We start from the raw sequence: 144,179 nt of genomic DNA on the forward strand, positions 1-144,179 counted from the left end.
TTTCTGTAGTTAGTCAAATAGTTTAGCTTTTGCTAGTTAAAGTTGCTGTGATTTGTGTTCTTTCTTTGACAGGGTAAAATGTGTTACTCACGCTACCCATATTGCTATTGTTTAGGTCACAACAGAGGAATTGAGAGCATAACATCTTTCTGCAGCTGAAGAAAAAGATTGCTGATAGCTTGCTGCTATTCCTTCTCTGCAATTCCTTGGTGAGTACATTTTCATCAATACCAACTATGAAAACAAACTCCCTAGAGTCAAGATTTTTTTAAAATATATTACAGGAAAATCACTTATTCTTTTCTCCTACAATACCCACAGGTTTCAAAGCAAAGTAATTATAAATGAAATTATTAAAAGAGTAACAAGAGTCGTGATAGTCTTTTGTTGTACTGGGCATTTCCCTTTTTTCAACTAACATACATTCTAACAGAAATGCCACAGTACAAACCAGATAACTTTAATTAAAAAACAAAATGCAAACTATTCAGTCCAATGTTAGAGCATGTGTATGTGTGTATAATACTGTAAAAGTAGTCACACATTAGAGGTATATCATTGAAACAGCATTTTCCTTCATGAACCTGCTATTATTGAGGCAGTGACAAGGTTTCCATTTCTTTGATTTCTGAGCTCTTTAAAGAATGGCTATTGCCACATTTTGTAAACCTAAATACTGTACAAGCGGAAGCTTGTTGGTATCAGGTAAGGAGTAATACTACTAGTGCAAACAGGTGCAGAGACAATTCCTCCAGTTTTGGGGTGAACCAGCTATATAACACTGAAAGAGGACAGGCATCTTCTTCAAACCCACACTCATGCGTGTTTCTCCACTCAGACATACATCCTTCTCCGTCTTGGTCTTCTTTTTACAAGGGTAGTTGGGAGAGAACCACCAGCTCACGTGATATTTATCATATGAAATATTTCTCGATTGTTTTCCTATTAATATTATGAATGTTTTATAACAAGTCGAGGAATGATAGATACCTCAAGCATCAGGAAAGCGACAATAATACTGACTTAATATCTTTAGTAAAAAGTGAAACATTCTCTCCTGAGATATAAGTCAAGGAAGGAACAGGAATGATGAACCTAACACTGTACCATTATTTGATCATCATGCACCTCAGCTGACCAGATGAGAAAGAACAAGTATTTATTGCTCTCTGCTCATCCACAGCTATGACAGGCAGTTTATTTAGGCTTGGCATACCAGAATGTTGTCAGAGCAGTTCTCACTGTACTGTCCCTCTTTAGCTTATTTCTTTAAAAGAAAAAAAAAAAAAAAAAGTGAAAAAAAAAGAATAAGGAAGAAGGAAAAAAAAGGGGGGGAAGAAAATCTCAGCAGGTTAACCCTCATCTTCTCTCAGCTCTGTGGGTAAAAATTTGTATTGCTGTTGGCGGATCTGAGCCAGTTTTTTCCTTGCCTCTTCCAGCTCTCTTTCCTTCTTCAGCATTTCTTCTTGGGCTGCAATGATCTAGAAAACAGAAGCATGAATTATGACAGCAAGGAATACTGTCTGTAAAACAAGATTTCTTTCTCTACGACACCAGTCACAGCTAGGCCTTGAGCATTCTCCAGAGAAGCACCAAATTTCAAGGACTTCGGCGGGTATTGCTCAAATTTTTCCAGGTTCCAGGACTATACCATCAAGAACAGTATCATATTCCCACTTGTTTCTTAAAGAGGAAAAAACAGCATGGTTTTACCATACACCCATGATGGATTTTATAGTGCTGTGCTCCCCCAACATTCATCGGGGTGAGCGGTTAGCACATGTAGGATAAGCACTGTGTCTTAATATAATGTTTGAGTGACAGTAAAATTGAACACTCATTACTGCAGGTATCTATGGCATTTTCCTGCATCTCAAAATGCCAAAGGAAAAATGACAGTGCTACAGACATGCAGAAATAATAAATATCAGTATCTTTTAAGTAGTGACCACAGTATATGGTGTCCTCATTCATAACAGTGAATCCAGAAGTTGGTACAACCTCAAAGCCTTGGAATCTATTTTTAAATATTGTTATTATTTGCCCATATTTATTGTGGTCACAGTAACAAAATGTCATCAGTTCTTATCTCTCACTCTCTCTTTCTTTGATTATATACATACAAAACTAGTGTTCCATTAAGATTTGGGAATATTTAAAGTACTTAAGAGAAGTTTGAAAAGAACCATTAACTTCATCAGAAGAAAAATAAAAGATACTGGACTGCTAACTGCTATCACCATAAACGCCCGATGACGAAGTGTAGACACTTACAGCATATCACTTTGCTGTTATGTCAGTGGTTACCTAACAGTGAGGCATCAAGGAATTTATCATAGATTTCTACATAGATTTGTCCAGCCTGCAATGCAGCAGATGGACATTGTAACACTATGCTACATTTCTGTGATAGTTTTTCTCTGCTTTACTTCTTGGGTGATTGTACTAACCTGAGCAATGCCACCCACAAACTTTGTTTTGACTACAACGTCGTCATCCTCTGCTTTCCCAAATGCTGCTTTTTGGGCTGCCCTGACAAGATTGTCTGATGCTCGCTTGACAGCATTTCCCGCAGCCTTTGAAAAAGACAAAAGAAGTTTAGTAATAATAAAAATGCATAACTAACATGGATTCATCTGAGCATCAAAACTAAAACATCGTTGCTTGACTACACAGGAAAGGTGTGTTTTGGTTTGGTTTGGTTTTCCCAGTGAAAAGCAAATTAATCTTTCAAAATCAACAGTACAGAGAGGAACACAATTCCTTTGTTTAAGAAGATGGAAGTTGGGAAAGTCACAAACAAGATATTTTTCCCTACAGTTTGAAATAAAACAGTGGATGAATTCGCAAGTTATGTTATGCACCACACTGATCAGATTTTTTTTTTTTGAGGAAAAAGAACAGAAAATTAAAGCTAGTATAAAGAAACATTTTAAGGCAGTGAAGTTTTAAAATTACTGGACTTTTATCAGGGCAAATTAGCCACTTACACAGCCATGATTATCTCACAATTAGACTTTTATTTCCTTAAAAATTCTCAGATTTCTAAAGATAAACAGTCAAACATTTGTAATACATCTTTTGTTGTCTAAACTGAGTAGTGTCAGCAATTGTGCATCAAGAAGAAAAAGGTAACTAAGCTACCTGCATTCTAACATTGACAAAGCTATCTTTGCTATACTATAATACATATTGGCAGTAGAGATTCCACACTGCATTCTCAGTAATGACCATGTCTCCACGGGCACTGGTTTAATGGATACAGAGGAGGATACCAGAGGAGTGGCCTTGGAATCTCCTGCTGTGATCCCCATGGAGATTAGTGGAAGAAGAATCGTTGTCACAAACAAAATGCAAACCTCTCTTCCACTAAAGCTAAACGATGGAGCTGGCACCTTTTTTGAAGCACTGAGGTCTTGAAGACCATTGGCTAGGAGATAACCTGTGCAGACAGGTGACGATAGTATAGGGCTTAGCATCATAAGATCTGGCACTGAATTTGCTCCAGTATACTAAGAACCGGTGAAAGTGGTGGAAAGTTGGCTCTGGGAGAAGAACCATTGTCCGTGGTTTAATGGGTACTGCACAAGGAGGTGTAAATGAGATCTTTCATATACCACTGACAGTCCTTTAAATTTGTGAGTCCCTGATAAGACTTATGTCTGATATTTTGTATTTTAAATTGATTGATACACCAAAATTTGACCTATGCCTCCTTCTTGGCTCTTACTGGAATCCTCCTTCTTTCCACCTCTTTATCTATTCATCAATGTCAGGACAGAGGCAGGAAAAGAAAATTCTGGGCTGAAGTGGACTTAGCGCTAAGAGCAGTCATGGGTCACTCATTCTGAGGGACTGGCTGGGGGACCTAGCTATATGTTTTCTACTCAATTATACATACAAATACTGAAAGGTGGGCCCCCAAATGTATTTCAAGTGCTTTAGCAAAGAAACAACTTTAGAGAATGGGACAGAGTACCACCATTCAAAGATATTTCCACCTCCTGAGCAAGAAGAACACCTAGATCACCTGTTACCATGGGTAAGTCTTCAGTGCACAGTGGAATACTATGGAGAGATACCTTACTTAATTGTGAAGAATTTAGTTGAGATACCAGAAGCAACATGTTACCAACACTTCTGCAGTAACATAGCCTGGTCAAAGTGACATGAATTTATCACTACTCAAACTGACTTCTGTAATGCTGCACAGCACTACTTTGTACCAGGTATTCTCAAGAGCAACTGAATACTTCATGACGAGAAGGTTGTGAATGGTTAAATCTTGCGAGAATCCTTGCACTGGGAAGGTGCCTATCCTGTAAATGAAATTTGAGACCTGTGTGCTACAGGAATGGATTTGCATGTCATTCAGCTATTCATACTGTGTGGATTTAAACCAGCAGAAGCAGGTTGGGACAGACATAGGTACAGCTGTCCTAGCTTAATCTACTGTCCAAAAAGTGTTAATTAGACTATAAAAGTTTACATGGGGTCAAGGAGGACTGGATAAATTAAGAGGAGAAAACCACTGAGGATTACTAAACCTGCATCTGCATCTGGCTTGGGAAGTTCCCAACTTGAAAATGCTTGGAATCTAAGAACATAGTAGAGAATAGTATCACACATGCTTACCCTGTTCTTATTTGCTTCTCTAAGCATTTCTTAGTGGCCACTGCTGGAATCAGGATATAGATTGGGCTTAATGAACTTTTGGTTAGATCCAGTAAGGCTGTTCTCCTATTGAACCCTAAACCCTAGTATCTAACAGCAAATCAGTCAACGCCACCAATAAACAACATTAATGCTTTCACAATGTGCAGAGAAAGGGTAGGTACTTGCAGTGTTGTGACAGGCAGTGAGAGAGAACAGGAGTAGAGTTCTCTGTCCTGTGGTTCCTGATGTCCCCAGGTGTCATGTGTGCTAAGAACACTCATTTCCACACAGGCCGCTGGCCAAGACAGCCTGCTCTCACATGCTGGAGACCCACCAGCACTAGGAGGGGAAGCCACATGGACCAGCTCTGAACCTGCCCCCCACCTCCCCCCAGTCCTGTTTGGTATTTGCAGCTTCAATCTCCCTTTCAACTTAACTTTCTTCCCACCTGAATTGATGCAAGGACAAATTATTTCAAAATGTTTGTGGGCTAGGAAAGAGAAAACTAATACACTCAAACTCCTGAACCTAACCTATTGATTAAAGCTATGTGAAAACATTTCTACTGGGGGCAAAGACAGCTGAAAAGCCTCAGTCGTTTTGACAAATCCACCAGTAAAAATATTTGGTAGACATCAACTCACCGTTTTTGCTGTGATAAAGGACATTATTTCCAAGTGCAAACTGCTTTTCCCTTCATTATTCATTTTGGGACTAATATGAAGCTTGGTAAAGTGGCAAAGTTCAATTTCAATCCGTGCTTGAGCTCATTTCCTTTTCACATTCCCTTCCAACTTTTCATGTTCGATGTCTATTTAACAATGTTTGCCTACAGTGACTGAGTACCCTGAATTTCCTGGCAGAGCTGAGAAAACACAATCTCTAGTACTTGCTTTTGTTCCTGTTTCTATTGTTTGTTCTGCATTTAAAATTCCTTCAGACCCATCTTGGCATTTGGATATTAAAGTACAGGTTGCATTACAGTCAGAACTATCTTCCAGTTACTGATAACCTCCCCCACAGATCCTTGACAAAGTCAATCTATATGAATCCACTATAAAGCACTAAAACCATCTAATCCTTAGAGGTAACATTAACATGCCATGTTTTCTATAGAAACAAACAGATTTTTCACACACTCATGCATTTATTTTTTCCTCCTAAATATTTAACCCATTTTTCTACTTTGAAAAAGATGACGACATCAGTTCCTCTTGCTCAGACAGAAACTTAGTCATATTTATTTCTGTTGGACTTGATTCTACCTATCCATACATGAGCTGTTATATTGAGTGTCCATTAGTAGCATCTGTGTAAATAAGAGAAAAAGGGGAAGTTTCACTATCACCAAAGATACTCCATGTTGATGGTATGAAAAAAGGAGCTGAAATAGTTCTTACATTCCAGGCTGAGCCTGCAGGACAGGATGTCAGAGAAGGCTGTAGCCATTTTTAAAATGAACACCCTTAAACAAAACTTCTGGCGACATTAGATTTTACCCATCAATAACACAGTGTTAATTCAGTAATAGTTCAGAGAAGCTCAAAATGAAATGGATGTGTAATGTAAAAGGGAACCAGTTTCGTGTAAAAAAGTTAAATCAGACTTTAGTTGAGATTTTAGCATCAGCTTCTGTTCTTCTTTTTGTCTGACAGTGATTCTCCATTTTAGAAAGGTTCTATCTACAATTGCTGTCTCTTGACTCCTAGAAACAAAGGAAAACTGACCACAACGCAGGCTGGCACTTAGGCAAGTACTTTGTTGAACATATGCATAATCTTGCAGAGGTCGGGAGGATACTCACGTGCAGCCACGTTAAGTATGCTTACCTGTTTGCAAGCTCACTGGGAGTCTAACTGAATGCAGAATAATTGCAGAGAAACCAACTATACCCAGTCACTATAAAAATGCACATAGTAAACATTCTCAGGTCATGTATTCCTGTGGCTTATCATGAATATGAATCTATCAATATTGCATCTAAACCAGGGCTTGGCACAGGCCAGTCAACATTTGCATCTCTCAACATCTTTTAAAAATGAAGAATAAAACAAGCAGTGAAGTGAGCTGTAGCTACTGCTGAATAATGACGAATGCACAATCACTTCATCCTTGATGAATGGAAGTGCCCCACAAGGACGAAAAACTGAATAGATCTATTCCTAAAATTTGGGGGTTGTTCACGCAGTGCTAAAACAACGTTTACATAGCACTACTATGGGTTTTCAGTAATTAAGAACACCAGTACCTGTAGCCTCCTCATGGCTTCGGAGTCATGATCAGCCTTCACTTTGCAAGCCACAAGCAACTGTGCTGTAGAAGCTGCCACTTGTTTGGCAGATGAGATGAGCTTCTCCTCACTAGCATGGCCTTGTACTGAGGCATTAGCTGCTTCACAGAGATTGCTGGTAGCAGCTGCCACCATTCGGGCCTAGGAGACAGTAAAAAAAAAAGTCACTGGGTATTCTCACAGAATATTATTTCTTCAGAGAAGGTGTTAGTTTTCCTTAAGAGAAGTAGTTACTCACAGCAGAAATAAGTCCCTGAGACCACTGTCCATCATCAGCTGCATTTGCAGGGATTGCTCCAACCTGAAAAAACAGTTCAGAGATGGCTTACAATGAAACAGAAAATACAATTGCTTTGTCTCAGATTTAGACAAACAGTAATCCATGAAAAAAGGAAACACCTGCACCTGTGACTGTGACCAGCACATACAGGAGCAGAAAATCCAGCTGAAAGTTAGTTGTCAGAGTAAGTGTGCTTCCAGCACACATCTGCCTGCTCATGTAGTATCCAACTTGCTTTGCTGCTTGAATTGCCCCATTCTTGAAATATGTGTAGAAGTCCCAGAGTAATGATTGTTGCAGCTGAGACTTTGGCCTAAGCAACAGTTGAAGCAGTAGTTCCTAATCTCCTGGCCTTTAAAATAACTTATTTCTGTCTCCACAACACATTTGGATTTACATCATTCCTGAATCTCTTCTGATTCTGGCACTATGGGAAGGTATAAAACAGAAAGTTCCACAGGGAAGCCCCCTAACTGCCTTTGTGCCTAATAATAGCATTTGAGGAAAGCAGCCCATTTTTCTGCGTGGCTCATCCACTGAGGTGTTCATGGCATCATCAGTACTGGCAACAACCAGCAGACAGTTTTCTTCCCACATCAGATGAAAGCAATGAAACAAAATTCTACAGCTGGTTGCCAGCCCCCCACCCCTAACTGCCTGAGTCTGGAAGTTTTTGGGAGAGAGGCTGGGAGATGTGAAATGTAAACATGGTCGAGACACTTGTTGTGTTTTAAAAGAAATGGAAATGGAGATTGGTGCATAATGAGGATCCCAGGGATCAGAATCAAATCCTAATGTGTAGAATCAACATAAACAGGAGATGTGTTGTCTCATAGCTGTGGTGATCCTTTTCTATAACTGAGAAATCAGTTATTTAAAAGAATACACTAGGTCCCTGAATTCTTTAGATTTCATGGTTTTCTTGCCTAATCATCCCCAGAAAACATATTTTAAGCAGACCACAGATGCAGGAGTCTAGTTAGTGGTGTCTGAATTTTGTGTGCGTGCACATGTGCATGTGTAAGTGAGTGAATAGGGGGGTGGTGTGGAAGAAGATAGATCAGATCCAACTTCCCAGACTTCATCTATACTGCAGAAATGGAAACGGTTGCCTAACATAAAATTAATTCTTTTATAACAATTCCACAGGGGAAAGTAGTTTCACTTAAAATTTTTTTAGCAAACTCTTCCACTACAATATTGCACCAATTTGCCCTCTAAGATGCTTTCACAGCCTTTATCAAGCAATGTTGGAAGTTGATTTGGGACAAGAACGTGCCTGGTTCGCACACATCCATGCAGTTGGGTAAGAATTTCCCACTGCCTCCATACCAAATAAAAAGGTCAGTGAGGAATCTAAGCCAATAGTCAGTACTGTTCAGTACTGAAGCGATGGATGTGGAGCAGACGAAACTTGTCCTTCCCGCCTACATGCCAGCCATGCTTTTCTGGGAGGAGTCCATACCACATGCCTCATGTTTCTTACGAAAGCAAAACATTTCTCCCCCCAATATCAATAACAAAATCTTCCCACCAGGCAGGTTGGAGCCATTCAGTATGGGCAAGAATTTGGTCGGTCATTTTAGAAGCCAGCTTCCTGTACTTCTGGCTGACCTGAAGATACAGGCTACCACAGCAGTCAGATGATACCCCATAGTGACAATTACCTAAGCACTAGTAATTAGTAAAGAAAGAAGAAAAGGAAAATGGGTCAGGGCTTCATTATTTCAGAAGTAACTTAATGGCTTTATTTATTCGTGAGAAGTATTGTAATGAGAGGATGTGCCACAAACAATTCTGAAGTTTGATGTTTCATTAAATTTTGATTTTGGTTCGGATTAATTTCTTCCCTTAAAGACCACAGTATTATTTGCAGATCCTCTAAGCAGGCAAGAAACTATCAGTAAAAGCCATTCGCTGCAAAAATTCCTGATCTTTCAGCAAGTTACTATAGAAGAGTATAAATAATAAAGTGATAAAGCAAAACGGCTAAATTCAGTAAAGGTGGCTGAATATGGCACTATATTTGACAGGTGTGCTTCTGTGAGAACACCAAGCTACAGCTTTCCTCCGACAGACAGATTTAAGTGGTTTTAGCAATTATCTGAACTTAGATGGAATCGGATGCAAGTGCTGTTAGCATCAATCTGAAAGACACAAATAGAAATGTGTCTGTAGGAGCAAAGAAGCCAAAACTACCTGAGGGAGATTCAGGCTTGGTATCAGGATAGAAACACATTCTGTGTTATTCTGTATAACTTCACAGAGGTGGTGGCGAGGAAAGTAAAGCGAGCTGTATGTCATAAAGAAACTAAATAAGAACAGGTCTTACCACATAAAAGCAGACTGCACAATAATCTAAGTGAAGCAGGTAAGTCAAACTTCTCATTTTTTTTGGACTGTCTCCTCAGCCAGATTTCAGTGGGTATTAATAACATCTTGTTTTATGCATTATTGAGAAGTTCCATAGCTACAGCTTGTGGTGGGTCTTTTCAAACAGTTACATCGCTATTGTTCTGAAACTAGTGCTCTGTGCTCCTGCTGGAACTAAAAGCACAAGCTCCCCAGAAATCCTAGCTAAAGTAGACAGCATAGCGCTTTTGTGACAGGATCCATGACACAGTCTGCTCAGAATAAAAAATTAGGTGAAATTGGAAACTATAACTATACAACAACAATGATCCTATAACAAATTGTTTTCACAGGCAACATATCTATTTGATTTTAAGTTTCAAAGTATATTAACTGGGAAAAAAAAACAGTGATGGATATGAAATTAATTACAAAGACCTCAATCCTGACCAGACCAAAAGGACGACACATGTTATAAGCATTCTTTCTGTTGGTCCCAACAATAATTACAAGCATGTCCACTTAAATGTACTGAATTTGCAGGCATGCCTGTCCCCCCATTAAATGAGACAACAAAACATTGAGGGCACAATTAGTGAGGCCCTTTGCTATTCTGGTCCAGAGTGGTATTGTATACTGTGACATTTGTTATTGGATCCCCAAGCTGTCTTGTGGGACTGTACGTTACTAGCTTGAATCACAGATCTTCATGAAATGAAAAAAACCCCACAAACACAAAAACTCTGCAGAACTGAGACATCTGAAGAGCCAAACACTTGATTACGCTTGCGAGGTTTAAATAAACATAATTGTGGTTTTTATAAACAGAACCAGGCCTGGGCCATGTATTGTGATGAGCAATGAGAAGATTTACATTTTCATTAGTCACTCCCGAGCTCCTTTCCTACTGTTTTAGCAGAGAACAGTTACGGGACTAGATTAAATCTTGATGCTTTCCCCCCGCTGTGGTTGCTACTTGTCCTGTTTACCCACCTTTCCCTGTGCCACCAGTTCTCTCTGGGCTGCTGAAGCTGACTTCACGAGGGCACTGGTAGCAGCTGCAATGGATTTAGCTGCTTCCAGGATCTGTTCTTCAAAATCCAGAGTCTCATCTGCTTGCTACAACCAAGAAAGAACAATAACACATTATTCATCTGAAAGCAGTTGTACTTTCAAGATTGAGGACATATACAAAGTGAGACAAGAAGATTTTGGAACACATCAGTAAATTCAGTAAGACCTACAACATCATTTTGTGCAAAGGAGTTTCACGTGGACTACAACTGGGAGTCAACATAAGTGAATTTAAATATTAAGTTGCCCTTGTGGCTGTTCACAGGTGAAATTGAGTATCACACAAGATACTTAAAGAATTGCCTTCAACTTTCTAAGACATTACCTCCACTAGGGCTACTCCAAACTACATTCAGAAAAGTGCAGGTCTGAAAAGAAATTCTTGTTTTTCCATATCAAGATTATTTTTGTAGTGCTATAATACTGGCTTCCAGGATTGCTAAACTAGGTAGAGCATTTTATAAATACTTAAAGCATTAAAAAAGAACAGTGATAAATGTATATTGTCTCATTCACCTGTACTAAGAAATGTGATGTAGATACCAAGCAAGTGTATAGATTTAACAGCTTTTGGTAAGAGCTGTCATTTCACAGAGCGCAGCATTGTGAAGCAGTCCAGTTTAGTCATCTTGGAGTTAGGAAGTTCCAAAGGTCTGTCTGGAACACTTCAGTCATCCAAACGTGTCTTTCAACAAGCATGTGCAAATAGAGAAATCAGCTGTTCCTAATGAGGTTTCTTGCTATTTAAAATGCAAATCTATTGTTCCATAAAACAACAATTTCCCTGACTTTCTAATCATGTAAACAAATACTGAAAACATTTATCCATTTAAGCATGCTCACTAGCTTCTGAACAGTTAACAAAATAGATAGAGATAAATGGTTATTGTTATTTTAAACAGAACCAGACCTGGGCCATGTACTCTCATTATTTTTTATACAAAATAAACCAACAGAATGTATTTTGTTTGTGATCAAATCACAAGCCTACCAGAATCCAATGCAGTATGACCAGCAGGGCTAGTGGATACAATACCAGAACAGACCGACTTGTGAGAGATGAGGTTTTTGAAATAGAGGTTTCTTCAGACTTATGCAACGACAGCATTCTTGTGTCAAATAACTAACTTTAGGAACACCAGCTAAGTGGGCTTTGGGTTAGAAAACTGGGCACTTCATTTGCATGTCTAAGTCCATCCATCTAAATTTAAGTCAGGTTTAGTTCTCCTGTTACTGCAATCTGATTAAATAGTAGTCAATTATAAAAAAATAAAAGATAATTATGAGTGATTACAAATCATTACAAAATGGCACATCAAGCAGTGCTCAGACCTACAGCACTTCATATAACTGCCACATAACTAAAACAAAGTCCAGGAGATGAAACCGTAGCATTCATAGACACCAGAAAAACAGAATGATCTGAAAATAAAAACTGATGTGTAGGTGAAGTTGTTTGGCACTTTAAAGTTTTTCTTATCCTCTAGGAAAAGCCACCTAATTCAAGGAAAAGTATTTGTCTTGCCTTGCTATTGGGCTAATCCCATCAACTGAAGCATATGTCTTTGTATCTAAGTGGTAATCACATTGGTCCTGAATTTATGCAACAGGCCTCAAGTCTTATTTATAAAACTCCTGCTTCAATCATAACATCACAAAACCAAAGTGACTAAATGGAATTCAGTACAGTCAGTATCAGATTTCTTTTCATTATTAAAATAGATGCAATGTTGACTTTGATTTAAATTGACTAAAGACTTAAACCGGAATATCAACAAAAGTACCACTGGATGATAGTCAATTTAACAGACTGTTACTGCACTTTTACTTTTGTCCAAGGCTCCCTGTTATTGAGAGTTTTTAAATTTTCATTTCCAACATAACAAAATACAGTATGTCTATTAGTCTTTATAAGTCAGCATTGTCAGGAATTCAAACTTAAGTGAGTGAGCATTTCAGTATCTGCTCATTTATTATAAAGGAGGTTCTTTCGTAAAGTTTAATAAATTTGTAAAAAACCAGCCATCAAAAAGAGGCTGAAGAAAAGTAGTTGTTTGAACTCAGTTCAGCATAGTGAGTGGACTAAATATTGCAATAAGGACATGTAAGCAGTCCAAGACTGAACACAGCAAAACGCCCTACAAGAGAAGTAATTCTTCTACCCATTCCCATTATTAAAGAGTGCATCCTGAACTGTCTTAAGTTCACACCCATCAACAGTACCCTCACAACATGTGTCAGTTCACAACCTTCAAGAACAAAGTTAAGAGCAATGATGTGATACATGGCAGAAAACTTCACCTTGTAAGATTTTAGTTACTTGAGAGGCCTACTTGGGTTTCTTTAGAAAACCAGATCTATGAGACAAGTGATTAGCTTCTCCTTCCTCAAGTAGCCCCCAAGGAAATCAACATCTCTTTTTCCACAAGCTTAAACTAATAAGCTGTTACTGACTATGTACAGGTATAAATGGATTGGAAAATGAAATCACCAGAACAGACAAACCAAAATTATTAGGCTAGCTACAAAGTCTGTAGCATGAAATATCCTGAAAACGTTGATTGCGCCATTAAAAAAATATAATTTGAGATGTTTTTGTACTGTATTTTAACCAGTTTTCTATAGAAACGCCATTTTTAGGGGTAGCATAAATAAAGTCAGGGTTAATAGGAGAACAAATAAGCCCCCAATCTCATTGCTAAACAGTAGAAAAAAATTACAAAAGACAAACCGTTTTATTTTGAAGCAGCTCTCATCTTCTATTTCATAAAGAGAAAACCAATATGGGTAAGTTACTGCACTGAGCCATGGAAAACACAGTAGCCATTTCAGTGAAAGTCAGTTCTTGGCACAGCTGCTGCTTACTGTCATAAGAGGCCCTACACAACTTACAAGTCCCTCCAAGAACAACTCTACTGATAAAGGAGCCCTTCGCATATGTATTTTAAATCAGATTAGATTAGGAGTCTGCAGGAAGTCTTCTAAACCTGCTTGTGAGTGAATGTACTCCTTCATATTGCCTTCTACTATGTTAAAACCCGCGGAGACAGGGCAGGACACTGTAGGAATATGTTTGATATATAGTTGGATTAAATAACAACCTAATATATCAAACATATCACACAGAGTCCTGCAGAAAAAGGCATCCAGGTTTGATTCATCTTGGGAAAAAAAAAGGACAAACTACTGAAAGCTAACAGCAGGGAACTCTTAATGACTACTAAAGACACTTGCGTTTGAAGGCATAAGCCTGCATAGAAGCATGAAGAGCATACTAGCAGAATGCACAGCAATGCTCTCTGCTGTTGCACCTCATCTACACCACCTTTTTCCTTAAAAGTGTTCTTTTTCCAGTATTAGTGAAGCATGTAGTTTTTATTAGACAAAATGTTTTTCTTCTTCAAAAAATTACTAGTTTTTGGGGATCGTTACTTTACAGCCAGTGGCATATTTGCATAACAGGAGGAATATGTGGCTGCATTGCAAGACACTTGACCCTCCAAAAATGGAAAACAAAAAAAGAGTCCACGCCCAGGAAAAACATAATTGTATTTAAAGGAAATATGACAGTCAAAACTTGCTTACTAAACAATAAAGATCTCATTGCTTCACAGATCATTCCCCACCTTGAACACTGCAATGAGACTACTGAACAGGTTTTGTGTTATGGAGAGGAGTAACAACACCTACTTAGGAGAGTCCTCAAAGTGCTTGCAAGATACAAGCTCAGAAGACAGACACATAGTAACAGGGTATCAATGGGGCAGTGGACTAGCGGACTAAGCATTTTAGGGGCACATTCACCAGCAGCCAAAAGACCAGGATTTAAAGCAAACAGAATATGCATCATACAATAAAACATGGGCAGCAGTTAGCAGGTCTGTGTCTTATTAGAGATTGTTCTCTGGGATAAGATGATTCCCAGTAGTGGAAAATGAAGACATCTCATGCTATTGGTCTCAGTCTAAGACATCAAGGGGGTATGATAGGTGCAAAAATATGAAGAGAAAACAAGGAAAAGAAGAATTAAAAAAGTCCAGAAGTATCAAAATATTAAGATAGTGGAACAAATGAGAAAAAACCCTACCTTCAGCTATTGATTTTTTCCTTTAGAGATAATAGACAAACGGGAACACACAAAGATGAAAATTTCAAGCCTAAATCAAATGACTCCCATTCTCTGCCCCAATAACAGAAGCCTACCCCAAAACAGAGAATCAGCCACCAATTAATAACAATGAAGATGATGGATTTCCTGCAGGCAGATTATTCTAAAATTACCAACTAAGGACTTCTCTGCACATTCACTTGATGATGATTACTGTTAACCAAAGCACGATATCGGTCTTGCTGGACCAGCGGTCTGTTGCATTGTAGAAGATAGCCTATGAAATGTGGGAATAGTAGCTAAGCATGAGAAAAATCAATTGTATCACCCCCCTTACCTAGTCTAGGCATTCACACTACAACACTATGTATGTTGTCAAAGACAAGCATGAGAAAGACAGAGCCTGTTCAGAGCAGGAAATTCTACTCTGGAAGGATACAAGCTACAAGTCTTCAGCAGAAAAAGTGGTGTTTGAGCCACTCTGTGATCTTCCTACTATCTTTGATGTGTATTGCAATCCATATTGTGAAAGGGGTTAAACATCTAAAAAAGGATGTAAAGGCTGTTTAAAATCCCAAATTAAACAAACATTGGATATGAATTTTAGTTTCAGAAAATGACAAATAAACAGACCAATAAATCACAGGCAGACTGGATACTCAAATTAACATGTTAAATGAGGAGCAGGTGTGAGATCTGTATTCACTGGGAAATTACAATGACCCTGGAGTGGCTTAGATGTTGGAAGGAAACTGCTCGATGGTTACTAGGCAACGCACATATGCTATTGTGCAGTGATTGTATAGAAAAGGTGATGGAGGACTCTTCCTCTCCTCAGACTCAGCCTGTGTCCTCTGCTCTGTAGAATCTCATTATAAAGGACCATTTTTCTTTATAAACAAAATGGATGTACTTGTTAAAAAATGCAGGACAAAGAGCGTTTCTTTTACATGAGCTAATTTATTCCCATCACTAAGCAGGGGGTGGGGGGGTGGGAAGTCCTCAAAGAGTGAAGCTACCAAGAACTATTTCATCTGATGTTCCTGAATGACAAAATACCACCCCGCACCAAAACCAATCATCCAACACTGAATGTTCTTGAGGCCCTGCTTTTTAGAAAGACTTCTCATTAGCTTTACTTAGAAAACAGTTTTGCACCTACAAAGCTGCATAAACAGGGAAATAGATACATAGTCCTTTCCTGAAGTCAATTGCACAGCCAAAGCATGATTTTCATTTTAGAGAGATGGGATTCTAGACAACATGGTAATTTCTTCTAAAACCTGTCTGTTATTCCACACTAGGCAAAAGGTAGCGGCTCTCTGTGATCCAGCTTTGTGAGCTATGCATACAGCCATAAGTAACAGAAGTTTCTTATATTCCCTCTGTACAACACAGGGAAATAGTTGGCTTAATTTTATTTAATATATTCAGAGACACGTTTGAAATGACCTGGCAACGTGCAACACTACTTGCTTTCATAATGAACTGTAATTTATTTTCCTTTAGGAAAATTAAATAGAAATGGTCATACCACGTATCTGTTTTGATACTGAAGCAGCTACTCTTTTAGCGTGGCATAAAATGCTATGTTTTTAATCTTAGAAAATCCTGAAGGTCTTTTGCATTCTGCTGAATTCCTTCTGGGTTGCTGCTGCTTTCTCCTGCTATACTACACACATTCAGATGAGAACAAAGGGTCTTCAAAGGAAAGCAAGTGAGAATGACTTTTCACATCAGTAAAATGTGTTTGGAAACAGAAAAGTAAATAATCAACAGTAATGATACTGTAACTCTTAAAAGCATTTCTAACATTTGGCTTTTCTTCCTTTGCTTGCTCATGGCTGGTGCTTGACTCACTCCCTGAAAAGCATCTTTTTACCCTCTTGCTTCAGGGTTAAGTCCCATCCAGTGCAGTGTCTAGTGGCACTGAGACCGATGCAAGGTTTGATTGTTTATACCACTATCATGGACAGTAACAAAGTATACACCAATATATGGGCTATATGCATCTTCTGCTTTATTAACTTCAAAGAAACAATGGGGATGGACACTCACCTTTGGCTTGGCTCTTGGTTTCAGCTGCTCTAACTTCTTTGCTGCAGCCTCAATTGATGCTGCAGCCCCTAGTAGCTCTGTCTCCGCAATGACTGTTGGGTCTTCTGGATCCACCCACTCTGTCCCTGAAATTAATGGAGACGAAGACAATAACTTCAGTGCCACTGTGAGCTGCCATTCAAACAGGGTGATTTACAATCACGCTCCAAGCGTCAAATATGGAATGCGCATCGTAGAAAGCTGATTTTAGTACCATAATGTCATAAAACCACTGTAGTTTATGCCACTGAGAGCAAAATGTAAGTCAGAGCAAAAAAAAGTATTTAGCAGGATTATTCTGTTATGAAAGTAACTTGCTTAAGAAATGTGTAAGCAAAGCAGCTTCAAAACGGGATACTGTCCATACTGGGAACAAAACTAGCTGTCACTCAACTTTCGTTTATCAGAGCTCTTACTAAGATAGTTTCTAACTTGAGCAAGTTGTAAGGTACATTGAGAAGCTTGACAGAATGGTAAAGAGGACATGTTATAGACAACAGATAATCATCCACAGCGCATTTTTCAGAGTCTCTTTTTTGGCAGTGGTTGGAGATGAAGCTAGTATTCGCTGAAGAAAGCATGCTTTTGACAATGCGTTTCTAACAGCAATGCAGAGAAGGCCAAAGCAGTTTCTGTAACATATCCAAAGGTCAACTTTTTTTTTTTGGTTGAGTTTTTGGCATTTCTCTTGGCTCAAAGAAGTTTTGTAGGTCCACAAAACGAATACTTGGGTGGAGGTGATCTCAGATTTTTGGAAGTTCTCAGTGCATTATTATTTTCAATTTCATAACATTATTCTCTGGATGACAAGATTCAGAAAGCATCCATGTTCTGGATTGAGGGAAGCAATGAAAAAGTCAAAAGGAAAAATCGGAGAGAGAAAAGGAAATCAGAAAGAAAACTTCTACATTAATAACCACTAAGGGCAAGGGGAGGAAGTGGTGTCACAAATGGAAGCAGAAAAGGATGGGAAGCAATGCACACCAGGCAAAGGAAGACTAAGTTAGAATGAAAAAACACAACTTATTGAAACTGGATCAGAAAGTTTGGGTGAACCTAATATTAAAATATCAACTAAAACATTAATAGTTATTAAGGAAGAGCAACTGAGGAGAAGGATACTGGCACTTCCTATCAGGAATGGCATAACCCATGTCCGAGTCATCAAACATCAAAGGAAATAACCTTGAATGCTTATGGATCAACATTGCACCAGCTAAGGAATGAGGCAGTTTCTGCTATGGATGGCCAAATGGCAGGAGAATACAAAATGACTGGCTCCTATTTATGATGTGCTGGGAGAAAGCTGATGTACATGGTACTGTAATCCTAGTGAGCTACGTTTCATGCTGCTAATCCCTATATAGTATGTATACACGTATTTTATATCAAACATCAAAACGTTATCAAAGACAATTTCTCAGCTCAAATGGTGTACAAGATGAAGGCATTCTATATTAAACCCTAATATTGGCTGATAAGCAGGGGAAAAAATATTTTTGATAGAGGCAGCATTTATAAACACAGTCAAAACCAAACTTGTAAAATGTAGCAGCTCCTCTTCAAAAAAAAAAAGCATTTCACAAAGGTGAAAACATTTACGTGCTAAATTCCTTAGGATACAGAATTTTATCATGTATCTAAAAATGAAAATTAGTAATTAAAATTGGGAATGGTTAAAAAACATTTTACTTTCCACAAAAAAGCTTCTACAGTGAATGAAAAAAAATCCCCTACAGGCAGTAAGTGGCAAGGAAAAAAAGTGCCTTTTTATTTTAATGAATATGAATTAAAATACAAGAAGTACTGGAAATAAATAAATGTCTCCAAAGATGAGGACAATAAAGATTTTTAAAAAGCATTTAGGGAATAGAAAAATTCTGATATTGGCTTGGCTTGCTAACAAATGAAAATGGAAATTTCAAAACATAACAAAGAATGCAGAAAAGGCTGAAGAATTCAATAAATTTATCTGAACAGGGAAAAATCATAATGTACATCACTGTTATATGAAACAGAGTAACTGTATTAAGACATACAAGAAAAAAAACCTGTAAGAAAATAATAAGGGATTCCCATATATGAAAAGTGTTTAGTCAGGATTCTTTTCCAAGGAATGTGTACAGATAAAAGCAGGAAATAACTGAGGAAAACCTGAATATCAGAAAAATTAGTATAGTGTTCTCTGGCCTAGATTAGGAAAGAATGGTTGAATAAATATGAATTTACTAGAAGCCTTGGGGGGGGCAGGCAGAATTAAAAAAAAATTATTACAATGCTTTATTCAAAATATTTTACTGTAGCATTCTATTACCTATGAGATTAGAATGCTCATATGCCTTACTGATGGCTGTGAAGATTTCTTTAGACTAAAGTTCCCAGTAAACCTGGTAGTAGATGTGCTTCAGCAGTAGTGGTCTAATATCTAATAACACCACCTTTAATATGTATTCATCTCATTTAACATGTAGAATGTTAGAACTGTCGTCCTAAGAGTTTGCATGCATCCCTGGATAAAAATTTTACTAAGGAAGTCAGTATCTGAGAAAAATACCACTCGCCTGTTATTAGAACAGTGAACTTCTGCTAAGCAATGGAATTCATTGCTTATTTGAGTGCTGAATTTATATCTGTCCACAAGTTGTTCAATTCTAAGAGTTCAGGAAATCATCCAGACCACAATTTTCTGAAGTGTCATTGTTTCATTAATATGCTTTGTCAGGGCAGGACCCAGACAGAGGACTGTAAGCACTATAGGCCTAAAATTGACATAATTGCTAGAGGCTGAGTATTAATTCAGTAAGGTGATGGTATCCCCTTTTATTTGAAGTTGGAAAGCAGCTATCATTGTAAAGCCAAGAACTTATTTTGACTGAAAAAACGTGAGTGTAAGGAAAGGAACCAGCCATCCGATTACAATTCAGCCACCAGTTCAAGAGAAGTGATACTGTATTTTGTTTTCTGCTGCTGTGGCTCTTGAGTGCTCTGCTTGATGGTTTCATCTTCAAAGGCCACATAATTTACAGATGACTTATGACCAAGCATATGAAGTGGGAGAGGTTCAAATAGACATGTTTACCAACACTGTGAACAAGTGAATACCAGCAGAGAAATTAAAATAATCAAGTGGGTGGTACTAAGACACCTAGAACATACTAGAAGGGTTTCTGTTAGTTTTTAGTTTTGTTTTAAACTACAAAAATGACAGATCATCATCTCTGGAGTAAAAAGCACACTGTACCGGTAACCAGGCTGCCCAACTCACCTTTCATTGCTTCTGCTGATTGGATGAGCTCTGTAACAGCACCAGCAACCCGCTTGGAGAAAGAGGCCAACTGATGCTTTAGTTCTGGAGTTGGTTTTTGAAGTATCTAGAGGAAAAGATAAAATGTAATAATGCATATTAGTAAGGATTCCAGAGAACGTTGGAACATTCCCAAGGCACACTAGTGAAAGATTTAGTTTATACCGCAGTCGGCTCAGAGAAAACATGAGTCCAGTGAGAGAAATACAATCGTCAATGAATCACTAGGAGCAAAGGCTTTCGCTGCAACATCTGATGCATACTAGGAAAGCGGCACTGCCTTGCATTTCTACAGGAACTCACAATATTGTCTGGAAGTTCTCAGTACTAAAACTAAGACAGAATTCTCCAAAACAGAGGCGTATGTGTGACTATGTGGGAGGAATATGCAGCTTTAGCACTCCATTCTCAGATACTGTAGTCATTATACTTACGCATCAGGCTCAGTCTTTCTAAATTGCTGGAGAGGAGCTGATTTTCTAGTATTAACAAACTGGTCACTATTTCTAAGAAAGAGTATTAGAGAGTTCTGCAAGCTAGCGCTAGTTGCCTGTTCTGGAAAAAAATCAGCAATGGTGAACAGAATGAAAATGCCAACTCTGGGCAAGACCCTTAAATAGAAGAGAAAGACAGACACCTCTGAACTGAATTTGCATCAAGTATTAAACTGTGCTTCTTCAAATGGAAAACAGTCAGACATTCAGACAGTGGCGTTGAATTCTTCACCTGAACAGGAACAACATTTGCATTTTTAATTACCATATTGTAAGGAGAAAAAAGATTAAGTTCTGGAAATTTCGTGTATACTCAGAAACTACTTCTGAGAGGACAGCGACAGGTACATAGAGATATTTAAAAGCAAAACAAGAGGTTGAGTATCAAAAGTCACATTCGGGTGTGCATTTACTTACAAAGCAGCTCTGAAAACTAAGTGCACATTGAAAATATATTTTATCTTTTTGTAAGCGTGTTTCCTGTTTGCAGTCAAATGTCTAACACCTTGCTTTGACAGAATAAAATAAACTGAGTTGTTTTCTTAACTTTGCCTGGTGAGAACTCTGCCACACAAGGAATTCTATCTCTCTGGAACTGCCATGTCAATGTATGGGTGGACTGGTCTCCTGCTTCCTAAGGATGATCTTTAGTCAACTAGTTTTCATAATAAACAGAATTACATGAATCCTCAATAGCTAAACAATCTGCAATGCTAACAAAATGCAACAACACAGTTATAACCAAGATTTATACACTGCATAATCCCTTAGTATGGCAGAAATTGAGGATTGAGCATCTCAAGGTTTATATTCCCATACAAGCTAACACGTCCAAAAATACGCGAATGTGGTCAGGACTACAGCAAAGAATGACATTTTCTGTTCCAGCAACTGTGACATTAGTGCTACCTATGATAGTGGTAGATGTTGGAATTGAACAAATGGATGCACATTTTAAAACTAGGCGGTTTACAAATTGCATTGTTTTAAAGCCAATTTAGAACTCACAGCAGATTCTCATCCCCTGCAGAGTCATGTACAGGCATGGCATAAGAACAACAACAAAAGCTTCAGACTTTACCTCAACTCAGCATGCATCAGTACTGACTGAGATGGAGCATATGAATATCTAGAAGGGCAGGTCAATTTTTAACCTTGCTAAGAATACAGCTTACAAGTTGTTTTATATGCATTTGTGCATGCCCAGCAGCTTTAATTAGTGTCTTCCTGTGCCCTACTCCTAGTTAGGTGATTAGAGGAATATTCCTTTGAGCAATCAAGTCAGTTTTGTGCCACTTGCCCAGTGCAACCTCTGCACAAGTCAATACACTGGCTTAAGAAATCTTAGATATTGCATCTCAGAACTCTTGCACTTAAATGTATCATCTTCAAAGAAATATGGCTGCTGAATAGTACTCCTTGGCATCCCTGTGTTGAGACACCCATGCAATCATCCCTAGCCTGACTACCAAGGGCATGACTGAACTTACTAACAATTGTATTAACATGAACTAATTAGAGATTTCTAATCTGAGATGATCTGCATTTCTGGAGGCTATAAATTAAATGAGATTGTAGACCTAGGGGTTCTAAACTACCAAGAGTAACAGCAATCAGGAAGCAACACAATTGCCTGATGCTGAAACCATCTTGCTATTGTTTTGTTTTATCTGAGCAAAACAAATCTGAGCTAGGATGTTAAGTTAGCAAGATTCTGTATAGAACAGCTCAGGTAACCACAGAACAAGCAAACAAATCACTTGGGTTACATGTAGACTGTGTCTCTGCCACAAGTCCCAAAAGTTAGAACTCAGGGGAAAGAGGGCAAAAGTCCCTAGGAACAAAAAGTCTGTCATTTACTTGGTTCAATGCTCCTCTGAAAGTGATCTTTTGTTCATCTACTTTCCAGATCCTGTTTACATTTATGGAGCACAGCATGGATGTATTATGTGTATATGTGACTAATTCTAGACAGACTTCAGCAGAGTCAAGATGAAGTTACCATTCCATACATCTTTTTTTCCATGCAGACATTATACTCTTCAATTGTGTTGTAATCTGGGTCAGAGTCAGTTTTCTACGGCAGCAAACATTGCGGGGGAGGGGAGGGACAGGAATTTTCTCATGGCTTTAGGGCCCTGAAGGTAAAGCAGCTTAAGGTAAGAAAGACCTATTCCGCTTTATTGGAGGAATAGGCCTTTCTTTACTTAAGCAGAGAGAGGAAAATGAGCAAAAATTGACTCAAGTCTTTCGTCTGTTCTGGCATATAGTTTGAAACAAATACTGTGACTGAGTTTGGGAGACCAAATCTGAAAAATTCACCACTTCTAAACTAAAAATGGATCATACATCTAATGCTAAATTACTTACTGCTATGCAGCTCTAGGAATTACAATAACAAGTTCAATCTTTCTTGAACTATTTTCCCTGCTAGTGGCAAGCATAACTGTGACTTTACTTCCACATTATGTGTATTTCAATGAGTTGATGTAAATGATTAGACATGCTGTATTCTCAGCAGTAAAGCTGACTTGGATTTGCTAATCTGCAGCTAGTGGCTGCAAATTTCAATTTCAGAGACTTCAATATGTCAGCTTAAAGCCACTTAAAGGAAATCTCTGAGCATCCATGAAGCTGATTGCTGATTTAAGTCACCTCCAGAAACTTCAATATCTCACAAATGTTAGTTCAAACACACATTATTGCTTCCTACAAATGTAATAGCAACAGAAGAACAATATATTATGTGATAATTATGTATGGTCAAGAAGAGCCAACTGACAGCAGGATTCATGAATTTGGATTTCAGTGGAGAAGTTTTATGCAGAGCTTTGGGGGTGTCATGCCTGGCATGAGTTGCAGAGCTCTTTGTGAGGCAGTGCTGGCCTGGGGTTTTGGGATGGCACTGAGCAGGTGCCTCTCATTTTCCTGGAATTGGGACTGCAAAAGGCATGTAAAAGTGCGTTCATAAAGATTATGAAACCTCTTTGGTCTGGGGGACAGGAGTGTGCCTAATATATCTAATGCTTATAGCGGGCCTAAAAGAATAATGAAGTGTCTTATTTTAATTTCTTTGTCAGGGACCATTTTTAGGTCAGGACCCGTACTGCCTCCAGATCTGATCCAGAATTCAGTCCCATTTAAATACTTCCAGTCTTCCTTCTGTCTCACAGTTTGAGCTGAAGTACTGAGTTTACTTCAGCTTGCTTTTCCTGAATAACAAAACTGTTCATAATCTTGTGACACACTGATAAAAATGTCTCACTAGCAGCCACTATAGAAAGAGGTCAGAGAGATTATTGTCCTTGAAGGGATGCAGTATGTGCATGCAGACGACTCCTTACCAGGAGAACATGTTCCAGGAGTTCCAGGTATCCCAGGGTACATTCTGTTCCAAAGCGCAGGGCTCTCTCTCGAACTTCTTCGCTCACATCTGGGTGATAGGATGCTTGCTGAGGAGGGAAAACAACATTAGTACAAAACTGCTCCCACAAGAGGAGGTCAACATGGAGAAGATAGGAGAAAGAGAAAGAAAGAGACTTCTCATAATGTGCAAATGACATTTCAGCTTGAGGGCCAGCTGTTTCTGTTGTAAAGGTGTAAGCAAACTGCATTCAAAGAGCAGCAGAGCTCCAGGTCTGAGAATGGCACTGGGAACACTTTTCCTTTTATCAGCACCTCCCGCTGTCTGGGTGTGCATCTGCAGTCTTTCTTAGTGTCCTTCCTTAGATATTGTCAGCGGTAGTACTACTTCTTTCTGCCAGTTGAGAACAAATAGAGAAACCCTTGAAGAACCATCTGAAAATACAGGAAGATTTATGATTTCTTCTAATGAAAATATATCACTTGGAAATTATCTGGGGGCTGGAATGGGCTCTTGGGTTGTGTATATACTGTTCTACAGTGCAAAGGTTATGCTATTGTGGCTCTTCTTTTTTACTAATACCAACAAAAATGAAAATTGTAAGTGTAGTTTTGCCACCCACAAATGGCCGTTTACATCTTAGACGTTAGACATATGCTAAAACCATTTTTTTATTGTAAGTCTGTACAGTCTGCCATCAAGGAATGAAAGCAGAAATGGCCGTCTGGTTTAGAGACCAAAGCACTGGTCTGGCCCCAGAAGACGCTGGGCCAGTCAGAGGTCAACCGCCAGCCCAGTGGGTGGGTCAAATGCGGGTCTCTCACTTTTCCTTCTCCATTCCACAAAATAAAGACAATAGGTTGTTCCTTATAGAAAGCTTTTCAAACGGCACATGAAAAGTGCTATGGAAGTGCCAGGATATCGTTATTCTACACGAGAGGGACAAAAAACAACCAACCAACCAGCCCACCCACCCAAAAAAAGCATTAGCTGCTTTTTGTTATCTAGTGTGGTAACACATTGTAAGTAAAAGCTTATTAATGGCTTTAGCTTGACGTAGGGTTTTAACATAGCAATTGGTAGTGCTGGAACCATCCGTTTAAATACGGAAAAGCAGCAGCAGCGTCAATTCTTCTTTGACTTCTTAAGGATTTCCACTAAGTATAGTGTCTGACATCTGACATAAGCCTGACTAATTCATCCATTTTATTTTTAATAAAAGTGAAAACTGCAGCCTCTTCAAGCCTTGTATTTTCTAAAATAAACTTCTAGGGAACGTTTTTATTGAACAGAAGTGCTAGTTGTTGACAAGTGAAACTTCCTAAGAATCTTAAAAATTAGCATTTCCTCTCACAGAGGAGCTCCTTCCACCCCTGCAGCCTCGTGTCTTCCCCTGGGACCGGGGATCATCTCACTGCTCACTTACTTTGAGCCTTTCCTACAACCCTCAACATCCCGAGCAAGCGCTGTTGTTAGCTGGGCCTGGGGCTGGTCTATGGGCTCCCTCTGCCGGGAAGCTCAAGATCAGCAGAGCACGAAAACGGCTCTCATTAGCCACCTTCATCTCCTCATCTTGTCAACAAATAATCTGAAGGGAAAGGAGATGGGAGGAAACAGGATAGGATTTTCCCCATCTTCAGCATACTTCAAACAAGCTCCAGAAGCCCAAAAAATCCACGACAGCTTATTTTTCATTTTCAAATAGGGCAGAAAGATCCCCCAGTGTTTCATATGAATACATTGTAAGCACCCTAATATGGCTCTTCTGAACTTAACACATGCAATTAGAGCAAACATCTGTAGGACAGAAATATAAACTTCCTTTTATGCTTTTGCATACATAGCCAAGACTGATACCAGAATATTTTGGGAGCATTTTTAAGATTCAATGAGTCTTAAACCATACACTTCACAGCAGACTGAAGAGGTGATAAAGTAATTTTAGGAAGACATTTTTGTAACCCAGAAACATCCCAACAGAAACCTCACTACACCAGTTAGGACTTGCAACAGAAGTGTTTACTTTTGCAGACTTGCACAGAAAGCCTGCCGAAGCGTCTCAAACTGAAACACGTGTCTGAAGAACCAAAATACATATTTATTTCCTCATAGCTGAGGGTTCTCTTCACTATCAGCCCTCATTTTCTCTCCACGTGCTTTCAAAACAGTAAGGCAGCAAGCACTACTTGATTCTAGTACTACAACTTATGTCCTGTTGGCACGGATTAATAACTTGTGGAGGTGCAATGTATTGAGACAGTCAGAGTCAAAAAATCAGTACTGTTTGAAGGAACCTGGAGAATTCACATAGTCCAACCTCCTGCCTAAACTGGGTCCACATAGGTCTTTGAAAACCTCTAAAGATGGAGATTTCATATCCTCTTTAGGCCCTTGTCCCAATGCTTAATTATGCCTACAGTGGAATAATTGGAAGTTTCAGTTTTTGACCATTGTGTTTCGTCCCCCTGCCATGCACCTCAAGTAAATAGCCCGACACCGTCCCCTCTCAGCAATCTCCCAGTAGGTTTTAAAGGGCTGCTGTGAGGTCTCCCCAAAGCCGTCTCTTCTCCAGGCTGAACAGGCAGTTCTTCAGTGTTTCCTCAAAGGGCCTGTGCTCCAGCCCCAACCGTCTGGGTGGGCTCTGCTGAACTCGCTCCAGTTTAATCAGTGCCTTTCTTCTTTTGGGGAGCCCAAAACTGGACACAGTATTCTAGATGCAGTCTAATGAGTGCAGAGAAAAGGTGAATAATGGTTTCCCTCAATCTACTGGCTATGTGACGATCTAAGTCATTACTCACGTCAATTATTTTCTATGCTTTTGACAGACCTTTCGTACCTCTTTCCTTTCCAACAGCAATCATTAAAACCAGTGATATTATGCACAGGTTACTTACTGCATAGTCATTAATTTATACAAAGAGGTAATAAAGACAGAAATTGTTATTATCTTAGGGCCTGCTCTAACCTTCAGTAAATGTAATTACAGTGTTTCCACTGACTTTAATGAGAGTTGTCTTGGTTCATTATATCCTGCAGTAATCAACTTCATTGTCTTTTGAAATGGCATCTGCTTATAAGAGTAGAATTAGTAATGAGCACCGTAAATTCATGTATAGCAGAACAAGCACAAGCATGTATATAACTGCTAATAAGTCAAATCCCTTATATTACTTGTCTTAGGCAGCTGGCAATGAAACAGAACTTGAATTTAAATTCCTGACACCAGGGAAGTCTGAGCTATGTTCTATACAATTCTACCATAGATCATGTACATGCACTTTTGTCTTAGTCCAAAGGACATAAAAATCTGATTATTTGTCAGTTGCTTATTGTACAGAGTAGCTTAATGACACTGGAAACCCCTCCAGTATTTGTCAAATATCACAAAACCCAAGTTGCACCACATTGCACAGCTTTTATGGCATAGTGAGCCTAAGACTGCTGGTTACTATCGATAAAATTCAAGGGATGTGGCTTATCATGGAAATGCTATGTACAGTAATCAATTTGTAGAAAGTAATGGAATAAGATTTCTAAGTCTCTGCACAAAATTTGTAGAAACAGGATTTTCTAAATAAAGTCTGGTAAAAACTGTATATTTAAAAGCTTTGTTTAATGACATGGCTATTTTGTCATACATTTTAGACAGTGCATAAAATTAGTGTACCTGGAGACTTTTGTTCCTGTTCGCCCAATAATCGCTCTTGATTTTAGGAAAGCTAGACAAGATAAAACTAGATCTTACATCTTGTCAGTGTTATTGTTACAGGTAAGTAAAACAATTCCCAGGCATTTTCCTTCTGTAGATTGCTTTCTTTGTGAAGGGAAATCTTTGGGAAATCACGAATGCTTTTCCAGCATCCCAGACCTCCATTGTTCAGTTTGCAGGAAGTTTCATCCTGTCGGCCGCTTGCAATGCATGAACTCCGAAACCATTAAATTAATTGGGAGCAAATGTAAACACAAAAAGATGAATGTTCATAATTAAATGTTCAAAATGACGTACCAGGCTGTATATTGTGTACGTGAGTGTGTTTATAACATTATTGGAAACAGAGGATTCTGTTCCTGAGAAACTGCTGCCTGCGTGGAGAGATGGAAACAAAAATGTGTCTGCAGTAACCCATTTGAAATGACAAAGAAGAATGTTTAGTGTGCCTCAGCATCTGAATTCATGCGTGAATTGGTTTGTCAGAATGTTGCACTACTATGAACTGTTCTTAGCTTCCCTTAGAAGTTTCAATTAATTGGATTGTATCTAAGACATATTAGGCTACGGTAGTTCTCATGTAAGTAGCACAGTTGTTAAATTTTCCCGTGCAAATTAGAGCTGCTTTGTTTTGTTGACCTTCTGAGTTTATGGAAAGGACAGAATCAAAACCTGAAGCATGCAAAGTTGTCAAGAAGTGTCAGACACTAAAAACCCCGTCAGAAAACTAAGTCAAAAGAAAACGTTTTGTTCAATGGTTTTGTATAAATCCAATTGTAAGTTATATTAGAACTTGTGCTTTTGCACAAGGATCATTTTAAAAACAAAATTAACCCTTCCACCTGGGCAGTACTAGGCTAAAAAGTAATCTAGGACCAACATAGGCAGTTAGGATTTGACCAAATACTGAAAATCAGACATCTCACAGAGAGCACCATGATTTTACTGTTATCTTCCATACATGTAAAGGCAAAAGTAAATAAATACAATTTACAGACAAAGGCACTTTTGTGTTACTACTGAAGACCAAATGGAATGAGATCTTAATAATACCTTTTTTTTTTTAATTTATGCCTAGATCTTTTTATCATCAGAACAAAGCCAAATGGCTTAATAGTAATTTGTATGATACATACTTTCCCCCCAGTTTTGCAGGTCAGTTTTTGAAAGTTGTCTATCTCAAGCAAGTGTAGAAAACAGGGTACCGATATTTTTGGTGCAAAGGCAAAACACATTTTTGAAAAGCACAGAAGAAATTGAGCAAACTGACAGGTGGGTTAGGGGAGGAAAGGACAACTAAAAATAGACCTGAGTGATTCCCTTCACCATTCCTCTCACTGTTCCTAGAAATACTGAAATCATATTTGTGACCATAGGATTATTCGTATATTCTACTACTTGCACAGATTGTCTGTCTTCCATTTTAATAGGAGACTGAAAGCTAGGATGTTTCAGGTCAAATAAAACTTCTCATTTTCACAAAAAGAAAATAGTCAATATTAGTGCTGCTTCTTTTTTGCACAGAAAATCCTTTCTGAGAGAGACGTTCCCTTAAAATTATCATAACCATTAAGTTTCTCACCTGAAAAGTAGAGCATTAATACAAAAAAACTGAAAAGAAACTGTAACATTCAAGGGATTTAGAGACACACACACACACAAAAATATAAAATCAGTCTTAGGCAAGGAAGCGAATCTTTACCTTACAAGCTGTTAGCATGTCAGCTACTGCTTTGCGGCTCAGATTTGCTGTGGCAATCACATCCTCCTGTCTGCATGAGTTCCCAGCTGCAACAGCTTTGGCAGTTGCCATGGTGATTCCTTTCGTCATCCGGATTGATTCTTCAGGTGATGATGTCTTTTCTGGAACCTCACTTGACTGAAAAACCTGAAAGTGAAAGCAGAAGGAAAGCCTGATACCATTCAAGTCAAAGCAGAACAACCATGAGAAAGAGACAGCAACTGGAAGCAGCCTTCAAACAGCAGGAAATTAGAAACATATGTGGAGTATTTGAGTATCATTCTTGCTTGTCATGAGCCTGGTCCTGATAAGGCACCTGCTCACCTACAGACGGCAGAGAGAAACAATAAGCTGAGGGAAGCACACAAAAAACAGGTTAACCCATTCATCTCATCTGCCATTTGACTACCTGGATGACAGTTTGTTACAGACAGCTGTTCAGAGTGTTACAGGCTCAAAAGAATTACTATTCCTTTAATTCTGTTCTTTTTTCATCCTGACTGCTGCTTAGGCTGGTCTACTCACATAAGGAGATCCTTCCCCTGCAAAGGCTGGGCCCTACCAAGCCCTTGTTGATAGCACAGTGCAGGACAGATTGAGAACATCAGTAAAATATTCAAATACCTCTTAAAAAAGTGGAGGTGGAGCGTTGTCTCTTATGCTATACTTAGTCTCCCTTAGAAACATTAAGATATAATTTTGCAGGGCAAATCGTGTGAAAAGAGTTCAAATTATCCTACAGTACACTCTCATGAATAATGGAATACATGAACTGTGGTAAGACATAGGTAATAAGAGCTGGGTAACCTTACTTCTATTTTATATTTCCTTTCCCCAAGCTTTAGTTTGTATTCGCTTGCCATTCTTCTACTGTGCAGGGGCAAGTCGGAGCACACAATTAATCAGGAGAGGTTTCTTGACTACACGCAGTGCAACCTAAGCAGGCTAGTGGTTACAGAATGCAGATGTCCGGACAAAAATGAGCCTCGTCTATCCCGTGCTCCTGGTTCATTAGTTTTTCACTTTCTCTCTCCAGAAGTGGAAGCGATGTTAAAAAATAAAGTTTAAATATGTGAAGTTAAATAGTTAAATATGTGAAGGACATCCCTCAATGTTGCTCAGATTCAGTCCCTGGAGTTCAAAGTCAAGCTCGACACATTTTCTTGAGCACATACGTGCCATCCTCTGTTCCTCTCGACCCTCTCCTAGTACTGCGCTTTTGTCCCCATAAAAGAGATGACAACACCACCACCACAGACCCATTCCTTAGCAATGCTGACAAAAGGAAAAGGAAGAGGAGGAACATTTCAAATAGACACCAACCAGATTGAGATAGCAGATGTGATAATGCACAATCCTTCAACGACAGAACTGGACAGGTTTTAGATCAGTTACGGGAAGGAATGTAACTTAGCCAAGCCTTCATGAGGATACATGACAGTAATATGCACTAGATACTGTACAGAACATTCCAGGTCAGGTACTGAATTAGGAGTTTTTACCACTGCAGACACCATATGAATTCCCAACAACTATATACAGATATTTTAAAAAAAAGAAATTTAAAATAAACAAGAGTTATTTCTTCATTACAAGACCATTGCTCACACAATGAACAATAGATGTTTTATGGAGAATACTTGACAAGGCAAAACTGTGGCAGTGCAGTTACAGTGTAAGGATGGCTAATCCACAGTCTATACAACAAAATATCTTCTGCTGAAGACTGTGTCTATAGTTTTTTTATAAAAATGGACTGTAAGTAAAGGAAGGGAAAAAATCAGGCTTCAAAAACATACAGGTATTAATTTATATCACTGACTGGTGTACTAGTAAAAAAAAAGTAACTGAAGTTACTAGTAAAAAAAGTAACTGAAAGCTGCAGCTGGAGGCTACACTTTTAAAGAGGAAGGAAAACAATTGTGATGGTCTAACACCTAATTTGGGAGAGAATTCCATGCTGCTGTTAATTCCTGCTCAGACAGAATATCAGATAGCAGGCTACATATCACAGGTAGTATCATTTCGTAATAAAGGGAAAATAGAAACAAGATTAAACTGCAGGTGCAATATGGCTACGATGCTGAGGAGACATTACCAAAGCCAGGACCAAAAAAAAAGTGACCAACACTGGACTCAGAAAATAATATCTGTAGTGAAAGTTTAATGTCTAAAGAAGCAGTTGCTTCTGGATTTGTACATGACAGTAGCACCTCAAATCTCAAAGCAGGGGCTGGTAACATCTGAAAGTAGATAGGCTGAAGTGGCATTGTAATTGTACTTTCAGAGGTGATTTGCAACAGGTAGAGAGAACCAAACTCCATCCAACACACTGCAAGACAGTAAAGCATAGCTTGAGGAGGAGTGCCTGGGCAGGCTAGTTTGCGTGTAAGAGCATACTTTCAGTAAGTGCCATATATGGCTATTTTGTTCTGTACCGTGAGTTCCTGTTTGATGTACTCAATTGTGGCCTCAAGAGCTCTCGTCCCTCGAGTAGCTTCATCTTCTACTGCTTTAACAGTCTTCAAAAGCGATGTGACATTTGTTACCATCACCTGAAGAAGAGAGAGGTGAAGACAAAAATACGTGATTCCTTCCTCCCATTTTCCGAGAGAGCAGGGTATGAAGCAAGGCAAATTAAGCTAGGTAGTATTATTACTTCTACTAGGGCCTCAGATGCTTCGTGAACTGTACTTGTTACGGGACTAAATACCAACTCTCTTGTTGGCCAGTTTCTGAAAGCTCTCTGTAAGTTGCAGAAATGTAGCACAACTAACTGCAGAGCAATACCATCTTAAGTGTAAGCGTTCTGGCAAAAATTTTACAAAAAAATGGAAAATTCACAACATTCCCAGGGTAGGTCTCTTAGACAGATTGATCACGTTAGTGTCTTTTCTTCCCGCACATCTTACATTGCAAGTTGAAAGACATGTGAATTGAGGCATGGTATTTCTTTTTGAAATTTACCCAGTAGATTCTCCGCAGATAAAACCCCAGCAAGCAACCAAACACCAGCCTCAAGCCCAAATGCAGATATAGAATCCGTGTTACAGACCCAAAAGATGCAGAATAACCTGTCACTGTAATAACTACGCCTTTCCTATACCCCAGTATGCTGAGATGCAAATGACAGCTACAATGAAAAGAGACAGAAAGGCCAGCTTCTTGACAATTATCACATAAAGCACAGAGAGCTCTTCACAGCAGGAAAAGCCAAGAAGCCACTTTTTTTTGACAAGATGGGTCATTTTCAAGTACTGCCTCAACAGTATACTGTTATCATGTGCTCTGAAAGGAAGAGAGGCACAGATCTTACAGGTAAGCAAGAGACATGAGAGTGAGAAGAGCTTCCAGCCAAGCAAGAAGCTACCACGACACTCTCATAATGTGAAAGCAAAAGTAATACTGCCTAAATCTCCACATCTGGAAATATTTTGTAGACACAAAGCCACAAGATCTTTGTGAGGCAAACATCATAATACATCTCAGGCGCAGGGAAAATAAAGCACAAAGATATCACAGGTATGGTGTAATCTGTGCGAGTTTAGAGCTTTGATACCTATGTACTTCCTGGGAAGATCTAGGAGAGAGGGGTCAGAAATGTACAATAACCTACTGTAGAGTTATTGGAGTTTTTTTCCCCCCACTTCCCTTCCCCTTCCCCAAGCTGCAAGGTCTAAATAAGGAGGCCGCATGCTTATCCTGAGCATATGTCATTGTTTAGAATGTAGTATTAGGCACCATTTTATCCCGGATAAATCTTAGTCTATAACGTTATTAAAGAACCTGCCCTCAGCTACGGGCTTGCAAAAGAAAGAAGTTTCTCTTCAGAAAGATTACAGTTCTTTCATCAAAAACACAAAAGTCATCTGACAGCCTACAAAACTGATAGCTTCATGGCAACTCAATAGTGTCTTCTTATTTTTCTGTATCGTCCCAAGATGATAATAAAACAAAAAAGGAGATGAGATTTCAGGCAATCAGAAACTGCTGAAATCCAAGCTTTGCGTGTCTATCAAGTGTGATTGCACAGATACTTTCAAATAAAATGTAAGAATAAGGTTTTACCTTGGCAGCACCTTTCAGCTGGTACATGGATGGATCATCTGCTGGTTTGCTGGCAGCTCCTTTGGTAGCACCAATGAGATCAGAAAGGGCCTTTGCAACATCCTTGATAGCATTGATCAGGACAACCTATAGGAATGAGAAATAGCCATAAGCCTCAGGCAAGAAACGGTAGCCTGGATGAGGGTGTGATTTTTAGAACACAGCTAAAAAAAATCTACTAGTGGTACACAAATAGTACCACCCTCCCTTTACCCCAGTAAAACATGTAATATTCTGGAAGAGGAAAAGCTGTGTTGATAGCTACAGTATTTCATACAACCGGTCAGGATCTATAAAAAGCGACTATTGCCTGTGAAGGAATGCTGATTGCTGGTAGGATTTCCTTCCTCAGAGCTTCCCTAAGAGGAGGTTTACTTTTCTCCACGTTCGTCACAGTTTTGGTGGAAGCGGGAGGAGAACAAGAAAACACATTGATTACAAGCTTACAGTCTAATGCTACAGTTACGTACCAAATTCTGAAATCACCTACTGAAAGACCAAATGCACTTGCTATGGCTAGGTGTTAGAGTGGGACGTTCTTTCAGGGAAAAGGAAGTTGAACCTCTGTAAGAGGCTATACAGAATTAAATGCTGAATAACTTGGTTGGCCTTAAAGCCAGGAAAAGTCAAATCTGGAGATATTGTCCCCTAAACCTAAGCTCAAAGACAGAAGTCCTAGACAAAATATAGACACTACAACAGGCTTGTTAATTATTTTAGGGTATTATTGGAATAATTTTCTCCTCCAAATCCTTCTTCTTTGCCCTTTCCAACAGTAGAAAATTAGATGTTTTAAGTATTCTGCTGGAATTCAGAAGAGTTCATTTTAAGGAAAATGTTGAAAGATGCATGAAAAGTGAGAAAGCTCGGGGGGGGGGGGAAAGGTACGGAACAATCACTTCTCAATAACTGCATTTCTGTAGCATTATAAGTAGCAAGAAAACAGCCTTATTCCTTCATGTTTGTAGTTCACTGTAACTTATATAGAAGTGAAGTCTTTGTTTTTCCTGAAAAGTTTATTTAGCTTTTGGTAGCTCAGAAGCTCTTTGACTATGGAAATAAGAAAAGAACCTGAAACATGGGACAGACTGTTGCAATTCTCCGTTGTCCAACTGCCCACGTTGTGTAGCAACTTGCAGTGTAAGACACCTGAAAATCTATCACACCAGGTAATGTAAGTGTTGATGCTCTGGAAAATTGTTGTGACAGTATTGTGTGCTAAAGCTATCAGAAATACTCCATTTAGGACACATGATGCACCTACAATTTCAAACTGGCAATATAAAATTGCTCCAAATAAATAATTACTTGTGCACAAGAGCTTTTATTCTAAGTACAGTGTTCTCGGCTTTTACATATAGAGAAAAACAACGTGTGATAAATGTTTTGCAAATGTTGCTAGTTTATGGAAATCCTTCTGTTAAAAAAAAAAAGGGGGAGAAAAAAAAGGCGCTTCCAGCAGTATTTTCCTAGAGAGGAACATCTCAGAAGTTTAGTCCATCATACAGGTCAAGCGAAACAGAAGACAGATCCCTTTCAGAGCATTACGCAAATGAGCAGGCCTTCTCAAACTAGTTTGGTACCATCACAGGCACATCTGCAATACGCTTGCCAACCTCCATTTCATCAAGATCCAAACAAACAACTGAAGAAATATTTGAGATAATCTACATTGAAGGCTGAAGTTACTGAGTTAAATGAAAAACAACTCAGATATAGCTAGGGAATGGCAAGAGCTTGTTAGCCTACACAAGCTGGATAAGTAACTTTAAAGTCATGCAGGCTCTTTAGAACAAAAATGGGATGAGTCAGGGTTCCAATCACAACTTAGTAAAAATGAGACAAATACTTTGCCAAAAGCATCCCAGCTAGAACACACCCATGAAATAAAAGCAAAAGTGTTATACAAAGGCCTGTTTAGTTCCACTCAATGCTTTAACCTCTTGACTGTATTCTAAAAAAAGAGTGATGTCTGAGGAAACCCAGAGAAGTCCCAAAAGAGATGAACCCTATTGTGTTGCTTAAAAGCAGAAGTCTCACAAAGTCTTATCAATTGAAAACTGTCTCTGGTCTCTTTAAGAGCATCAGAAAAATCTTAAAACATCTCACCTGTGTTTCAGGATCATCAGATCCCAAGCTAGCCGCTCCCAATTTTACTACCTCAGCAAGTTGAGTGATGGTGTTAGCTGACGACTGAGCTGCTTGGGCCAGTTTGTCCTGACTTGAGGCAGCACCAGAAACCAACAATTTTGTATCTTCAACTAAAGCTTTTGCTGTTTTCAGAATATTTTCCCTGTAGCAAAAAAAGAGGAAGCAGGGAAGGAAGTGGAAAATGAGAAGAGGAAAAAAACATGTTTTTCAACGTTATGGTGACTAACAGCTACACAAAAGAGCTGATGTAAGTCATCATGCCAGCGTTCACTCATGATAATGTACCACAGGCCAGGTTGCAAGTAAAAAAAAAAAAAAGGCAAGACAACTATTAAAACAGTAGTATTATTTTTTGGGCTAGATGCAAGGCAGTTTATTAAAATGACTCCATCTTGAAAAGAAATGAGGTAGGGCAGTAGCAGAAAAGAGCATTGCATTTTAACACCAAAAGAAAATCTGGCCATGCTGTGAGGAAAGTGACAGCTGTCAGACCCCCATCTTAATCAGCATATTGTAAGGAAATGAAAATAATTATTTGTGAGGAAGGTAGCAGCAAGAATGGCAAAAGGAACAGAGAACGTGACCTAGTCAGGGTTCCCCCCACCATATACATGTTTTGACATGTCAGGACAACAAATCCAGCAACATTTGGGTAAAAGAAGAAACCATTTTGAGTATGCACTTCACAAACGAGTCAAGTTAACGGAAAACTAGAACCATATTCATGTAAGATGTCAGCCTGGAAATTAATGACACCTGTATGAAAATCGCTGACTTTCAGTCTGCAGAATGGCAGCAACTTACACACCATTGTATCTTTCCTCTTTCTTGAGCATCTGGCAAGGCGGAAAATAAATGCTGGCCACGCAATTGTCACGTAAGCCAACTAGGCTGCGAAGCAGTAAGTCAGTGTCTTGGCTGTGAAGCCCTGGGTTTTACTGCAAAGGAAGTAACAGTCAGATGCTGCAAATCTCTTAATGTGAGGAAAAATGCTGTGGGATTAATTTGTTGCAGATGCTACTTGAAGGGAAAATGGGCTTATCTCTGCCAAGGGGGAAAATGCATGGCATAGCTGTGCCGTTTCCATCACTGCTGTCCACAGCAGCATTAACCACAAGCATGATTTAGCAAGACAAACAGCCAGAGAGTGAAGAACAGCTGCTGGAAAAAAAGTAGATAGAAGATTCCTCTTCAATGTCACGGACAGCTAATTGTTGCTACTGGAATAACAGCGCATGGTACTCTATGCAATAAGATGGCTTGAGTAAAAACAAAATAACCCCAAAATACTGCTACAGTTGCGGTCTTCTGCTGGAAGTGCTCTCGGCAGATGTTCCCCAGCTTTTTAAAATTCTTTCCTCACAAAACTAACCAAAGTGAAGTTTGCCGTTCTCTATCAATATCCCATTTTTCCTATTTCTCACTCCACTGCCTCATTCAATTTTATTCATGGGAATCCAGAAAGGTAAAAATTTATCTCCACATGACGGTCGCTTCTGTCAGTTCCCCTGCGCACGTGCTCTTCCATCTTTTTCAGTTACACTGACCTGTGGTCTGCAAATGATTCGTTGTTCTCAGCATTAAGGGTTCCAGCAGTAGCAAACATGATAGTGGTGTCTAGATCTGCAATTATCCCAGAAACAGCACTAGCGGCAGTAATACAGGCTTGCGTGCCTTTGTTTCCTGCTTGAAGGGCAGATAAAACTAAGGAGACCTGGAAACAACATAAAGCAACAAGGCGGTCATCGAAAGAAAGCCTCATTATGGGATACTGAGTTAAGTGAGCTCTTTAACATGACTGGAATCAACACTGGAAATTCATTCCGCAGTGTCATTTTGCAAACTTTAATAAACCTCTCCTCCACAGCTGCAACGCTGTTCTCAAGCCACACTACGGTCCTAAATTCTGCTTTTGCAAGCAAGGATCTACATCTGGGGATACGTATACTGACTTCCAATAGTACCGTTCTCCCTGAGGTTCTGTTCAGATTCAAAGTTGTCCCTGAATAGGTTGTCCCTGGGATTCATTATTACTCTCCTTATCAGCTTTAACTCTTTTTACAAGATACTGTCTACTCCTGCCTAAATTTGGAATTGCTGATACTCCTGGCGCGTGACACGGTGGAAAATTTGCACAACTGAAAGCACACGAACACAGGCTGAACAAGCGGTGCTTGGTGAAATCTAAAAGGAACTGACATTTGACTCTTAATGGTCCTGCCCAACAAAAGGTGAGAGAGGCCGTCAAAAAGGTTCAGCAAAGCCGAGCCATCTGTTTGAAGTGGACGTTTCCATAGACCAAGAAACCCCAGACAGTTTGAAGAGGCAGTTCTAAGTGCGTTAGCTTGGCCCAGCCTCAAAAGGGGAGTACGTCGCTACATGAAGTCACGTGTCATCGACCAACCTCATCTTAGTAACTGTGGCCATCCACGTAGACTTGGCATTTCCAAGGGAGTGCCTCATAAGGCACAAGTGCCATCTCAAGTCTTAGGGATTAGTTTTGGACCAGTCTCCCTCTGGTACGAGGCTGAAGCGTTAATACGAGATATGAGCAAGGGCTAATCGTGGGCTAATGTAGCACACGAACTGCAGTGAACACTTGAAAGAAACAGAAGAACTTAGTGTAATTTAGCCAATATTTTACTATAATAGGAAGTTCAAATAATTTCCTGTACCCAAACAATTTGACTGATTTACTGCCTGGGGAAGCTCGGCAGACAAACACCATGGGGCAACATAAAGGGATGTCTTACCTTTTCCGTGACAGCACGAGCACATTCTATCAACTCCCTTTTGGTGTAGCTGTCTGTAGGGCAAATCTGGAGAGCTCCAGCTTTTTGCACAAGAAAGATACAGCCGTGGCCAAGTTCTTGCACCCGAGTCCTGATCTGGAACCCTATCTAGATGGTAAAAGAGGTACAGGGAAAAAGGAAGCAAGAGCAAAGTGAATAAATAAACATCACGCTGGTACATCGTGTTGCCACAAATGGAAACACGGTCGCTTTGGTGAACCTTTATTACCAATATTCCGCCCATCACTATACTCTCTGCAGAGATCAGAAAAAAAAGGCAAGTGTAATACCACCTACTCGTGTAGTGCAACCATATAAAAGGCTTACTGATGAAACAGGAGCACTAGCGAACCGGACCCCGGGAAAGAGAAGGCATGAGGTGTGTACCCAAATCAAGCGTACGTAATTCGAGCAGACACGACTTCACCACATTTGAATGCCACTACTTCATCTCCCAGAACTGCCCCATCAGCGTGATCTGTATTAAAGGTACGTACAATGGGCAAAAAGTACACACTTACACTGCTGAAACCGGGTCAAAAAGTATATGACTCGGTTTGTTTGTTTTCGAATCTCGCAGAGAGCCTCACCTCTCCAGAACTGACCACGTACATGCGGAGCACTGAAACGTGGAAAATCCTGCCCTCACCACTTCCGATTTATTAATAATTCTACAGCATAAGCTGAGCGGTCCCCGTTTAGAAACACGTGATAGTTTTAGTACCTGCATGTACTTAGGCATATAGGTGTATTGGCATTAATAAGTAAGCAGGAATGACAGCCATTAGTATCACAAATGGAATTATTTCAACTTCAGGCAAAAAGTAGCATGCAGAAACAGTAATTCATTTTAAGAATATCAAGCCGAATGCAAGCCGTTGCTTTTCACGTAGCTACTGAGCACGAAACACTCAAGTAGTCTATCAGCAGGGGAACATAATTACAAAGTTGAACCCTCTTTGAAGGTCTTTTATCTAGATAATCCGATACATCCAGTGATGGTGAGATACCCTCTTACCCCATCTCGACAAAGTTTGTCTGTGCTCCATAACCAGAGGCACGCAATGAGTAGAAGAGAGAGGTGAAAGGATTTCTGTAATTGTGCTCAGAGAATACGCAGCAACTACCGTAACGGTTAATCGCCACTGAGGTGAATAGTCTGTATTCCTCTGTTAGCATAAGGCGTGTAAGACTGCATGGGGAACCCACTTCTCCCGCATCGTATTCCAACTCTGAGGTACGAAAGATGTCCCCTCAGCAAAAGATACTTGTGCTTCTACTGGTTGCCTGCATCTCACTTTCAGGACAGGAAGTTATACTCGAAATCGCTTACAGGCAAGATAAAAAAGTGTATCTATATTTGTTTGTAATTCATCAAAACCTATGAGATCGGAGGAAAGCTATGTAGTAAATAACTAAGAGTTTTCTTTGTACTTGCAAGTTGTCTGTAAGCGAAAGCCCTGAGTAATTTAGGAGGTTTTGTCCCGGTCCACAGAAATGCCCCCTATTATCGCAAGCTGTTTCTTTCTGAAGCTGGTCCGGTATTTTGGCAAAAGGTTTCTGTTCTTTGACTGGGTAATTGTTATAACAAGGCTTGTAGCATAAAAAGCCACAGTTATGAAGTAAAATGTAATAATGTCTTTCGCATAGTCCCTAAGCATTGTTAAAAACGTGCCGATTCATAGCACTCCTAGGAGAAAACGTGTTCTGTGGACAATTCACATGTATCGAGAGCAAGGGGAGGGCTGAAGAGAAACAGAAGCGAAGCCTCTTTGAAGTTCTGAATGTTCACTGAATGCGTTTTCAATAGTAAATGCTAATTCCTATCGTTATACGCCCGTGCACATGAGCAGTGGTAAAACCGAGGTGTGTTATCAGTAAATACGTACTCTGTAGCACTACGTGCAGCTCTGCCCCAACCTGTGAAGGCACACTGAATAGAGAGTATACTTGGAGGACGGAAAGATTGGTATCAAAGACCAAAACAGGTATCTCTTCGCAAACGGTAAGAAGGAAACAGTACTTACGACACATACATGTAAATAACTGTTGATACTCTAAGATTTCATGGCATTTTGACAAGACACACAATTTTGCTGTGCTCATCGGTTCCTTTCTGTCCAATGAAAACAAATGCGATAGAGTTTTTGTCTGGCTGCATATAGTTTGTGTCTTGAAGTCTGTTTTTAGCAACAACAGAACTAGATCGTAAGAGAGACAGATCTGTACAGCCAAAGTGCGCCTATAACGTTGACTCGGTGCAGGTCACGGTTTCAATCGAGCGATAGTAGGCCAAATGAAATTCTTCTGGGAACAGATGTTCCATCCTGTCCCACGTTTCAAGCGTTAGTGGGCCAGAGGTAGCGCATCTGTTTGCCTATCGGACAGAGCACACATAGTATAGACGGTGCTTGCGTACAAAAGCGGCTAATGAAGCAAAGGCAGCGGAAACGCATTCACTGCCTTTGTTTTAGAATCACCGCAAAGACATTTGAAAGAAAACACATTAACCAACGGTTCGAAACCTATTATCATACAAGGGACGTATCGCATTTGGCAACGGCTGCAAGCATGTCACCGCAACTGTGCGAGGTGAGTACCCCTCATCACTTTGCTCTGCATTTATTGTATTCTCTATGGTAAAAGAATACCCGTGTTGATGCCACACCGTGTACAGAGAATAAAGAGGTCTAAAAACTGCAGACCTCCTCTGGTTCTGCTGTAGCTGCAGCCATTCGGCCCTGGAGAGCCAAATGCCCATAGTCATTGGTCATTTGTGATGCAAGTCCTCCCAACTCTTCCGGGTTAGTAACCGACTTAGTCATCTGAAAAAAGAACACAGGCAAGAGAAAAAGAAAAATGACAGGCATGAGAATAATTTGTTAATACACCGCAGCTTAGAAGCACACTCGTTTGTTTGGCCACACTGATGAAATGGGGTAAACCGCTCGCCATGTAAGGCACCTGTCCTCAGGCAAGAATTCCATGAGGAAACTCGAGCAAACATGCTTTATTAGAGTCACGATAACCAGGCACTCGCAGAACATATGGAGTAATCAAAGAGCAGCAGTTAGAGCCGGTAATTCACTCTTTGACACAGCGGGGCAGCAGGCCATGTACACAGTTACTCGGACAGGCTAGGGAAGTTTGGTTTTGAGTCGCTGCCACCTTATTTTGTCAGAGGTAAGCTAGCCTACGTCTCAGCTGGCGTGGCATGGGAGCATAAAAATGGAAAAATCTGAGGACCAATGCAAAACGTGTCTAAGTTATGGGAAGAGGACCGAGAAGAAATAGGTAGGACTATGCAGAACGCCTCTGTAGAACGTCAGTATAAATAACTAAATCTCTCTTTAGAAAAAGCCTACCTTTTAACAGAGATAGTTCTTCTGTCTCCAATTCATGTTAGTAAAAGCCATGGAATTCCATCCTTGGGGCAAAACTAGTTTTAGACAAATTTATACTGTTTGCCAATAAGCTGCAATGTCGTAGACAGCAGAATCATCAACCTGTCTCGACTGCAACAGCAATCGATTTTGTAAAAAATCCTGTCCGCAGCATATATAAAAGGTACCCTTGCCTCTCTTAAAAACAAACAAGCGATGGGAGTACTGGTCAAAAGGCAAATACGTAACGTTAAACATCACTGTGAAACACGAGTGAAGAAAGTCTCGATTCAACAAGTGTCCTTTTTTTCTGTTGTTAAACCCAGGTGAATCACAGAAATGCAAGAGATGTGAGATGTTGATCTGTGTTCATTCGTAAGTATTACAGGAGTCTGAAAACAGTGGCGTTATTTCACAGGCTAAATGAAACGACAAGTGTGAAAGGGTGACCTGAAGTCATTGATAAACGAAAGGTGGTATTTCAGCAACAATTAAACAGACTGATGAAAATGTGTATAGGTGAAATGTTTTCCTTTTATTTCTGATAGAAAAGGAGCCAAATAAAAAGCTTTTGTGCAGAAGAGCCACAACACAATCCAGCACTCCTCCTGTAGAGGGCCACCCCTATGATTACGCCACTAAGATCCAAGAGTTAAGCTGACAAAATCATCACTTCCTTTGCTCCATCTCCCCTAAAGAGATCAGGTTATTGAAAATTAACATTATAAAGAGTTTCACAAAACTGTGAAAACCATTCCACGTTCCTTATGTAAGCAGAAGAGTTTGTACTTAGTTCTAACCAAATATCTTACCATTTCCTGTGCTGTTACAGCAATGGCTTTAGAATATTTCACCACAGTGGTCTGATAGTCAACAAACGTTCCCTTGGGATCTGGAGGCGTACCTTCATCCAGCTGCAAGGAAGAGGGGAAAAATACGGCAAAAATAATAAGGCCATAACCAGTAACATACTTTACATGTACTTACGAAACTGTATTATACATTCATTTTTATTATCTCCTCTCTCTTAAAATACGCAAGCAAAGACAGCGCACCCCGATGTACGGAGAAGCTCAGAAAAACCTTTAACCCATGTTACGGGCACGGAAAACACAAAGAATTTACAGCGCAGAATTTTCGAGAGCCAGGTCAACTTCTCACGCAAAGTCAAACCACCTGTAGTTCTCAGCTAATGTAGAAAGGAACCGAAACAAAACGTTCCTGCAAGAAGATAACGTAACATTCCCTTACACGGTAAAGACTGTGATCCTGTACACCTTTAGCTTGAGACAGAAAAAGCCGATTATGTGGACTGAACTCATTTACATCTTGCAACTATAAATTTTCAGCAGAATACCTTACATAAACGTAGCAGACTACTTCAGACTTTGACATCTCCTTTTCTGAAAGTAGTCTGTTTCAGGGTTGGCCTGCTGATCACTTAGAAAACTAACGTGAAAGATCAGAAAGAAAAAGAAACAAAAATAAAAGACCAGCTGACCTAAGATTGCAATTAAAATCCCGTATATTACCGAAAAAAAAATTCTGTAGTAATTCTACCGAGAAATAACACGTAGGTTGTTAACGTGAGCTCCATCGCCCGCATCGGTTTGATTTCAGAATCTGCAAAATTGAAGAAGGTTTTGGTTTCCTGTCATAGTGTGTCAGTTACCAGCCGTCAAGGAAGCGCATCAGCAGCAGCTCTTCCAACCCCCCCGCAGTGTGGATTGGCGTTCAAGTGCAAAACGAAAAGGCAGTCTGGATTTCTAGGCTCACCTTGCTCATTGCCTCTGCTATCGAGTCCACCATACCTCCAACCATGCCTACTTCACTTGCAGCTTCATTTAAGGTAACCATGATATCATCCACAGCCTCTTTCATCAGTTGAGCGGCCTCAGTGATTGCATCGTGAGTATGGGATGCCTGGAAGAGAGAAAATGAGAAAAGAGAGATGATCAAAGAGCACTCTGTGCACAAAGCAACGTGCCGATCAAAAGCGGAATCGACAAAGATAATACCGTAACAGCTCTGAAAAGCTCCTTTCAAGTCATAAATAAGAAGCTAAATCTAACAGCAATGTCGACAGAATAAATCTGGCTTAGACAAGAAAACACACCGTCAAATATGAATTCCTTAGAAGAGCAACACCACCTTGTCCAGAAAAGATTAAAATAACTTGTACGTAACAGAAGCAGCGAAAAAAAGGGAAGGCAAAAATAACACCAGACAAAGAAACAGCCTACTTGGGTACCAAAACAAAACATTCAAAAAAGACACATGGGAACATACCACCAACAAGACAAAATACCTGATATATCAAGGAACAAAAAATACCACAACCATACATATTATTAAAAAGATGGTAACAAAAAATGCTCCTAAAAAATTATTTCACAACATTTTTTTTTATAAAGCCTAAATAAAAACAAACACCAAAAACAAAAGACTGTCTCGCTTTATCAAAAACCTACTTGAAAAAACACACTTAAATACTGATAGAAAAATCACAGAAAAAAAAAAAGAAAAAAGCAAAACTAAACGTAGAACAAACACAAAAAACAGTTAAAAAAAAATTTGGAAAAAAAAGAGAATACAGCGTCGCGCGACACGGGCTACCTAAACAGGCACGCGAAGCGCGCCTGAGAAGAGGGCGTCGCGGGACACGGGCTCCTTATATAGGGGCGCGAAACCCTCCCGACAATACGGCGTCGCGGGACACGGGCTCCTTATATAGTTGCGCGAAACCCGCCCGACAATACGGCGTCGCGGGACACGGGCTCCTTATATAGTTGCACGAAACCCGCCCGACAATACGGCGTCGCGAGACACGGGCTCCTTATATAGGGGCGCGAAACCCGCCCGACAATACGGCGTCGCGCGACACGGGCTCCTTATATAGTTGCGCGAAACCCGCCCGACAATACGGCGTCGCGCGACACGGGCTCCTTATATAGTTGCGCGAAGCGCGCCCGACAATACGGCGTCGCGGGACACGGGCTCCTTATATAGTTGCGCGAAACCCGCCCGACAATACGGCGTCGCGGGACACGGGCTCCTTATATAGTTGCGCGAATCGCGCCCGACAATACGGCGTCGCGGGACACGGGCTCCTTATATAGTTGCGCGAAACCCGCCCGACAATACGGCGTCGCGGGACACGGGCTCCTTATATAGTTGCGCGAATCGCGCCCGACAATACGGCGTCGCGAGACACGGGCTCCTTATATAGGGGCGCGAAACCCTCCCGACAATACGGCGTCGCGGGACACGGGCTCCTTATATAGGGGCGCGAAACCCGCCCGACAATACGGCGTCGCGCGACACGGGCTCCTTATATAGGGGCGCGAAACCCGCCCGACAATACGGCGTCGCGCGACACGGGCTCCTTATATAGGGGCGCGAAACCCGCCCGACAATACGGCGTCGCGCGACACGGGCTCCTTATATAGTTGCGCGAAACCCTCCCGACAATACGGCGTCGCGCGACACGGGCTCCTTATATAGTTGCGCGAAGCGCGCCCGACAATACGGCGTCGCGGGACACGGGCTCCTTATATAGGGGCGCGAAGCGCGCCCGACAATACGGCGTCGCGGGACACGGGCTCCTTATATAGTTGCGCGAAACCCGCCCGACAATACGGCGTCGCGCGACACGGGCTCCTTATATAGGGGCGCGAAACCCTCCCGACAATACGGCGTCGCGCGACACGGGCTCCTTATATAGGGACGCGAAGCGCGCCCGACAATACGGCGTCGCGGGACACGGGCTCCTTATATAGTTCCGCCAAACCCGCCCGACAATACGGCGTCGCGCGACACGGGCTCCTTATATAGTTGCGCGAAACCCTCCCGACAATACGGCGTCGCGAGACACGGGCTCCTTATATAGTTGCGCGAAACCCGCCCGACAATACGGCGTCGCGGGACACGGGCTCCTTATATAGTTGCGCGAAACCCGCCCGACAATACGGCGTCGCGCGACACAGGCTCCTTATATAGTTGCGCGAAACCCGCCCGACAATACGGCGTCGCGCGACACGGGCTCCTTATATAGTTGCGCGAATCGCGCCCGACAATACGGCGTCGCGCGACACGGGCTCCTTATATAGGGGCGCGAAGCGCGCCCGACAATACGGCGTCGCGCGACACGGGCTCCTTATATAGTTGCGCCAAACCCGCCCGACAATACGGCGTCGCGCGACACGGGCTCCTTATATAGTTGCGCCAAACCCGCCCGACAATACGGCGTCGCGAGACACGGGCTCCTTATATAGTTGCGCGAAACCCGCCCGACAATACGGCGTCGCGGGACACGGGCTCCTTATATAGTTGCGCCAAACCCGCCCGACAATACGGCGTCGCGCGACACGGGCTCCTTATATAGGGGCGCGAAACCCGCCCGACAATACGGCGTCGCGAGACACGGGCTCCTTCTATAGTTGCGCGAAGCGCGCCCGACAATACGGCGTCGCGGGACACGGGCTCCTTATATAGTTGCGCGAAGCCCGCCCGACAATACGGCGTCGCGGGACACGGGCTCCTTATATAGTTGCGCGAAGCGCGCCCGACAATACGGCGTCGCGGGACACGGGCTCCTTATATAGGGGCGCGAAACCCTCCCGACAATACGGCGTCGCGAGACACGGGCTCCTTATATAGGGGCGCGAAACCCTCCCGACAATACGGCGTCGCGGGACACGGGCTCCTTATATAGGGGCGCGAATCGCGCCCGACAATACGGCGTCGCGCGACACGGGCTCCTTATATAGGGGCGCGAATCGCGCCCGACAATACGGCGTCGCGCGACACGGGCTCCTTATATAGGGGCGCGAAACCCGCCCGACAATACGGCGTCGCGCGACACGGGCTCCTTATATAGTTGCGCGAAGCCCGCCCGACAATACGGCGTCGCGGGACACGGGCTCCTTATATAGGGGCGCGAAACCCGCCCGACAATACGGCGTCGCGGGACACGGGCTCCTTATATAGTTGCGCGAAGCACGCCCGACAATACGGCGTCGCGGGACACGGGCTTCTTATATAGTTGCGCGAAACCCGCCCGACAATACGGCGTCGCGCGACACGGGCTCCTTATATAGTTGCGCGAAGCGCGCCCGACAATACGGCGTCGCGCGACACGGGCTCCTTATATAGTTGCGCCAAACCCGCCCGACAATACGGCGTCGCGCGACACGGGCTCCTTCTATAGTTGCGCCAAACCCGCCCGACAATACGGCGTCGCGCGACACGGGCTCCTTATATAGTTGCGCCAAACCCGCCCGACAATACGGCGTCGCGGGACACGGGCTCCTTATATAGGGGCGCGAAACCCGCCCGACAATACGGCGTCGCGGGACACGGGCTCCTTATATAGGGGCGCGAAGCGCGCCCGAGAATACGGCGTCGCGGGACACGGGCTCCTTATATAGTTGCGCGAAACCCGCCCGACAATACGGCGTCGCGGGACACGGGCTCCTTATATAGTTGCGCGAAGCGCACCCGACAATACGGCGTCGCGCGACACGGGCTCCTTATATAGGGGCGCGAAGCGCGCCCGACAATACGGCGTCGCGAGACACGGGCTCCTTATATAGGGGCGCGAAACCCGCCCGACAATACGGCGTCGCGGGACACGGGCTCCTTATATAGTTGCGCGAAACGCGCCCGACAATACGGCGTCGCGGGACACGGGCTCCTTATATAGTTGCGCCAAACCCGCCCGACAATACGGCGTCGCGGGACACGGGCTCCTTATATAGGGGCGCGAAACCCGCCCGACAATACGGCGTCGCGGGACACGGGCTCCTTATATAGTTGCGCGAAACCCGCCCGACAATACGGCGTCGCGCGACACGGGCTCCTTATATAGTTGCGCGAAAGCCGCCCGACAATACGGCGTCGCGGGACACGGGCTCCTTATATAGTTGCGCGAAACCCGCCCGACAATACGGCGTCGCGGGACACGGGCTCCTTATATAGTTGCGCGAAACCCGCCCTACAATACGGCGTCGCGGGACACGGGCTCCTTATATAGTTGCGCGAAACCCGCCCGACAATACGGCGTCGCGAGACACGGGCTCCTTATATAAGGGCGCGAAACCCGCCCGACAATACGGCGTCGCGGGACATGGGCTCCTTATATAGTTGCGCGAAACCCGCCCGACAATACGGCGTCGCGCGACACGGGCTCCTTATATAGGGGCGCGAAGCGCGCCCGACAATACGGCGTCGCGCGACACGGGCTCCTTATATAGTTCCGCCAAACCCGCCCGACAATACGGCGTCGCGCGACACGGGCTCCTTATATAGGGGCGCGAAACCCGCCCGACAATACGGCGTCGCGCGACACGGGCTCCTTATATAGGGGCGCGAAACCCGCCCGACAATACGGCGTCGCGCGACACGGGCTCCTTCTATAGTTGCGCGAAACCCGCCCGACAATACGGCGTCGCGCGACACGGGCTCCTTCTATAGTTGCGCGAAACCCGCCCGACAATACGGCGTCGCGCGACACGGGCTCCTTATATAGTTGCGCGAAGCGCGCCCAACAATACGGCGTCGCGCGACACGGGCTCCTTATATAGGGGCGCGAAACCCGCCCGACAATACGGCGTTGCGCGACACGGGCTCCTTATATAGGGGCGCGAAGCGCGCCCGACAATACGGCGTCGCGGGACACGGGCTCCTTATATAGGGGCGCGAAACCCGCCCGACAATACGGCGTCGCGGGACACGGGCTCCTTATATAGTTGCGCGAAGCGCGCCCGACAATACGGCGTCGCGAGACACGGGCTCCTTATATAGGGGCGCGAAACCCTCCCGACAATACGGCGTCGCGCGACACGGGCTCCTTATATAGTTGCGCCAAACCCGCCCGACAATACGGCGTCGCGAGACACGGGCTCCTTATATAGTTGCGCGAAACCCGCCCGACAATACGGCGTCGCGGGACACGGGCTCCTTATATAGTTGCGCCAAACCCGCCCGACAATACGGCGTCGCGCGACACGGGCTCCTTATATAGGGGCGCGAAACCCGCCCGACAATACGGCGTCGCGAGACACGGGCTCCTTCTATAGTTGCGCGAAGCGCGCCCGACAATACGGCGTCGCGGGACACGGGCTCCTTATATAGTTGCGCGAAGCCCGCCCGACAATACGGCGTCGCGGGACACGGGCTCCTTATATAGTTGCGCGAAGCGCGCCCGACAATACGGCGTCGCGCCACGCGGTCTCCCTTTGAAGGCGCGTGAAGCGCTCCCGAGCAGCGCGCGGTGCGCACCCGAAGGGGCCGGTCGGGCCGCAGCAGGAGAGGGCCCGGGAGAAGGGCGGTGGGCCGGGCCGCAGGCGGGCCCGTGGGTGTGTCCTGCCGTGGATCTGTTGACGGGCACGGGGAGTGGCCCGTCAGGCCCTGGGGGGACGGGGCCTGGCTGGCTCCCCGCGGGGAGGCAGCTGCCGTTTGACGTGGTGCTCGTTCTGTGTGTTGGGGGCTGGGTTGGGGAGTGGTGCGTGCTTCCGTGTGTCGCTCGGTGGCAGAAAGCAGGCCCTGTCCTTGCCTTTAGGCCGCGTGGAGCGTCCCCCCCGCCCGTCAGGGCGAGCAGCTCCCCCTCCCTTGGGCCTTACCGCAGCCACACCCTGTCTTTTCACCACTTGGTTTCTGGAGTAGGGCCCAGTTTTTTTCTGTCAGACCCAGAGTCTGTATCCCTCCTGGGGATGTGGTGGAGCGGGAGTGGAATCCTGTCTTTGACAAGTGTTTCCGCTCTCTACTCCGATATGTCCGTTGCCTTTTTGCTGCGAACGTATCCCCGAGCGATGCAGGGCGAGGTGCAGCACAGGTAGGTGCTGTTTATTCAGGTCCGCCGCCCTCTCCCCTCCCACATCTCCTGTAATTGCTTCTTTACGCACAGCGACCGTACCTTGGGGTTTCCTCCCCCTTCTTTGGCAGCGTACAACATCTGTAAGGCAGATTCTGCTAGTGTCTTGCTCTGGTCCAATACAGTCATCTGTTGCTGATGATCTAGTGTTTTGGATGCCATGCCAACTGCGGCTAAAACCAAGGGTTCAAAGTAGCTTGCCAGCTGTGTTACCTACAAAAGCCAGAACAACCACAGAAAGCCATTGAGCCTCTTTCTCAGGTGTAAGTCAGAGAAACTATGTTCCTTGATTACCTTCGCCGATAGGAAGAGGCATGTTACCAAGACCACATACCAAGCACGCTGCATTTTTCCCTCAGTTAATCACTTGGGGTCAATACAGTATTTAGAATGTCTAAAGACACGGTTCTGCTAGACACTTCTATTGCTGTCTTTCAGTCTTCAGAAATACATGGGCATCAGTGTCTCTGTTTTCCTCAGTTTCTGATGCTATTTACACTTGTTCTAAGGAAACATCTGCTTTGGGCTATACACGTATTCTAAACCAGTAAGCAAATATCTTTCTATGAATGAGTCTTTTTACAGTCTACCTGTCATCTGACGCATCTGCTATAAAACCACAATGGCGCTTGGTTCCTCTCAGAAAGCCGCAAGACTTAGCTTTTACAGTTTTTACTGGATGCGAAAAGCCTGTACTGCTTTCGGCCGATTACTCCACAGAACACGCACAAATAGCCCGCTGCAGTACCGTCTGATATACCTGAAGCCTCAGAAGTTCAAGCGTGCGTATGTTTGCAGGGGCTATAAGCAGCTTTCTAAGGCTGGCACAGGGAAGAAACCCAGCAGTACTTCATGTGCAGGGAAAGATATTTAAAGGTCTGCTCCATCTAAATGACAATGCGGATAGCTATGAGCCAATAAAATTCTAATACTTCGTCAGACTTCTTTTTCTATTTTGTTTCTCAGAGGATTAAAGCCAAAAAAAGGGAAAAAACTCAATAGGATTCATTTCACAAACGTAAGGTCTCTTACACCATGCCAAAGTAAACAGCAGGAACGGTTTCTTCTGCATTCAGCAGGAAAAACAGGCTCAAGAAAAGCGCTGTCGACTTTGGTTGACATTAACCTAACAAGTGGGAAGAGGAATGTGACTCCCTGAGTCCCTGTATTCTTAGCAATCCTGATTTGCTGTGTGCCTCAAAGGGCTAGGTAAATTGAGAATCAAAACTGCACATAGTTGAGACGTTACGAAATATTTGCTGGTTATCCAAAGCTGAAGGGAGTTACTTGGTTACAACTCTGGAAGAGCCCTCACACTAACCAAGTGATTCCTTTCCAGTATTAAATGCACTGACACAGAAAACTGGTATTTATTTTTCTCTCAAGAATATATTGTAGGATGAGGAATTACTATCTGAGAAAATACTAAAATCTTGTGATAACCGCAGTCAATAATGCACGCTTCTGGCACACACGTTACGAGGTTTCATTTTTGGACAGAGATTTAATAAGCACGAGTTCTGCCATACCTACACTCCATGTAACGGAGGGACGTCCTTACACAACGCTTACAATTGACTGCAAGACTGTTATAAGCCTTTCTTCTCCCCAACCCCTTAAAATTTGCAGCAGGGGCTGAAACTCAGAGCAGTGCAAAATCACCAATTTGTTCCTTACGAAGCTAGCACTCCCTCAATAATCGATGGAGACAAAGCGCCTCGCTCAGAAGGTGGAAAGCAGGCACATCACACTCCTCTTCTGAAACCACAGTCTAAACCTCCCTCTCCTAAGACTACAAGAAACTGCTTCAGGAGATGGGTCTCCATAGGCCACAAGTAACCGCTGTGTGTATCCCACACTTCCCTCCTCGCTCCATCAGGAGCTGGCCAAGCAATGGACTAGCGTGCTTTATGCAAGGACCTCAGATCAGGATAGGATCCGACAGACCTTTGCCAGACTTCATCAACTTGCCAAATTTTCCTATATGTACATGTATTTGAACTCTAACTGTGGCCTGCCAAACCAGCCTAGAGTGTGATGGGCCCCAGGTCCCGCCGTCACTTTTAACACAGCACGAGAGACAGAAGAACCTGCACGTATGTACAGCTGCTGGCTGCAACAGCCGGAGGTAGGGAGACCTATAACATTGCGCTCCCCACTTCCATCTTTGCTTTTCCCTCTCCTTTCTTCATTTCTCCTTTCACTGCAAACCTGCCCCTCACCAAAAACCTCAATGAAAATATTCTTCCCATGGTCCAAAACACGAGCAGGTTTATTTGGTCTCAGCTCCAAGTATTTAGAAATCCCAGATCTTTCCTCCTTCCATGTGCTTGCTTCTGCTTTTTTGTAGGAAGTGAAAAAGCTACTAAATCATGGTCTCCCCTAATGTCCAGCTGTCCGAGATTTCTCATACCTTCGTAATGGTAGGACAGTACCTTGTGCCCAAGCTGAGCTGCCTCTCCCCGAGCTGCAGTAGCTATGGGATCAATGAGGTGGCCAATTTCCTGGACGACTGATGTCAGCTGCTCCTGTAGAGCCTAATATGAAGAGAAATAGTCACTTACTATCGCAGCTGTTCTTTTATCAAGTTGTACCGTACCATAACCATCACCCTCAGACCAGCCAACATACTCAGAACGCTGTTCAAATGACCCACTACAGCAGGATGTAGAAATCCACCCTGTCAGCTTTCTTTACCTACTCGTTCATTTCTTCTCCTTTACCCTGTTTCAACACCAAGAACCCTGAGATTGGCCTGCTCCTCTTTCGATTTATATGGCAAGTCGGGGGGGGGGGGTGGGGTGGGGGCGGAGATGGCTCCCTCCTACTCCACCTGACAGTAGCAAGCTTGGGGCTAGGTGTCCTTTCTCATTGCAATGTGAACCCCCCCCCGCCCAAACTATGATGGCCCTGCCAGAGATTTAGTATCACTGCACTTATCAGAGAAACCAGCAGGAGCTCTGATTTAAATACAAAGAAATATTCTTCAAAGCAGATGATACAGGACAAAAGCAAAAAGCTCTCCTGTAGACTTTGAAGCTAGCAGTAGAAATTCACCTCTAAGGACGGACAAAGGAAAAATACGACATCTCTGAGGGACAGAGATGTGCGCTGACCTCCTGAATACTGTCTGTGGGACAGGAGCCTAAGACAAGCATATTACTGGGCTTGTTGAGACATAAATACTGGCTCTTCATTCAAAGCCACTTAATGTCTTGCCAGCCGCTGGGATTTAGCTCACTCTCATGAAAGGCAAGATAAAATAAATACTATTTTTGTACTTCATTACAGTCCTGTACTGCTTTATAAGTAACTGTCATTTTCAGTAACGTTTCTTTCAGCTCAACTTGGTGTTCAAGATGACTTCATTATTTAAATAGAAAAGAATTATGTCTATGACATATTTCCCGTAATAACTTCTTTTGTATAGCTTCATTTAGTCTGACATGTTTCCAGCATGCAGCATTACGGCCCAAAGAAACCACTGGAATACACAAATAGACACGTCATTTCAGGAAGCAATAGTACAAAAAGGCACTCAATACCAAGCTGAGAATCTGACCGTGAGTTGCTGACTTTTTCGTAGGCAGTCTGGCATGATGGCCCTTCCTCAATTAGGTAAAGGCTGAAATAGCACAAGATTGGTCTACACTACCATGGGGCGGGGGGGAAGCTTTTTTTAATGAAAACACATTGACACCAACTCCAGATTTTGCTCATTTAATGACAAAATAGGCATTAAGAAAAATGACGCAGACACTTACATCGCCGGACTTCTAGTAATAGATTCGTTTCAGAAACGTGCCAGCTTCCACATGGCAAGGCACCAGAGAAACACGATCAGTTGGTCACGTCAGCACAGGAAGTCAGAGTAATATGTGGGTGGTGATTAAAAAGAACTACTTTCACCCCTACTTTTGCCTGGTGATTCTGGTATCTTTCCAGAAGTGATACGCTTTGGCCAGCACGTGATTTTGCCCAGAAAGATTCCAGTAAGAATACTTCTCCCCTCACTGGTACATTGTGCCGGGTGCTCAGCTCCAAATCTTCAAATGGAAAGAAAAGCAGCCGGCTAAGTGAGGCTGCTCAGCATTACTCTGTTCCTGTGCTATCTCCCTTACCTCAACTGAGATGTCATCCCTGGTGGCCAGACTCTGACTGACGGCTGCAAGGGAGGCCTGCTCAATGTCTCTGATGCATCTGTTGATCCCATCAATGGAGAAATCGCATTCTCGCTGGCCTGGGGCCTTGTCCCTGAAAGACACAGATAGTAAGCTGAGCATGGTCGGAAGGAGGCAGGCTCTTTCATGAATGCACACAAGCGTACTTCATTACCTGACAATACATAAAGCACGTGGGAGGAGAGCAACAAGGACAAAAGTTTGCTTTGCTCTGCCTATGGGATTTTGATCTATGTACAGAGTACTCTGCACACTTTCAAACACACACATATCGCTCCTCTCTTGATGATTAGACAGGAAAAAAAACCCTGTTGCCTCACAAGAAAAGTGCAAATTCCACCTCCTCAGAATGACCAGACTGGCCAAGTAATGAAGGTCAACAGGAAAACGCAACAGGCACCGGAAAAAATATTCATGTTTCTATACAGTGCGATCGACTGTCTCAGAAAAGAATTCCTTAGGTATTAGGTGTTACATTCAGTCCGAGGTAACTTTTAACGAAGGTTCGTTTCTGAGTACTTTGTCCTGACATGCAGTTTGCTACTTCAGTACAATCATTCTCAAAGATCAACAAAACTGTAAACACTCCTTAGTTCACTGTTTTCAAACCATTTTGATTAAGCCAATATTAGAAGTTTAAGTACAGAACTACACTTTAAAATTTTCAATAAGAGACAGACAGGTTTAGTCCAAAAAATAAGGAATATTCACTTCTTGCTACAGCACTCTTGCACCTAAACCAAGGACACTATATATAGTAAAGAATAGATAGCAAAGGTAATTTATACACTGTCTGACCCACCTTAAAAAAACAAAAAAAAGCCGTTTTCCATGTACTATATGTTGGTACATGAGCTGGATGGAGGTAATATTAACTACATTTTTTTTATTCTACAGCGTTCTCAATTACATTTACCTGAAACTGAATCGGAGTTGCAACCAGAGAAGGCGAACAGAATACAAAGAACAAGCCTCTGCTGCAGAGTGCTGCAGTCATCAACTAAGATTAAACACCCAGCATAACTGTGCACCACAAAATAAGTAACTTCCATTAGTGAAAAATACCACAGTGCTCATGGCCACATGGTATTATTCGTCATGAACGTCTGCTCAATTATTATGGCTTAAATGTGGACGCAAAAAAGTTACCACACAAGACATACCTGATAGAGGTGATAAGACTCTTGATAGAATCTGAGACAGTGTGGGAATGCCCAGCTAGTACAGACCACGTAGGAGGGTCTTTTGGATTGATAGCCAGAGAACGAGCAGTTTTAATCAATAAAGATGAGCTCTCCAACATTGTTTTAGCAGAAACTAAAATTGGTTCCTGTGCTCGCGAACCCTGTGGTCAGAAACGTACAAGAACACAAAGAACATATAATTATAACATATAATTAACATATAATTATTTGAGTTCGTCCACACTTTCTGCTCCTAAAAATCTGTTTAATTAACAGCATTAAAATGGCATTATAATTTCTTGTATCGTGCTATTATATTCGCAGATAGTCAACACGGAAATAGCACTAAAAGCACCGCAGTCCAACTGTTTTCTCTAACATACTTAAGAAACACTTTTCAAGTTTAGAAAGGCACCATCCAGCTGAGAAACAGGAGAAAACAATGACACTTGTCTAATGGTAGACTATGGAGATATCACCGAAAATGAACTTCATTTGTCACAAAACTTGCAAGATCCAACTAAGCGTGCTCTTTTCCCAGGAATTAGTTGGACTGCAACACTCTAACTGGGTCATCACCTCCATATCTATTTTATCACCAATTATCTGTTAAACCTAGGTACTGCAGGCATGGAGGACAGGCTTAGATTTCAGTTACAGCCCCACAACTTTAAGATTGCAACAGTTACTGCATCATCTGATATTGCCAGCTGGAACGGAGGGTGCCAAAAGCAGGAAGGAGCAGCTGGAGAGTCAGTAATTGTACTGCTACTTAAAAGCTTTTATAAAGCTTGAAGGACTTAGCCGCCTCTCCCCCAAAAAACACCTCTATTAGTTACTTTAAATACTATTCTGCTGTAGTTACAGGGGATGAGGATGGAGAACTCAAGAAAAAAAATACAGAAGGCCCACAGAAAGTTTTTCTTCCCAGGAAACCTGCTTCTTGTCATCATGACTGCATCATTTTTGGAAGGGAAAACCCCCACTTCAATCCCCTTTTCAGAATTAGGTTCCATTTGTTAAAGCTGCTCTTGAGGGAAAGAGGGCTATTTATTACTTTATTACATGGAAGAATCCAGCTAACAAGACATGCGAGTCACCTGTACTGTTTCACTTAGTACTAACAGGAGACTGGCAGCGCTTACTGTAGCCTAACTAGTTTTATCCTACTGGTGCAAGGTTCAAGGTCAGAAGTTAAGCAAAAGACAGCAGAAAGCCCTATGAACATGCAGGAACACAGACATTTTGGGGTCATGTCTTTACACTCACTTCCTCTCTCCCAAAACATGATTAATTCAACATTTTCCACTTTTTGAGGATGGAAGTGCAACATCCTGCCTTACCTCAGTGCTGATCTGTGCTGGTATGCTGACAAATTCCGGATTTGAAGCAAATGCTGTCAGATTTTCCACAGCCTCTATCAAAGGTGCAGTAGCAATTCTGCACTTGTTGCGGTTCTCTTCAGAGAAATCACCATCCAGGGCCTGGAAATTAAGAAAGGGTTGAGTTCTGTCTGAATGGGTTTCTTTGCAAAATTGAAGGAAGATGGTTTAATTCTTCATAGTTTTAAACTGTTGCGTGCTTATGACATGTGAAAGATCCTCCACAAACAAGGCTGATGCAAAGAACGTGATCCTTTAAGCGCGTATTTCTTTACTTAGCTGGTTATTGACCCTAAAACTTAAAACTGCTGCTTTGCTTCACAAGACTGAATAAAGGTTTTCTATCATTGCCCTCTGGTGACTCTCATAAACCATGTTTCAGCACCTCATGCTCCAAAGGGTGGAAGTGGCTAACAAGGTGGTTCTTTCCTATAGACTGATTTAAAAAAAATAGAAAATAAATTTTTAAGCAAACGAGTAATTTATTGCTCTCATTTTCACACAAGTCAACTGATCTCTTTTATAATCTCATAGGAAAGTTTTTGGCAAGAAGGACTTTCTGTGCAACATAATAGGACCTTCCAGTCCTATGGGCATAATTATTTTAAAAGACTATCAGTAGCAGACCAGCTAATGGCTTCCAGAAGGGCTTAGAATCGTAAGTCTTCTACAGCTTAACAAGTATTACTTCTGCTTGCATGAGGAAAAGCTACCTCTTGCCAAATTGCAGGCAGGTATCTGGAAAATAAAAGATTACTATTAACAGGAGACTATTAAACAGCAGCAACATAAACGGCTTATGTTTCGTTCCCAGTATTGTTTGTTTCTTTATTTTTCTCTTATAAATATGGTAAAGCTGTCAGCAATACCTCCATAAACCTCTGGATATTGATCAATGTAACACCATTAAAAACCTTCACATTCAGTTGTTTGCAAATCATTCCTGTGGTGCAAGCTCATTAAGTACATCAACCCAGAGGTGTCTCATACTGCATGGGCCAGCTGCCTCTCCTAGCACTAATATTGCCCAATTCTTTCCATCTTGACTACGGCACAGTTATACCACTGAACGTGTTTTCCAGTTCAGGTCTTCCAAAATGTAATTAATGATTTCTTAAACCATACATATCACAGAAGGTAAAAAGATATTTCTAACTGCTTTGATTCTGTCTCAACAGAAAGAAAAAAGAAGACATAAAAACACAAAGAAAGAAGGAAGCACAATTAAGCAGCATTTGTACCTTGATAGTTTTAACCAGGTTAGCAGTGCTGTTTGCAACTTCCTTGGCAGACTGCACAAAGTGTCTCTTGGCAACAGGATTTGCTGTCTTGGATGAAGCAATGCGACAAGCATTGCACAAAGCAGAAGTATGTTTGGCCACAATTGTGGCAGCTGATAATACCTGTAAAAATAGATGGCACAAAACAAGCAGATTGTCAAAGGAGCATGACAGTTACTACACTCTAGCTCTACAAAGTCGCAGTTCAAAGCCATGCAACAGTTTCAAACCAAAACTCCTTTGCTTGGCCACAGATAAAGCAAAGTCATGTGTCTAACAATGACGGTCTCACCGCAATCCTCTGGAATCACCTGTGATGGGCTGCTTGCTGGATCTACCAAATTCTGGCAAGCCATCTGGATTGCTTGATTGGCTCTGGCAAATTGAATTGGGTCAACAAGACCCTGCTGACCAGCCTGACTGTTTGGATCCGAGATGCCAACCAGGTAAGCAGCCTAGAAATGGAGAAAGGAAGAAAACAATCCTAAGAAACAATGCTAAATCCATCTTGGTCTTTGATAAGCTTGCCATATGTCGTGAGCACATGGTGGTGAGAGATTATCCAGAAATCATACTGTGAAGTACTCTTACCTTTTTTTTTTTTTTTTTTAGTAACAAATCTCCAGAATCCTCTGAAACCAAGAAAACTTACCCTTACACTTGTGGAATTTATTTAGTCAAAACAAAACTCTCCACTGTTTAAGCAGCTGGTATCCCTGGAAACGTTATTTTTCACTTGCATAGCCAATGGGAAGAGCTTTAATGGTCACAAGCATCAGCAAATTATTTACTGGATTAGCCACAGTTGGAGGTGGTGAGGGTTTTCATCAAGCCTGAGTAGAAAACCAATTCACAGCAAATGCGCTACTGCTGAGCATAGGGCCCATCAAGTCTGCAGCTGCTGGTCTCACTGCAGCTGAAGATGTCTGATGGCCAAACTTACTTTCTTTATCAATTACATCAAAGTTTCATGCCTCTCAATAAGAAGGGATTGTCTGAACTGTCAAAACCATATTTGAGGATTTCTTGATGAATTTCCATTACAGATACAATTATCTGTCACCTTGATATGCCAGTAAGGCAACGGAGGGTTAGATCTAGAGGAGATTAAGTCTGTACTGAGACATTCCATATTTGGGGAAATCAAGAAGCAGTTTCCAGATGCAGAGCATGAACCCCACAGACAAATCCTTCACTGAAGAGGCTGTATTAGCTCTCAAGAGTTCAAGTCACCCAGTTATCAGATCAGTAAAACCACAGTGACCAGTTTCAGACTCTAATTTGTTGTAGTATCCTAAGAATTTCAGTTATTCCAAAAGTATCTGAACAGCTGAAACAGGCTGCTTATTGTTTAAAATGTCTGCAATGAGTAGTGCTCCTTATGATTTTCTACAAACTACATCAAAACTTGATTCATTTTAACTGTGGCTGGGTTTTGTGCGCTTCTCTACGATGTAATAGGTTCAGAGCTTGAGCTGCAAACATGAATTCCATACGCTGCAGCTTTGACATTTGCTTTATCCTCAGAGAAGTTTACTTCTTGATGTCATTTCCCTTCCTTATAAAATATGCATGTTATTGCACTCTGCTGCTTCTGCAATGTACAGCAGTGTACGCACAATTTCTGTGGATCTACACAGAGCATGCCACGTAGTACAAGGTCATCATTCGTTTGGCCACAAAGAAGTGAATCTCAGATTTACATGCCCACAACATGAGCTTTCTAAAAAAATAAAAACATATACTTGCTTTACAGACTTCAGTAGCTTACCTGAGCTGCTGCCTCTGTGAGGCCACAAAGAGCCTTGGATGCAACTCCAACACATTCTCCAAAGACTAAAAGATCCCCAGTTTTTGCATTCTGGGAAATGCCCGCCATTGATTCTCCAAGAACCTCAGAAATTAAAAAACAAAGTTACCTTCCCAATATGCTTCCCTACCACTCAAAGGCAAGTGATTCCTGGCCTTGAGACAGTTCTGGCCCACAAACCTCTTTGACTTGGCTTCCAGAGATTTTAGCTAGTTAACAACTTCACTGAATTGGGCACATTCCTCTGTGTAGCGTAAGGGACAAGGCATGCAGATCAACACTGGATTGACAGTGCCGAACATGAACGCTATTTAAGTGCAAATGACTACAGGGACGCAGAATTAACCCTCATTATTTTTGCTATCATCCACTAGTCATCACAGCTAGCCTGGCACTAGGTACATTTCAGGGATTGCAGAACATGACAACCAGTCCTGCAACTGCTGTCATCATATCCGGGATCTTCTTTGCCCCCAAACTCACTGAAACTCAGTGGAAATGAAATCGCATCTAGTTGCTGGAACCATCTGAATATCAGAATACACATTAATTCCCACAGTGTCTCCCACTGAATTCAGTTTATTTTCTTTTAAAATTCAAAATAAGATCTGACTGCAGTAGAGCATTAAATGCAAGCCGACATGCGCATCCATTAGGCACTTCTTCTTTTAGAGAAGGAAGTATCTGAGACAATTTCAACACATCAAATAATAAGGACACCAAAAACAAAGCTTCAAAGAAAGATATATAGCATGGTACGTTTAAAAATAACTGAAGATATTTTACACAGATTTTCTGATGTGCCAGAGTATCTGGATGGCTCAGACATTTCTCTAAGCTGTTTCGCACAGAACGATACGATACTTCATTGCCAAACCTCCCATTTATGCTTTGGGCCATTCTAACATAGCTGCAGTCAAAATATATCATGAAAGTATGACACGCTGTCCAATACACAGGAGAGGAAGGGAGAGAGGGGGAAGCTTTAACAGCATTGCATACCAGTCACTTAATTAAAAATCTCTTAATGAGGCAATATGCCTTCTAAGTGACCAAAAACTGAAATTACCTGTAAGAGACTTGTCTCAGGCTGACTTTTATCAAGAAATGCAGCACACATTTTAGCTATAAACACTGCGCCATGTTTCTAACGTGTTTGATACGCATGTGGAAACTTCCGATAATCAAAACGCACTTTACAATTGGCACAGAGGTGGGAAAAGGAAATTACCTTTGAGTTTTCCATTACGCCCTCAATACAATCAAAATATGAAAGATCGCTCACAGGTTCATTGGGGTTATCCAGCATTCCCTTAACTGTCTGAAATAATGAAAGATACTCTGATTATTGACAGAGCCTGAAATACTGAGCTGAGAAGAACACAGACCATCACAACTATCCTGCTTATACTTATTACTCTTATAAGTGTAATCTTACAACTTTGTCTCCAGCAAGCAACCAAAACTACACACTCACTGAGGACTCACATACAGATAAGCGTGCTACACGTTAAACGCTACCTACGTTAACTGAACTGCGGTAACTGCACATTTTTGCGCTATGAATCTGTTGGAAGTACAGGTTAATGTGGTTTACTTTGTGTTTGTGATGAGTGATTTATGGTCAGTTAGCGATGCTCGGCCGACATGAGGTAATCTGGTTTTCTGTCAGTTGTCAACAGTCTAATACATGTTTTCAGTACTATTTAAAACTTAATAAATGGAGTTGCAAGAGTGATAGGAAAACCAGCTACCATTTGTTGAGTACTGTCTAGAGACACAAAGAGCTACCAAACTATCTGCAAGTCAACCACCTGCCTGCCTCTTACTACTGTCAACAGATTCCACCAACATAGCTCCCTCTGCCAGAAAACTACATATGCTAGCTGGGTTTAATTTCTTTTTCTGAGGTGATTCTGATTCCTGGAAATAACAATGTGAAAGTCAGTCACATATTCGTTGAGAAGAATCAATGCATTTAGATAACAAGACTTGTAAAAAGCTGTAAAATGCAGCAGACTAATTCTCCTATACATAAAAAATCTGCAATATGCCTTTTTCCAAGTTTGGAGGAACATTATTTTCTGCCAAATATCTTAATCTTTCCAATGAAAGTGAAATCAGTAAGTATAGAAAGATACTAACATCTGTATCTGACGTTTGCCTTCCACCTGAAGGAAATCTAGGCATGATTTTAAACCCTTAGACTTCTCAGAACTGAACTCCTAACATTAAGATACACCTACAATATTTTTAACAGCTCAGCTATTGCTTTTTAAAAGCTGTAGTCTAACTTAACACCTTACAGCAATCAAACTGTGAGAACAAGGTGATGTGACGAAGAAGTCATATCTAGAAAACAGTTTCCAGTTGCCTCTCATCTCTTTCTCAGTTCTCACAGACATTGCAGCAACTCTTCATTGTTGTGCTCCGTCTTTAGAAAACAACTTGTGAAGCAAACAATGTTCCTGCAGTACTTGCACTACTACGGAGACAGAAGCCCTCGGAACGTAAGGAAACAAAACGGCAAAACACAAGCCAGCACAACTTCCCACTATAACACCTTTGTTAATTCTTTCCGCTGAAATTCCGTGCAAGTTTAGCTATCTCACTGGAGGTCATATGGTAAGGTCCTCTCTAAACACAGCTTTCCAGAATCTCCAGGGAAGACTACAGAGCATACTGACAGTCTATCAAATCCAAGCTGAGACACACTCTTTCTACAGAAACAATACTTTTTAGTCCTTTTAAGACGACTTGGCGACACTAGAAATAGTAGGCGATGAACTGGGGAAATGAAGGGAAGAGGTAAGAGCTTAATCATTGTAAAGAGAAATTGAAAGTTAAGACTACTAAGAACGCTTTCTCCAAAATTTGATAGGTTTCTCAGGTCACTTTGATACCAGTCTCCAGTCTGGTTTCAGGATTGTGTGGTTTTGCCTCAGTTTCCCTTTTCTCAAAAATTAATCTAATTTCATACACCCAGGCTTTTCTCACTAACTGTCCCTCTCAGTCAAGTGTTTCCTGAAGTTCAAGATGCTACCGATCTTCCTTCGGCCCTTCCTGGGCTCTGGTTGCAGTCCATGCAAGCCATGCTATTGGCACAGAACCCTCTGCAATGGCTTCTTAAGGCTGTTCTGCCCTACATTTCTCCCCTAAGCTCTCAATTTTCTGCAGCTCATTACGTTACGGTTGGACTTGACGATCTTAAGGGTCTTTTCCAACCTGGACGATTCTATGATTACCTGGGAATTCTGACCTTTCATATGCCTGCTGCCTTGCAGATCTCTCCCCATTAGTCCTTCAGGAAGTCCTGAGAAATGGTGCTTCATTCCCTCTGCTTTCTCCAGCCCTAGATTCTGCAGTGATTTCAGGCAGCCATTACATTACGGCCCAATTTCCAGTTTTCTCTTTCTATTACTTGGACTTGCTGCCACTCCCTTTAACCAAAGGGAGGACATTTTTAAGCTCAAGAAGCTAAGAATTCAGAAGTACAAAGCAGCTCCTAGGCAAACTCCTACCAATATTTTGGGACGATGACTGTGGACTTGCGTATTACAAAACCTCACAATATCCTGGAATGCACTGCAATGACCTTTGCATCCTTTTGACACCAAGGGGTAGAAATAAAAAGCTTGAAGGTGTTTTATGTTCTCTACACAGGCCAGTCATCCCTCAATGTTCTGACCTTGACAGCAAACAACACATTTAGTTTAACTAAAAAGATGCTATTTCCTACTATTGTAAGCAGCTGTCTCTGTGATCAGTGCACAGCCTTAGAATTAGGTCTTTCAGCTGACCTGCTACCCACTATTTAGCCAGCCAAACATTTCACTCATGAACCAGAACACACCTTGCAAAAACCTGTATTGACACACATGTCATATCAGCTTGGCTATGACAAAGCACATACAAGGCATCAAAAATCTATACTAAGAAATGGCAGGGAGTGACAGGGTAAAAGATGGTAAATGTCCTCCTAAAGTGGGATGTCAGTAACAACGTTCTATAAGGAGAAAAATCAAGATACTGCAGCTCCCTCCAGTGTACTGCTGGTAGTGGGAATGTCCATCTTGTCATGATTCTTCCTTAATTGAGAGTAAATAGGAATAATGACTAAACTGTACCTTTTGAGGGGCAGAGAAGAGGTGATGGGGACAGGGCAGCAAATTTCATTCTGATCAAAACTACAAGATGTTCACAGATGTTCTATGCTTACCTCATATGCAATTAAAACCCCTGCCACAGATATCAAGTGAGAAGATGGTGACAGCAGCTAATCAGACAAAGAAAACGAAAGGAAACAAGCATCTGGGGCCATTTTTATTCATAAGAAATTTTGAAACGTAGTAATACCTCCAGTTCTCTGAGCGCATTGTCACATTCCTTCTGCCCGGGAGCTTGCTGGGTGCACAGCGTGATGAGCTGGTTTATACTCTCGGTCACAGCTCTAAGGAGAGTAGAAGGGAAAAAGGTATATTTTAAAGTTCAACTATCCCTCTCATTAAAACTTTTGTTTCATTAACTGTAAACTGCATAAAGACTTAAAACTTTGATGTTCTACTACATTTTTGGCTCCTTTAAGTTTAAATCCACAGAGAACAAGATATTTTTGCATTATGTTTCTACGTGAGTTCACAGTTCTGGTGCTCTTGAACACAGGCTGAATCTGACATACAATATAGTCACTATTTGTGTTTCTGATGAATGCTCTGATATTAAGCAAAATTCAGTATAACTACGTTCGTTTTAGACTAACAGCTAACCACCCAGGAAAGTAGCTTCTAGAAGAGGAGGCTTTGCAGGAGGAAGTAGAAGTCTGCCATTCATTGTTATTAATCAAAGATCATTTTCTATAGCTAGGCCTGTTGTCACCATTTTTGCAAAAACTTAGCTTGTACTGTGACATTATAGCGGAACGCAAGTTTTCTGTGTTGTTTCTCATGGCAAATTAGAAAATGAGTGAAATCGGGAGTGCATGGAGAATATGCTTTCCTCTGGCCCTGAAAACTCTGCATGGCATTTGGATTATTTGCTCTTCAAGAATACTGACACTCGATAACGTGATTGGTAACATCAACGACATGATTACCTAGATGGATGGTATTATACTGTTACAAAATGAAACAGGATGTGCTTGTTAACATATACACCAGGTTTTATGTTTAATTCCAGGGAAAAAAGAATGGAAACTAATAGACATATTTGTTCAACTGAGACTCCTACCCTTTTCAGCAGCTTTGGTGTGGAGCCATTTTTGTCTGACTTCCTCTGCCTTTTAAGACTGTTACATTTATTTGTCTTGTGTCCTGTCTGGCATACTGTATTATACGCACGTAGTCCTGCTATATATTTATATAGTCTGTTATCAAGTTTGGTTTTTTCTTTAACTCATCATTGATATTCTCTGAGTCGACGTGTGTGTGTACATACCAACATTTTTACAATTATGATGTCTGCAAAACAACATGCATGGCTTCACCAACCTAACATCAATACAGATGACGGATTCTCAACCTCCTGAACATCAGTGTTTTCTATGCATCAGAAAGATGTCATTGCATACAGACATATGAATAAATGGCAAAAATGGAAGGTTCTGTTCACTCCCACAGCAACTTCATGCAAAAATACCTTGTCTGCTGTTGATTTTAATCTAAGAGGGACAATGCATGTTGACTCAGAGAGTATCAGTGATTAAACAAAAAACCTCAAACTTGATATTCATGAGACCACATTGCATCCTCTACAAAGCTGACAATTCTAGTCTATTATCATTACTACACACCAGGTACCTGTATCCAGGAACACACCCAATGTCCAAGCATGAATTTTAAAACTACTTGGATGCAGCAGAACCAGGAAGGTGGCCCCTCAAACACCAACCCCAGAGTGGAAGAGGACTGCTACGACTCTAAAAGCCACATTTGTGTTCATCAAATACAGCATATAAATGCTCGGATCCTGCAGGGAAATCAGCCACTGTTGCAGTCCTATGAGACTGTCAGAGGAAGTCAAGAAAATGCCTCCACAAGGAGGCCAAAGCTACTGAGTAAGTTGTAGTGTCTATTATAGCTGGAACAAAGGGGGAAGAAAGAAAAGAAATTACAGGAAGATTAATCACAGTACTGTAGGAGATGAGAAAAAAAAAGGGAAGATAAACCATCTTATAAACAGGAAGCAAAGGAAGCTGTGCTTCTTTTTACATTTTCATGAGAAAAGAGAAAGTAAAAATACTTGATCCTGACCGTATCATAGCAGGGAAAGAAAACAGAGCCCTGGCAAGCTTGTCACAAGCAGCCACAGAGGATTTGAGAAGGGAAATACGGTGTCTCCTTAGTGTCTTAAAGACAAACTGAGAATTGATACAGTATTTACTTTTCATGGTTATCTGATATCTATGGGAACTCTTATGCATGCAGACACACATACACACGCTAACAGCATGGCAAAATAGAACATCTAAAGGCTCTGCATGGCTCGTCTTCCTTTTTTTTTTTTTGTTACATGCTTCTACAGAGGGAATACCAGCCTGGCGGAAACTAACAACTAACTGGGCTTCACAGGGGACACTAATTTCCTCTACACTGCAAACAGGAATGCTCCGAGCCTAAAGCCGAAATCTCTAGCAGTCTGACGCTGCGGCAATAACAAAAGCTCATGCAACTCCTTCACTTTTAAGCAGTGTGCCTTTGATTACCTACAATTTTCCTAGAAGCTATTTCCAGGAAGACAAGATGGATGTCAGAATTTTTTTTTTTTTTTAAGCAAATATGACAAAGTGAAGTAGCACAACTTCTTTAAGAAGTCCTTTAATAAAGGAGTGGATTTACTTTTTATAAATAAAGCTATTGCTTTTAGAAAGGGATGATTCCAAGGTCCAGGACAAACATCAACTACGTTATCACCAAGGAAGTAACAGTCTTAACTTACTCACTTCCTCTCTAGGCTAGTCTTTGTGGGTGTAAACATTTTAGAAGACAATATTATAAGTCACATCCATACGATCTCAGACATTAATCTGATTTAATGTTGACATTTCTAGGTGTGATGTCTATCTGTCCTTCAGCAGTCCCCTTCCAGTTTGATAGTTGAACATTCCATTTACAAACTTAGATAACTGAATAAAAAGTTAATTCAGAAAAAAAAATTGTGACAAGGATTTGACAAAGTGAAGGAAAGGTGATTATCCAGTCAAACACTGATGTGGTGTTATTTTTCACATTAACACCAAGCACCTTGACTGAGAAATAGGGTCCACAAAATGACATTCAGGGTGTGGTTGACAGAATCCTTAAAGTAAGGGTATCTTCCACCAAATAAACATAGCATCTAGTGCTTTCAGGTGTTCTTGATCACACACACATACACACTGTTAGTGATAGGTAGCCACAACATGATTTTAAAGCACATTCTATATAAGAACATTATTCAATTTATTTTCTTTGTTAGGGATTGAGAGGCTTACTGTTAGCTACTGCCTTGTCAGAACACAGATGGTAAAAAACCACTAGGTAAAACACACTAGTCCCTTTCAAAAAACAGGCCACCTCTTCAACTGCTGGTTCTTATTTCCACCAAGGGTAACAAGTTATGCCAGTTAAGGAACTACTCCAAAATAAGCAGTTTTCCTCCGGCCTCCTTTCATTTAAATAGAACTGCAGGTTCCAACCACTCAGTTAATTGTCAATAGCAGAAGAATATATAAACACATTATAAATATCACAGAGAAAAGCACATATCTTAGGAAAACCTAAAGCAAGCAACACATCCTTACCTTGCTGCTGCTGCTAAGAGGTTCTTGGCATTAGGAGCTCCAGGATCAACAGACAAAGACTTGGCAGCTAGTAACAGCTTGCTGGAAGCCATAGAGATGCTCTTGAGGTTACCTATTACTTGAATCTGGTCCTCTTTAGTCTGCGAAGCCACAGCAGCATAACATTAAGTGCAGAGTTTGCAATAAAGAGAGTGCGCTAAAACCACATTTGGAAACCCAGTTTGTTCATCCACCTGAAACCACTGACATGAAGGGACCATAATCCAGAGAAGGACATGGACCAAAGCCTCTGTTCACCCAGACAGGTGCCTCTAGCTTCACTTACACAATGGAAAACGAAACCCATATAACAAATAGCTTGCTTTCTAACAATGGCAGTATTCACAAATGAGCAACGGAGAAACTTTACTACTTGTTGAACAATGCTTTTGTTGTCAAGACTCTCATGCGTCTCTGCCTGGCACAACTGATCCACATTATTCAGTCAGTGTACACTGTCTGTATTCTAGCATCCTCTGTGTAACCCACAGGCTCTCTAGCATCTAAGTGGGATTACTCACACAGAAAGGTCCCTCCAGAAAGTCCTCTATCCCAACAGAATACGTTTCTATAAGCCTGCTTTGGTAAACATTCTGACTTGGATGTTCTGTTACTTATTTTAAGCCATTGCTTGAAAAGGAAAACCTGCATATACATACAATTGCAGGGAAATACTGCATTATCACAGCAAATAGCTATGACTAGATTCTTCCGTCAGTGATCGGTAGAAGTGAATCCGTTCTAACAGTCTGTTCAGGGTTTTATGTAATGAGGTTGCATATTACTCAGCTGATGTGAATAGCTTTTACTCTATATTTACATTCTGCTTCCTCCCTACCCCCCCATTTTGCTGGGCATCCAGAATACCTGGTATCACTTCTGTTCAGGCCAAATAACTAGACACAGAGAGAAAGCATTTTCTTTTGAAAAATCAGCCATTAATAACTAAGATGGTTATCATCCCCTACGTCAGCAGGATAAGCAAATTGGCAAGGGCCACAAGGTCAGCAGCAGTTGGAATTCTCTTTTCAAGTAGCTATTTGCAGTATCATATCTACCTTTGCCTTCACTGAATTGTCTCAAACAAAACATTCTAAAAGCCAATGAGGCCCATGGCTAAAAAGATAGTCAGGTACCTAACTCCTACTCAATTTCAGAGAATCAGCTGCTCTTCACTGCCTAACTCACTTCATGGATCTGGAACCTGAATGATTAAGTTTTGATGGAGAATAATCAGCAATCATTGTCCAATCTCGCTACTCAGGTCTATCTACAAAGCATCTGCTCTATAGAGACACTTCATAAATTACTTCAGAGGACTGGCACACTCAAGACTTTCTGGTTAGTTTTCTTTCAGCCATCATTTCTTAGGTTTGCAAGTTCCTCCTACTAACTAGGGCAAAACAGTCTGCAGATTCTTTTTTCTGCAAGTCCTCCTAGCTCTCCTGGTACATGACCCTTTTTTACATGCTGACATTTATTATGTTAAATCATCTCCAAATGACCAGCTAGTGTAATTCAATTACTAAACCCAGTAAGGTAAAATGAAGGAGATATCTCCAACTTCAAATGAGTACCTAGACTACCCGGAATAAGCTGGGTAATACGTGACAACATGTCTGATTGTTACTGACTTCATCAGAATAGAACTCTGCCAGATTTTAAAAATCACTAAACAGAAGTCCAAGTGCTTGCTGTCAGATCCATGGCATTTTTAGCCAGTCCTCTTCAAATGCTTGCTCCATTCTGTAGCAGGTCCACACCAGCATGCACCCCAGAGCAATATCAAGTCCGGATTTTAAATGCATCTTTTCCTCCCTCTACTTAGAGCATTTGAAAATTAGCAAAGAAAGGTGCTAAATTTTGAACAGTGTTCACATAAATTATGCTCCTAGTAGTTCTACCAAAATAGAAGCAATCCTTTCCATAAGCTTTGAGAGGTTCAGAACACCTCTGTACCTTCAGATATATAGCTCAAATTAGTTAACCGCCCAAGCTAGTCCCAGGAGTATGAAGTCATATTTCTGACTGGGCACAGGAACAAATACCAGTATCCTGTGTAAAATGCAAATGCTGAGTTGACTTTACTCCGGATAATCAGTTATGGATGACTGCTTCGTAACATCACCTGTCATATTTGGATAGGCTCACACTAGCATATTTCACACAAGGTACAAGATAACCAAGACACTGCACTGCAAGATACTATGCCCAAGATAACCCTTGGTCCCAGTTAGCAAGATTAAAAAAAACTTACTTGTGCTTGGCCAGCCATTTCAATACCAGCATCAAGAAATTCATCAAAATCATCGCTGAATTTCCCAGAGGCTGCAGCCAGTTCCCCACTTTGGCCCCGTGTAGCATGGACGACTTCTCCTGCTGACTGATTCAGGTCTGCTGCTGCCTGGTTCAGTTCACTCTGAGCTTCTTGAAATGACTTAGAACTTGGAGGTAGCTGTAAGAGACCAAGTGCCGTATTTTATTGTCTTGTCACGTCACACCAGCCCTTCACAATTGGCAAGTTTGACACAATTCAAGAACACTAAATGCAATACAGTTGTGAGCTTCACATACAAGCTAGAATGGAGTACTGCAACTAGACTGCTAGCGATTCAGTTCTGAATGCAGAATAGTCCAACTACGGGACAGCTATCAACTGGAAATCTATACAATGACCTTAGTCCCACTGTTTCTTTCAAGAACAGACAAGTATGTAAGCCTTTAAAGGGACAGAGATGACGATAGCTATTTTATGGTTCAACTACGAAATTCAAAGTGATGAACTCAGTGACAAAAGTTGGAGAATTTTGGTCTCCAAGTCATCTTCCACAAACCAGCTTTCCAGAACACCACACAAGTATTAGCAGCTTTTCATAATAACTCTCAACTCCTGACCTGGTTTTACCAAAAGGCATTGCACAAACATAGCAAAATACAATTCCTCCTTTCTTCACAGGGTAGCAGGATCACCGGTAGGTGCAGAAAAAAGTTGTTCAAATCATAGAACCTTCTGGCAAATTACTAGTGCACAAAGGGTTTTTTCTGACATGGACGCAGTTAAACAGAAATACAACAATTCTTCTCCTTGCACAAAATGACCATAGATACACCAAACATCTTTTGACCAATCACAATGCTCCTTAAACGGAACTGATCACTTCTAGGTGGGAGATGGATTACAATTTTCCAATGTTCATATTCTTCAAAATGTTAAGTCACTGTTGGCATTTTGAGAAAACCAAACTAAGGGTGATCTATGACAACTTTAATACTGCCTTCATAAGCCACAGAGACATTTTACCTTTCCCCTAAACTAGAAGAACAGCATTTCAGCCAAAGTAGCAGCTACTTAAAGTTGCGTAAACTTAAACAGAGCTTATATGAAGTATACTTAGGGCACATTTACTAAATAATAATTTGACACATGGGGAACCTAGATCTGCTTTTCAGTTCTCTGAAATTTATTTCTATGTTAAAAGACATCTCACCGAATCAACAAGGAGCTTCTTGCTGGATTCCCCAATACTCTTCAAGGCCACATCCACATCCTTTTGTCCAGGCAGACAGTTCACACAGTTATTCAAAGAGTGAGACACTGCTTTTGCCACCTATAACACATAAGTAAACACATCCACACCGAGAAAGGCTTAAGTGGTCATTTATCCAATAGGAGGCACATTCCATAGCCAGCAATTCCTACATTCCGACTCTAACAAGACCATTTTTGAGGCTTGTGACTCTCTTTGCTTGCTCACCTGTAGTCTAGCAGTAGTCATTATTTATGCTCACCCATTTGACAGGATAGTGTTGGCAGGGCAGCTCCACAACTGCTCCTGACACATGGGACAAAGGCTGCAGCACTGCAGATTAAGGAATGCTCCCGAACCGTATACTAATTACAGAAATCCTTTGCATCCTACTTTTTTTCAGACAAAGTCCTGATTAAAACAAATGTCTCTTCATAAGAAAGTATTTAAAATACAGGCCAATTACAGAACTTTTCAAACCAGTAAAAAAAGAACCTGTTGCTCCTTAAAGTCTTCAAAAGCAGTGGTGCCACATGTGCAGAAAATGTGCGTTCACTTTTTGAATAACATCAATACAGATCCTTCATTTGATAATGATCAGTCTAACAGTTGTTTCATTTTAGCAGTCAAGCAGCCTACTCGAATATGTTGTTGGTAGACGCACTTAACTGCATCTTTGTATAAGTTTATTTTTCTAAAAGATAACTAAAATATCATACTTTGCACTATCTGCATTGTTTAACGTAAGCATGATGTTACTATCTGAGAGTTGCTGGAAGGACCAGAAAGCTGACATTCCTTGCAGCCTTTCTGTTGTTCTCTCTCATTATTTAATGCTGCTTTTCACTGGGTGTTTGATAATTCATGTAGCTGCTCAAGTTGCAACTTACCTGAGCTAGTCTCTGCTGACTGTCTGCATCCCCTGGTGCAGCCAGGGCCTGCTTCGCCTCCTGAATAAGCATAGCAGAGCCTTCCATGACATCTCGTGCTGAATCCAACATTGCATGTGCTGCCACAGGGTCAGTAGTAGATGCTGCAACACCTCGTGCTGCCTGAGCCAAAGTCTTCAAAGCCTGAGCAGTTTCTCTGGCAGCAACCCCTATGTTCAGATTTAATCAAGGATTCTGTTAGTACCCTTAAAGACGATCTTTGTATTTTATGACAGATTAATTTGCAGGTAATGATCCCATTGCAAAATAACATTGCAAATGCAGTTTAAAAGATAATCTTCAAACATGAACACATTTGAAACAGACAGCATCATTTGCCTAGAGAAATGCCTGTAGTGAAGCCGTAAAGTAAATATTACACCCCAAAGACCACGTCCCGGGCACAGCTCTACATCAGTGACTAAATCTTAGTGAAGCACTGAAAATACGAAAATCTAAAACCTGGAAATGAGGAAAAACTCATACTCCAAGCTATGGGGAAAAATTATTATCTGCAAGAATGGTGTATGTGACTTCAGAGCCACAGTGTCTCTGCTGCTTCTGAAAATGCAGGATTTTTCAGAGAATAAACACAGCAATAGCTTAAGTTCAAGCAATTAAAAAAAGTTAAAGGAGATCATTAGGGATGATACAACTTGATATAACCTAACATCACATACTTGTGAGTACAAGCACATAAAAATAACTGAAGTCACAGAGAGGATGTCATGAAATTAGTTTCTGTGGTCTGTCTGGCCAACATTATAGGACATTCATCAGCGCTAGCACTAAGGTGTACAACTGTGTGAATAATGGTCCCATTCTTCTATTTTTGAAATTTGTTCTATTTTTGAAATTTGTTCTATTTTTGAAATTTAATTCAGCCCTTAATGAAAACCAATATAAAATAGTCTTCTAAAAGACCTTAATTAGCACATACTCTAGCCAACAACATATGCAATTTATGTAGGTGGTATATTTTGAGTGATAATGTTAAAATCATGCTATTCCTACCAAAAGAAAGCTATAGAAAAGGTTCACATTTGCTGTACAAAACCTCTTGGTTATCCATATTTAGCCATTAAAAATAATTAGAATGTTCTAATACCCCTATTGGAAATGTTTAGAAAGCTGGGACATCGCAACCAAATACAACCCACGAAGTAGCCATGTTAGCATTTTAAAACCAGTGCCTTTTAACATTTTCTCTTCCAATCAACTGAACATTTTTAAATGCAGAAACTTATGAAGATAATGAAAAGCAAGTGATATTATATGTCACAGCAAAGCCAAACTAGGCAGAGGAACAGTACTGCCTACGCTGCACTTACAAACCTTTCTATTTGACAAACCACAGAATATTTTCTACGTTCTTAATTTAAAGAAAATTTCAGCAAAAATACCCACACATTTTGTTTCCTTTATTTACAGTACCAGTAAACATCTTTTAAGTTTGACTTAATTTATCACAGCACTACAAAATAAAAAGGTCTGATTGTTTTGCTTTCAATTTGGCACTGCCTTCATCCTCTACAATGACTTTCTGTAGCAAGTGAAAAGAAACTTACTGTGACCATTGCAGACAAGAGGGAATGATTAAATAGTGAACATAATCTGTAAAGAATTTTTATCACACAGAAACAGGAGAATGTCATAATACCTGCAAACACTTGGTGCTTGCTTGAGCACACAATAGTTTTTGCATAACAAGACAGTATGAGATAGAAAATAGTTATATGAGCTTTGAAAAGGAACTCATTGCTTTGTAGGATTTCCCAACCAAACAGCTCTTACAGCTTCATGTTAAGAGAGCTACTAGATACAATTATTTGACATCAGCTGCAAGTATCTGTATTCCTTTGCCAGATACCCAGAAACGTGAGCCATCTTAACGCAATTTCATCTGCTTCAAATGAAAGCAACTCTAAGTTATGTAGCCCTGACTCAACTATATCCAATGAAGTGGTAATTGCCATAATGTATTTTTTATCAGTAATATTTAAAAAAGCCGACAGTAGCATTTGCATCAGCCACCTTCATTTCTTACAGAAATAAGGAGACAGAACATTTTGCCATCTAAGAGTAAACCTTTTACCCCCCCTTGCAAGGAGCAAGGGGGGGGAAGTGTTATTAAAGTGTTTTTGGTTCCTAAAAGTACAGGTACAAAACCAAATTGCAGAATCTGTGTGCACACATTGCCTCTTGGCTTTAACTCAAACTATGCAAATGTGATCAATGAGTCAGAGAGACTAGCTGCATTATACATGTAAACTCGTAACATCTAGTAAGAGATGCAGTTTTAACATCACCAAGCTATCCCAAGTATGTTTGCATCCTGTGCTTGAAAAAATATCCAAAGACCCTTTTAACCTTCTGAAAGGACATAAGAACATTTCCAGTGGCACTGACCTTTGAATTGCATTACATTTTAGTTCTGTCCTCCAGAGTTTCAACGGCATATATTTACAAAAACAACAGATGTCTCAATGTGTTCTGATTATATACAGACGCACAGCAGACTGCAACACTATTCTTCTATGAAGCACATTATTTACACTAACAATTCCTAGTAACTTGCCACAGTTCACTATCAGCATAACAAAAAGGAAAAAAAAAGTGAGCAATTCCTTGATTTAAGTAGTCTGTGATAAGAAAACCTTCTATCAAGTATTTTATGGAAAGCAGACGTTTTGCAGAGACATTATGAATAAAATGCTACCTGTGTAGTGCTCGTTGCCTTGAGCAGCACAAGTTAACAACTGGGCCATTGATGAACCGACCGCTTTGGATGTACTTCCCAGGTCCTGAGCGCATTTCTCAAGCTGCGAAAAATTGCAAAGGACAAAAGTCTTTTTTTAAGCTCAACTAAAACACGCTTGTTTTTTAAACAGTATTAAAAAAATTCCTCATTCCACAAAACCCAAGCTTTTACCTCAAGCTACTGAACACACACACACAGAGTTTCTCTGAAACCTGATTAGCGTGTTTTCCCTGTCCAGGGTGAAATAAATTAACATATTAGATAATATGAACAACAAAACTATTTTATAATTAGCAATGGAAATCAATACCTTCATCTGAGGAGAAGGGGGTTTTTGCCAAACGAAACATTTCACTTTCTAAGCCTACCAGGACTGGTTGTCTTAGAACTATTGAGTTTTCATCTTTGTCACCATTGAAAAGAAATTCTTTTTGACAAGAAAAGACCAAAACATTGCTGCTACTAAACTGTAATTTGTACAGTAGAGGAGGCCCTACAGTTCTAGGAGTAATTCTGCTATGGAACATGCTTCTGGTGTAGTAGGAATATATATATATTTCCTTAAGAGAATTAGTGCAAAATCCTATCAGCATCATCATTATTCAAAGCCTCACGACTTGTTTTGCCTCTAATACTTAAAATTTTTAACAGCTAACTTTGTTTGTTTTTAAATGAAGAACATCCTTCCTCAATTACAGTTTCTCCTGGGAGAGGTTTTAACTGTCCATCCACAGCTGCCATCTTCGCATCTTGCAGTTCATTTTTGAGCGTCTGGACTGTATTCAAAGCAGAATCGATTTCCATTGGGCCACATGCTTCATGAGCCTATTCAGAAATGAGATCAATATTACTGTTAGCAGCTGTAAGGCACTATCAGAAATAGGAAATACTTCAGATATAATCTCCCCCTCCTAAATTATCGCTCTTATGGCTTTAGAGGCTATTGTGGGCACTTTAAGCATTACACATCATGGATGCTAAACTCCTGCACAATATTCTTAGCTTGTGAATAGAATAACACACTGTTAAAAGCCACCAAGGGAATGAGATGCACTTAGCTTGTGTACACATACTTTTACACTAGGCAGTCCAGGTACTGAGAAAATAACTGCTGTAGTCTGGAATTCACCTTTGACAGATAGCCTAACTATGCATCGTGACTAAAGTCACACTGAACCCCCTCTGATGTGGCAGCCCACAATCATCAATCAGTACCTGAGCTAGCAATTTTAACATTAGCTCAGGTGTAGCCACCTATATGCTACAATCCTGGTTTTGGGCCTCAGTGTACACACAAAAAAAGAGCAGACTTTCCACTGATACTTTTTTTTTTTTTTAAAACCCACACATAGTTTAGAAATCTGTGTGTGAAACACAGATAGCCTCTGCTTCCCTGAATTTTAATGATGACAGCTCCAGTTCACAATCACAACATCGATCACAGCAGTGCCATAACCAGGTTCTCCCCAGCATGGCAGGTGCATGAGATATGCTCCCCCTTCCCCAATCTCCTTCAGATGTAACAGCAGCTCAGAGCTTTGATGTGCTGCTCGGTGTATACCCTCCTTCTGTCTTTCCGGTATGGAAGAGGTAGCACAAGCTTTTCAGTTTGCTTGCCACTTCTCCCTCCCCTTTCTATTATGATACAGAAGCCACCTGGGAGTTGGAGCAAACTGTGCACAAAAAGCAACACTGAGAAGTGAACACTGCCTGAGTATGAGCCATTCCCTTGGGGGAGACACAGTGGGCCAAGCAGGAGTGAGCCTGTGACCACCATCCAAGCCATCTTGCTTCAGTTGATTAAAACTAGTTTTTACCTACCTTCTGGGAGGCAGTTCGTAGCTCAGCTAAGCTGGTAGCAAGATTCTTTGCACACTGACTTAGCTGCATTGCTGCTGCTTGATCAGTCACAGTGGGGACTGCAGCTTTAGCAGATGCCACCATTTTACTTCCAGGCTGTTCAAAGAAGAGCAGGGAACACAACTGGTTTTACTAGCTCATTTTCTTTAAAGAAGGCTTAAGGTTCAATAAACAAACTATTCCCTCCATTCACACACTCATGAGGTTTCTAGATCTTCTATAATGACCATTTCATACACTTCGCTGCTCCTTAACCATGTACCTTCTAGATCCCAGCCTTTTATTCACATGCTGCACCCTGTCATAATTCCACATTGCAGTGTGCTCAGAAGCAGGACTCATTTGGGCTTCACTAGTACAATGATTACTTCACTGGTACCCATGTCTGCCTGAGGCCTTTAAATATTTAAATGTGCAGTTTTGCCATGCAGCGTCCATGTGGTACGAGCAAGTCCAGGTGGCACAGATGGCAAATTTGTCTCAATGTGTCTAAATATTAAAACTCTGCCAAAACTCTATAAATTAAAAACTCTAATTCAAGCAATGACTCTTCACAGGGTTTGCTGCTAATACAATTAAAATACTTCACTGATTCTTACCATCACCATGGTACACACATACAGCCAGAGGGGAGATGGATCATTTTAATGACTCCAGAGGGAATCACATAAAATACTCAAACAGAGCGAGAGCATTGCTTGCAATACCTCTGCCTACATGAGACCATAAAGAACCTGCTAACAGCAATCAATAAAAGGGTTCGTTTCCATTCCACATTTAAGGCAGGACTAACTGGTGCCAACTAATGATCATGTCATTACACGGAGAACTGGTTTCTTCTGTTTGTTTCTTGTAATGTCAACAATAAAGCCAATAGTTTTGTTATCAACACTCAGTATTTTATTTAATTTTTTTAAGATGTTTTGGAAGAAGCACAGAGTCAAATTGTGTTTTGTTCAAAACTTCAGTCACGATCCATTAAGTATGCAGGCTAGTATCTAAAAAAACATGGTAATATTCCCTTTTATTTGTGAAGAATTCTGGAGCTTGTTGCTGCAACACTAACTTTACTTTGACTAAGAAAGGTTACAACAGCATCTCCCATATTCAGACCTCTGCTTAGAAAGATGCTGAATTCTCTCCCTCTTGTTCTTTAAACTCTCTCCCAGAAGGCAAGTGCCACAGCAATTAATGTTTCTTCTCCATACAGGGTTAGTTTTCTTGTTACTTTTATCCTCAGTTTTGGCAGTTTTCCCTCTCCACAGATTCAACATACTTCAGCCATCTGTCCTGAGGAACTAAATTCTCCTTAGCTATGGCTCACAGTCAGTGATGAACTTCTTTACATGCTCAACAGTCTACTGCGTATTTATCACAAATAAAAAGATACAGCACTAAAAAATGCTTTTTCCTCTGACGGAATCTACTACAGTGATTGATTCATTTCACCTGAAGGAAGTTCTGGCTGGAATTTATTAGAGCAAGCTGGGCACTGAGGTCTTCTGCCTGAGCTTGACTTCCTCTTACACCCTGCACCAACTGAGGAATGTGGTCTGCAACATTCTGTAATAAACAAAGGGAGAAGCTTTTAGTAGATAAATAAAATCTCCAAATCCTCTGACACTAAAGCAAGCCCTCTCCCCACCCGCCTTAAAGATGACCTGTGGTATTCACCAGTACAATACTCTTGTGCCTTCACAGAATTTATTTAGGATTCCATGGAACTAAATGAATGCACGATAGGATTTTTCAGAGGCATTCTACTTTTATTTAGAAATCTTTATTCAAGCTACCCATTAAAGATCCTACAAGACAATCTAAGATTTTTTCTGCAAAATTATGTACACGAAGTATTTTGAATTACTTCCTTTGCATGTTCAAATGCCAGCAGTGGAGGTGACAGATTTTTCAAGAGAATGTCTTGCTTTCAGAATAACATTGTCTTTTACACACAAGCACCTCAGCCTACTTTTCCTTGACTTCTAACAATACAAACGTTAGAGTATGGCTGGAGCATTCTGAAGTGTGTATTGCGAAAACTTTCTTCCTAGACTGCCCAGATTCATCATGCTCCTTATCCATCCATTTCACAATAACACTTACTTCAGCAGTGCAATACTAATTTTTTTACCCCCAAAAAAGTAAAAAAGTAGGTATCAGATCTTCTTTGCTATCTAATAAATCATCATCAAGATCAAATTAGAATGAACTGTAAACAATGCAGTGGTTCAGCTTTTTTTTTTTTTTTTAATTCATACTGAAGTAGCAGCTGCCTACAACACAATCTTGAGATGTACTTGAGCTACCTTATTTAACTCCAACATTTCTTAGGAATACCACCATGACAAGAAATAATTGCTCAATGTTGATGTGGCTTTTAACGATGCCTTCTTTAATGGTTTTGTTCTCACTCCCCACATAACTGCTCTGCCATCCAGAAGAAAACCCTTTTGCATTCTATTGCCTTTTTCAGTTTTGTGTTTAAATACAATTTCTTTATAAACCCTGAAGCAACATTAGTCAGAGCTAGAAATTAAGCTGCCAAACGTAGGTTAAACACAAAAGAGAACAGCTTCTCACCAGACTCTGAATTCTAGCTTGGAACTATAAAAATGTGCTTGACTTCAGGCATACCTTGAAATCTGTGGTCGTGGCAGCTTTAACTTCAAGATAGGAACCATATTAACCCCATAGTAAGGTCTATAACTTATTTTTCATGTTTAAGGCCTCAGTTGCTTGTAGGCTGAACATCAGAACAGCAGGATCAGTGTTGTTAGTTATATAACCAATTAAAGAAACAATTATATAACCCATCTGTTACTCAACAGATACATGCTGAGGCATATAAGCCTGTCCATCCCTTCTAGTAATGTGTTTGCAGGAGTATTTTTAACAGGCAAGTACTACACGGCACTCACAGTAGCTCAGCTTTTCAAAGCTCTCCATACAGTAATGCATGGAAATGAGGGATAATACAGAAAATGAGGCCTCTCCAGAATCCATACAGATGAATGTGTGTGGTAGGGGTTTTTTTGTTGTTCTTTTGTGGGTTTTTTTAAATCTTCTTTTGAGGCTGCAACAGTATTATTATAGAAGGTGATCTCAGTTCCCCATAAAGCAGAGTTCAAGAGTTATTTGTCAGTGGGCTGTGACATGTTTACCTTACAGCTCTGCACAAGTTGCTGGTGGGCTGCTGTGTTCTTATTTGAAACAGCTGCATTCTGAGAAGCTGCAATAGTCTGAGTTGCAGCAGCTGCAGCTTGTTTAGCCGCAATCTTTGAAGAAAAAGAAACAGAGTTAAATCAGTGGTAAAAGTCTGAGTAATTTAGAGGATGAAATACATATTATAGGTAACTTTGGCAGATTAATACATTATATCCCTTGATTAATTCGATTTGCCTTAAGGAAACTCAGGATTGCTCTTCTCTCAAGATGAAAATGAGCTGAACACTGTTAGCCATCTCTAACTTGCCAATAAAGAAAAAGGTGGAACTAGAGGGATTCTAAGCTCTTACTCCTTCATAGCTTAGGTTGCAATATGAGCAAAAGAAGTCAATTACAGAGAGCAGAAATGGTCTAATCAATTAGCTCCTCACAAAGAGAGGCAGAGAAAACAGACAAAGTACATATAGTGCTTCACACTGCTACATTAACATCTCTGACCAAAGACTCAAGGGAGCCAACTTCTACTGAGACTGCTCTATGGCAAAAGCAAAGATACTAAAATGATGCAGAGGTGCAAAATACTGGTATTACTGAGTCTAAAAGCACCGAGAAGACCTTCAAATATCTAGGAGTCTTATTATCAACCTCTCCCTATTACAAAATTAAAAATCCAGCAGCTTATCCAAGGTATTCCAACATGTTGTACAATACTTTCCTTTAATCTGCCCACCAAATACAACCAAGCATGAAGTTGTCTCATCATTACACATTTCACTCCTTTGTAAGGCAGTACATGTTATAACAGCAAGAAAAAAAAAAAAGCCATTTTTGTAAAGCTTTCTTGCATGCATTTAGAAAATTGAGACATCAGCCTTTATTTCCTGAAATACTCCTGATTCTTGGTTCTAGCTAGATGGAGTAATTTAAATGCACTTCTGCATCATGGTTACCTCCTTAGATCTCCTTGTTTGTCTAATCTCATTGCACTTGAATCAGACTACTGTAAAACCACAGTTGGAAACTAGGAATTACGAAAGGCTTCTTTTCTTAATCTGTCTTTTCTACATTTAGCTGAGAATGGGAAGATCAAACCTTGCCTACAAGACAAACTTCAGAGATATTTTATCCTTAGTGCACCGTAAATTGCCTTTCTCCCCTTTGGCTGTGCTACCAGCTATGATGTATCTTTTCACTTTTGCTTCTGCTTCTTAGATTCTCTGAATAACTTACCAGTTTAATTGGATATGGTACAATTCAACATACCTTTGTAAGGAAATTTACATTAAATTCTGGCAGATATACTAGTAAAACCACCAAAAGATATTGTGTGTAAATGACAGATCATATAGATAAATTAAAACAGTAATGAAGTCATTTGAGCTCAGCTGTTTGAAACCTCAGCTGTTCTAATTTTATGACTAAGCCACCATCAAATGCCTTGAGTCAAATTCTTACACCAGCTTACCACATCAGTGATACAAGTTTTCTGAGCATTATGGTATCATATGCTGGCATCTCTACTTTCAAGCCTTGTACTCTGGAACTGAGCTTACAGTGCTATCATTTGATGCTTAGCACTTTTCCTGAAATATGCATTTCTACTCGCCTGAAATTATCTACAGATAGTAATTATCAAAATGGAGTAGACTGAAAATTCAGTTTCCAACCTCTAATCTGTTGACAATTTTCTTCTTGATGGCATTCTGTGCAGCAGCATTTGTAGCAACCCGCAGTCCCTCTGCCGCTTCTCTCAGACGCTGCTGTTGATCCTCATTTTCAGGATTGGCTGCAGCTCCCTGCACAAAATTTCAAAGCAAAAACCATGAGCGTCAGTAAAAGTTCCCGGAGAAAACGTAGATGAATATCAAGGTTTTAGTTCCAGACAGTGTCTGCTACATCAGCCTTTATCTTCCTTATATTATCTTAACCAAAGTTAAAAGAACATTAAAATGTTACAAGACTTTGAAACGGAAAATTTATTGCTAGTGCAAGGTTGTTACTGTATATGTTAGTTACTTTAAGGAAGGGAGTTGAACATTTGCTTCATATACTACTTCAGGTGCTTGGGAAAAAAAGCCTTTGTAAACTGCTTACAGTAAGATCTGTAATAACGTACTTTGATTATATGAATGTAGGTTTTGAAAAAACACAGTTTTTAAAATTCCCAATTTAGTATGGCTTTCAGTAACTGCAGGCCAAACCTTGAGATTTAACACGGTAGGTTTTCTCCATTTGAAGTCTGAGAAAGTACTGGAAAATCAGTATGTCTGTGACCAGGCATATGGGCCTTCTAGAGCCCTAGCAGAATTGCACCTAAGTGCAGGATCTGGGAAACAATTCAAAGAACATATTCCTCCCTAGTGGATTTAAACAGGTTTCTAGCACAGAGAGGAAAGAAAAGGTTAGATATTTGCCTCTCTTGTGAGAATGGGGTGGGTGGGGGGAAACAACACAGGCAAGATTCCCCAGGTGGAGGAAACTGTTCTTAAGACAAAGAGGCAGAGCTGCTTTGTTAACAGCTTTTGTAAGAGATATTTGGAAGAGATTGCTATGGATTTTTTATTCCATTTGTATTGGTAGACTGGTACAAGACTTTGCACCACAGTGGTTATGGCTGATGGTAACTGCCCTAGATGGCTTGAGTCATGACCACACTGCACACGGGTGAGCAAAGCAGTGCAAGAAGGGTTTTTAAAACCAAAAAACCCAGGTAACTAATAAATTGTTTTTTCTGAACATACCTAGGATAAGTCATTAAATGCAGAACATTTACAGGATAAGAAAAAACATCTCTACTATCAGCCAGATCCTATCTATAATAGCCCACATACCATCTCTTCTTTGTTTCTAACCATACAATTTTAAGCTGACAGTTCATTTTCCTGGTACCTTTGCAGCTTCAACCATGCGGGCTGTAGAATCTGCCAGGAGCTTTGCAGCTGCCAGAAGCTTCTTAGAGTTGTCCATGTCGATTTCTGCTTCAGCGTCTGACCTCATGGCATTGACAAGATCAGAAGTGGCTTGAGCCAGTACCCTGGCCTGCCGTACCATTTCACCTGTGGTATACAATTATATTTTTTCTTTCCTTCTCTCTGCATTTCAGTTTCGGTTTCAAAAGTCATCTCAACAAGGTGAAAACAAAGTTACATTTGCAGAAGTATTCTTTTGACTTGAAACTGATACACAAATAGTTCACAACTTAGAAGCTTCATAAACAAAATCTTGGATCGCAACATAAATGAGGGAAACCGCTACAGCAAAGATTAAGAAAAAAACGTAGTATTTGCATTCTAGATAGCAAGACAAAACCCAAAAATCAATACTTTAAGGTAATTTTGAATACACAGTTCAGGGAAACTCCTGGGCCAGTGAAGACTAATAATTTTGCTTTCAGAATTACAGCCAAGATTTCACTCCTTTAATAAAAATTACTCATCTTTCACCTATTCTTCTTTTGGGGAAGTTCCTTTAGGGAATTATCTTCTGTCTATTATAAACTAAATTAAGAACGCCATCAGAAGAGACTCAGCACCAATTAGGTGGTTTTGGCCAAAAATAAAGTGTGTATTTAAGATACTGGAGTCATGTTCTGGTCATGGTAAAGCACAGAGATGAAACAGCAATGGTTCTGAAGTGATTACATACCCTTTCCAGAGCAAGTTCATTTGGTCACTAAAACAAAATTGAACTTCTTCATAATATACTTGAACCCATAAAGCCTTTGCCTTTCTTTAGATTATCAAGCCAAGTAAGACGTGTTCGGGTATAAGGCCTCATTCTTTTCAAACGCTCTTAAAAAGTCATGAGAAAGAAAACCAAAGCAGCATTTTTCTGATGCGTAAAGGTAACTTGTGGGCTTCAGAATGAAATGTCTTGTTATCCTTTGGTCAAGCATAAGCAAAAAGAGTACAGTTTTCCAGCTGTTATCAACTATTTCCCAGTATGCAATTTTGCAATTAAAATTTTTACCAATAATAGTTAGCTCAGCTCCCAGTCCAAATATTCCGCTTGAAAAAATACCTTTAAATGTCTTTTCTTATAGTATTAAGCCAGTAAACTGAAGAGAAAGAATAACTTGCTTGGGCAATAACACAGCAGTCACAAGCCAGAGTCTCTTAGCTGTTAAAATTGCGACCGCAGGACTGCAGTAAGTTGGAAACACTGAATGGAATCTGAATGTCTTCTACTAAAATCTAAGTATTGCACAACAAGATATTTGGCTGTGAACAGAAAATAAATGCTATCCAAGATCATCTCTTTCACTGCATCCTTCTGTACAGAAGCTGAATAATAAGTGACAGCTAAACATAAAACTTGACATGCTTTCTTGTGCACATCTACAGTAATTAAATTCCTTAGGATAGCTACAGAGCATTAGAAAACTTTTTCTGCAGCTTTCAATTGAAAGATTAAGAGTGGTTTAGCAAATGTTTCTGTGAATCTTTTTAAAAAATTTAATCACTCAGATTTCTCATAAAGAAGATTCTGGGGTCAAAATACACTGAGAATTTCACTAATTACTTCCCTGTACGTGTTCCTCTAGAAGAGTGCCACATGGCTGAAATGACAGTTCCTTAAAAAAAGAAACATCTCAAAGTTTTACCTCTCAAATGTAACAACTGAGATGATTCTACGAGAAAAGATCAGTTTGTTCATACCAACTGTAACATGAATACAACTGACTGAAATATTTACTTTCCTGGTCTTGTGCTCATATAACACAAAAGAAAAGACCAAAATCATACTATTCACCATAACTGCTGTTAAAAACTGATCCCATTTGAAACTTTCTACGAAGTTTCCCAGGTGATACTGCCCCTTCATGGTGTTCTACTTCCTAACATTTCTAACTATTGAAATTTCACCATTCTAAGTAATTTACTGGCTCTTTACTAAAAATTCATATTGGATCAGTTACATGTTAGGCATCTCAAGTTTTGGTTGGTTCTAGAAGATGCACATTTTAGAAATGTCATAGGAAAAATCAGAAGTAAGTTTCAAAACCTACAATAAAACCTAAGCATAATAAAATCAATCACTGGGAAGTATTCGCTCAGGTACCTGTCTTCATTATCTGGAGATGAGAAATTGCTACACAATTCTGTGAAGTGAAGCAGTGGTAGAAAAAAGACAAAATACTGCAGTGGTCCTTTCGCATATTATTGATTGTTTTCACAGAGTATTCATTCTATCTAGCACAAAGCTACGTGCATTTTGCTGATTTTATATTATGGGTTGAATGACTACCCATCACAACAGCACTAGCCTAGAAGCACGGTACATTTCAGAGAAGGTTTTTTACTTGCGTTATTTGAAATGCGCACATCTCTGAATCATGGAAAGCTACTGTCCATTAAAGAAACTTACCAGCATCTCCCATCGAACTGAAAATACTCTCTGTGACACACATGATGGTATCTGTAGCCTGGTCATAGCGTCCGATGGGCTCTCCCCTGCTCGCAAACTGGCGGACATGCTGCAAGAGGTCATTCAGGGCTTGGCTGACAATGCTGGCAGCTGCACTGACCTGCTTCAGTAACTCAGTGTCATCTGTGGCAGCCTGGCAGGCCCTCACACAGTTCTCCACTGAACGGTCTACCAGTTTCCCTGCCTCAATCAGCTGTTCCTGACACACTGGAGAGCTGATAGTGGGACTCACAACCTGCATGGGGAAAGGACACAAAGCATTCAGAAAAGGCTTATTTGCAAATTTCCTAACTACTAACAAGTGCAACATCTACTACATTAGTTTTTAATCTTTAACTTACCAGTTTTCCCTAGACAGAAAACCCTGAAAGGGAGTATTTAAATAGGTAGCTTGAGACATCTAGATTAGGAATCTGGGCGCTGCATATCGTTAATTTAATCTTAACTTAGATTCTGAGAATGGAGGCCCCCACCTTGTTTCATGCTTCTTCAGCAGCTACTGAACTGAGAAAACACTAGACAGTGGTTCTGGAGGGCAGGCATGGGCCAAACTCCTCCAGAGTAGCTACGTCCACTGGCAGACTTTCGTACCCTGGAATTCCAAATAAAATGAAATCTTAATTGGAATTGGTCTTGTAAAGCCTTCTTATATCAGCCTTTTGTTTGTTTGTTTAAATAAAAGTAGTGCTTGGCACAAGCAAAACAATGTTCTACTTCTGAAGCCACAAGACAAGTAATAAGCCCTGTGATCTACAGATTAGAAGCAAGCCGCCCCCATTTTGTTCAGGCATATCCGGACTGCTTTTAGCAATGGGAAAACTGTGCATATCTTATGAGGAAAACAGGATGCCAGTGGTTGTCTTATGTCATACTGAAGAAATTCACAGGCAGTAAAAACATCAACTCCAAATACTGAAAATTCATATATATGCATTACTAAAAGCCCTTGCAGCCAGAGAAAAATATTGAAAATTTATTACCTAATATTGGCTATTAATTTTAGTATAAACCTTCTGGATGTTTCACAACAGCTGATACCCATTTCCCTGCAAAAGATGATACTGCAAAATTCAAAAGCAGCATCCAAGTAGGAAATCCAAACGCTTTAATTTTTAAAATTAAATGAGTATTTTATTTATTTATTTTTAAGACAAAAAAGCTGCAAAAGATGTAATGCTCCAATTGCAGACTTCAGAATTTGAGGTCTGATCTCAACTCCTTTGTAATTTGCTTAGACTGAAAATCAGTACTTGGCCAAAAGCAACAGATCTATTAAAACCACTGGTCTACCATAAATTAGTGTAAATATATTTAAAATCAGTGATCACCAACTTGATTTTATCTTCAGCAAGAATACCAACTTTTAATTGTTTAGCTTTAGATGAGGTGAACCCATCCTAACTCTAGGCTTTATTAGAAAACTTGCACTGTCCCCCAGGCAAGCTGTGCTTTTCGAACTAATATTTTTTAATTTTTTATTTTATCAATATTATTAATTCATTAGATAGGCTCTGTTATCTGTGGAACCTTCTCTGGAGATTATAGGAACACCCCACATCCTCTGGGCTCCTGATTGCCACTGTTATGGGTGACAATTTATTTAACAACTTTGATATTGCATAAATCTAGAGCTATGATATTAACACAGTATATTGCCTGAGATCGCTGGAAATACACAGAAGCATACACTTGAAACGATGACTTGCCACCTCACGAAGACTGCCAGCCTCACCTTCGCACAAGCCACGAGCTGGGAAGTAGAGAGTGCGCACTGTGTAGCAGCAGCAATGACCCTGTTCTGCAGGACTGTATCCTCAGCGACCTGCGCTACATTCTTGGCCTTCAGCACTAACATGGCAGCAGCATTTGCAACAGCTTTGGCCAGACTCATCAAAACATCCTGGTAAATTAAAGGGAAAACTCAGTCTTATGAACAGAAAAGTATATACTTTGTTTATATTAACATCAATTCTCCTGAAAGTAAGAAGTTCTCCTGTATCAAAACTTAAACATTTTGTTTTGTGTAAAGCAGCAATCATGGCTATTACTCAGAAAACTCGACAGTCTTCTGTTCTCAGTACAACCATTTCTCTATTTACATTACATTATCAAGTTACTGGACTGAACGAGCATGGACTGTCAAATTTTGAATTGGCTCAGAGTCCCTAAGAACAAATCTATGTCCCAAATTGCAATGTGCTTATCTTCACTTCCTGAGAATACCCTATTAGTACAAAAACATCTGGAATTCACCACTAAATATGCGATAAATATCTGGAATAAAGATGACAACCTCAAGGAGCAAACTGCTGAGGACAGACAGTGCTTGAGTGCTACATCCAAGGACTTAATTGTGCTTAACAGTAACAACAACTGCCACTCCATTTTTCAAAATGCCATTTCCAACCACAGTATTTCCTTTTCCGTGATGTAAATATAGTCCTATGAATTACTGCTCCAAAATATAATTCAAAACAGGTCTTAATTCCAGAACATTTTTCCCTCGTACAAAAATAATTTAGTTAACTCTGAAACTGTGAAATTAAAACAATGCAATGAAATAGTTCAGAAATTTTTTTCCCATTTCTCCACTTAAAATGCTACATTCCGTATACTTCAGTTTTTTTAGTGGCATGGAGTCTTCCTAATGCCTGCACTGTTAGAATGACCTGGCTTTCCCATAAAAAGATACTACAGATAGACTTATGCATAATTTTAACTTCACAGCAGAAAGAGAGCCTTAGATTTCAAAAATTAAGAACACTAGTTTTCTTTTTTTGTTAGGATATGAAGGCATGATAAACCATCCCTCTCCAACACTCCATAGCACTTATCAGAATGTTTAGGTTCCTTCTCTTACCCAAGAAAGAGAGGACTGTAATACATACTCAACCAGGCATACAAATGAGAGCTCTGATAAAACTTGCAGGCAGATTTACTAGTGGATCAAGTGTTTAAAATGGCCTGTAAGTTACATCAGCAGACATCTTGCATACAGCGCACTCCAGAGGTCTATCTGTTGCTGTAAATTACTTCCCCTTGGTTCTGGTGCAAACCTGTTCTTGGCATTGAGTGAAAAAATCCAGACATGTTTTTAACAGAGCATTTAAGAACAATGGTTTTAAACTGCTAATAACTAACATTGTTATGAAGTCATACAGGCATTATGATTTGATAATTGATAATACTAATCATCTTAAAGAAATTATGTTTATAATACAGTAATTTTCTCCTACTCAGTTTACCAAAAGGTTGTGTAAACTTTTGGTTTACATGCATACATACAGACACAGCAAACACTTATGGTGAAACCACTATATTTAATGAGAAGAGATACTCGTTATTTATTAATAAACATTCATTCATTCTTCATAAATACATGGCATAACAGGTAATTAGCTTGCAAAGACGGTGAAACAGAAGAAAGGGCAAGGCCTGAAGTTGTCTGTGTGCAAGTGTAAGTTTTAATACGCTGCTTCCCACAAAATCCCTACGGCATTCAGAACAATTGATTAAGACTATGTATGTTCCCCTGGAAAACGCAATTATTATATTGCATCTGACACAGCGTACTTAGTGAAGATAGGCAGAGTTTTTAAAAATAAGTTTTTTGCTCTCCCTTATTGTCTGTGTCTGACTCGGCACTGCACGATATAACTCGCACTCACTCCGCTGGAACTGAAGCAAATGGGAACTGTGATTCAAACATATCAAGCGTGACACAATGTAAAGAATTTTAGAGATTAACAGGTCATAAGGTATCTCAAATTAGCAGATCTCTGGACTTCCATGCCAAATTTTCCATCTGTAAAATGTAATGACAGTTCCACATCGTACAGGAAAGCTATAAAAGATTATCCATGCAACACAGAGGTACTGAAGCCAGTGATGAATGTAGTGGTGAAAGTAAAAAGCAGAGTAGAATTTGAAAAGCAAGAGTCTGACCAGTATGCAAATAGCATGAGCCATGCATTTTAAACACTGAGGGGAGTACAGTGCAAATGGCTCTCCATGAAGGAAGAAAGCATCTGTATGATGCACAGAATGAAGTAGGGGTTCCTATGAAATTAGCACTCTATGATTGTGTAATTAAAAACAATTTCATAATGGATTAACTTCAATTAGCATTGAGAAACTTCAAATCTAGCATTTTCTAACCGCACTTTGGAAAGCCTGGTTTTATGCAGTGGCCTCCTCATTAGAAAGCTGCACAGTTCTGACAGTGACAAGCAAGCCCCTTGTTACCTGGAACCTTTCATCTGTTTCATTCTCTCCAATTTGTCTCAGTAGCTCCCCGCTTGCTTGCCCAATGCTTCCAGCTGCAGTCAAAACCGTCTGTCGAGGCTGGAAAAATATAGTGGTCAAATACATTAATTCAAAGAAAATAGGCTTTACTTGAATTTTAGATTTCCTCAAGGAACTTCTGCATTAGCGTGCAATCAATATGACTAAAAAAAAGTTACACAACAGAAATGCTTTGGAAAAATCTTTACTTTTCCACATGCACAACTGCACATCCATATTTCAGGGGTTTCATCTGAAGTGCTCCCAGAGAATGCGTAAAGAATTTTGAAGAACTTGAATAGACATTGTTGTAATAACTCCAAGGATAATTAAGGATGGACAGTCAATATGTCAACTGATCTGAAACATCAGGAGATTTTACGTTCTTCAAAACATAAATTCCCAAAGAGAAGAGATCTAAGGCAAACTAGCTGCAGACTACAACTCATAACAAACTGATCAAGATAGTCTATCCTAGTCAGTACTACTCTCATTTCTGGACGACTACAACAGAGGGATTAACTTCTCATTTTATATGTCAAAGTAGACAAAGATAATAAAGAAAAAAATAATGAATTAGTATCTCACCACTTCCTATTAAATGGAGTCATAGTACTGTTTGGAATTTGTTTCTAAAAGAGGATACAGTACCCAGATAAATTAACTATTTATTACACAAATCAATTAACTTCTGCATATAACACAGAACATTCTAATATCAAGGTACAAGACTTAAAGGCATAAAGACAGAGACAGATGAAGAAATAAGAAGCAGTCAAAAGAACTGCTTGCAGAGGGAACATTATGTGGCACTGAGTAGGTGGGGTCCAAGCCACAGCCCTAGCCATGCACTTCAAAGAGGGAACCTGAGAAGTTTCCATCTATTCACCTCTCCTGAAGTAGGTTGCACAGCCTTCAGCAAGTCTGAGACAGCACAGGCCAATGTTCGAGCAGCTTTCAGTAGGTCTTCTCCACTTCCAACTTCATCATCCATGAGAGCAGCAAGCAGTTTCACACCTTTAGACATCTCAGTGAGGTTGGAAGAGATGGTTGTAATTGCACATCCCACAGCAGTGTAATCGGTGTCAACTGGGTCCCCTGTAGAGCAAATATTTTTTCCTGATCAGAATGCTTTAGTGGTTAAAAGGGAAAAAGAGGCAGCTACCACAAGCTACACTGGTGAGAGACAAAAGAGACATTTCAAGATAGCCAAGCAATGCCTACTAAGTAATTTCATTGTCACTTTAAAAAAATTTAAAGCTGCTATAATTTTTCCAATTTTTACACTTCTTCTACAAGAATTTATCTTCTAATGGAATTCTCATCGTTCAATGCAATTTGCTGAGAAGTCCACAGTTTCAGCTATCTTTCAACAAAGAAAGAACCCAAGGTAATACAGTATTGATCCCTTTAAGCCACTCACAGCTCCTTCAACTTGTAATTTGCTGAAGAAAAAAGCCACTGTTGATAAACACATCATCTCTCTCTAAAAACTGTCAGATCAATAATGCTTTTTTGTAGTAACCTTGCAAACACTCTCTACTTTGTTGAATAAGCAACCTACGTTTTATCTTCATCAATGGTCATACCTTCAGTGTAAGAGATAAACTGAAGATACAAAAATTGTGTTGGGAGGGACAGAAAGCTTGTTGCACATGTCAATGAACTTAGCTATTGAGTTATTTTGAAGAAAATTTTTCTCCAGCTGCCCCATACTCAGTCCCTACATTACTTGAATTAGATTGATAAGTAACTAGAAGACTGCAAGGGGATCCTTCCCTTTGAAATTTACCTGCTGTAAGGTTAACAACAGACGCAGTTCCTGCAGTAATAGCATCAACCTGAGAGTGTATTTCATGTTTTGATTCATCAACCTTGTTCTGAACCCATACTCTTGATGCCTGAAGAGCAATAACAAAACCAAGAATTAAGGATTGCAGTGAGCTTCTGTAAGAGGAGATACTATTTAAATCTCTTGTTCCTTCATGAACCTTTAAAAGTGAAACAGAGGACAACAGGATCAGGAACGACAGAATCATATTTTGTTCTTATTTTTCAAGTGTCCTGGAGGCAGTCACTCCCACCATAAATACTGCCCGCAATTTGTGTTTAATTGTACATATGAAACAAGTAGGATTCAAGGCATGGTTATGCAAGGAAGTCTGCCACGTCTAATCTCAGAAGACTGATCAGAGTGAGGTGGAACACCATACATGAATTCCTTAAAGACAGCACAAAATTTTAATCTCATTTAAAAAGCTTTGGCAATACCATTTTAAATCCAGAGACAATGACTTAACTGATCTGTAAACACCCCAAAGCATTAAGATCCATTTCTATGAGGGATTAGAAAAACTCACCATGTCCTGCCCTAGAGGTGGCAGGTTATCAACTTCGCTAAGGTCAGCTTGTGCCTGTTGAACAGCATGCATACTGGTATTAATAGTTCCCATCAAGGCCTGCTGAGCTGAGGTCTGAAAGGCAAAACAAGGAAATGGCTGTGCACTATGTTCCAAATGGCACTTCAAGCAGATATTACATATGCATGAAGAGACAGTGAGTGACAATAATTCAACAATCATACCAGGCCATGTCAGATAGCTAGCTTTTCCCTGATGCAATGAAGAAAGCAAAGCTCTCTAACACTCCTCTCACACCGTCTTGATTCTGCTTATGCCATTTTATACTCCTCTGTACCTGCACACATTTATAAAATGCCCAACAGACACACACAAAACCACTAAGCTGTCTTACTGACTTGCATTCTAGGAGCATGAACATGAAAACTGAATTTGCTTCTAGGATATCATTATCGATTTCCTGGAACAGCCTACCAATGTAATCAAGGACAATTCTAAAACTCAATTGCCATCAATATGCATACGCTAAGAGACAAATGAAGGGTTTTGGGCAGAGCAAGATGGCTATCTGTATTGGGTGTTTGTGGCAAGGTTTTGGCTGTAGGGGTGGTCTCTATGAGAAGAGGCCAGGGGCTGCCCCATGCCGGGCACAGCTGGTTCTAGACAGCTCCAACAGACCCACCGCAGGGCCCAGCTGGGCCCAGCAGCCAAACTGGCAGCACCTCTGGGAAAACATTGTTAAGGGCAAAAACATCACACGGCAGTGAGGGGAAAAAAGTTCAAAAAACAACCCTGCAAACACCAATGTCTGAGAAGGATGGGGAGGAGGTGCTCCAGGCAGCAGAGCAAAGATCCCCCAGCCACCCACGGGAGAGACCACGGTGGAGCAGGTTATTTTCCTGCAGCCTGTGGAGAGGGCCATGCCGGAGCAGATATCTACCCTGCAGCCCACAGAGGACCCCACACTGCAGCGGGTGGATATTTCCCTGAAAGAAACTACAGCCTATGGAGACCCCACGTTGGAGCAGGGTCCTGACAGAAACTGCAGCCTGCGTAATACCCACACTGGAGCAGGCCCTCCTGACAGGAACTGCAGCTCATAGTGAACCCACACAGGAGCCAGATTGTCCTGAAGGACTGCAGCCCACAGGAAGGACCCACGCTGGAGCTGGGGAAATATATGAGGAGGAAGAAGAAGCAGAGATGGGCTTTTATAAACTGACCACTTGGGAGCAGGGAGTAGAATAGTCAGAAATGAAGGAGTGAAGTTGAGTCTGGGTAAAAAAGGGGGTGGTGGGAAGGTGTTTCAGTTTGTCTGTTTCTCGCCGTCTAACTCTATTTTAATTGACAATAAATGAAATTAATTTTCCCCGAGTTGAGTCTGTTTTGCCCATGAAGGTAACTGGTGACGTCCCTGTCTTTATCTCAACCTATGTTGAGATAAAGCTTTTTTTATCTCATTTTCTCCCCCCACATCTTGTTGAGGAGCAGGAGTGAAAGGGCATTTGGCAACCAGCCAACGTCAACCCATTACACATACTACACTTCCAGTGCTATGTCATGATCTCAAGCATTGATTATATTCTCTACAGCCTGTTCAGGGCTTTTGATAGTCTTTTAATTTAAATGAGAAAACTCAGCATCAGCTTTAAGCCTGCTAAAAAATTCTACATTGGTGGGCTAGTGATAAGCTAAATGTAAGCCTTTTTCTTAAAATTGCTTACTTTTGCCAGTCTGTAAACCCTTTTTTCTAACCCCTGAATACTAGTTTAACTACTTAGAAGTAAAGAGAAAGCTGGAAGAGCTGGCTTTAAAAAAAATCAGGAAATAAGTCAAAATGTGATACCCTAAATATTTCAGGGATGCTCAAAACTTATGTTCAGTAGGACGGCCAGGAAGTCACACTTGATATCCTCCTCCTGCTCTTAGTAATATGTATAACATGCTGTTTCTGACTACTTGCAGCACCGAAAAGTTTCAAATGCAAAAAAAGTTTTAAATACAAAACAAGGAAGTTCCTCACAAGCGGGGGCATATGTCCTCTGTGCATCTGACCAGTTGTGACTTGTTGCTGGGGAGAAGGCATGATGCCAATGTTGAAAGTCTCTGGGCCACTGGACCCTGACCGCATAACAGCTGGTAGTGCCACAGAGCCATGTTCCACCTTCCCTGTTCGGTTGAACTGCTGCTGCAAGATGGTAGATCTGAAAAAGAAAAAAAAACCCAACACAGAGAGAATGTTAGCTTCTGCAAATCAAGTCCTGCCAGATGTTCTTCCTTTAGGATTTTAAATTGCATTTCATGACATTTGGAGAAGCTGGAAAACTTTACAGTCTTTCTTTCTAACCATTTTCTAACATATTAGAAACAAATTAATCTGGGGCATTTGGCAGATCAAGTATTAATAGCACTAATGAGCAGGCACCAAGGAAAGAAGGCAATGTGCAGTTTTGGTATATGTGGTACAATAGCTTTACCCCTTTAAGATGCACGACAGACAGCACCGGAGCAAGGTTTATGGCATAACAACTGCTTTGTTTCAGTTGTATCACAGGCTGATCAATAGCAAATAGAAGTATGAACCCTGTGGAGATGGCTTTTGCAAGCAGTCCCTAGATTGGGGATAAAAACTAATATTCTTTCTTCCCTCTTTATACACACATGCACACACAGGGCTCACTAATAATCTGGCAGCCTATCAGATAACGGGCTGGGAGGCAGGATACTTTCAAGAATAATAAAGTTACTGTCATTCACGGTCATGAACAGCTTTACCAGATATACTGCTCATATTTAAATATGGTTCAACCTTTAACAGCTAGAAGCGTTGACAGAAATTCTGGCTTTAACAATGGCTATCTGCTGGGGGAAAAAAGTAATTTCAATTGTGAAAAATCTTGTATTCATCTATTACAAGCTTTGGGCTTCTCTGCACAGCACTTAGCTAACAGTATATTCTGGAAGTGATTTGGAAAGGGCAATGTCAAAAGAAAGCATATCTGAAGATGTTTGATCTGTCAAATGTTGAAATTTCACATAAGGCCACATTAAATATCTAACGAGCCTATCTCCTACAAACTGTATGTTTAACAATAAATCAAATAGACTTTTCACATACACACTGATGACACCGCCATCCTCAGAGTTCCAAGAGGAGACTTGAGTGGCTCATTACAGCTTATAATGTCACAAACCTATTTCAATTCCTTCACTGCAAGGAAAGACTTAATACTCCTTTTCAAAAGTATGGCCAGCTCTACAGTTCTGCTTTTTGCTATATTCAGTTACTCTCCCATCAGAACTATAACCTGACCTACTAGTACCAAAACCTTACCCTTACCCACACCACACATCTGATTGGTTTGTCTAAAGTGTTTTGGTGAAATAAGTCAAATTTTACTGGAAACCATGGCCCTAGCAGACAAGCAACTAAAACCTTGTAAATCCTAGGTGTTTGCATGAATATCAAAAATCTAATATGACATTTTCAGCTCTGTGTCATTACGCCACCCGCCCCCACCAGCATTTTACTGAATTACAGCCTGAGTTCCTTCATTCAAGGGTCAAGTTACCAAAACTGGTAGCACTGCTGGTTACCTAAACCAACAATTTTGTGACAAATACCTGCTCTTCAATCCTTGAATGAAGCTAGGAGCCTGCTGATTTGCCTGAGGATAGTACTTCCTCTATTGAAATACCCTGTAGAAAATCTTTCTTTAACAGTAGTAACTATACTATTTCATTTGAAAAAAGTTGCCACAGCTAAAAGGTGTCACTGTTAAATAAAGACTATTTCCTCCTGTTGTATACACTCACTTCTTAGGTGAAACAGATTCTTCCAACATGGTTGATTCCTCATCACCTTCAAGGCCAAATCGATCTTTACTTTGTTTCTGGAGGGAAAAAAAAATAAAAAGTTAAACAATGTTTGCTGCTTTTTCTTTCTCTCCACCATTTATCAGCAACCTAGTCAATTTATCTGTAAAGTCTTGTCCAGTGCTGAACATCATGCTTTTTGGCAGTATGTGACAATATAACCTCCATCTCAGAAGAGGTGCTCTTCAGCATCTAACAGACCAGGTTCTAAGCCCTGGCAGATAAAGTGTGTAAAGGGAAAAAGCCTACTGATGGCTTTTTGAACAAAGGTATAAACAAAGTGCTGAGATACTATCTTTTCTCACAGAGAAAAAATTTCTGAGGTCCAAGTGATATGCAACAACAGCAAATCCCGGCACAGATAGGACACATACCATCCCCTTGCCAACTCTCTTCTAATTCAGGAACATCAGACCAACTCAGGTAACTAGAACTCAGCTACAAGTCACCTTTAGCATCCTGAAATGTTTCTACATGGTGCTACCTACCGCTAGGAAATACGTATCCATAGGAAAGATGATAAATTTAATAGTGCATCCAAGTTATTTTACCACAGTTACTTCAAACTTCTGGACAGTCTGCACATCTGACTTTTTAAGGCAGTTTTTTATAGTGGTATAAGGGACGTAAATATACACAAGGGGAGTAAGTCTAAACCACTAGAAACAACCGGGAACTACTGTAAGTCATAAAAATACTGCCTTGTACAAACAGTCTATTTCTACTTGTGACCCAGTGCAAAGCTACTGCCTGCTTTCTACCTTGTTACGTGATTTGTAGTCTGAATATGTATATATAAAAATAGAAAAACATCCACTATGACCTGGGGTACATTTAACAGTAACTTCTCGTGCACATCCATTGACACCGCCTCCAAATTTCTCCAAAGAAGTTCTTACTATTATAGTTTGAGTTTATGCAAGAACTGAAACTGCCTATTTCTAATCAAGATTGTGCCTTACTTCCATATTAATGTGAAATAAAAAAAAAAAAAAACACATATCTAGATTGAAAAATGGTAAAAGTTACTCAAGTTCAGGGTTCCCTGTCAACTGATTAATGACCTATCACTAAAATTGCAGGACAAGAGGGGTTGGGGGGTGGGGACTGTTGCACCAATAATACTTTTGAAGAAAAAAATGCGCCACCAATCCACACCAGAGCAAATGAGTTGGAACAGTCCAAAACACAGCAAGAATTAACATTATGCAACTGAGAGTGATAAACCATACTTTGAGGCATGCATCACAGAGACAAATTGGGCTCGACAATTGGAAACTGCACGCTTCTCAGATGCATCATGAAGCATCATGGGTATTTATTACTTAACCTGTTCCTAATTCATTCATTTCAAAACTGGCTGTGTCAGCAAATTGTGTAAAGAAGAAATCAAAGGACTGGAAGGGAGTGGAAATACGCACATCTGTATTCTATCAAGACAGAAAGGCTGCTTTCATTTGGCATTAGAGAGTGAAGATACTTTTGAAGCTTAAGAGCCAGAATCAAGTTTTAAACCATCTATAGAAACCTGCAGTTTATTTAACATTTATTAAATCTGAGACTGACAGCCTCAGAGAAAAATCCTCCTCAATCTCTGATTTCATAACACTTGATGTTACATCCTACCTGTTTGCATGAACAAAGACAATAAATTCTCCTGAGCTGCTTAGCTTTCTGTCATTTCTTTACTATTAAAAGCTCTTACAGCAAATAATGATGTAGTTTGGCTGAACCTTAATAAGGTAAAAATTTGTCAAGGAGCAACCAGTGCTATTTGAACCATCTCACTTTTCTATACAACATGCTTACAGTATGACCATTCAGCTTCATGTTTCTTGGCAAAACTGGTATTTTTTGCTGTTGCGCTTATTTACTTGTGAGTATTTTGAATGCTGAAAATGCGTATCAGCCTCTCCTCTCTCCTGACAGGCACACTCCGTAAAACCAAGTTTCAAGACAGTCTGGCCTCTTCACAAACACTGATTTTATCCCCCTCTCTGCACAACTGAGATGTAATTCTTTGCTTAACTGATCACAACATTTTTCAAGCAATATAATGATTTTTTAAGTTTTGCCAAAAAACTTTCCCAGCTTCAATGCATTATATACAAGAGCTGCTGGACAACAATTGTGTAGTCCTTCATGTAGTTTTAAATGCTGCTTCAACGGGATAATTTCTTCCCACCTGATTCACCACTGTGGTCCATAGCTTAAAATCCATAGTTGAAGCTTTGGACTCTTCTCTGGATATACACTCATAGTCAGCAGTTCACCTTCCCGACAGAAAAACAAAGCCCAAGTGTGCTGCGCTGAGCCTGACCCGTACTACCACTATAGTTAATAGCCTTAATATTTTCCAGAAGCACTCACTTAAGGTACATGGAAAGAGCTTATGTTTCTTAAAGGTAAAAATAAGTAACATCAAAACATAAGATACAACACTGATTTCATGAGAGAAAGAGAACTGCAGCTTGCACATGTTTGAGCTTTTGCACGCTGTACAGTGATTTTTACTACATGGCATCTTAATACTATACCTTCTTTAGGATGATATCAATGTAACCTGCAATTAATTGAGAGATCTGTTCTCCTTCCGTGGTCTGTACTGAGTAATAGCTTTCCTGATATTCACCAAAATCCTGAAGGAAAAGAAGAAAAAAACCAACCCTCTGACTCTTTGAAAATAGAAAGTAAATAACTGAAGAAACAGTACCAAATATGAGTGAGAGAATTTAAATTTTAAAATTGTTTGTATAGACAATTTTATTATATCCAACAGTAAATGAAACTGCTCCAAGATTCTAAACCAGTCTGTATGGGGAGTGAGGGAGGAGAGGGGAAGGATGCTTTTTATTGCAGCTTAATCGCAGATGTTTCATAAATTGAAATGCCAGAGGACCAAGAGATACTGAGTCTGACTTTATCAGACTCAGTCACTGAAGACGGAGAAAAGTCTTCAGAATTTTGTTCTAAAGCATAATCACCTATGCAATTGGAAATTAGATGCACATGATTGAAGTGAGTATAATTTTCTAGCCACTGCCTCTTGCTCTAGAACTTTAAACAAGCTTTTCCTATGCAAAATACTCTTGTTGCAGTGGTCTCTTTTGGACCAAATGATTAACAAAACATCACAGTCATGAAAGTTCTTTAACTCCATCATTATCAAAAGTATTAATGAACCATTTAGCTTTGTTTACGTTCATATCTTGGAAGTCACAAAGTGCATTATGAATGGCAAGCACCATAAGGGTTTAAGCAGGTGTGAATAATGATGTTTTCTTAACTGTTTCAGCAGTTAGATACAGAACAGATTTAAATAGTGTTTTCTGAAAAGATTTAAACAGTACTTTTGGTGAACTGGTCCATCTAGAAACATCAAAATACGGATTGACCCTAGACACCAATATGGGCCAGTTTCTTAGTGACTATATAATGTTAGAAATTTATGGATAGAACAAGTTACATTAAAGAAACTGTTCTAAGTCCATCTTCCTTTCTCCTTGCCACGTAGATCCCTCCTCTTCTGAATATATACAAAAAGATTACCAGAGTGAAGCTTTTAGGTGAGGCAGCCCAGCGTTTCACGGTTGTCAGTGGCCATTCCTGCAACACTTCCTTGGTCTTCTCATCCACACGCATCACTGAGTCTTTGGTGACACCCAGCAAACGAGGAACCAGCTTGTTTTTGCCTTTCATTTTTTCCTATAACAAGGTGTGAAAGGTTGTTTTTCATTCAAATGGAGCTTGCCATAGGAAAAAGGAGAAGCGTGATGGAATATACTGACAAAGGGAAGCAACTGGCATGCAGACGAGGACAATTTAAAACTCCAGGCTCAGTTTGTCTGGTCACAGACAGTGATTTTTCAAGCAATGCATTAACATTAAGAAGCTATGGTCTTTACTGGATCTTTACTATGCAGTTCAAAAAACACTCCCTCTTCTCCCTCCTCCAGGAAACAGAAACATTTTAGGGATTGTGATAAGAAATCTTTGCAAGTTACTTTAAAAAAACATGACGGCAGTCCTAGACACAAGACTTCCTCTGTAAAACCATATTAGAGAAGCTGAATGGGAAACTGGCATCAGGAGGACTGAGAAGTTAGGCTGTCCTCAACGTTTCTCTATAAAATTTCTGGAGGGGCCAAGGAAAGGAAGGACCACTGGGGCTGACAACTAGGCAAGATCAGCTGTAATTTGTCCCGTATTTTGGATTTGAAATCTTAGTTATTTTCAATCCATGAGAACAACCTAACCCATGCAAATATTATAAGGAAGGGGGCAGGGTCAATCTGCATGCTGCCAGCTGATTGTCTCCTTATTTATTAGGCATTCTGTCTCTTCAGTTTTCCAAGGTTGCAGAGCATAAGCCCAAGATAACAAATTCGTTACATAAAATACATCATAAAAAAGAAATGAATCCACATGTCCCATTCCCCTGAATTTATGTAGGCCACAAAGAATCAATTCCTATTTACACAGTAGGTCATTTGACAGACTTTTTAAAAGACCAGTTATTCCTTCCAACAAGTTTCGCAACGTGGTTAATTGATTCAGTTACTGTTTGCTTTAAGCTATGGCAAAAGAAAGCAAGATATTAATGAAAAATACAAAGATATTTTTACCTTTTACCATACAGTTCAGCTACATCGTGTTAACAAATCCTCACTGAAGTAGCAGCTTGTTCTAAACATGCATGCTCGTTAGTTTTAATATTTTAGTTACTGAAAAACGTACACCATACCTTTAGTATAGTTTCTAACACAAAACTTAGCTCAACAGCTCTGTTAGAGTTGAGACTCCTTTCACCATTAATGGTGCCTAATGACATTTTCCCTTAAAGGCAGTAAGACAAGTTAATTCTTTCAAAGTGTACCGTATTAACAGCATTATCCTCTGCACGTTTTTCATTGTATTTTCACCTTCTATCTACTTCACTAGAATTTGTGGATGACTAAGTACTTTAGGAAAAGGCAACCTATCAATATTCAGCTGCCTACAAAGATTCTGTACTGTACCTGTGGGAACTTAAGAATGAAACCGTTTGCCTAAGTTTAGCCTCCTTTCCATTCTATGTCAGTGGTTACTGAATACTCAGGCACTAATGCTTCAGTCCCATTTTCACAGCAGAACATCAGTTATCTCGGTACCAAATTGTTTCAACAGCGTTAAGACCATGACCTGTTTTACTGTAGGGATTAAGAGAAATTAATCATGCAGCTGATGATGTTGTTCTTCAGATGCATTTTTTCAGCTCACAGTTCATATTATCATGAAGTTTCTAAACAGGAACAACTTACAAGTTCTTTGTGAATGTTTTTCTGAAGACAGTACTTTGTTGGTAATCAAAAGAAAAAAGAAGAAATGTCAATTTGAAGAAATTAAATCATGACAGACTCAACTTTCTTTCTGGAAGTGGTATGACAAGGATCTGAACTCAAATTATAATTCTGTCCCACTTAGTAATTTAGACTTTTTTCCAAATGCTGCTTTCAGAAGGCTGAAAAAATATCTTTGACTTTGCTTAGTGCAGAATCTGAGGTAATACATAACCAACCACACAAGATGGTCATAGCAAGATCTACATTACCTTAACAAGAAAAAATGATACTCCATAGGTCCGCAGGGAACGGGCTAGCTTCACATACTTCACTTTGGCTTCTATTTCAGTCATGTCACCACAGTTTTTGTGCTCCTGTAATGAGAGTTCGGTATCACTTAGGCAGAAACAGTGCTTTCTGGAAATTAACAAAAAGGGGTATAGCTTTTATCTGTTTAAGGATGCTCAGTTAATAATCATTATAATTAGAATATTTAAAAAATACTGGCTAGAAAAATTAGCAAGATCATCTCCTGTAATTCCTCACATCAGAAAACGTAAACAACCCGTGCAAACGGAACACTCCTGGATCATCCATTCTATCTGTGCCTCAGATCAAGCACATTTAAACCCACTTCTGAAACAGTTTAAAATTCTAGGTATTTCTGCTATTTGACACCATTAGGTTTCATACAATTAACGCCTCTTTACTCTGCATTTAAAAACCATTTAAAAGTCCCAGCACCCATATTTTTTTTCAGGAACAGACTATTCCTGTGCTTTGTGCCCAAAACTTCTGATTCATGACAGCCGCACGCCTTGTAATTGACCATTTCTCATCTCTTGTAGGTATTTCCAGTGGGCTTTTTTTGCTAGTTGCACTGTTATCCACAATTTTTTTCCACCACGTGAAAGGAATTCTACAGGTGAGGAAGAAGTAATGAGTTTTCTAAATAGTTCATCCTGAAATACTCATCTAGGTGTGTCTTGTAACTCAATTTCTATATATTATTTAAACAATTTACTCATTAGTAAACTTTATTACCTGTAAGTAATGACAACTACCAGTATTACCAAGTCAAACTTCATGTCAGCATCTGCTTTCCTACCCCAGACCGTTCTGCTGAAAATCCTATCCAAATGTCCTGCTATTTAAATACTGTTTGTGGGATTCTCCATCACACCCTGTCTTCCCCTCACATTATTCTGAACTGCTGGTTGCCACCTCTTGCATGGTGACTGATGGTAGCAAGGGGAGCACCAAGAACATGGGAAACGCTTTCCTAATCCTGTTTAAGTTACCATCTTGACAAAGTTCCACGGAGGAGCACTGAGAGGAGCAACTGCAACTCCAAAAACCCTTTTGCATCCCAAGGACATAGACTGATCATATCTGTCAAATTCAGCACAGAGAACACAACCAGGATCCCGAAAGAGCAAGGAGCCCAAATGTAGTTAATTTTGGTGAAAATCACCTGCCAAACTCGAGAATTTTAAAACTCACAGAAACAGCTGATTTTTTTTCAAAAAGACAGCTTGCTTATTCTACCTTGCTGTTATATCTTTGCCCAGCATCAGTGCCCTCACTGATGGACTCCTTGTCCATGCACTGAAGTATGTAATGATTGAAACTACTCAGAACATATTTGACATGGGCAAAAATCACATGCTATGAATAGCATGATAGTGATACTTACAAGCGAATGAATCTTTTTTTGCTTAAACTGCAACATCACTGCCACCAGCTAAGGGTATACTGAAAAGCATTAGACATCCTCATCTATGAGGAAGTACTACAAGCTCCAGGTAGAACAGACTTACTGAGCTACAGAATTCCTAGACTGAGAGTGTAACAGACATAGGAAAGTATGTGACCCGTTCCTGCTCTTCAACTTGTCTCCCAAGTTGAGATCACAGATCACTGGTATGTCCTCCAGAAAACATATGACTTCATTTCAGCTGTTGACCTCAGAATTTTTCAACTTATATTGTATTGCCAAACTTGTATTTCAGTAGGCACAGATATTTAGTGCATCTACAGACTCAAACTCTGGAGACCACCTCCAACAGTATCAGTACATTTTGTACTCAATTGCTTCACTCTTTTACAACTGTGTGTTTCCCAGACACACATCACTGAACTCAAGCATTAGCTAGTAGAAGTCCATTTTACTTGAAGCTTATGCTTGAATAATGAATGCACGAAATTAAAACCGGTTTTCCTAAACGTGCTTCTATTTTAGTACAAGTAGACATCCTTACATTTCAACGCAACTGAGAAAAAGGCCTTAAGAACATTGAATATTCACTCTCTCCCCTTCAACAAAGTACACTGAATAATCATCAGTGAAGAAAAAAGGATCAGGACAATAAATCTGCTGAGGAAAGAAAAGAAAAGCTGTCAGATTCTTTAGACTTGATTTTCTGATAGTTATATAACTCAAGTATACACAGAGTATATACCTGTGAAAGCCTGTATTTTTCTTATAAAGGAAGTTAAACTATAGGAGGTTTTTCAGCCTCACAATTACCTGAAATATTCTCTTTTCAGCCCCTCTTTGTTTGGTATATTCTTTAGGCAGGAATTCTTTCAGGCTAGAAAAAAAAAAGCACAACAATTCCATAGTTAATGGTGCCTTCTTGAGGAAGGATGCTTTCCATGCTCCTTTACTGGCATTAAGTCCCTCAAGCTTCCTAAAATGGGCATAAAATACCTACACAATGAAACAAAACTCTGGCTAAGTAGGGTGAGAGCAAGAGGATACCTTGGATAATTAAGGAAAACACTTCAGTTACATCCTCATGTAACACCTCTTCATGTTTTGAAAAGTCATCTAAAGTAATAGCTGGGACACTTTCCATTCTTAAACTATATGATGTCTCTCAGCAGCTCAGAGGGGTTCACATCTACATCCAAGTACACTCACTGTGACCTGGGGGAAGAAGGTGACATCAAAGCTTGAGCCAGCTCTGTGTCCGAGTTCAGACACTGCTATTACTTTCCAGTAGCACTTAGATTTACTGACGTGTGGGACCAAGTTCTTCCTCTGTATTCCAAGAAACGTTAGAACACTAATATTTTACTGAAACTGCAAAGCCATTTAAGTAGACACTCAATACCAGTCCCTATCTCAAAAACAAAGTCATAAATAACCAGTCCTAATTTCTGTAGCACTCAGATGATACCAAGAGTCTCAGAATACAAAGTAAACTAAGCAAGTTCAGCATCCATGATCTAGTTTAGTCAGAAAGAATCTTTAAACACCTCACCTGTACCTCCTTGCTGTATAATAAAATAAACCTTTTATCAACTCAGCCAAACATCACCCCAACTTGAAGACATATCAACATCATGCTTTAACAAACATCAGATCTTTTCTGGATTGCACCTTCCCATCTGGAACACTCCACTCTGATGAAAATATGTCATATATTCAGCAGTTCATTTTCAGCCTGAAGAGACTTCCACAGTTAAAAAAACTGGTTTCTAAGGATCCCTTCTGCTTTGGACTATTAAGAATCACAGAAAAAATACTACTGGAGAATCTTCTCCTCATTTTGATTTATTCAGTAAGCAAGCACACTATTAACACAGAAAGCTAGAACTACCTACTATCATTGAAAGTTACAAGTTTTGAGAAGGATGGATTTTTTTAAACAAGTTTGGCAAAAAATTTTCTCATCTGTGTTGTGGGGTTTTTTTGTTTTGTTTTATGAGGGAATGGGTTTTTGTGGGTTTTTTTTTTCTTTGTTTTAGTGTGCTTTTTTGTTTTTAAACACAAAAGCCCGCCATTGCAGACAACAAACAAAATAACTCAAAAGACTAAATCAGGATTTTGTGCTTTCTTCAAAAATACTATTCAGTAAGTGAGATCATTCATTTTGTTCTTTCCATAAAGCTCAAGCAATATAAATCAAAGTAAGAACAACTGTCCTTGCTAATCTTTCTTCCAATGCTCCAGTAGTTCCATCTCACTAACACATGATAATGAAATCTCTTCTCAAGACTTATTTACACAGACACATCATGGGGTGGGGAAGGTTGGAGAGCCAAATTAATTTTGTAGATAAGGACTGAATACAGCTTATTATCCTAAAAAGCTGGTGCCTTTATTCTGAAACAACTGGTGCTTCTATACAGAATTTCTTCTGTTCAAACCAGTTTGGTTCACTTCCAAGGCAAGTGAAAAAAAAAAACAAACCCAAAACCAGACCTGAGTTAAACCCAGTTTAATTCTGGAAATGGATTTATATACAAAAACGATAGTTATCAATGCACTTCCAGTTCTCATTTTCTATTAACTAGAGTTAATTTTCTCAGCTATCCATATGTAGATAAACTGTCAAGACCATTACATTCTTAAGCATGTCTACTTACTTTGTTAACTAATATATACTTTAAGACAACATTGCTGATCAAACATTATTTGAAGCTTCTTAAGGCGCAAGAGTTAAGAAAACAACTTCGCGCTTTGTCCACTAAGCACCAATTTGTATACCCTTGCACATGTAGCTGGCAGTTAGATCAGATGCTTTTTCCTTGTATTGCCTTCCATTATTTTTCAATCAATAGAAAAGTCATCACCTCAACTGAAAGGGTGAAATGCTAGTTGTAAACAGATTGAAATTATTTTAACGCTACCTATAATCAAGGTATTTTCTTTATGATGCAACAAACAATAGTTTCACTTTATTTAGCAGCTTGTTTAATGGAGTTAGCAAAACCACCTGGAATATATTGTCATTTGGCCTTCTTTAATCTTTTTAATTACACATTATTACAATGGACAATGAACTCAGTTAAAAAAAAGTCTAACAGCAAGCAGTGTTTATTTAACTTCGTTTACTGCGAGTGTGGTTCCTACAGTTCTTAAAAAAAATTATACGCAAGTGCCAACATACTGATTGTTTTTCATTAGCACAAAGGTATATCCAGTGTTCTCGAAAAAGACAGTTTAAGACAGTAAAACAGGCTAGATTAAAGAATTGAGCTTATTGGTCACCAAGCGTGCTTGGAAATAAAAAGCAGAGGTGGGCGGTTTTAGCTGCTCCTTTCCTATCGGCATATAAATAGTATGAGTTCTTTATTAGATAATCTCTCAGCAAATTCAAACACAGTGTATCTCTGCAGGTGCAATGCAAAACTTCAGCTGTATGAGGAAGGGCATGAAGAAGGACTATTTGCAATTTGATAGTTTAAGGGCTTACACAATTTATTTTGGCATGAGCTTCAAGGAAATTCCAACAACCAATATCGAAGTGTTAAGAAGGTGCAGGCAATAATCTTAATCAGTGCCAAGAATCCTTTATCAATGACAATAAAGGATACAAAAGATCTCTCTATATAAACATATTGCAGACATGGCAAACTGAACTAAGCTGTTTCAAAACAATGCTGTGAAATACTAATACTATTCTGTTACATGCTGTTTCTGTATGAGCTGACAGATTCTCCTTAAGGGAATCTGTAGCATGTTCAGGTTTCAGTGGTGAGTGAATGGACACTTCTCAAATGTATTTCACATGTTGAGCTACAGCATACAGTTTACATAAACCATTACCTTCATACTTGAAAAGAATCAAATGTTCATCCACCAAAGAGTAGGAAATAGTTGGATGAAACTTTTAAAAAGCTCAGTCTTTATCAAGAAAAACAACCCTAAAAAGTGAAAGGATGAGAGATGCATTTTCAGGAAGAAAAAAAAAATATCAGCATTTATCGACACTATTTATATACATTGTTCATAATGAGTCAGGAGCACTTGGCTTGTTTAGACTCACAAAACAAAAGCACGAGGTTTCACAAAAAGGCTGTCATGAAGGCTATTTACAGCCAAATGCATACAACACTAAATCATAACCATGTACACTTGAAATTAGAAGGCAATGACTAGGGACTTACGGTTCTGGAGCAGGCTCCTCTACAGAGGGCAAGAAGAGAATTACTTCTAAATCAGAAATCCTTAATTTTGTGAAACTGATTATAGACCAAGACAGCGAGCGCTTACACTTAGTGACCTGCAAGGCTTGATCTTAATACAGTCAAAGCCCATTTAAATGAAAATAAAAGAATAGTAGAAAAAATTCCCTTCATAAAATAACAAGGTTCTAAATTTTGGAATTCTGGTTCTAAATGATTTCCACTGGAGTAACATTTTCTTTCTAACATGTGTGATAATTTATTCTGCGATGGACCTCAAACTATCTAGCATTGCATACAAAGTAGAAGTATCATCCAGTCAGCAGTTTCAGTCCACCATAAAACACAGTTACTATATGGGAGCTTAAAAAAGAAAAAAAAAAATCTTTACACTGAAAAGACCAAGTAGAACACCTAGAAAAATTTAAGCAACTGAACTCTGCACAGCAGTAACTGCTAGTTAAGTTTGTGGGGAACTATTGCTTTTAAAAAAAAAACCAAACCACTATTGCTGGGAACACTTGAGTCTTGAAATCATTACCATGACACAACATTAGCTTGTCATGAGGTAATACCCTAACGGTTTACTGCAGGAATACTTGAGTGAGTGGAGGGAGAAGGGAAGAATAAGTAGACAATGGACAAATCCCAGAGGAAGATCACTGCGTAACTGGTCACAATTATAGGGAATAAGAACCAGGAGTACACTGAAGCTATTACACTGGGTCCCCATAATTCTTAGAGACAACAGTAGCTGTATCAGAAAAGGTTCATAGGCCAATCAGTAGCAGACAAACAGACAGTACAAAGAAAAGCTGATTATTAATTGTAATGGAAGGATATTTGTTCACATGGTTTGTTTGCATAACTGAACGGCTACTTCAGGAAAATCTTTCAAATGTGAAGTGTTTCAAACAACAAATGTTGCAGCATTGCATGTTCCAAAGCAAGCTACCATTTTAAAGTGATTCCTTGAGATACAGTAAACCCCAGACGCAGGCTCACAAAGGAAGTATAAGAGTCAGCACTGAGCACTTGGCCAGGGGAACAGGAGGGAAACCAAATATGCACCCATTGCTTTACGCGTCCCATTAAGGTACCTATGAGCCTCCTATGTAGGCAAGGCTTGATGGACTGTGCAGTAAATAGTTTTCTTGTACCTTCCTACATACCTTTCCTCAGACTCCAGCCCTCAGTTAATTCTACTGCAGGCAAACTGATCAGAAAATCAAAATTGGTAGAAATATGGGACATCTAAATTTCAGTCAAAGTAAACTTGCCCTGCCGATAGCAGTAAAGTATCACAGTAAAGGTGATGGGCCACTTGTAAGGACTCCTGTCCACGTCTGAAACAAAGAGCACAATTCTAGATCTCCATTCATACAGTACCATGAGAGGGTGAATCTGAACAACTGATTAATGTCACAAAAAAGTTTGGAAAACTTAATCTCTACACATAGCAATATTAACTTTATTCAAATGACAAAGCGTCTTTCCATTCATATACTTTCCCAGCAAATCAAACATCTGTGATGTATACTGATGTACGCTTAATTCACACATGACATTACTAAATCCAGGCAGAAACAGACTTCTAAGGAAGAACAAAATCCCAGTTCTCCTACATTACCAGGCAGTTGGGGAATGCAGCTGCGTACTTAACTGGCACCCTGGGGGGACCTGGTGCCATATGCTGCCTAATAAGCCAGTGCCAAAGGTCCCCTCATGAGCTGGGGTTGCTGATTTGTGCAATAAGGCTCCTTTCACAGGGAGATTGCTACAGAAAACACAATGAATCCGATTACCTCTGCTTGGAGTACTAAAATGCATTTAGTCTGTGACAATTCAGCATTAGTTACACCTAAGGTCACCCCAACTTAGAAGTTAAAAGTGTTTACTCTAAAAATCCAGGTTTGTGTTTGTGTTCTACATGAGGTCCAAACTGGATCTGTGCTTGAAAGCCTCCAAACTCACAGGCCTTCTCAAAGGAGACAGGATGGGAACCATTCAGAATGTCATCACGAGCCTATAGGAGGTAAGCAAAGACACGTCAGGGACATTCAAAATAGCTATTACATCTCTAAAATTCCTTGAAAGCTTGAACACAGCTCAAGAATCCAGCAACACACTTTTCTGTCTGTCTGTCTTTATTATTCCATTCTGGATGTGTTTATGACTAATAAAATAAACAAAGGGCTAGACTATTTACTGGTGAATATAGAATCACAGAATCGTTTAAGTTGGAAAAGACCTTTAAGATCATCAAGGCTAACCGTTAACCTAACCCTGCCAAGTCCACCACTAAACCATGTCCCTAAGCGCCTCATCCACACTTCTTTTAAATACCTCCAGGGATGGTGACTCAACCGCCTCCCTGGGCAGCCTGTTCCAATGTCTGACAACCCTTTCAGTGAAGAAGTTTTTCCTAATATCCAATCTATGGAGACTTATTGAAACCACAAGTGTAACAACTTCCATCAAAAAGAGGACTTGACACCCATTTCCTGCTGTATGTGTATATAAAACACAATGTATGTATATACACTTATGTGCATACACACATATATACACAGATATATATATGTGTATACACATACGTAAAAGCTTTTATCTTACCACCTTATAATAGCAGGGAAAATGATCTGCATAACTAGTAAGTAAAAACCAGATTACTGTTCTAGAAATGGGAACAGGAGAAGGCAAACAGCATTTTCCTTCCTTTTGTTTAAATTTAGTGGTCATAGAAGTTGATGGATTTTATAGCTATAGCAATGAAGGCTCATCTATCCATAGACAAAACAATGACAAGGCAGTATTAACACATACTGTCATAACAGTAGCCTGAAAGAAATATCTAAGTGGCAGGAAAACAGCTTAGTGTGATACAGACTTCTAAAATACTTGAAAAATGTAATGCAGTCTCACAAGAAATGCCATCTTTATCTTTCGCCTCAGAGCTTTAAAAATGTTATGTAGAGCAATCCCATTTGAATCAGCTGCAAGTATAACAACTGAACATTCCATTAAGTTTTTAATTTTTTTTCTTTAAAAAAAACAACTTTAAGAAATAGTTTAAAAGCGTACTTTTTTCCGACTGCATTACAGGTAACTGCACTGGAGCCTTCAGTTAAATAGTATCTTCTGCATAAAACTCTTAGCTTTGCTAAGGTATGTATAGTACTTCTAACAGTTTGGGGAACCTGCCTAGGTGGACTCCCGCCGTGTTACATGATATGGTCCATTTTGAACAGGAAGCCTGCCTGCCTTGTGTGCTCTCTGGGCTGAAGACTGGAAAACGAGTGCAGAAGAAGCTCTCTCACTAATCAGGCGGAAGAGAAAAGAGAAAAGAGATGAGAAGCAGAAAGCTGGTTGCAAGACTGACTTGAGATTCCATATTACAGCGAAAGCATCACCTATAGAACAGAATGAGGAGAACAGCTAAAAAGAACAACTTGAAAGACTAAAGACATTCATGAATTTTACGGAAACCAGGACAAGGACATGAAAGTCAGTGGATTTTTGGTTGAATGTCTGTTACTGAATTGAAAGTACTTGATTAAAAAGAATCAGCAAAGCCTCTGTACTATCACGTGTTCTTGGAGGGATAGACAAAAAAGTAAAATCAAAGCACATCCAGAACTGGAATTCTAGAAGATGATGTACTTCAGCAACAAATTTTTTTTAATTAACCTACACAGGTTTCCTCAGACAAGGTAGAACATGTACTTCTGGTCCACATACTGTACCTGAACATAAAGCAAATTAAGCTGAACAGGATCTCTTGAATCTACGTTCTGGTCTGAATAAAAGAACTTTCGTCTCAACAGTAGTGTTTCATTTTCATCGACTCCTTGTTCTCTAAACGTTCGGCTGTGATCCAGCCAATTTACTGTAACAGAACCACAAACATGCACGTTGTTAAATACGCAGTGTTGCCAGTGTTAAAAGCTGTTGGGAAAATCATGTCATAATTGGCATTTCCACTGGAGGGAGAACTCCACAAAAAATGTTGCTTTCATTTCTGTTTCTAGTCATCAGTGTTGAAGGCTGCTACAAATTAGAATTGAAGAACAGCACTGCTGAGAAACAAGAATTTACTACAGCATAAAACACCATTAATATTGTTGAAGAAACAACTATAGCAACATTTTAATACTAAATTTAGATCTTCAAAGCTTCATTGCAAGATAACCTAAAAGTTTACCACATTTTCCTCCTAAAACCAATTTTCTTATTCCTGACTACAATTTTAAAACATCTTCCTGTCAGTCACAGTTAATCTTAGTGCCTTAATGTAAAATGGAATAAATGGCTCTCAAGACTTTACACACAGAACAAATCAAATACTGTCTTAGTTCTTTGGCAAACTCTATTTACACTTAAAATTTATGCCTTCAAAGACAAAACTACCTTTTGATGGCTTTCAGTAGGCGTCAATATTTAAATATCCAGCTTTAATGAAGGGGAGAAAATGGTCATTATAGAAATGACCCTTCACACTTAAGTTACAACTCCCCTACCAAAAAAGTAACAAAAAGACACTTCAAAAGACCCGCTAAGTCTCATAGCTAGAGGCAACAACTTGTCAATATACCTAATTTTAAAAATACTCAGTATTAGACAACATTTTATATAAAACGATGCAAAATACAGGTAGGGATCAACTGAGACACACTGAAGAATCCAAAAATGCACTCCTGTATGGTTTTCTTGCACTATACTGTGGAAAGTTATTAATTGAAGAATTATCCTGGAATAGACTACTCACAATCATCATCTGTATGAAGCTTTGCCTTCAGTTTTTCCATTTTTCTTTCATCACGCAACAATGTCCTATCTTTCTTAAGCGTTCCTGTACTCTCCTCCTTCTTCTCTTCAATGCTCTCCTGAATTAAGGAATATTCCTCATAATTTGTTATTCCTGGAATTATAAATAAATCCAGTGTTTGTAACAATAAAAATTTAATACATTTTAGGATGGGTGAAATATTCTTTTCCATATATTAAAACACTAATGGTTAATTTCAAGTATAGTAAAGATATTCCAGATGAAATGCTAAAACAGCGTATGGGGAAGGAGATCCCAAGAATACTCTACAACTTCCGCATTCAAGACATCTCTCCAATACCTGACATTATCCTTCAAATACAGCATTCCTTCGTCATATGCTGCATTTGTCACTTTCAGAAAGACATTAAGTTTTTTTTTGTTACCTACCAAGAGAAGCTGGCAGTTTAAAAACATGATGGAATTCAAAATAGCAGTAAATTCCAGGATGGAGACATGTCATAGTAAATTTCCTTTCATGGATGCCTACAATTGCTTCCTGAGAACTGAGTAATTTCAGTTTGCACACGATGCGTGGAAGAAATGTGGCAGAGCAGACTTAGGAATAGAAACCATGTGAAATATGGTTGGTTTTTTTGAGAGTTTTAAAACTCAACTCCTCCTATGAATTTTACATGAAACGGAATAAAAAAATCAGTTCACAACATCTAGCATATGTGTGTTCTGCTTGTTTTTTTCCACTGTTTGGTAGAGCATGTTTATGTTATACAGGAACGTAAATTAAATGCTCACCTCTACATTACCACATTCACAAAAATAAGTCAAACTAATTTTTGAAGTAAATTAGTTACAGCATATTAGAATCCAGCATAGAAACACTGAAACAAAATTGAAATGGATGACCTGAAATTTAGCTTAATTCACTTTCCAAGTAAATTAATCTAAATCAAATTACGGCCACTTTAATTGTAAACGAGAATTAAGCAAGGGTTTAAGATGATTTAAACTAATCCATGTTGGATGCATGTTTGTAGTTAAATATGAATTAGTTTCCAAAATATTTCTATTTAGATAAACAGAAAGACAGACTATAAACCATATGACACATTTTTGACCAGCTGCTCTGGATGGCTTCCGTACATCACTTCACAAATGATATTGTACTGTGATCAACTCTTAATCGTAACAACATAGAGCCCTAAGTATAGGTAAATTTCAAGGTTAACAGCATTTATCTTTTATCCCATTAAAATTAAGTGTAAATTTAGTTCTAATGCTCTACTACATAGCAGGAAAGCGTATGTAAATGGTAACATACAATAAAAAAGTTTGTAACTGTACTGTCAGATAACTTTGTGCCTTCAACTGCTAAATACTGAAGTTTAAGGACATAGCTAATTCTCTACTGACTTTCATGAAACCTGGACAACAGATTCCAAGACAGCGTTTGGTGAATGTTAACTGATAGCAAATTTAAATAGTTGTTTAACATATGTGCTAATTTGTAGCCAGTAATACACATAACAACCTAAAAAGCAGAAAAACAAATTCTTAAGCATGTGGATCCCAAAATCTTACCTATCCTGCTGCAAATGGTAACCAGCAATTCACCAACTGTTTTAGAGTCATCCACCATGACTGTTTTCACTGAACCATCCAACATACGTATTTTCTGAGGTCTCTGTTTCTTTTTGTACTCCAATATATCCTAGGAAGTAAGCAATACTGTTTCTAAATGTTTTTGGAAGCCATCACAAGCCAATCCACTCAGATGCCTAAAACAGGATTCCCTCCCCACCCCCAAGATGGATTTTTCCTTTGTTATACTATAGGTTATTCATGTAACAAACTTGAGAAGTGACTACTTCTAGTTCTGCCAGTGTCATTCTTCAAGAACTTGTCCTAGCTGGCAAGACCAAAACCTAGACAGGGCAGGATAGACCAAAGTACCTTTGTGCTGCAAAAACTAGTTTAGCATTTAAAAAGGATAGCAATGCCTTTTGGTTGTAAGCAAGCTGGCCATAATGTGAGCGAGTATGACCTCATCATCTTTAGTATACAAGAAATCTACACTATAATGCAAGGTCACCTCAAATATAAAGCTTATTACAAAAGTTATTTTTTTATCTTTCTGTTAACCATTCTGTGACAACACTATTGGCCACAGTAGCTCACAGTCACAACCAGATGCAGGAAAAAAACTAATTACTGAGGCACAGCAAGAAAGAGAAGTGGGCCAATTTCAGGAACAGACTTGAGACCCTCCTACCCCTCCAGATGCTGAACGTTCTTCTTGCTACTTGAGAAATAAGTTTTCTAAAAACATGTTGATGAAAGAAGCAACAGACTTGCACCATACCCCATTTCTCAGCATGTAATAATCCAGCGTTCTTCCAGCCTCCAGCCATATACCTTTTCGAGGATCTTCATCTGACAAGAACAATCCATAGTCCGAGGCTGTGGAACAGAAGAGACAGAGACTCACTGAAAAATATCAAACCTAATAAAGCCAATATGGTTTTATTTAAGGTTGTTCAGCTTCAGGGTTAAGCTTCCATTACACTTACCTTCCATTCTTAATGAACTTGGATAGACATTTTTTTCTGCGCTTCAGAAAATATTTAGCTTAGCAGCAGATAGGGTAGATCAAGCTTTGTAGAAGACGAACAAAATCTTCACTAAGCAAGAACATGTCATATCAACAGTGTAATTTGTAATTACTTCTCTTCAAGATGACTTTTTTAAAATGCTCATAGGTCCTGCTTTGGAATTGACTAACCAAAAATACAAGCAGTTTGGGCTTAAACATGGTATACTATTTCAAGCAGTAGTTCTATTAAAAAAAAAGTTTGTTTTCAACCCTTCACATATTGAGTTTGTGCTTAACTTCGGAATCTTTTTGGTAGATGCTTCAGGTTTAGGCATTTAAAAAAATACAAGGCTTCTAGAATTATATCCATAATAACAGTCTCAGGAAAAACCTGCATCTATTGCAGGCTAAACACATGTCAATTGGTTCTTTCAGAATCAGAAGTAAATGACAAAACTTTCATTGTCACAAAAGAACAAACCCAGGCTTAGGTTTCAAAGACTAAACCCCAGGTGTAGAAAATGAAGGACCATGATCATCAACTTAAGGCCCACCCATATGAATGAAGAATTCAGAATTCACTATCACAGTGTAAACTACAGTTCATCAGCTGAGCCTGCTCTAATTGCAGTTCTACAGTTTAAGCTAATGGCTTTTTTCGTGCAAGCTGGCCAGCTCCATGCACACAACCTGTTACAACAGCTTGGTGCAGGGAGAGTTCCTTGTTTACTTTTAGCCATGTGTTCAGACCCTCTGATCAGAAAGTCAAGTAAAAATAGCTACAATTTTTGGACAATGTTTCATCTTTAAAGGTCATGCATAGCAACAATTTACATTTAAGAGCACTTACATTAAACACATTGTTACTCATGCGAGTATATAAAAGACCTTACACTTCACTAATAAAAGTGTAACCGACTTACAGGTACACAATCTCGAAGGAGGAATCCTTCCAAAAACAACTGAATAAGAAGAGAAACTTTTCCTGCCCACCTTAATTAAAAATTTAACTGAAAAGCCAAGTGATCCGTATATAGAGAGAGGTTTATAACACAAATTCAGTACAGAATCAGTTATGTAAAATTTTAGAATTTGTGCCTATAAATAGGTTGTGACCTTTAGAAGCACACAAAGAACCTTGCACAGAGCACAGAATTACCAAGGAAGGACAGACTGCTCTGATATTCATTTCTGGGGGATGCACCTAGTAATGAAATAGTAGTGGCTGTGCAACTTGCATGTTAACATCACAGCCACCACTGTGCCAGCGTGCAAGCTTGTTGAAGTGAAGTGTGCGCAGTTGACAGTCATAATGCAGGACAATTACATTTTGTTGTGCAGGATCTAGTTTGATCAGTCTGTACTGCACCATTGTGAGTCTTCTGAACGAATAGGCAAACGCGCACATTTTAACAGCCACAAAGAAGGGGAAACCATAGGTTAGTAACCTTATTTCTGTTCATCACTCAACTTCATAAAGTTGTTTGAAGTTTGTAACTGCACTGCCATCACATATAAAGGAAAAGCCCTACTGTATAATCTGAGGAGAGTTCCTAGGCTTTTCTATGAGGTTGATGATGTTCAGAGATATTTATTACTCAACTTCTCTGAATTCAACAGCTGTTCAAAATCACTGCCTTGAAAGATCAGTATGGCAAAATACAGAGCTTGTATCTGAAAATTGAAGCTCTATAACTAGAATTCCTAAGGAGTCCTGCAAAGGGGAAGCATTTCTAAGCAGTAATAATATTGTCCATTACTGGTAAGTTTTTCTAACAGTTCAGACAAGATTTTTGAAACGGCTCTAAAAATTGAGAGCTGTGCATCAAACTCAATAAACAATCTGCTTTAAGAATTACATTCCAGTGGCATTATATATAGGACAGCACCAGAGGATTCTGAAGAATCTGAGTTTTTTGACAACTTTGACTACATTTAAACCAGAGCTTTTGTCCAAGTGAAGACATATTTCAGTCTGCACTCATCTAATTTGCTCAATAGGCACAAAGAGTTAAATCTGATTAACACGTAGCAGCATTGTGAAAATGGTATGCATGGCATGGTGATGCTTTTACTTATTAACCAGTTTCTAACATTTCCCTTTGCACATTTTTGAGATGTCCAGCCATTCTTTTGTAATTCATGTTGTCCCTTCCTTTGCTGAAGCACAAAAAAGTCTGCCCAGGTTTTCCTAGAAAGCATTGCCACAAACATTGCTTTAAAGAGATAGTACCATAAAAATTGCTCTCCAAGCAGGGAAAAAAAATTCTCTTTCAGGCAAACAAGCAATTTATTTAAGTCGTCAAAAGTTGCACAAAAATGCATCTTTTGTAGGAAAACCTCTGTCAGGATGGAAGGAAGAAAAAGAACACAGCTACCTTCTAACACTTAAAAATCTGTTTGCACTTTGTGCCTTTCACTCCAGAGCCTTACAATTTAAATAAAAAACCAAACCCTCCAACGTGAAAGATAAATGGAGGAACAGAACAGTGTAAAAAAAACCCCATGGGTTTATTTTCAGTTCAGCCAATGAATTGACTAAGGACAAAACCAGGAACTCACCTTGGCCTGTTTGAGCCTCTGGCACTCGTTCACGAATAACTCTACAGGCATCATACACCGCAGTGGATGGTTCAAACTGCATCGTCTTCACTACATTGCATTGGCGGACACAGATCTTCAAGGAAAGAGCTACCATGGTGTCAAGTCACTTGCAAGTTCCTACTAAAGTATCTGAAAAAGCAGTAATGGCATTATTGCTTAGAGTTTTCCATTTAATGCTTTCATACACTCAACTTGTCATTAAAAAAAATTGAAATTAGTTCAGTAGAATTATATGTATTTGAACGCAGTTCTATATAAAATCTCATCAAGATCATCAAGCTAGAAACTATCCAAAACATGTTTTTCTTGGTATATTGGAAATTCATTGTCCAAAAACTTGTGTACACATACTTAAAAGTTGATATTTCACCTGAGGTATGTCAAAATGGCGCATAGGAAAACAATACACTTACTGGGTATATTGCCAACGTATTTACTACTGACAGAAAATTACTTTTCTCTCACCACACCTTTTTATTAGACCAATTAGATTAGCTGGTAACTAACAGCTTAGAATAACTACTTAAACGAAAGCAGGATTTTCTTAGTACATAACTTCCCCTTTCTGAAGATTCTGAAGTGTGCAATACTGTGTTGTGGGTTTTTTCAAGTCTCCGCATAGATCTGCTAGATGTTTTTAACCTGTTGCGCAGCTACCCAGAGCTTCAAGAATGAGCCTTTTTTCATTTGAGTTTATTTCAGAGACTTCACTGAATTTGACAGCATTTGTCTGCAGAAACAGGAGGCTACAGATGTTTTTTGTTTTGTTTCATTTTGTAGATAGTCTGGGTTTTGTCTCAAGTCTCTTCCCTTGCTGTCATAACACTCCAAACCACTCTTCCATCATTAGACTTTCCACACTGATCTCCAAGAACTCTTCAGAACTGAAGTCCTTTCTGCATAAATACAGAATCTATTAGTATCCCCAGATCCTTTCTGCATAAATTCCTGTATATGTATTTTAAATAAGAGGATGTGAGATTCTATGGACTACTGCTGCTGCTGCTAAGTTGAGCAGGACAAGTTCCAGTAGTTAAACAAAATTTAAACCCCGTTGTGCATCTTTTTACAGCCCAGCTACTCAGTACTGTTTGGCAAAATCACTTTAAGAAATAGGAAGGAACCACCATTTACATTTCATCAATGCACTGAGCTCAGTGATTGCATCCCTTCTCCAAGGCACAGACAACAGCAGACTAATCATTTCTCTACTGGTAACACTTAGGAGCAGCTTTGGCTCTAAAGTATCATTCTCTCCCGTATTTTTGCAGCAGCCCATCCATCTGCCTCTCAAAAGCAAATCATCCTAATTCAGATTTTTTAGTACTTCCAAGAACACTCACTAACGGTATGAAATGCTAGATATGATAAGACTATCTGACAAAGGAAAAGGGGTGAATGAGCAAAAAGACATACAAGAAACATCAGTGCACACACCTCAATGCTTTCCTAATCTATCAGTGTCTGATAACAAAGCAATCTTTATTTTGAAGCAATCATTCTAGGCAGAGGTCTGATAAATAAATGAAGATCTCTCCCTTCTACCAAATACCAGTCCCTAAAACCCATCCAAAAGGTCTTTAAATTTCAGAAGTAATCATTCAGTATAGCAGCAGCAGCACAAAACAAATGCAAGACAAAAAAATAAATCTCTGCAGTATTTCCACAGAGATTCACCATAACTGGGTTCATTTTAGCACTTTATCATTTATATGTAAGCAAACCTCAGAGATTACAAAAACAAAGATATCCCAAGAAACCACAGATTGGAACAGTTTTTCACCATTCAGAATCGTCCCAAGAAGAATAATTATGTTCATGAGTGCCTATGTGCACTGTTAAAACAAGAGGTGGCACACTGAACAGCTGGAAAAGAGACAGATCAGCTTGGAAAACAGTCTGGCCAAGTTGCTCAGAAGGGAGTTCTAACTCGGAGGTGACCTCTGAAACCTGGCTGTTAGCTTTCAGCGTGGTAAGGTGAGCCACAATTCCTGCTCCCTCCCCTGGACAATGTGTTAAGAGCTGGGCCATTATAATGCAACCCTCTGAACTCCCTCTCCCCTATTTTCTACTCCTCTTAAAAAGAAGAGAAGATATAAAGTGATCCCAGGCAACAGGTAAGTTCTAGAAAAAGCTTTCCTCTCCTCTTTGCTTTCTATTGCACCTGAAGGTAAGACTTGCAAGCCACACACATCACATCTTCAGACTTCATCTGATTATCTTGTCTATTAAAAGACAAAATGGATACTGACCTTTTCCTGTCAACTTTCCCATGAACAAGCTGCAGTCTTAACTTTTGGCATTAATTACTTTGGTTAAAGGGAAACAGTCATTCAGAAAGAAATGTAAGCACATTAAGCAATCATCTTTCAAAAAAATTACTTGAGTAGAGGCATTAAAAGATGTCTCCTCCCTTATGCTAACATACAAAGAAGTAAAACAGAGGACTGAATTGTATTCTCTGACATTAAAGCAAAGTGAATATAATACAGTTGCACAGGCACATTGCAGCATGTTCTGAAAGATCCAATTAAACTTCTTTTAAGGTAGAAAATAGGATCCACCTGGAAAGTCTTTGTGTGTAATGAAATGATTGCTTTCTAGTACAGAACACTAGACAAGTGACTGAATAGTCATAAATTAGCAGATGACTTGAAAGTTTCATGCCATACAAATCCTGTATTACCAGCACTGACAGTAATGGGTCTCGTGTAAGTTATGGTGATGTAACATTATGCTTCCTATGTATAGCTGAATCTTTTAGTATTTCAGAAAATAACATTATATTTTGAAGTGAAGGGTCACAGGGTTATGGCATGAAAACAGATACAGTCACTTGCAAACAGAAGAATCTACTAAATCTTTTAGTTAACTCTTTTATATGTAACACTCAAAAATGGATTTTAAAAAAAGGGCACTAACTTACAACAAGGAACATCCAAATTCAGTCCAGTGTCTGATCTCCCTTTATGAATAGATAAAAAGGGGCAAAGAAAAACCAAATGGTTAAGACTGACCATGAAACTTTAACTGAAAAAAATAAAAAATGTATTAAAATATTCTGATAAAATTGTGATTTTGCAGTTTGTACTGCTGCTTTTACTAGGTTAACATAAATTTAGCAAACCAGAGCATTCAGATAAACTTGATCACACCTGTGAGATGCTGAACAGAGTAAATCAGAACTTGAAAGCAGTTTAGCCAATACAGCATTGTGTCACACACTTGATAAATTTAAAAACAAGCAGAGGTCACACTCCTTAAAATTCAGACAAAAAAAGTTCTTTTAAAATACATTAAGTAGTTTCTTAGCTCGTTAACATTTTCACTTTGGGATCATGCACCAGAGAAACCATAAAAAAGCGTGTCAGAAGGAACCTCAAGCGGCAGCCTAGCCTAGTCCCTTGCACTGCAAAATGGCGCATCCCTATGCTGTCCCTGCCAGACAGTTACAGAAATTCCACAAAAGATTCCCCAAAAAACTAAACTGTACCCGAGCGCCCAGCTCTGCTAGACTGGGAAGGTGGCACTGATGTTACAACTACCTCATCAGCTGCTGTACAAAGAGATAGACTAAGGCAAGGGAGAGGCAGAGTTATCTCGGCAAGCATTTTACAAGAACTCTCAAGAGACATGTGACCCAGGGTGAAAGGCTGTGTCTGAATATTGATGGGGACAGAAGTTGGCATCACGTAATTCCTACAGGAATCAACTATAATCAAGCTAAAAACAATCAATAAACCGGCAGAAGAATGACTTACCAGATGCATGGGAGAAATGAAGTTTAGAGGGGAGACCAGCTAGTGAACACTGACCTCCCTGATCATTCACATACCCACCTGGCTTAATTTGTGCCACTCCTACCCTAATGTCCATGGTGTCTGACAGCTGATGGGGCCACGACATTATCTGTGTATTTTCAACTACACTGCTAAGCAAACAGAGAATGCAAAATCTCACCTTAATATTATCTCTGCTTAAGGCTATGAGGATATGAACACTTCTTTGCCTTCCATTTCACACCCTTGCCAATAGAGTGCCTGAAGTAAAACACAATCCAAAAATATCTGCATTCCTAAACTAGGCAAACGTGTAACAGCTAACACTGACACCATCAAATATGGACTACGCCCACCCAGTTAAAGGAAAGTTGCCCCTGCCAGTGCTATGGTTAAAAACAAAGCTCTGCCGTGATTTAGTAGTGGTTTGTCTCCCTGAAGATATTTCTTAACTGGTTCATTCAGGCTTGAGCAAACGCAAATCTAGGTCATGAGACTGTCACAGTCTAAAAGCCTGCACGTGCACATGCTAGTATAGGCAAAGCTACATATTTTTATACTAGATTAACCTTGTAAAAAAATTCAGTGGGACAAAAGTTCTTTATTCTTTCCAGTACTCCTGCCACCTACCTGCTGGCACAGGGCACCAGCAAAACAGGACACACGACATTTTCTCTTGTTCACTGTGGTTGAACATCTAATTCTATTGCAACATACCAAATACTTGTTTAATGGACTGGTGCCTGGTAAGACCTCCTTAAGCAAAAGGCACTCAAAAATACAAACCCAGTTCTACTGATAGCTACACATGATACTTCCAAAATTATGAATGCAAATGAAAGCATCATCCTTCAAAAATCAAGGATGATGGAACCACAAGGCAGGCACACAGGCAGACGATTGCACAGGCATGGAGGGTAACACACATTTTACTCCAAACTCAATGGCACTTAAACTAGTCTGTCTTTGCTGCTGTTGGCATCTCACATGCTTATCATGTAAGAGGTCACACTGCTTCTTTTCAAGGAAGATTGCCCTCTCTTTAGTCCTCCATTGATGTCAATTTGTAACTCATTTATACGATGATGCTCTCAAAGGCGCTTAAGGGGAACCAGGCTGATTCTCCACCAGAACACTGTACAGGAGCTGAATGATCATCTGTGGGTTGTATGCCTGAAACATATGTCCGTATGTCATAGCAAGGCCCTCATCATCAACTCCTTGATGGAGAAGACACTGAAGATGTCTTTGCCATTCCACTGAGAACAGTGTAGAAAGGTGCTTCAGGGACAACTATCATCGATGTGCAAATATCACACTTGTAAATGGTGGACTGGAAGTTGTGTCTTGTCAGTAAGTTTAGAAGGGAGCGGTATGTACTCTTCTGGTGGTCAGAAAGGAAAAAAAAACCACCTCAGTTGCCCTTTAATTAGCTCAAAGATGAAGGCAAGTGCAGTAAACCAATAGATTAAAAGTTGATGTTCTAAATGGGTAATGAGTACAAAGATATCAGCTAAGGGAAATCCAAAAGTAGTATGACAACCTCAGGCACTGCATGCTGTCTGGGGCAGCTAGCCAGAACTCCTGAAGCTTGAACAAGCAAGCAAAAAAGTATAATTCTTTCTTCCATCAGTTATAATACAAGGAACTTAATACTGTACAGCACAAAACATTGTTTATTCTCTGTTTGTAAATGTGCACAGACAATTACAATGCAAGACCTCTTATAAGCCCCCCCTGCCCCAAGAAAAGCCCTACTCAACCACAATGCCTGTATATGCACACCACACATCCTGATAAGCAAGTTTACAGTTAAAACCTTCAGGAATCTCAGGAAAATATAATTTATCTGTAGCGTGCAATACTGAATCTTGGGAAAAAAAACCCAAACACTTGAAGAAACAGTAAAATAAAGGTGAACTAGGGCAAGCTTTGAAAGTCTACTGTGAAAGCAGACTTTAATCATTAGTAAGCATTAATCATGCCATTCTCAGTTCACACATTATAGTTGTACAGAAACAGCATCTATTTTGCTAAGAACCCAGCAAGGAAGTACCCTCAAGCAGAATTATGTAAGAGACCAAAATACTTGAGTCTAATTAAGAGTTGTTTATAGGCCAGTCAGCTTATTAGCAATTCAACTACAGTTTGCTTTTTAAGTCAAAAGGTGTATTTGCAAACTAACTTGCTTGAATGTATCTTCAAAAGGAAGTGTGAATTACAACGGAGTACAGGAGGAATATCATTGTTCTAAACAGAGCCGCAGCAGCTTTTAGGTAACAGAAGCAAAGAGCATGACTGGAACTAGTTGTAACACAGAAGTCATTAGCCTCAGGAGCAGGAGCCTCCAATACGGCACTCAATGATGAAACTCTCTGAAGAAGCCTTCCAGGCTTTTGTTCTTATTTTACAAGAACACTGCACAAGAAAGCTGAAAACAGGGAACATGAGTTTCTGTAGAAATCAGCAGTGAATCAACATCCTTTTGCTAGGTTCCTCTCCAAATGAAGTGTTTCCATTGTAGAGATGAGCCCTTTAAAGACAGTCTTTGGGAGGATGATAATAAAGATGTTCACAGATTCTAGGAGTATAATTAAAACAGCATCTGAGATACAGAAGACATTTTTGTTTGGTGGGGTTTTGTTTGGGCTGTTTTTTGCTTGGTGGGGTTGGTTTTTTTTGTTTCTTTGGGGTGTTTTTTGAAGGGTTTATTGTTGGGGGGAGGTTTTTGGCTTTATTTTTTTAAACCGAAGAGAACTGCTTATAAGGTTAATCTAGGTCCACCACAAGAGATGCAACTTGCTTACAGTGGGATATATACTTATATAGCTTCAAACATATTTTCTGATTTCTGGTAATTTACTTTTCTGTGGAAGAGTGAAGCTGATACGAAACTGATTTTCCAAAGCAGCAGATTTGAGTATTTGAAGCATTTCACCCACAGATTCTAAATCACACTAACAATAGTAATAGGTTGAACTACCAAGTGGGCTGTTAAATCCAGGCTTGCACCGTTCTATATATTCACACTATTTTCAACTGCTGAAATCCTATATTGTTTTTAAAGACAATTTTTAAGCTTTTATGTCTAGGTTTACAACCTTTGAGCACTCTCAATTCAATGCTTTTTTTCACTGAATTAATTCAAAGCTGCCACTCAAAGTTCTGAACTATGTCTGCCATTCTTGGCAACCACCCCGAAGTAGGATGTAATAAACTAGAGTTGTTAATTTAGTCATTAAATAACACAGCTAGGATATGACCTCTTGGGTTCACCTACTGTGGTCTAAATATCACTCTGCATTTCCTCTTTGTTGTTTTTTTTTTTAAGTGACATGCATGGGCAGAGTTTAGAATACGTTATGAGTTTTGTACAGTAATACACTCTGCCTATTCAAAAGAAAATCACGGAATCTTTTTCTTCAGGTACAGAAACTGTATTGCTAAGTTCCAAATAAAAGTGTCATGCTAAATCATATAAGGATTCTTCTGTTGCTTTACTCCCACCCTCCTGAACATCACCTGATGCTGCCCTGGAACTTTTTGATCATTTTCTTTAAGGAGAATGGCAGTCAACAGTTACTTCATACATACTCCACTCAATTACCTACCTTAGGGAACATGACGGTAACTAAGGGTCTGCTCGAGTTTCTTACAAGCTTTGTAAACAACCTTCTTGATTTGTTATGGAAGCTGAACTACTGAATAAAATAAAATCTACTTTGCTACTGAAATCACTGAAATAAATCCATATTGATCATTTTGATCAGCATCATCATCCAGAATTAGATGGGGTAGACAAGTCTTCAGAAACACCTTTGCTACACAGAACAAGAAAATTAGTGAGGCTCAAGTAAAATTTTTTTTTGCCAGTCCTGTGATGGGGTTTATATGGAATAGTTCTCTGCTCTCAGTGGTTTGATCTGAAATGGTGGACTTAACAGGCACTGAAAATGCTTTCAGTAAATTTTGATCTATTTATACCAACAAACAGTGAATGCAATCATTTGAAACAGTTCACTAAAACAGGAAGTGAGGCAGAAAAAAAAAAGTAAACATTTATAAAATATTATTTGAATGAATGCAACTGTAGTCTAGCAAGTTAGCATTCTACCTATTTACGTAAGCCCAGAAGAACTTGAAGGAGGACTACACAGAACTGCTAGTCACGCTGACAACAAAACCATCATCTCCATGATGAACTCCATCTACTTATCCAGAACCTTCACAAACTGAGGATGAAGGCAAAGGGATTCCTGACTTGGAAAACCATTATTCCTTGCAGGCCCATTTGGAAAGCAGGATGCTTGGTAAAGAGCTCAGTCATTTAGCAAAAATTTAGGTTGACAGCTTAGAGACTGACTGTCATTTATATTAAGCAAAGCATGGCAAAGCAGGTCACAGTCAGAAAGTTATAACTACTCTTCAGGCAAACTAACTCAAATTTTCTCTGTTCAAGTACATAGACTGTGCTAAAATTCATTCTATGTTAAAACAACCATATGCAGAAAGATGAAATGCACTTTAAAACTGTATGGTTCAATATAAATCCAAGTGTTTGAGATACCATTTTTATTTAAACCTTCAGTATCTACTGAGCTTGTCAGGAATACAAACGATAGCAAAATCACTGTCTTAGGAAACATTCATTTCCATAGTGTCTTTTGTCCTAAGACAGTGATTTAACAAAAAAAAAAAAAAAAAAAAAAAAAGGCAGCTAAGGGGACACTGAATGCTATGTCTTTCCCACCAGGATATAAGAACTTTTCATATCAGTACAAACCCCACCCGTCCCAAATGCTCAACATAACACTGACTTCCATAGTACACTACGTCTGTATAAATACAAAACAGCACCAGATAGTGAGGCTTCCTGTCATCGTGTTAAACATTGCCATTATGTGCCTTGTGTACAGGTCAGACTTATTACAGTTACAATAATAAAACATTGGTCCAAAAGTGAAGAAAAGCATATTCTGCTCATAGCCCACTGTGAAAAGTCAATTAATAGAAACTAAAGAACAGGTAAGTATGTGCAGCAAAGACAAAATCTTAGGGTTTACGCTGAGCTAAATATGATATGGTCATTCAAGAAGCTACTACATGCTAATACAGCATTAAATAAAATCATAATTAAGAATCGGACAGTATTAGAAAGCATATAAGAGGCCATATGGTACAGTCAACTATTAAAGGACTGAATTACTAATGTTTCTAATACTTTAGGTATTTGATTCTGACCTGTACATGAAACATTTTGTAGAGTCATTTTTTGCTTTAATATTTAGGCACCTCCTACTTTGACTAACATCAATTATTACTGTTGTTTTTCCAGCAACTATCAGACATTTTAGATTTAAATTTGTTGTGTAAACAGAACTCTGCTGCCATCACGGACATCTCTCCTTGAAAGAGAATGAAGCATAGAACAAAGGAAACGTGAGTAAAATTTACCCAGCTAACACTAAGCCCAAATTAGGATAAGACATAAAAAGCCCAAAGGTTAAAATTGCAAAAGAGTCAACATCAACCTAACAACCAAGCTGGCAGTAGTACTTTAACAGAATTTGTTGCAAGCAAAATCCCTGTTGGATTCCTAATATGAACCACAGAACACATGGTTAGGGCCTGGAGTCAAAGTGGAAAAAACCCACAAAGTGCTTCTCACAGATACTTTTCAGACTTGGAGATACATTTTTGGTGTCACTTATACTTAATGTTACCAGTGTTGAAATTTAACATGAATTTCTCCCTGCAAAAATAATTGGACAAGAACGGTGAACCTACTGACTCAACCCAACGCCACTTTTTTCTGCACAAGATGCTATTGAAGAGGTCTCAGACAGGAGTCACAGCGTGGAGTTTTTCGCAAAAAAAGAAAAAAAGTGACAATTCACTGGAAAGGACTGGACAAAGACACTAAAACAATCTTGAGAAGACATCAAGTGAACAATGTAAACTATTACATGCGATTCCTCTCTGCATCTTTCAATGCTGCTTGTTGGAAGTTCCACGAAGAGGCAGGTTGTCCAGTCAAATGGTCAAGCAAGTCCACCAGAACAATTCACTAATGGCATTTCTTCAACATTTGCTTTACATAGCTATATCCATTGGAACTACCCCACAGGTTGCTGAGCTGATTCTTGAAACAGAGCGTGGGATGTCAGAAGCCAAGACACTGGACACTTTGCTTAAGATAAATTAGAATACCATACCTGTGAATGTGAAGTGTTTTTCAAAACTTGAACTATCACTTTTTATTCCCCCACAGCAATCAGACTAAATCAGGTTTCAAAAAAACCAAGTACACAAAAGAAATAAGAAAATACAACAATCCATATAAAGTCAAACAGCTTGACAACTTTTTTTATTAGCATCATGTAGTTCACTACAGTGAACACTTTATCACAGTTCTCTTTCTGCCTAATAATATTTATTGGAGAAGTCAAAACAAAGCCAATCACTATTTGAATCTAAATTATAATTAATTCAGTTATGTTTCTACCTCTTAAATACTCTGGTCTCGATCCCATCTACAGTAGTATTATCCCGACAATTTTTGCTCACAAGCAATCATAATTTGAAATCAGTATGAGATTAACATAACTTCTGTATAAATCATCCTTCTTCATCAATTTTCATGTCATGGAGATAAGAAGGTTTACGGAAAAATAGTAAAAATCAACAAAAAAATTGCGTGTCAGCAAAGACAGCAATAATCCAACATACATCCCTCAGTAGAAAGGTGGTCACATAGAACTGTGATAATTTCATCATATCCTGGCAAATGCTGGGGAATTATATGCAACAGTTTAAACACAGTCTATGACTCAAATGATGCATTCATAAAACATATCAAATTGAAAAACAGCAGATCATGCAATCTGCTTCCAACACATTTAAATAGCTACTAAAAAAAGCTTTTCCTGCTCTTCCAACCTCCATCACCTACTTGATATTTACTATGAACGTAGTTACCAATCATAGTTTACAACATCCAGAACACTAATGGATTTGCAGGTGGTATTGGAACAAGCTTGAATGAGCTTAGTGCACGCTCCTTTCATTTACTGATGCTAACAACTGAAGAGAGGAGGAAGCAGGGAAGGAAAAACAGTGTGTCTCAACACTTAATTTCATGCTGTCTCAAAGGCTGAATGCTAGTTGTAATGATTTTTTTAAACATCAGGTTCCTGGTAGAGATGTCAGGGTTCTCTGTGCTTTTAGATTACTAAATAGTTTTATTTTTTTTAATAAGAACACTTTTTCAACAGAAGAAACAAACAGGGAATGGCTAGTCAAAAGAACTTTGAGTAAAACATGTAGAGGGGTAAAGAGAAAAAAATAAGTAGCCGAGGAAAGGAACAAGACCTATAGCAATAGACTGCAGAAGGCTCAGTTACTACCAGAATCATCAATACTGATGAAAACAGAAAAGCTGAGCAAGGACAGTGTGCTTGCACCTGTCAAATCAACATCTCTGACAGCCACAGAATAGAAGAACACAGAGATTGAGGCACATGAGAAAAATAATGTACATTAGAGTGAATGTTTCAAGCAAGCACCACAGCATTAATTTCACTCCAGCTTTGAGTACTCCATACCCCCAAGGTAAAAAGCTCACAACTACTGGATAAGAAAGGGAGGAAATATTACAAGTTGGTGTAATCCTTATGAAAATTTCTGAACATGTTTAAGCTTGAGAAAAACCTAAATCTCTGACGAGACCAGGATCAAACCCCAAAGCAGCTGCTACTCCTACGATGGAGACAGAAAGGAAGAGATCATAAAACACTGCTGAACTTTTATCAGGGTGTTACAGTGTGCGCAAACATTACATGTCAATTAGATTACACTTAGCCTAGCACACTGCCAACTGTGTGCTAATCTAAGGTCAAACCTCCTCCTACACCAAATGTGCTCAGAAAGAGACTCTGGCAGTGATCTTACCAAAAAGCTCAAAGTCAATTTGGCAGTCTTCAAATGGTTGAGCCTGAATTCAGATATTCCATTATTTTTCTTAGCAAAGCCTATTTCAAGATGTACCTAAAACACTGGATGATTCTTGTGTCTCGTATCTATTAGCTCCCGTAAGTGTCTTAAAATGCGTTACTCAAGCAGAGCAAGAATGTACTAGATATGTGCTATATATGGAAGAACACACTCACTCTACACCTACCTACATAGACATAGATATGTATATATGAACAGATGTATATGAACACACACACTTGCACATACACAACTAAAAAGACAGGATCTTAGATAGGCTAGTATTTGTGACATAGGTATAAATTCATAACAACAACAACAAAATGCATTGAACTCCAGCTACCACTGTCATTGCACTATCCAGAAGAGGATTACCAAGTGCATTCTCCACAGAAACCATCCCTCCAAAAAACTCAGTTTCTTCAGTCAGAAAAAAATGGCCTACCAGGACCTCCTCCACCTCAACTGATAGTCAACAGCATCGATGGAGGATGCAGTTTAGCAGGGCAATTCATAGATCAAACAGGACCACAAGGGAATCAACATCATCTTGGATCATTACACATCACTCCTATTTAATTCCAATATTCTGCACTACATACAGCCTCCTACAAGATTTAAACCAACACCCTGTGCAATGTACACAAAAACACCAGAGGGCAATAAAAAAGTTACTGCATTAAAAGGAGAGAAGTTTGTTTTCCAAGTGCAGGTAGGAAGAATAATCTGTCATTGTCACTGCTTCTTTTGATTATAGCCAGCAGCAAATGGAAAATCAACCAAGATACAATTTACAACTACAGATACAATCTCCTCCCTAAAGGTATGAGATTCCAGCTAGGGCTTCCACTTGTTTCAGCTGGGATCAACCTTTGACAGTTATCATTTTGGCTACCTAGGAGATACTCACCAAGCAGCCCTCTCCAAGACTAAATGGCTATTTAGGTGGGAATCAGAGGAATGTCTTAAACGCGGATAGTCAGAAGTGTTTGAAGCGGTCCTGCAATTCAAGCAACTGAGCTACAAATCGGGGACAGACACTGACTTATTCTCCCTGTAGCATTTCTAACTGCAAACAGATTTTCCATTAAAACAGTCTTATGCTAAGGAATGCTACAAAAAGTAGGGCAACAAGATTTCCCAGTTGGAAATTTCACAGATTCATCAATTATTCTAAATATACAATCTGAAAATACCTCCTTCTCAGACCACATCCTTAAAGGGAAAAATCACAACAAAATTACTTTACAGCAACTTATTTAAAAGACCTAAAAAGCAACAGCTGAACATCCCTTTTTCACTCCAATATATTATAATTCATGTTTCTCATTTCCCAGCTTCAGTGGAGAGTTCAGTGTCAACTTCGGCAGATACCACACAGCCAAACTGATTTAGTTTTCATTTTTATATACCTTCTAGGGCATTACCAGCTCTTACTTCCGTGCCAAAACTTTCATTTTTACTGCTGACTTCCACAGGGAGTTTCAGGCACTTCCGAAAATAATTCCATGAAAGATAAGACAGAAAATAAGACAACACTTGGGTAAATAACAACATAGGGGACAGCTGTGCAGGGAGATTCATTCTGTCCATCACTGTGTAAAACCTCTCCAGCCCCAAGTAGCTACAGCATCATGGAATTCTGTTTGCTATGACATGTAGGCTCAACTTGCCACCCAACAAACGGGCCTTGTCAGGAACCAGCACTTCTCTTCTGAGAAACAGAACACTGTTCACAAGGCCCTGGTGTCATACGTAAAATTTTCTGTTTATTTTCTTTTAAGCATTTAAATGAGTTTTGAAAACAATTCCTGGCTTAAAGGAACAATAAGCCCAACAGAATCCCTAAACCTAAGCTACTATTAATGTTGTGAAAATTCAACAGAGTTATAAACCTGTATTTAAAACTAGAGTATGTTATCGTCCCCCTAACTTCATACTATGAAAACACAAGGAGGGGCGTATCCTTCCTTATCTGATCTCATCAAGGTTATCTTCTTCTGCAAACAGTGCAAAGCACACTATTTCTGTAGCAACAACAAAGCACAATGTATATGGGCAAGAGGTTATGCCAATACTTAATAAAGATCTGTTAACTGTTTTGGTGGCTATTACCACCTGAAAAGGAACAAATAAACCACAACTGTAGAAACACATAGCATGTTCACAATCAAACTATTGAAGAATTCAGCTTTATTTTTTAAAATGCGTGTGTTACTAAAAACATATAAAAGTGACTGACATGGTAAATAACATGTTTAATGATATACCAAGTCTCAATTTTAGAAGTACTGCTTGGCTTTGCTAGACTATTTATATTTTTAGGTTTGTGCATACAAACACACTAATGTTACATAAATACAGCATGTTCGTGTGTGCATGTATGATACAAGCACATGCACACATACATGCCTAAAAATCATCATGGCTTTTAAGCATTGCATATCACCGAGACAGTTTCCAACTGAAAAGGGACTGAAGAGAATACACAATTCCCGAACACCTTGTCCAGTGCAATAAGTTCACTCAAGGTCAAAGCCCTCCTCCTACTCTTCCTCCTTCCACTATCATCACTGAATGGCTGACTGCTTTAGCTGTAAATTTAAGACCTCCACAACAAGCATCAAGCATTTAAAGTATAACCTCCTTATAGTTACTGCAGGCTCAGCATCGTTAATCAACTCTAGTTGCAACAGAATGCTCATTGGATTGCTCATATTGAATTATATATTTACAGTCTGATTAATAATGCAATACCTCAAAAATCTGAACTAATCCTATCCATGAACTAGCAGCAGAAGGATATAGAGAAAATATTCAATAGAAAAATTTGAAATAAAACTTCACCATAATTGCTGATACTAGTGGCATTAACCACTGTTTTTTTCAGAGAGGCGGAAGGGGCTACTACCACAGTTAATAAAAGAAATGCCACGAATCACTGATCTTTACAAGATATTTATCTAAACATATTTACAATTAAGCATTGTGCTAAATCTTATATTAAGTACCTGAATGATGTACAGCATTCATACAGCATTACACAATTTAAACCTACACTAGAACTCTTATGCATAAACATGAGATTAATCGACCTACTTTTTCAAGCCTTCCACATCCCTCTTACAGAAATGTTCCGTTATAGAGAAAAGTCATTTTTATGCTGTCGTATTTTATTTGCTTGTGCAACTCCAACCCTTTCCCTCTAAGATGTACCTTACTGTAAGAACTAGGCAAGACAGGAGTGAAATGTTTTGTTGTGTAACACTTCTCTTGCCTACTACAACCTAACCCCACACCATTATTTCCCAATCCACTCCATATTTTGCACTAAAACATCAAATAGAATTCTTCACAGTTTCAAGTTCTATTTACATCCTATTCTCTTGGTATAAAATATACACTTCATTCAAAATGGGGGGAAAGCACCAAAATACTGAAATTAAATATTGAAAATCACTAAGGAAGCCAAATATTAAAAACAGGAATCTGTCCAGCTTTGGCAGGAATCTCAATTTTATTGCAGTTTCCTACTTTCTTATTATGTGCTGTGTCACAACTATTCTTTATGGCAGTGCCCGTTTCTTGGGGAAAGATGTCTCAGAATAAGTAATTTTAACAATAAACCAATTTACTGTATTCTCACTTGAGCAAGTTCTTGCTCTATCTTGCTGATACAGCAATTCAGAAAGCAGTCATTCAGTAGCCTTTTGACCATTTTCATCTTTTGTCCATGTGTGCCCAGAACTAAAATTGTACACATCAGCATGTTCTTATACTTACAAACTCCACAAAGCCTTTTTTGAGAGTTATAGTCTACAGAACAGAAGCCAAGTAGATTAAAAAGCTTTCCATCTTGGGGTGATGATATTTTAAATATTCAACACATGGAGTACATGGAAATCCCCTTGACCCAGTGATTGAGGGTAGGGACTTAAAGCCAGTTCACCACTGGTGATGACGTGGTTTCCAAAGACTACAGGTGAAACACGTTTTTAATTCGGGGTTTTATTTTTCCTTTAAGAACTTATGTTGTATAATATGAATTAAGACATAGAGGTGCATTTCCTATAAGAATATTTTAGAATGTTTTCCACTTATAAAAGAAAAAGTAAACAGAATAATTTAGCACACAAATCCTGCTTTTCTCCCTTTTTTTTTTTTTTAATAAATAGGTTTTACTTTGCTTACCATCTGATGCAAACGTGTTGTTTGGTTCTGCTGTTTTAGAAACCGATATGGCTTTTAACTAAATAAAGAAAGGTTAAGATTTTCTTCTCAGAGAACTGCTAGCCAATCTACTAAACAGTAACAATGCAAGTAGCTTTTCAAATTCATTCAATATTGACAAGTGAGCCACCCTATCAAAGCCATATAAAGGCAAGTTTTCTTTAACATCAAGTTTCTCGTGTCTTAACATCTGAAGTACCTGATGCAGAAAAACCACTGAATCATGGCAGACAGGCAAAAATCAGCTTCCTTGGCCATTTTTGCATTAGTAAATTTCAAGTAAACACACACCATTAACTCTCAAAAAGTCTTCTAATGAACGGGATTTCTGCCAAGACAGTCACATATCATTTAAAGCTGACTGAACGAATTTTCAGAAGTTTTAGCTTTTGTTTTCCTTCCAGTGTATGCATGAAAAGGACTTGAAGCGTTCCTTACTATTCATATTCTTCACTGGCAGTGATTCCACTAGTGACTATAGTTACTTTCTGCTACTACTGGGATATTGTTCCATCAGTTAACCAACATCCCATGTGAAGTGGCCACTGAATTTCTTGAGTACAAGTTTATTCTCCTACTGTTCACTTACATATACAACAGCCAGCAGCACTGACATATTGCCAACAGAAAGGAGGGAAATTATTGTGGACTTTGAGAGATTCACTCCTGAATCGGGCCAGCATGAATGAATTGAAAACGTTTCCTGGAGGAAATCTTTCACAGTTAAGAAAGCAAGACTATTCACAAAAGCACCTGTTTTGTCTGATTAGTAAGTGGTTACCAATCCAGTTCAATCAGTTGTACAGCCAGACATAATTAGTCTAACTACACAGAGAGAGAACACTTTTTTTAAAATTTCTGAAATCAAAAGCTAATTAAGCTCTTTAGCCATGTTACTTGATACCACAATTGACGTCAGTGATCTGACAGCAGCATCAGTGAAATGAGGAAAACAGAGACAATGCAAAAGAGGACCTAATGCAGTGTTAATTCTTAAAAACACAACAGTTACAAGGTTCTTGCTGATAGGCTTGATTATAAGAATGCTCTATAAATATTTAGCTCTAACTGTATAATAACAAGAACAAAACAGTGTTGCTAACCATCTAGCCTTCTCTTCACCTATGATGAAATGCGTATCCCAAATAACTATTTACTCTTTAGTGATTTTACTTCTTTTAACCTTGTCCTTAGAAATATCTGATATAAGCTGACATGCTGCTTTAATTATAGGCAGCTTTGAAAGTTCACTGAAGACATTTTTCAAACATGGAGACTAGCAGGACAAAATTCCATTAGCGACCTTTTAGTATTACAAGCACCATTTCCAGATGAGCAGTCAAAGCCAGAGACACATTTAGAACAGTAATGTGTACAAGGTCAAAAATAACTCTAACAGATTAAGAACCTGGAGCAAGATTCACGAACATTTTGCCTAAAGCCAGTCTTACCACTTTGGGACATTCTCTTCTCAAAGCATTACAGTATAGAAATGGTAATGTATCTGTGAAGTTATCCTAGTAATGATTTTTTCTTGTTCTTTTTGCCACTCCTCTTACATGTTTTAAGATGAAACAAAGTTAAGTCATCTTCTCAGCTATTTGTTCTCATACCAATGAAAGGCATGGCCCTTTTTCCTAAGGCTTAGAGAACTCATTTATTATATGATCATATTCTCCCATCTCCCTGGAAACTGTTTAAAAATAGTCAATAGCTGTAACAGTCAGGTTAGTCTCCTGGCTGTTAATTGCAATGTTTACTTGGCACTTCAAAATTCATGCATCACATTTATTTTTCAGCTTAATCTTTCTCTTCACAAACACAGCCACAGCTGTATACATTTAATGCATTCTCTAAAGAAAATATTACACTAATATATACAGGCAGCAGATAAAAGTTTTAATTACTGTAGAAGTTTTTATGTCATTATAGGCATTAAAAAAAATTAAACAGAACCTTACATTTAATAGAAAATAAGGTTGTCTGAAAGTACTGCTTGACCATGTGGAATGCTTCCAGTAACCAGGTCTGTAACACAAGATACAAACAAGTTACTTTCTTATTCACAGTCCATTAATTTCCAGTTTTTAAGTACCTTCTGCCAACACACTAGAAAGGAAGCAACTCATGAAATGCTAAGTTTCCTTTTCTCTCTGGGAGTTGGAATTTGCACTGCCAAAAAGAATAGCTTTAAGTTCAAGAAAATAAAATTCAATCCAGGCTTCCAAATTACTGACACTTAAAAGCTCACAATAAATGAACTCTGGGTTTATACAGGTAAATACCTTGAAATTGTCTAGTCCCTTAACAAAAAACTTGCAGCACAAGTCTGGGTGTTAACATAAATTAAACAATCACATTGACCTCTCAAAGATGTCTACTTTGTATTAACTGTGCTTTCCTATGGTTTACGGTGTCTGTCCGGAGTAACTTAGTAGAAAACAGAGCAGCACAAGCCTCTCGGGGCAATTTCCCTTCACAGTGAACCGCCTTCTGAGAGTATGATTGCAGAAAAATAAAAATAAAACTAATAGTTCTGTTTTGTTTTTAAAAGATGACAGAAACTCTACTTCAAGGTTTTGGTTGTTTTGAGGAGGTGGGCTTTGTTGTTTAGGTGTTTTCAGGCTTTGTTTTTTAGACATTTTCTTTTTTTTCCTGGGATTCTTAGGATTATTTGTTAGTTTTTACTCTAAACAAAAGCAAATACAGCATGCAGGTTTAATACTGATCTCATGAGGATGGGTAAATCAGTTTGAACACCAAAATAAAACACAATTTATCAATCCCCACCTCCCCACACCGCTATAAAATAAACACCACCTTCTCTTCAAGTATCTCAAAGTTTACAAGACTGACCACTTTTCCAGGCACAGTAATATGTCTGGACAAATAGAAGATGGCCTAGATCTTGCTGCTAGCAAAGGTCTGTGTATGTTCCATGTGTGCAGACTGTAGTTACGGAAGGCTTTTATTCCACTTTCAGGTCTCTTGGCACTCTCTTACTGGAAGCAAAAAATTCAGAGAAAGTTCTGATCCACAACAGCTATCCAAATCTGAAACTAGTTTAAGTATCAATTCAGAAGACCAGGAAGTTAAAGAATAAAGTTACACATGTATACAGCTACATAACAAAGAATGCCTCTTAGCTGAGAAAAGCCTACAGCAACAAAAGAATTCTTGCAAACTTTAACCAACCAAAGCTGGCAAAACCATTTCTGATAAAATAAATTCATCATAGGATGTTTTCCTTGTCTAGGTTGGTTAGAAAAGTGATTTTTTTTTCCTTTCAGTGGACTTTTAGGCAACATCAGCTCTATGCCAACACAACTATTAACTGCAGGTTAACAGATTTACTGCAGGTCAGAGTAAATGCAGTCTACATTAGGACAATTATTTCAGCATCCAATGGATCACCTGCACTTGCATTAAAATTGGCATCATAGTAGTTTGCTACTTTGAAATTTCTATCCCTAATCCACACTCATTCAACTTTTCAATGCCTAATAAGTCTCCTGTAATGCACAAAGAATGTACAACTAAGTGTAATAAAAACGTGCGCCACCAGCCTGCACCTCATGGATTTCCTGCTAAATTTTAAGGTCAGGATAAAAGCAAGTTCAGAATGTCTGCATATCTAATACATTCCCTTAAATGGCTATATTAGTATATAAGGGATTTATCTGTAATGCAAGTATTTGTATTACAGTAACATGCCAGAGTCCTGTTCAGTACAGCCCATGAATTTGCCAGCCACTCCACCTCCTGGAAGCCACTGTTTACTTCTCCACACTTGCACATATTTTAAGTTTCCAAAATTTGTTTCAAACACGATTGTGAAGTATTTCAGTCACTTGCAACAGTGATACCTTTCTTCATTATCAGTCCTTTGTTGACAAAGACATCAGAAGCTCTTTCAAATCCCCAAGTTCTGAAAGCACCAAGTACTAGCTGGAAGCAGCTTCATCTCTACTCAGAGCCTTCATCAATTAAGGCTGACACTTACCGGACTTGTATCAAAAAATTAATGTCTGAAGAACGTACCACATCTAGGGGACAACAAAACCTCATGTTGCAGAGAATGAAGTGACCATTCCAGTATTGCTTCTTTCTAGTTACACTGGACAAAGGTCGCCAAACAAGTATTCCAATTCAATACACACCATTCATTTACCATCATTGTGAATCAAATGGTTGGGAAACTGCTTTGCAAGCTGCTCTCTTCAGATGCAGTTCTAGAAAATAATTGTTTCTGAAAAAGAAAATCAGCTCTTGTTTTCAAGGTATAAACCAAATATGGTGAACTAGAAATTTATTCTTCTGTAGTTTGTCAGGAGGGTCTATCTACTTACATAAGTGTTAAATCAGAAACGTGACTGGGAATGAAGGAGGTGAAGGAACAGCTGCTCTCTTAACATTTTACAGCGAGGGAAGGAACAAAACAATGCATTTGCACATACTACCAGAGCAACCTAATGAGTAGAAAACCGTGTTTCAAAATTACAACTTTATTTAAAATAGTAGATTTTCGGTTATCTAATATTTAACAGTAGAAAAATGAATGCATCTTGTGGAGTCTGAGAAAAAAAAATTGCTTATGCTATGTTACATTTTAAGACTAGCTTGAACAAATGTGACTGTGGAAAGAACGTTCATTTTTCAAGTGGGTTAACTACTGCTGAAGTAGCCATATATTTTTTTACTCAATCAATTGGAGTTAAAGAGAGCCTAAAAACTATTAATCACTGTTTGTTTATTCTATTGTCCTCACTTCCTGGAATGTAGTCAGAGATGGAACTCGACTGCCCAAAAGCCCAGTCAGCAAATCAGCTGTGCTGAACCCTGGATTTGTTCACAGCATGAGCCTATTTACTAACATTCTTAACCTATTGTAGGGTGGGAGCAATGAGTGCATAAAGCACCTAATTTTGGAAGTTTGCACAAAACTCAACAGGGCTTTCCGAATATTTGGAGTATTTTTTAGCATAAGCCCCCAGTCCCCCCCGCTTTTTTTGTTTCTTAGCTGCAGCTACATTTCTGTGAAGTGTTTTTGGTTTAAGTGCTAGTGATGTTATTTATAGAACAAGACAACTGAATAAAGAAACGTGCTGAAGTAGAACATGCTTTCTCAATTCCACTGCAGAATCCTACACTGTGAATTAGAGGTAAACTACAGTTTTGCCCTTTAATAGATATTTCCTAGGTATTCTGCATTCTCAAAATTCTTGGTGCTAATGTAGTTTAATTCAGTATCATTTGGATTACAGGCTCACTGAGACTACAAGGATAAATGCCAGCATCCTCTTACACTACATTTTTTGAATGTGGAAAATATTTCTGCCCACGTATTTCCTTATGTGCGTTTTCCTACACTCTGTTTTGTGGGGGGTTTTTTGTTTGGTTGGTTTTTTTCCAGAGGTTTTTTGTTGGTGGTTTTTTTTTTAATTTTCTTATTGTTGTTAGTCAAGCATTGCTGTAAAAACAAAAAAAAAAGTCAAAATACATGGTCCATTACATAAAGCATGGATTCCTATGTCGGCATTCATCACCACATTACTGTGTCACCCCTCCTAAATGAATCTGCTAATAGCTTCATATTTTGAGCTACAAATGGGGCAATAGTTCCTGCCCCCCCTGCCCCGCAAGACATTGGGAAGTTCAGTTCTATGATGTATGTTCCATGCTTCAAAACTTTATGTTCCTTCCATGCAGTAAAGGCATTGAATGGCTATTTTAAGCTGATACTAATTTAGATGTTTTGTTGCGTACAACTTCTTTCAATTCTTAGTTCCTCCACTTATCTGTCTTCTTTTATTATTTTCTTAAAGACTACAAGAGAGTAAATTACTACAAGGCTATGAAATATGCAATATTGTGAGGCACAGATATTTTGAGCATCATCTTCAGAAACTGAATCCCTGCTACCAGTCCATCCCTATAAAACAGGGCTGAATTCCACCAAACAGATTTAAGGAGAGGATGGAGAAATATTGTCTATGCAGCCACTCACAGTACACTGCAAAGAACGTATTCAACAGGACCCGACGTAGTCCCCAAACTACATCCAAAAGCAGATTCCCACCTCCCTTGAAAACTCTTCTCAATAACTTACTACTTTGATTCCTTTGCATCCTGAATCTGGATTTCAGCTCCATAGACTAAAAATACCCACAGGAATATAGCTCCTATCTTCCTTTTAAGTGTTTCCTCCTTTCCCTTCTTCCATCATCTCTCTAATCCCTAATCAGCAGAACAAACTAGATGCATTCTCTAAAACATAATTCTGACAACACACTCACACCGCTACATAGACTCATGTGGGAGAGTCTGCAACGTGCTTAGATAGGACACACTGTACTCAGTAAGTGTTTAATAATACTGCGGAGTATGCAATGGAATTGCTTTTAGTCAACTCTTTACAACAAACAGGTAGCCTGGAAGGTGAAGCAGGAGGCATCTTCATTGGGCAAAGACGACCTACTGACCAAAACAGATCAGTTCCTATATTCTACTATAAGAACTCATACAGTTACAATACAGAAAAGATGGCTTCAGAGTATGCTAGTACAAACACAATTTAAGTAGGACATGTGAATATATCAGAGGAGTAAACTGGTAAAACCTAATTCTGTTGTAATAGGAAGTTCCTTTTTGATGTAATGCTTGATATGATTTCTACCTTTACGGACAAGGATCTTCACCACTTTATATAAAAACCACACACACAAATACTAAAGAAGAATCATTCAAAAGTTTACCTTGCAACAAAGGCTGCAACCAGGCTTCTAGACCTTGATTTCCCTTTCCTATTCCTGTAAAAATGTTGAGTTAACTTCTGCTGGCAAACATAGCATTCATGCAACAACATTAGGCCTACTGATAAGATTATGAAATGTTAAGAAAAAAATATTACAAACGTAAGTCAGTTAAAGTGCCAAGTAACACGTATTTCAGGTTCTGTTGCAAGACTAAGGTGGTATTTCAGCTCAATAGTACTGGGAGGTATCTTAATCAAGTGAAGAAATGGTGGGATAAGACACCACCAAAAATATACTTGAAAGCTACAGCAACTTTAAGGTTGTCTGAACATTTACTGGAAACCACCATAAGCCTGAGTAAAACTGAGTTGACATACAACTTTACTTATCAAACTGACATTAAAAACCAACAGTAATGTTTTTGTGTAGTAGATCAATATAGGATTTTTCACAATCAAAGCAATCTCTGGCATTTACCACATTAAATATTCTTGTAACCAACAACCATATTTTTGCAGGTGATCTCTGAGAACAGATATGCTACCTCCTCCTAAAGCATGGCATAGCACACACGAGACCAGATGGATTAGCAACACACTGAGTTTATGGACCTCAGGTAAACCAGCAGGCTAACTGCAGTTCCCTTCTTGAGGGCAGACTGGCTCAGCTAGGATAAGTACCACAGCAGCAATCGCCAGGAATCAGGGGTATCCAGCGGGGCATTCTGAAATCAAGCACATGGGTACATGTACTCCATGCCAGGACAAGTGCATGAAGAGCCCACCACAGAAACACAACCAGAGAAAGACAGTCATGCCCTTCTATATACTGTGAACCATTATTCATAGAGTCTAACAAAGAGCTAAAAGAAATATTAGCCTGACATGACTTGAAGAAGCTCTCATTTTAAAAATTTTAAAAACCGGTAAATTCTGCAACACAAGAGGAAAGTATGGCGTTAATTTCTTCTCAAGGCTGCATACTTGTACACAGCAGAAAAAAGTGCCTGTTACAATCATTTAAAGTCAACTATACTCTGCTGTATTTTCAAAATTATGTAAATCTCAGATATCTTAAATTATGAGGCTGAGCCAACTTTCTGTGGTTAATGTAAGGTATAAATGTCTTCCTGTGTTTTCATGAATTTGAAGTTTTTGTCAGGCAAATACAACTTTCCTCCTGTTCAGGGCTCTTCAAGAGCAGTAGATAGTTTTTCATAAAGGAGAAGTTATTAGTCAAACTTTATTCTGAACTTCAGCTTCCTCTCTAGGTAAATTAGAAAAAAGGTTCTAATTTTGTTGTCTAGTAGAAAGACAAAAAAAAATCTTGTTTAATGTGAATTGTTATTCCTTTTAAGGTAGGCAAAGAAGGTTTACCAAAAGTTAAAATGTAACTTATTTCAATTTTCATTATTATTATTACTACTACTACTACTACAGAAAAAGCTACTGCAAATACTCAACATTCTGTCACACTTGGCAAGTTCTTTGATGCATGTTTGCCTGGAACAGTATGTCATCCTGGCATCGAATTGCAATGCCTTTCCTTTGACGACAGAAAGTAAGTTTGACTGGTTCACACGAGTGATCTGAAATACACAGCAGTCATGCTTTACTGCCCTCCTAAGAAACCACACACTAGAAAGGTGCCACATGTCAAATCCACCTATTCTTCTGTCATGATGTGAATGACACTCACCCTCTGAGTACTACTACACGAAGTGTCCAGAGACTGACAAGTATCAACCACTACTAAGTATGTCAGACTCGCAGTGTCTGCAAGGAGTTAACTACAGCCATCATCAATGGTTCTTCATTTATTATAAAATCTCTGCCTCTAGATTTGAGCACAGAATACAGTCTTTTAAAAAAAAAAAGCTAAACACATCATTTTCAATCATGTGATACAATACACAGTAATTGAAAATGACAGGTAATGATGTGAAATAACAGGTCTTCAAAAATGAGCACATGGCCCCATCCTCATCAGGGTACCATTCACACCAACTGAAATTTCTGACCTTTTACGATTTGGAATCTATGCTAACATTATCCTTTACTTCCAACCAGACAATCTGTAAGCAGTTTGACAACTGTAAACAAGATGTTAAGCATATTTTTCATGAGACTAGAAAATGTAGCTTGTGTTAGAACAGTTGCAGTTCTCTGCCGGATACTAACACCTGAGCAGTGAACACAACTCCTTAGCATCAGAAAGAAATCCCTCAGCACAGGGTCTATTTTCTTCCCATGCTGTGCTGCTATACACTCAGAATATCCAAATATGTACTTGCACTCAGTTAAAAACTAATTAGATTTCTCATCCACTTATGCTGACATACATTACAGCATCAATTATTCAGCAATCCATTGCAAAAATTCACTGGTTCAGTGGAAGCAATTGAACCTCAGCAGTTCTATGGCAATATAAATAAACAACAGTATATTTGCATCATCTTTATTAAAAAGTGTGAATTCAGCTGTCATAAGTAAGTACTATTAAAAAAAAAAGGGGAACTTCTACTTTTTCTTCACTGTTAAGTCATGAATCCCTCAGGCCTCAAACACTTCTCCCAAATAAGCATCTTTTACAGTAGGTTCACATTTCCCTCCAAGCTACTCGTCCAAGAAAGGCATATCAATCCATGATATAACACTGGCTCTGCTCCCAATCCCCAATCAAGCTTTCCTCTTCAAGAGAACATATTTAACCTTCGTTTTCACCAAAAACACAAATTAGCCTAGGCTTACAGCTGGATTAAAGAGGAATTTACAGCATAAGGCAATTCAGAAAAAATCCAAAGTCTTAGGCAATTAAAATAACTGCCTATTACAATGGCTACCATTTCCATATTTCTTCTCAAAAAGTTAAAGAAAATACATTAACAAGAACATTTTAAATAGCTTGACTATGTGCATGGTAGATTTTAACCCCATATAAAATAAAACTATCACCAGATCCAGACCTTACATTGAAATCCCTGCAGAAAGGGTAACAAAGGTGGTTGGTTCCAAGTACTGACAGTTAAGCTAACTAAAAGAAAAAAAATTATTGCATTGCCAATATTAAATATGTCACTTTCAAGAGATACTACAAGGTTATAATCAAATTATGAGGTTGTTTGTAATGTGAACACTTCCATCTTGAATGATGACATGAAATTGATATACAACTTTGGCTAAATACCTGCAAATAAAGTCATTAGCAATATGAGTATTAGTTTTAGGAGTTGAGATTTCATGTCCAGGGTTGGTGCACGAGCTGAACAAACAATAATAATAAAAGTAATCTTTCAATGGACAGGTAAAAGAAAAAAAAACACCAAAAACCAGAAACACCACAAGGTTTTTGTTGTTGGTACAATTTCTTCACAATATGTTACCAAGACAGGACACCTGCCATTCCAATGGTGTAATTCTCAAGCTGTCTATGTTTAGCATAAGATTTGCCAGCTAAATCTGTTCACAACAGAACTACGGTCCATTTACACTGTAGCAGACAAAGCATACAATTTACCTCTTTGGCATGACTAACAGGAAGTTTGCCAACTTTCCAAACGTATTCCTCGAAAGCTGGGCTGCTCTGTATTTGCATCCAAAGGGTTAGTATAAGAATAGTTCAGAGACTCCAGATACTAAGTGTTGGAAATCCAACTTCAACAAAAATATAACTTGTTTTTTCGTTTTTATATTATCCTCACTGTTTTACTAGACTGAAAAGACTTTTTTTCAAGAGCAGTGGTTTGTAAGGTTTCCTTATCTTCAGACCAAGTCATTAAATGCTTAACTTAGGCAACACATTAACTATCCTGACAGTAAGAAACATACTGAATCACAACTATACGAAATATCCAAAGTTCATGTTAGCATATAAATTTATAATGTTTGGAAAGAGAAATTATCTTGAACTCAAACCAGAATAATCCAAACTCACCAAAACAAAACAAACTTAAATTCCACCCAATCATTTTGTTAGTATGCCAACAAACCTTTGAGGTATCATCTTGTCCAGGTTTGTGTGCATTACAGACCATTTCCAAAGAAACAGAACAGGTCCTAGACCGCCTCGGAATCAAAGCTGGTTATGAAAGAAAATGGAACTACACTGAGATCTGGAGAAAAATTATTCTGGGCCAACTCTGTATACATACACACATACAGGTATATGCATATATGTTAGTATTACTTTAGACATGCAAACACACACGGCCTTCTTACAGAGCTTATAATGGCTTTAGCTAGGAGGTCTTCACACTACACTCCATCACATAGGGACAGCCCACCCAGCATTTTCAACACAGTCAAGGCTAGGAGTTTCCAACAGGAGAAAGTCTATTGCGTGTGAGAGAAACCCCAGCTTGAAAACCCAATCAACAGTTAGGAAAAGACACAACTCGAACACCTTCCTTAAGGCCCAGAAAGAACGTGGAGAACACCCAGTGAACCCCTCCTGAGGGAGGTAAGTCTTTGCAGTACTCACCAGAAGGTGTACCTACTGTTTCTCCTACCTCAAAACAAAAGCTTTAAGTTGGTTTTGCCAATGGTTGTAACTTCTTACCTTGAAAAGCTCATATTATAAACCAG

At 39.6% G+C, this 144,179-nt stretch overlaps 1 protein-coding gene across 1 annotated transcript; it reads right to left on the reverse strand.

Annotated features, from left to right (window-relative positions):
* Positions 1–1,336: 1,336 nt before the first annotated feature.
* Positions 1,337–116,947, reverse strand: TLN2 (talin 2). Its single transcript, XM_059824175.1, has 56 exons — positions 116,799–116,947; positions 114,006–114,103; positions 113,225–113,354; positions 111,626–111,778; positions 110,604–110,746; positions 108,756–108,883; positions 103,469–103,532; positions 101,208–101,312; positions 99,167–99,322; positions 98,155–98,256; positions 95,558–95,634; positions 93,765–93,945; positions 91,742–91,855; positions 91,174–91,282; positions 90,271–90,479; positions 89,343–89,441; positions 86,830–86,997; positions 85,038–85,332; positions 82,560–82,726; positions 81,338–81,466; positions 79,667–79,780; positions 77,955–78,068; positions 76,467–76,601; positions 75,342–75,470; positions 74,604–74,706; positions 71,846–72,054; positions 70,917–71,036; positions 69,686–69,883; positions 67,390–67,529; positions 63,969–64,062; positions 60,844–60,933; positions 59,574–59,696; positions 58,114–58,257; positions 57,764–57,925; positions 56,484–56,624; positions 55,120–55,301; positions 53,897–54,029; positions 52,211–52,312; positions 49,818–49,988; positions 43,679–43,825; positions 42,715–42,816; positions 41,225–41,344; positions 38,481–38,627; positions 37,275–37,441; positions 35,686–35,869; positions 33,538–33,663; positions 31,908–32,024; positions 29,431–29,616; positions 24,000–24,107; positions 20,123–20,228; positions 16,819–16,943; positions 10,572–10,697; positions 7,185–7,247; positions 6,905–7,087; positions 2,451–2,576; positions 1,337–1,481 (listed from the first exon to the last, which is right to left on the reverse strand). Exons 1-56 carry the CDS (start codon positions 116,932–116,934, stop codon positions 1,353–1,355), a joined length of 7,629 nt encoding a protein of 2,542 aa, XP_059680158.1. The 5' UTR covers positions 116,935–116,947; the 3' UTR covers positions 1,337–1,352.
* Positions 116,948–144,179: the final 27,232 nt, after the last annotated feature.

The sequence above is a fragment of the Gavia stellata genome, chromosome 13 (genome assembly GCF_030936135.1).
Source record: "Gavia stellata isolate bGavSte3 chromosome 13, bGavSte3.hap2, whole genome shotgun sequence".
Taxonomy (NCBI): domain Eukaryota; kingdom Metazoa; phylum Chordata; class Aves; order Gaviiformes; family Gaviidae; genus Gavia; species Gavia stellata.

Coding starts and splice junctions, on each gene's coding strand:
- TLN2 (XM_059824175.1), bottom strand. CDS start 116,934: ATGGTAGCTCTTTCCTTGAAGATCTGTGTCCGCCAATGCAATGTAGTG. Junction 55,302..56,483: donor CAGCACAGATCAGCACTGAG/GTAAGGCAGGAT, acceptor TTCTGACCACAG/GGTTCGCGAGCACAGGAACC. Junction 33,664..35,685: donor CTGATGATCCTGAAACACAG/GTGAGATGTTTT, acceptor TCATTCCTATAG/GTTGTCCTGATCAATGCTAT.